We start from the raw sequence: 132,306 nt of genomic DNA, 5'->3' as shown, positions 1-132,306 counted from the left end.
TGTGACGGGACTACTGGAGGAAGAAGGAAGAAAACGGAGGGGCAAGAAAGTAATTGCTTGGCATATGGTAAGGGTTTGAATTGACATTTTTCTAACTTTACTCTCTTTGTTCTAAAATAAAGGCATCCTCGTTTTTCGAAGGAAAAAAACAACATTTAGAAAATAAATTATTCATAATTGATCTTACACTATACTCCCTGTCCCAAATTAATTGGATGTCACATTTCATAATAGGCCACATCTCGTACAAGATTTGTTTATTTATTTTGGAAAGTAAGGAAATATGTCTTAATAATTGATCTAACAATATATGTGTTCAGTTTTATGCCTGCAATATCATTTGATTTGTATTTAAAGGTATTTTTATACAATATAATGCCAATTTCATAATTACTGATAATATATTATGAAACAAATCATGCTTAAAGAATAATACTATACTGTAAAAAGCTATTGTGCAAATAAAGGGATTACTTTCTCCGCTCCAAAATAAAACTATTTCTATTACTCATTTTTCTTTTTAAAAAACAAAATATTTTCTTCACCGCCCCTCATCTCAATCAATCACAGCATCCTCAGTTATTTTCACCAACTTCCTTAATTTCCATAAAAGTCTCCAGAGATACTTCAATCTTATGACAAGGAGTGTAATATTCATTTCAACTGCCAACTTAATTATAGTGGCATGTAGGTACCAACTTTTGCTGGGACTACAGGCATTCTTCAACTGTTTTACCTAAACATTTTTTATTAGCTCTATGGTACTCCCTTTGTATAAAAAAAATAAAAACTCAACCTTCAAAAGACAAAACTCAACCTAGGAGAAGTTATCTAGATTAAGGCTTATCTAGATTTATTGTAATAGTTTTTGTTGGGACGAAAGGGACACGTATGTATGCTCCATACTGGCTGGCTGCGTCACGGATCGATTCGATTAGCATGCAAAATGAAATACCTACAGAAACCGTCTGGCAAACTCACGTACGATGCTCGATGCATACATCCATGAGACCATGATCCATCACCGCGTCCACCCATTTTCAGTCTCCGTGCAGTTCAACCGTGTTACGTTCCGCGACACGTGCTTTGTCGGACAACCTCGTCTGATCCACAGTAACACAGCCCAGCATCCTCGTCGAGAGCGTGAAGACACGCTGCAGGAGTGCACGGTCTGCCGGCCCCTGCCGCATCCATGCGGCAGCGTTATTAGGCTTGCCAAAATGGCGACTGCAATTTCGGTAGGCCGAAATGGGCGGCCGAATGATGCCGTTCACATTTTGAGAGCCGTAAACCAACAAAAAATAAATTGAGCGGTAAAAATTCAGTATATTCTTACAGTATAAAATATCATACTCCCAATATCTTTCAATGACTATAAATCACTATCTTTTCAGTACCGATCCATCTCTAGCGGCGACGAGCAAACCGGGGAATAAATAGATTGATGGTCGTCTTTTCTGGTTTTCTTACTGAAAACAAAGTGATTTTACAATAGTTACGCGGCATCAAGCAAGCCGATGAAACCAAAGTAATCCCACCAAGTTCGAAAAGTATTCGAACAAAAATTAAGAAACTTTCGTTCAGTTTTTTCACTTGCACCTCATGATAATAGCATGATTACCACCGTTACCGAGTTTACTGTCAGAAGACATCTCGCGCGGATTAGCTAGGTACGTGCCCAACTTTGTCCATCTGCTTCGCTGCCGATGCGTACTCGTGCTCCCGAATTCCGGATCTAGCTTGGCTTTTCTCTCCCTCTCCACTCTCCAGACTCCAGAGGCGTCCATTCGATGGAACTGAACCCGTGTGCTGGCAGTGCTATGTACTTATGTTGCTGCAGGCATCATGATTCGAGCCGGTATGTATTGGAGATGCAAGATCAGTAGTATGATACTCTAATACAATGAGAAAAGTAGAGAGAGACGGGTGACGTGAGTTATTACAACTGTTAAGTAGTTTAAGTTGTTCATAGTTGAGTCTGACTCCACGTGCACATTGAATGCCCATTCTGATCAAACGTGACTGGAACATGTATAGGAAGGGAACTGGGGCCAATAATTTTAGGCCTAGTTAGTCTTGAATGATTCAGGTTCGTCCCTCCATTTTATTGGTTCTCTTAAATTAGGTTGTAAACTGAACTTGGAACACGTCACATTGTCCGGGTAGTCTTTCTGTTGGTTATTTGAGTTGTGTGAAATTGATCAGGATTTGCCACAGGCGCTGAAGTCGATTCCAATTACGTGATTTATATTGCATTGAGCTGCTACTTGATCTACTAATCCGTAATCCGTTGTTATTAGGAGCCACAAAGAAAAGGCATGATGATAGCATCTACGAGCAACAACTCAAAAGAATTCACTGGTGTTATCAGCATGTTCAAGGATGTTAAATGAGTATGTACCTTCAGCAATGCAAAGTCAAATTTCGAATAGATCTTTTTGCACGGCTGTCCACAATCACCTCATCTACATAGGAGATTTTTTTTTTTATTTAGATGACGTTTTATTGTGGTTTACGCTAGTTTCCACCAAATTTGGGGTTTCCACCATATATAGTTCTGGGGTAGGTTCTGACATGTAACTAGCAGGTGGTTCCATTAACATTCGATCTTTGAAATTTACTTTGACTCCTGAGAATAGCAGTGCAATATAGGATTTACTATAGAATCCTGAACCGACAGTCAGGTAGCCCTGAAGAAGCACCCCACTGCACTGCACAATCAGCTGGTGAACTCAATATATGTAGCCCCCCACAATAATCATCTGATGCATTCTATTATTGATCTGACTCTCCTTAAGCAGTCTGAAGCTTGGCCTTTTCTTTCAGTTCATACCATGGGAGATTGTGTTTCACATCTCTGAGTTTGTTTCTTTGTCAGATATAAGCTTTACCATTTGTTACATTGTTTGGTCATGTTGTCAGTTAAGTTTGACATCCACTTAACCCCCACAACACATGGAGACCTTTTAATCATCTACCAACAGTCATTCGACTTTGACGATACATTCTAAACAATTATGAATCGTATATTACATTTTAGGCTCCTAATACTATGCTAAATGATACTACTCACCATCAATGCTACATGCTATGCTTTCCCGATTAATGTAAAATGATGCGATGATCTTAAAATATAGTATTGAGTATTGATTTCAATCATTTCTCCCTTTTATCTTTACATGTAATGTTGGCTAGAAAGTTTATTATCATGCCATGTATACTCCTTTTATTCAGACAAGCAATTAGCCAGAAAATCATTGCAAATACCAATTGGTACCATGGACCTTGTACTACAATATCCTACACAATGCAGCAGCACATCTTCTACCTTGTTACTACTGGAAGTAAAGATTACCTGGTAGCCGTCGCATAGAAGCGGCTGAGGCCGACCTTGGTGCCGACGGCCTTGATGTCGGCCTGCACCTGCTCGCGGAATTCCCTGTAGGAGAAGGGCCTGTAGACGCCGCCGCCGATGCCGCTGGGGGCCTCGACGACGGCGTCCTCCTGCGGGAAGGCGAAGTAGCAGCACGACACCCTCTCCGTGGAGGGGCGGCTCGCGAGCACCCTGTGGCGCACGCTCTGGTACGAGCCGCCGCTGATGGCCGTCATCATGTCGCCCAGGTTGACGAGGAGCTCGCCGGGCGCGGGGGCGACGTCGCGCCACGCGCCGTCGCGGATCACCTGCAGGCCGCCGACGTGGTCCTGGCCGAGGATGATGGAGAGCACGGAGCTGTCGGTGTGGGGCTCCATCCCGAGGCAGGAGGCGGAGGAAGGGCAGGGCGGGTAGCGGTACAGGCGGAGGAAGCCCTGGCGCTCGGCGAGGTAGGACGCCGCCTGGTGATGATCCAGGCCCAGCTCGGCGGCCAGGGCGTCGAACAGCTTGCGGGCGATGCGCGCCATGTGGTCGCCGTACTCCGCCATCAGCGCCCTGATCCGCATCCAGCCATCATCATCATCATCATCGCCATCGCCGACCTGCGACGACGACGACGACGAGCCGGGGACGAGATCGACATGGAGTCCCTCCAGCCAGTTGACCTCCTTGACGCGGAGCGACTTCAGCGCAGCCGTGCCCCAGAAGTAGCCCGGCCGCGCCTTCTTCAGCTCGAAGGTGTCGCGACCCAGCAGCTGCTTCCCCAGCTCCAGCAGCCGCCGCCGGAGCTCGCCGGGGACGCCGTGGTTCACCACGCGGAACGCGCCCAGATCCCGGCAGGCCGCCACCAGCGCCGCCCGGTCCTCGCCGCCGACGCGCTCCAGGTCCAGCGTCGGCAGCTCCAGCCTGGGCAGACCCGGCTGCAGCTGCAGCTGCAGCGGCAGCGGTGGCGCCTCCGGCTGCGGGAACGGCGGGCACGACGGGTCCATCTGCGTGGTCCTCGTCGTCGTCGTTGACGACGACTCGCCCCCACCTCCTCCTGGTTGAAGCCTGCCGCACGTGGCGGCAGCTGAGGCCCAGCCCATCAGAAGCCTACGACCTCCATCTCAGCCCATTAGTGAGATGGCGGCCAGGCCCGGCCCGTAGTCGTTTCTGCCCTACTCGTTTTGCAGTATGATAGGATCTGCCAAAAGGCCATTTCAATTGCTGCCAAAAGTGAAATTTCGGACGGTGCGGTACAGATGTTTGAAAACCGAGCTTGAAAAATTGATGATGTAGAGCAGATCAGCAGATTCTACGGACTTCTCCATTCAGCAAAGGGAATGATGCTGAGAATTTCAGTGTAGTTAATGATGTATAGCACAATGTTCTTGAAGGGAGTAGAAAAGGAGGGGTGGAAAGCTAAAGGGAACTCCTGAGAAGAAAAGAGAAACCCAATTCATAAGGGCACCCGCAATGGTTATCTATAGGCTCTCTATAAGAGATCCATGTCAGCATATTTTTCTACTTGGAAGAGATTAAATGAAGAGAGAGAGCAAAGCTATCTACTAACCTGGAGATAGTCTATAGAGAAAAATGAGGCAATGGATTAAAGAGCTATAGATATCCATGTAGACATACCATTGAAGTGGTTTACTATTAATCTAGTCTATTACTGAAATGTACATGCTTTATAGATAGTACCTTACTTTACTATTGCAGGTGCTCTAAGCAGTCAAATTCATAGTGTCATACCTCATCATCCCCCTGGAGAAATTGGGCATACAAGTATGTAAAATTTTAGATTATGGATATCCTGTCCCACACTGACCTTTTTTTATTCAACCCACTCATCTCATGCATCTTTCCGTTGGGCCGTGTGGGTCTGCGGATCAATTGACTTCCTATACTAGGAATGAAACCACGTCATGCTTTAACCACATACCCCTGCAACCTTCAGAGTGCCCTTTTGCTTGAGAGGTCATCATGTCCACCCAAGTAAATCAGGGTTGCTTGCTTGCAGTTATCAATAAAACACTGTTTTGTGCATCCTAATAAATTAGTAGTACAATTTATTCTTGTATATCAGGAACCTTTGTTTACTTCACACAAGGAATATTTGATCATGGTATAGTGTCACAATTGTCGAGCAATTCTGCATGGCGTGGTGCACTCCAAGGGGCACAACGGGAGATAGCATGCCCCTTATCTCCAGTCAACCTGAAAACCTCGTGAATTGGATTGTTCAGCACCAGACGGTTTCAAATCACGGGTTGATTTGGTTCGTGGTCTAGATAGGTCTTACCAAATTTTGTCAATGCCAAATTTTGGTAAGTTTTGGTATGACTAATTTTGGTAAGGTAAAGTTGTATTTGGATTGAAGCCAAAATAGTCTAAGTTCACTATTGAAATGGCCTATTTTCTTAGGCATGCCAAAATTTGGTTTCAAACCAAATAGACACTAAACACTATTAAAATTAACAAATATTGGTAAGCCTAATTTAGGCCTTAAACCAAACCTGCCCCACATGCCAATAGCAATATGGATGAACACATGGTGGAGTATCCAATTTCTAGAATGTAGATTATAATTGTTCAGTTTTTATTTGCATACAATGTCAAACTCATGACCTTTTATTCCTGCAGCACCCTAATATTACAACAAATCATCAACCGTTACCTCACAAGAACATTTTTGACATTAAAAAGGTAGATGATTCTACTCACAGTGATATCAATGTCTCATTCATCTGAAAGTCGTTGGTAATTAGGTGACTGAGTGGGACTGCGCATGTTGTCAACGAGGATGATCAGCTATTCTTTGAAGCACAATGCAGTACACTTCTTCTGAGCAGAGGCTTCTTTGAGGAAGCATCAAGTGGGACACATTATAACATACTTTTCTGTTCTTTCGTATGGGTGCCGTTCTTTACTGTCCCCATAGCTTTCAAAAACATCAAGTAGGTGACAGTTTGTAGTTTTCCAGTGTAGTTTCTTGTTTCTTGCCATTTTTCCTTGGTGTTTTGTGATGCCTGATTCTTTCCAATATATTCATATGGATTCTTCGCACATCAGTTTATGGTTAATACAATGCCTGATAATGTTTACTACCATTTTCCTACTCCATCCGTCCCAAAAATATAAGCATTTTTGGACTCTAACTCGGTCTCCGAAATGCTACTTTGATCAACAATATCTATAAAAGTAAGATGTTTTAAATAAAAAGAGTTACATATTATGATAGTTTGTTTAATTATAAATCTAATAACATCAATTTTAGATGATTGATCTTTTTTATTTTTTTTTTACTATTAATAGTTAAAGTTGGAAATGTTTGACTTATCACTATGCTAAAAATGCTTATATTTTTGGACCGGGGGAGTACATGTTTAACTGCTTAAGACAAGCATCTGGTAATACTGGGATTACAGCTGAACAACGGTTTTTCTGCTCAAAGCTGGTATGAGCTTCCTTCCCTTTTTGTCACTTACTATCCTATTCCATGTAGACTTGGCGTCATGATGCCGGTGTTGTAATGAACTAATCATGACAATCTAAGGGATAAGTAGCCTGGCAAAGAGGATTCTCTAATAATTTGCTTTGACAATCTTTTTAAGACAATGTTCTCCATATATAGTTGATAAACTTTTCTTCATTGATTTCAAAATTCATTTCCACTCCTCACCATTGTACCTCCTTTGATATTATTATCCTGTCCTGTACTCGACTCATGTGTTATTACTCTCTTTAATGTGTTGTAGCCCTCGACACTAATCATCATCCTGATTACTACTCATCTCTCCGTACTTTTCTCCCGAATGTGTCGCGTGTACTGCACTGTACCTAATCAGTCGTGCGATCCTGATTTACTTATTTCTCAGTACTTAATCTCCTGGATTTGCTGCACGTACTGCACCGTACCATCTATTTTGTTCTATCTGTTTGGCTTACGAGACCCAACATCGTCATTGTCCTCACTAAGGTTGCAACTTTAGAATTTATTCCTGCATGTATCACTAATATAAATACCTAGGACACACGTACCATTAATGGGTGCAAGGGCTAATTCTGAAGATAGAACTTTTTGGAGGGATTATATCAACAATTTCCTCCAAAGAATTATTACTAGTATGTTTGTTGATCACCAACTGAAGCACAATGTTAGGCATTTCGATTAGTTAGTTTCTGTGCATTCTGTGATTATTTGGATATCGCAAAGATAGAGTTACAGCTTTATCCTGCGAAGGTATTCTTTTGCGGTTGCATTTGAAGAGTTTATCCACCAAAATTCTGCATTTCCATTCGTCTGCTAATGGTAATTGGCGACTCTACAAATCATCAAAAGGAAAAAATTGAAGACCATAAATAGCCGAATACTTGAGCTGGTTCTCACTAACCTAACATATTGACCTGAAGGGCAAGTAACGTAGCATTTCTAAGCAGGTTTGGATGAAAAGTCTCAGCCATGTTTAGGATTATTAGCTGGTCAATTACGTAGCAAAGCTGTCGTGAGCAAGACATGCCAAGACTCATCGAGAGGTACTAGCTGTTCTTATGGACTATGGCTACATTCCCCTAGTCAGAAGTCAGACCTTGCACAACTAATCTTTCAAAAAAAAAAAAATCTGCTTACCTATGCAAAGAACATTTGTAAATTCCAATATATTTGAAGCCTTCTCCACTGATCTAGAAAACGTCAGGCAGGATGATGTTTGAACAATCTTCAGTTGTGCCGGCCTATTTTAGTACAAGGACTTGTCTAATTTTTAAGCTTTTGCAAGCGGCAATGATAGAAGTGCGTGGCAAATTTTAAGAACAGCAGCCTGCTTTTGTAATGCGAATTTGTTGCGTGTTATGAACAGGTGGTGATTTTACTACAATATACTATTTGAAGAGTCCAACGTAGGTGTTGTTCTTTTTTTAATTTCGAGATAGCATAAGCTGTAATCTTACCAAATGAGCTATCAACATCTGTGAAAATGATAGCTATGGATTTAAGAAAAAATATGACTATGCATGTGTGTAGTTTCCTCAAGAACGAAAATGACAACAATCGTGCAGCATTATGGAGAAAGTGCTTTGATCCTTATCTCTACTCAACTTGTCAAATCCATGATTAGTTTTTCACAATTTTTGCTAGTTCATCTATGCTGATTCAGTTTCCTCGTGTCCAGAGAGATATGACTGCACCTGATCTGAATCACAGACAGATGCAACACCAACACATACAGAGTGAATATAATCAAATCATTTCTTTCATGTAAGAAGTTGCAATCTTTGGTGTATTTTCTGCAAATTAGGACACAGTTACAGTCATGTATATCAAATCTGCACGGCGACGCAGCAAACCAAAACGAAACACACCACCCCAATTGTACATGTCAAGCCTCCTCTTCTACTCCTACATTTCACACTCGTGTCATGCATCGGATTAATCAACGAGAATTAGCACCAAACCCATTCTCGAATTTTGATACTACAATCCCAAGCAACGCAAGCAAGAAGAAGAAGTGAAAAAGAATGGCGAATCTCTCATGGCATTTATACAGATCAAGCGATCTTGGATGCGCCCCTGAAACCTTGGATCAGTAAGCAGAATCCCTGCCCCGACGGAGCGCCGCCGCCGCCGCCGCCGCCCAGCTTCTGTTTCGGGCCGCGCGGCGCAGCCGGTGGCTGAGATTGTTCCAGATCGTCGTCGCCGTCGCCGTCGTCCTCTATCCAGAACTTCGTCTCCGACGCGCCGCGCGTCTGGAACGTGAAGACGGCGGCGCAGGAGGAGGCCGGCGAGGGGTCGGCCGCGTGGAAGAGCCAGCCGTGGAGGTCCCACGTCATGTCCACCGGCGCGCCGCCGTCGAGGAAGAGGGTGTGGCTGCCGCGGAAGTTCCACCGCAGCCGCCGGAGCTGCACCACCTTCCGGCCGTCGACGGTCACCCACGCCTCCGCCTCGCCGTCCAGCGCGACGACGATGTCGTGCTCGGCGCCGGACTCCAGGAACCGCGCCCTCGTGGACCAGCACCCGCACCCGACGAACCGCTCCCGCCGCCGCGCCATCCGTGACCCGGCGATCGGTATCCCGCCGTGCAGCCGCTCCACGTACCCGCGGCTCATGTCCCCGAGCAGGAGCACGAACTCGGCGTCGGCCACGACGGCGACGTAGTACCCGGACACCGGCTCGGGCCCCGCCGCGTACCGCGCCGCCGCGAAGTCCCAGAACACGCCCACCACGCAGCTGCCGGCGGTGAACGTCCCGCTCCCTTTCCTCCTGTGCAGGTGCCTCGGCGCCGCGCCCGCGGCCCCGCCGCCGCCGCCGCGGAGCCTCGACGCGGCCGCGGCGTCGTGCACGGCGACCGACAGCGCCGGCCCGTCGGGCGCCCGCGACCATGTCACGTCGATGACCAAATCCTTCCCGGACGCCGAGAGCCGCGACCGGTACACGCTCGTCACCGCGCTCACCGCCGCCCTCCCCGCGCCGCCACCATCACCGACCCCCGCCGCAGCAACACCCGCTGCCGACACCGTCGCCGCATTCGCGCTGCCGGAGCACGCGACGTCAGAGATCCGGACGGCGTGCTCGCTGAAGCACGACACCAAGTCCTTCATGCCACCTCTCGTCCCTCCCTCCCTCCTCCTCCTCCTCCTCCCCGACCCAAGAAACTTCTTTGGCTGCCTACCACCACCGCGCGTGCATCCGCGACGCCTTTGCAGACAGCAACAGCACCGCCGGCATTATGCTGATGGCGATGTGCATTAGAGCAGGTACAATAGCAGGCTAATAGCCTGCTTACCTAATATTTTAACATATATGATAGAGAGAGGGAAAGCAGAGAGAGCAAAGCGGACGACAATCCAGTCGCCGGCTCAAGCACGAGCGCCTAAGCGCTCTGGCCCCCTGCAGCTCGGGATAACCAATCGAAAATTAGAACTTGAACATGTAGAAGTTACCAACACCTGATAAGATGTCTTGGTTAAAGCATGGGTGTAGCCAATTGCTGTATTTACCGTTGTTTAGTTATCTCTTAAATAATGTGGTGAATTTTGGAGCCAGCAGTTAACTCTACTATTGAACTTGCTCGTAGGAGATAGAGAGAGAAGACACCAAACCAAATTATCTAGAGAGGGAGAGACGGGGAAGAAAGGAAAGAAGGTAATGATTCGGTAATCTCAGGAGGAAGGTATCTCTTAATTAGGAAGCTTGACAGGCAATAGGCTGGTGCTCACAAGGTAGGTATAAAAATCTCACCTTTTTCTCTATTCCTCTCCATCTCATCACATCCCAGAACTTCCTGATTCTTCGAATAATCAAATATTATTATCTAAATTCAAATAATTAATTATAATTTCTCTTCCCCCTCTAACAGAACCGTTTCTGTAAATAACCCTATTTCTTCAATGAAAATTTACGGTAGGAGCATCTCCACTGTTTCCTATAAAAAAAAGATATGTAGTTGTAAAATTTAGAATATAAACTAAAAGTGTAAAACCGATTCTCGCGAATTAGCTACTCCTACAGTGTACTTACCGGCTACTTCTCAGCTCTTTAAATTCCTTAAAAGAGAGCCTCAGTATCTCACCTCAACTAAGCTTTGCACTTAACGCTGTAGTCACACCTTTATAGTACTATGCTTATATTCCCTACTACACAATCCAAGATTTAATTCTCCATCACCAGTGGAGCACAAATTCCATTCCGTTGGCGTCTCCAAAGCGGATGGATGGTGCTTGCATCATGCCTCCTATGATTTTTGTTTTTGGTTCCCAATGGCGAAAGGAAGAATGAGAGAGAGAGAGGGGGGGGGGGGGGGGGGGGGGGAAGCGAACTTTGTCTCCTCCTGTAACTGCCGAGGCATAAACGCACAAGAGGAAGGAAAAAAAAAAAACAGCATCTTTCCTTTACTGCTTTCCTAAATGCACACTGAAACTTCCCAAACGAAAACGGCCAGCACCTGTGGCAGCAAAAAAGTAGCTGGATGTGTGAAGGGCGCGATGGACCGCCCGTCAATGAGTGAAGGAAAAAAATTAAGAAAAAAAACGCAGTACTAGTAGTACTGTGCAGTGAAGGCATTGGATATTTGGATTAGAAAGTGACATGTGAGGCTGCACATTCAGTGACCTTGTATAACTGTAAGGTTAAATGCAAGTCTGTTTCATTACCCAATTTTGTTTTGGCACGACTGGTATATGGACTAGAGCACGTGTATATATAGTAGTAAAAATAACACTGCTTCTTGCCCATTTTCGCCGAGAATTGAGTTGTCAGACTTTACTGAATTAGGAAGCCTAACAGAGTAGAATAACTAATTAGGACTTTAGGAGTAGTATTAGTAGTACTATGTACGGTCGCAAAACATGAAATTATAAACGTAAATAAGTTACACTTTTATATTTGTTTGAGCATTAAGCATCTTTTTAAATATCTAAAGTTTCATAAAGATAAATTTGTTTGAAAAGCATTCAAGTAATATTCTAACTTTAATTTACCTGATTTTTACAAACGTGTTTAATGGGATAGAAATTCACAACCGAAGTTTCAGCTGCATTTTTTTTCAAAGATTGTGTGCCATCCAAAAACAACATCTTTTCAAATTGAAGGGGGTGCTATTTCTTTTAAAGAATACATTTACTCGGTACCTAACATTCTTAAATTCTAACCCCCTGAAATAACTTTTAAATTACGAATAGTGTTCATGCTATCCATTTTAAATATCCTCCGAAAACGAAGTAGTACATCTCATAGTACGAGTTTTGAACAAGTTCGGTCCCCGGTCCGGAAGAACAGAAAACTTCCCGGATTCCCGCTTGCTAACTTGCTATGCCTACGGAGTATGGACTACGGTCTCATGACGAAGTCAGGAGCGTCTGTGTGGACCGTCGTACGCTTCCGGTACCAAAGTACTCCACCGAGTAGTAAAATCGCATGCACTGGACATAGCCCACGGCCCCCAAAAGCGAAAAGTCCAAACTCCCCAAAGCAGCCAAAGCAACCGCAAGCCACGGTCACACGTCGGCACGCCGCCGGTGGCCCCCCCTCCTATTCTATGGAAGCATCGGATCGGAGGCCGCTCGGCATACGCGCCGGTACGGGGCCAGTCCAAGTGTGTTGCCGCCGCCACCAGCTTCCGTCCTCCTCGGCGTCGCGCATCCGGCGCATCGCATGTGCGCGGCCTTAAGCCCCTTTGAATTAAAGGATTTATATAGAAATTTTATAGGATTTAAATTCTATAGGTAATTTTCGGATTGAAGCTTTCCAAATCATATAAAATTCCTATGGAATGATACATTGCATGTGGATTTTGAAGGAAATTTAGCAAGAGCTCTAACCTCTTGAAAAATTTCCTTTGAATCTATCTCTCTCATCCGATTCCTGCGTTTTTCCTGCGCTCCAATCAAACGACTATTCCTGTATTTTACTTGTGTTTTGCAATCCTCTGTTTTACACTTCAATTCCTATCAGAATCCTATGTTTTTTCTATTCCTCCGTTTTTTCTATCCTACGGTTTAAAGGGCCCTAAACCGGCAGCTGTACGTACGCTGTGCAGCAGCGCAGGCCTGCAGATCTCGTTGCCCCCCTCGAGGCGCGCGGCAATTAAAACCGGGGCGCGCGGCGCTGTTGCTTGTGGCGCAGGGAACAGCGTGCTCCAATCAATATGCGCGCCCCGCGCGGACGACGCTGCCACAGTGCAACCACGCCGAGACCACACCCCACCCCCGCGCGGACTCCGCGCGCCTCTCACCAACTTTGCGGCGCGCGATTCGGTTGGGTTTTTTTTTTCCTATCGGAAACGTCGAAACGTGCAGGGCGCGTACCTGCGATACCAACACACGAGTCCCTTTCGTTCGGGGCGCCCACGGAATGAAAGAAATTCGGTGGCCGAACGCCCCCAACTTCCCCTCCCCCGCCGGAGCGTGCGCGCACGTTGATCGGTACGGTGAGGCAAGGTTGCCCGCAACGCGCCATCGTTGCTACCTGCTACTAGTAGTAAACAAATACGGCTACGAAACGGACCCTTTTTATTGGCCTACGCAGGCTTGCAGCAGCAAGCCAAAACCAGCAACACGTACGCGCACACACAACCATGTGATTGGCCCGTTTGGGGCTGGGCTGTTAGAGCACGCAAGATCGATGTGTAGGTGCAGCTTATTAGCATTGTTGTTGGCTTATTGCACAAAGGAAAACCAACAAACCAGGTTAAGTTAAGCACAGAATCAGCATGTCGCACGGCACGACATGCACTGTATGGAGGAGCTTCCTGTCTCGCTTCGCGCTGACCGATGGATCTGCCATAATCATTGACTAGTGAACAGCGGTGACAAATCTAACACTTGGTACTCCCAGACTCCCAGTAAGCCGCCGCATTGCTCCCGTTTTTATATAGGAAAACAAATAAATGTACGAGTATAAACATGCTTGATTGGTTCAACACTTCAACTAGTGGGGCAAGTACTTATACTAAGCCTGTCTTATTAGCTGGAGTACTGAATTGTCCTTTGCTCCGGTTTCTCCATTTAAGATCTTATTATATCACTAATGATCTCAGCACCTGACGCGCCGCATGTGCTTGCCGATCAGGATTCAGGAATCGTTCAGAAAGAGATGGGAAAAAAAAACAGAGGATGATACTCTATTTTTGTAAGAAAGTACTCCAAAGTACAAGCAGAGATCCAAAAATTTATTGAAGAACCTTCCTATTTACCCAGTGATTGGCAGCATCCATGCATTTGATCCAGGAATACTAGTTGTTTTATACCTATGCGCACAACAACCTTGTTCGTAATTGGTAAACCAACAACGTGTTAAGTTAGTCAGATTCCCATATGATTGTACGGACAGTGTTTTACTGGATTTGAGCACAGAAAAGAATACGAGTTTTGTCTTTGGCAACGAAGAAAAGACAGTAGTAACATTGCGACAAGTTGGATCTGCCCGATTGAGCCGGGAGGTTTGTTCCCTTCTCTTGCTGCAAAATGGAAGGGTGAGCAGGCATGCTGGGCCAGGCCGACCTAGCAAAACTGGCGTGACGGCCCATCGTCTATGGCCCATACGGTGCAGCTGCCTTTTCTCCTCCTCGTCGTCCCCACCGCCGGCGAGGGGAGGGTTTGGAGCTAGAAGAGATATAAATCTGAGCGGCGCTGTTCTGATTTTGGGTTGATCTCGACATAGTTGTGTTGTTTGAATCTTCTTGTTGTTTGCCATATACTGTGGTATTTTCTTTTTTTCACTTTGGGGCCTAGATGCGGACGCCGAAAGGCGGCGATGAGCCGATGGGCTCAAATCCGAGGCGGATTTTGATATTGAGTTAGAACTAATCAAACATTTTTTCCCCCTTGTAGGTATGAGTGATGATCTGGCCTCGCCCCTCTTTCGCGACGCCTTGCTCAGATCGACGGCGACGCATAAGCCTACCTCGCTGGTTACACCCGGCCGAAACCTCATCTGGATTTGGGTAAATTTACCTTGATCTGTTCCTTTATTTTCTCTTGAGCAGTGGCATTACGTTGTTGCGTCTGGCTGTCTGCGTAATGTCTTGACATAAATACTCTTCCTGTTCTTGCATGTCTAGATTATCTTCAGAGCTGGTATGTAGTAGTCTCAGAGAGAGAACATGGCATATTTGCATGTCCAAATCTGCAATCTGCAGTATTTTTACTAGGTCTTTTCTCAGCTTTAACAGCGACATGTGATCTCTTAAAATCGTCATACTTCTAGATGATCCAAATCTAGCCTAATACTTTGTTAGTGATAAAATGAGTACCTTTATTCGACCGTTTCCAGTTAAATTAGGAAACCACTATTATAATCCACATCCTTTTTCATGTCCATTAGAACATGGGATGTTATTCTGATAAGATGGACATGTTGCTCAAAATGGCACCAATGGTGCTATACTGCTTATTTGATATAGTGACCAGTTCTATTCCATGTTTATTGAACGGAACAGAGAACCTGAACACATTTTTCATTGTCATTGCTGACTTGCAGCACAACGATGGGGAACAATCTTGTTTTCAAAAGATCATCGTCAGGTGATTCCCATCCCAAATCAATGGATGGGAAGAGAAAATTGGATGATCGTATTGAACTAGGGGACAATATGATAAGCAATATCGCACCAGACTGCTGTTATCCTGAATCAATCTACAAAAGGAGAAGATCAAATCAACAACTTGAAAAGCTTCCGGAGGTGTGCTGAATTTCGCTCTTCTGGAGGTTATTAAATACTAGGCACAATTTAGCAAAATTACCTCTGAAAGTTTTGAAGGTACTGCAATGTTAGGCAGCATGACTGGGAGGCGACAACAATGCACTCAAAAGTCCATTGAAAACGTTAATGCAGTCTTGCTACAGCACCGTGGGATGGTGATAGAGTAACTTGCAGTCAAATTCGAATTTGACACCATGTTGGTTGATCATCTCAGTGATTGGGTTAGTTTTGCAGTATCATCATTGACAAATTAAGTTCCAAGCTTTTGATTTAACTCCAGCCAGATTTGGCACTTTGGACAATCGATACTTATTTCCTTTCGAACTTTTACATAGTGGATGCAGTGGCGGACGCAGGTTTATAATACAGATGGGGCAGCAGAGATAGCCCTAATTAGGTGATGGCACAACGCACACAAACCATAGTTGTTGGTTCACGGTATTGGCGCAACAGCGCACAGCACGAACATCGAGAAAGTTAACAACGAAGATTGGTAGTCGAACAAACGTATATGACTTATATGTAGAGAGATAAAACAAATGAGAAATGCTGTCATACAATAAGGGGAACCACTTTCAATAGTTTGGGGGTATAAAACAAGATGAAAAATTATTTAGGGGTTTGAGTGCTTCGCCAAAATAGTTCAAGTGAGTAAAATGGATTTTTTTATATATATTTACCAATTTAACTATTTACTGTAGACTGTATTATACGCTAAAGAATTAGAAAGAAAATCGAATTTTATGTATGGCCAAAATTAGAAACGGTCAAAATGGTAATACTTATACACGATTTTTCATAAATGTTTTTGTTCCTACTTAAAATATTTATTTATCTGATTATTCAATAGTAAACTGATGACTAATGTGTTAGAAATAGGACTAGAAATGAGGTTTGGGGGTGCGGGGCGACACGGACCGTAGTTGCGTCGGGCGACCCACCCTGCCTAATGGGTGTGTCCGCCACTGAGTGGATGCATATGCTATCTACAGCTTATTCAACTTAGCTTTTTATATCTCACACTAAAAGTGCATTAATCCCCCTAGTGGGTTTTGGTAATTAATGACAAATGTGGTTAAGGGACTAATGAGTTCATTGAGTGACTTTCAGGTGCATTAGTCCAAGGTGTGGAAGATGGATGCTTGGAGACCCCTCCAAAAGTACAAAATCAAAGCGGACCGGAACTCGAGAAGTGCATAGGATAGTTTATCTATTGAAATCGAGTTTTTAGGAAAAACCGTACTATTAAGAGGGGTTCCAGGTGATGCTCTGAGATATGTCAAGTGCTCTTAGTGTGAACCAAGTATCAAGTTTCCCTAGGAGTCATTTTTGCAAATACTCCATCTGTCCAAAAGTGCAAGTCCGGAACTTCATGTCTTCTAGGTCCGGAAGTTCCAGTCTTGTGAAAAAGATTTTCCTAAGTGTAGTCCGGAAGTTCCTGTCTTCCAGGTCCGGAACTTCCTGTCTAGTTTCCAGTTCAAAATTGTGAGTAACGGCTAGATGACGTCACCTAGCCGTTATACATATACAGCTCGTTTCCAGCTCGTTCCTTGGCTATTCCACTTTCACTTTTCGAACCTAGAGCTGTTGCTAGCCTCTCCCAAGTGTTTCTTGCCTTCTCCACTCAATCTAGAGCCTAATTCTTGTGAGAAAGAGAGATTGAGAGGGAGAGAGGAGGATTTGGAGATGTGTGAAGACTAGGATCTTGGGTGAGCACTTGGAATATCTCGTGGGCTGCCATCTCGGTGCTTATTACTCTTGGAGATGATCTCCTAGACGGTTAGGTGTCGCCCGCGAGAATCCGTTGCATATTGTGGATGTCCCGGGTAAGTTTGTGAAGGATCTCCTCTCCTCCGAAAGGGAACGAGGTAAGTTAGTGAAGTTCTTGGGCTGAGATTCTAGAGGCTTTCCAAGTAGAGCAACCCACACTTGTGGTGGATTTCTAGAAGTAGGTTGAGTTGGATCTTGGTGGTCACTCAATTCTAGAAATTTGCCTAGGGGTGTTTGGGGTTGAAGGCTGTGGATTTCCTCTGGGGTTTTTGCACAAGTGAGGCAAGGGGTTAATCGAGACCCAGCTCTTTGGAGCTCCTCAACGGAGAGTAGGATCGTAAGGGGAGGATCATAAGGGGAGGATCGAACACTCATTGAAGCTGCAAGGGCAATGCTTGATGAGTACAAGATTTCGGATGTCTTTTGGGCGGAGGCCGTGAGTACCGCATGTCATGCCATCAACCGCTTGTACCTCCACAAGATCCTAAAGAAAACTTCATATAAGCTCTTGAGTGGTAAGAAGCCTAATGTTTCATATTTCCGTGTCTTTGGGAGCAAATGCTTTATTTTGAGTAAGATGCCTCGCTCATCTAAGTTCTCACCTAAGGTGGATGAGGGATTCTTACTTGGCTATGAATCAAATGCACATGCCTATCGTGTCTTCAACAAAACCTCCGGTATTGTTGAAGTCACTAGGGATGTGACATTTGATGAATCTAATGGCTCCCAAGGAGAGCAAGTTGTTATACATGTTGTACGTGATGTGGATCCAAGTCAAGCTATAGGTACTAAGGCTATTGGAGACATATGACCAGTCGAGACACATGATGACCAAGAAGATAGGGATCAACCTCCGTCATCGACATCCAATAGCCCTACAAGTGCTGTGTCTGCTGAGCCGGAAGTTCCGGGTCCTATTGACCGGAACCTCCGGACATCTCCAGGCCCGGAAGTTCCGGGTTCTACAGTCCGGAACCTCCGGACCAGTGGCAGTGAAGACGTGCCAACGACGCAAGTGGATGGGATCGATGCTGCGGGCACTTTAGAGCATACTGATCAGGCTCAGGTGCCTCCAGTGCACCATCCAAGGATACATCACACTGTCCAAAGAGATCATCCCGTCGACAACATACTTGGTGACATAAGAAAAGGGGTAACTACTCGCTCTCGTGTCGCAAGTTTTTGTCAACACTACTCTTTTGTCTCTTCTTTGGAACCAACCAGGGTGGAAGATGCGCTTGGTGATCCGGATTGGGTGATGGCTATGCAAGAGGAGTTGAATAATTTCGCTCGCAACCAAGTATGAAATTTGGTGGAGAGACCCAAGCAAAATGTCATCGGCACCAAGTGGATCTTTCGCAACAAGCAAGATGAACATGGGGTGGTTGTGAGGAACAAAGCCCGGTTAGTTACGCAAGGGTTCACCCAAGTCGAGGGTCTCGATTTTGGTGAAACCTTCGCACCCGTCGCTCGCCTTGAGTCAATTAGAATTCTTTTAGCCTATGCCGCTCACCATGATTTCAGGTTGTTCCAAATGGATGTCAAGAGTGCCTTTCTCAATGGACCTATCTCGGAGTTGGTCTATGTGGAGCAACCACCGGGGTTTGAGGATCCAAAGTTGCCAAACCATGTGTACAAGCTCCACAAGGCGCTCTACGGGCTCAAACAAGCCCCTAGAGCTTGGTATGAATGTCTCCGAGATTTTCTTTTGAAAAATGGTTTTGAAATTGGAAATGCGGATACTACTCTCTTCACTAAAAAATTTAAGAGTGATTTATTCATATGCCAAATTTATGTCGATGACATAATATTTGGTTCTACTAATGCCTCTTTTTGTGAAGAATTTAGTAGTATCATGACTAAAAGGTTCGAGATGTCTATGATGGGCGAGTTGACCTTCTTTCTCGGGCTACAAGTAAAGCAAGCTCAAGAGGGCACCTTCATCTCTCAAACCAAGTACGTGAAAGACATACTCAAGAAGTTTGGGATGGAGGATGCCAAACCTATCAAGACGCCCATGCCTACTAATGGCCACCTAGACCTTGACGATAATGGTAAATGTGTGGACCAAAAGGTATATCGCTCCATGATAGGATCTTTGCTTTACTTATGTGCATCTCGTCCCGACATCATGCTTAGTGTTTGTATGTGTGCCCGTTTTCAAGCGGAGCCTAAAGAGTGCCATTTGATTGCCGTCAAGAGAATTCAAAGATATTTAGTTCATACTCCTAATCTTGGCTTGTGGTATCCTAAGGGTTGTGACTTTGAACTTTTGGGCTGTTCCGATTCGGATTATGCCGGGTGTAAGGTTGATAGAAAAAGCACAACCGGGACTTACCAATTTCTTGGGTCGTCCCTTGTTTCTTGGTTCTCCAAGAAGCAAAACTCCATTGTATTATCCACCACCGAAGCCGAATATGTCACCGCCGGGTCTTGTTGTGCCCAACTCCTTTGGATGAAACAAACTCTAAAAGACTTTGGCTACAACTTCACCAAGATCCCACTCCTATGTGACAATGAGAGTGCCATCAAAATAGCCAACAATCCCGTCTAACACTCAAGAACCAAGCACATAGATATTCGCCACCACTTTTTGAGAGATCATGAGACTAAAGGAGACATATGCCTTACCCATGTGAGAACCGAAACCCAATTAGCCGACATTTCACCAAGCCTTTAGATGAGAAAAGATTTTGCGAGCTTAGGAGTGAGCTCAATATCTTAGACTCTTGTAACATTAAGTTATGGGTGGTTGGCTAATTCATAGCCAAACATGTATCACTAAAATGTAAATTAAAAAAAATATATGAAAAAAATTGAGCTTTTGTGTCTTGAGATCACTTCTTGTGTAGAAGATGGTCTTGATACCAGGAATAAAGCTCAAATATTCTCTCTCTTATCCAAAAACCCTTTTGTGAAAATTTGCAAAATTTTTTGTGTGTGTTTTTATTGCGAAAATTTGGTTTTTATCCCTTTCTTGTGATGTATATTGACCATTGTTATGTCATGTTGATTGTTGGCTGGTCATATGCATCATAAGTCTCTATATGTTCAGGTTTCTATTTCTTTTCGTTGAATTCTCATCTATTCCTTTGCACTTGGGCCTGACTGCCCTCTGTTCTGTCAGGCCGGAAGTTCTGGTCATCCCAGTCCAGAACTTCCGGGGGTCGGGGGTATAAATACCCAGGGGGAGCCCGAGCCAGCCATCTCTCTCCTCACTTCTTCTCCTCCCCGATTCCCAAACCCTAGCCGTTGCTACAGTACTTCTCTCAGCGATTTTCACTTTCAACCGTGGAAATTTGATTCCTCTCCGTGGAATCAACCACATTGGTGGCTAGGAGGTTCTTCCCGCGATCGATTTGCGACCTCCTCTCTCAAGGTAGCACTTTTGATCCTCTCTTTTGGTTCATCATGTTTTTGCCCCGATCTCTAAATATGTGAACCTAGGGAGAAAACCTTTTGGATAGAATTGTTCCTGCTACCTTGTAGATTGTCGATCTATAGGATTTTGTCACATGCACTAGCCTGTTTGAATCCATTGTTCTTCAGTTTTGCAGGCTGGAAGTTCTAGTGTTCTTGGCCCGGAACTTCCAGTCTCTGTCCAGCCAGCCAGCAACCTTGATTCCTCTACTGTTTCTTTTAACCATTGCACTCCAACCTTGTTGATTCTTGTTGCAGTGGTCAGTATGCCTCTTGAGAAGAGACAGAAGCTTTCACAGGATGTTCCTGCTGACTCGAGTCCCCCAGTTCGTGGTCCTAGGGGGAGATTGGGCAAACAAAAAGTTGGAGATTTTTTTAGTGGGAGTCAGATTCCGATCCATTCCAGGAGGGCTGGTAGCATTATCATTCGTGATGCTCCCCGCTCTCCCTCTCCAGTTGCATCTGAGTCTGATGATGGTGGCAATGAGGATGAGCCTGGTTCTGATAGTAATCCTTTGAGGCTTTACAAGACAAGGGCTGTTGATCCTGATCCTAGACGCCCAAGAGTCAACTATTTGAAGAATCTGCTCAAGTGTGGAAAGGACAGAATGGTGAGTCCTGATACTTTGCCTGCTGACTCTCAGGATGACAGATTCAGGACCTTGGTGCAGGTTGATTGGTATAATTCTGTGATCATGGGAAGATCTTATCCAGTGGTAGAGATGAAGTGGCTAGACTGGCAGTACATGTCCTCAAAGAACAACTTAGTTTTCAATGAGGTATGCAAGGTGTGTGAGCGCAAGCACGTGGTAGATTTGTTGGCCTTGCAGTATTCCTGGAATGAGGAAGTGATTGGACAGTTCTACTCCACTGCTTTCTTTGGCACCACCAAGAAGGGGCTTGATTTTGTGAAGTGGACCATTCAGGGGCAGCAGTATAGGGTCTCTATGGCACAGTTTGCTGCAGCTTTGGGGTTAGATGATGATGACCTGAGTCGTCCACATATCTTTGTAGAGGATGCTCTATCATCGACCAGCACTACTTTCTTGTATGAGAAGGATGCTCCCAAGGATTGTTTGGGGACTACTCGTGGGTTGCGTCCATACTATAGAGTGTTGTATTATATCTTCAGGTGGTCTTTGCTCCCCAAAGTGGGAGATGCTACAGCCCTTTCAGGTAGGCATGCGCTCGTCCTCAGTCGCATGTGCTACAACAAGCCAGATTTCAGCATCATGAAGCCTATCTGGAGTGAGATCTATGAGGCAGTGTGTGAGCCAAAGAGGGGCTGCATCTATGCTCCTTATATAATGAAGATGATAGAGGAAAAGACTGGGATTTGTTATTTCAAGGACAATCAACACAAACCTTTCCGACCTCATGCTCCTACTACTTCAGCTACTCCTTCTACCAGGGCAACTCGTGCTTCTACCTCAGCTGCTCCTTCTTCCTCTGCTGCACCACAGTGTTCTGAGTCTTCTTCTCCCATAAAGAAGGCCCTCCGAGCTATCTTTTGTATGTGTGCTAAGACAGCTAAGAAGGTAAAGAAGATAGAAAGGCGTCAGAAGGAAGATTAGATTGCAGCAGGCAAGGATGTCTCTGATATTTCTGATGATGAGGAGTTTGTTGATCCTTTTGCTGCTTATGAGACTGCTCGAGACATTGCTAGTGGTGAGGGTCCCTCTTGCACTTCTCATTTCTTCAATGAGGAGTCCTCTCACTCCGAGGAGAGCAGCGATGATGAGGAGTCAGATGCCCCTACTGAGAATGTACCTACAGATCCAGATGAGGCAGTGGACGCCGCTGGGCAAGACATCGACTCTCCTTACTCCGGCGACACCGAGATTATTCCTTCTGATGGCGATGATGATGAGGCTTGATCCTCTTCTTCCCTTGTGGTTTTGTCTCTTTTTGGTGCCTTGATGCCAAAGGGGGAGAAAATTGCAATCGAAGGGGGTCAAAATTTTGTTTTTGCTGCTTGCTGCATGCTCTGTCTGTTTATCCGGAAGATCCGGATCCTCTTATCCGGAAGTTCCGGACCTGGTAGCTCCCTCGCTTTTTATTCCTGTCAGCTTGTCCGGAAGTTCCGGGTGTTTTATCCGAAAGTTTCGGACCTGGCAGTCCTTTGGCCTCTACTCGTTTGGACTTATGGACATGTAATAATTCTCTATTTGTGTGGATGTAATGACTGTTAGATGCTCTTAGCTACTCTTTATATATACTGCACTTCATTTATGCTATGAGTGTCTTATTTGTTGTTTGTGATGTGATGTTGATTTTATCCTTTTGAGTGCTCACCATGTCGTATCTTTTGCATATCATATCTATTCTTACTGCTTATTTGCATCCCACGAATAAGTAGAGATGAAGGAAACTCTCTTCGGTTGCTCCCATTAATATATGCATATGAGCTTCACTCATATATTCCATATGCATACACTAAGGGGGAGTTTCATTCACCTCTAATCATTCAAAACAAAATTTATTTCAATCTTTTGTAAGCTTTAACCATGTTGTCATCAATCACCAAAAAAGAGGGAGATTGAATGTGAATTAATCCCCCTAGTGGGTTTTGGTGATTAATGACAAATGTAGTTAAGGGACTAATGAGTTCATTGAGTGACTTTCAGGTGCATTAGTCCAAGGTGTGGAAGATGGATGCTTGGAGACCCCCCCCCCTACCAAAAGTACAAAATCAAAGCAGACCAGAACTCGGGAAGTGCATAGGATAGTTTATCTATTGAAATCGAGTTTTTAGGAAAAACTGTACTATTAAGAGGGGTTCCAGGTGATGCTCTGAGATATGTCAAGTGCTCTTAGTGTAAACCAAGTGTCAAGTTTCCCTAGGAGTCATTTTTGCAAATACTCCATCTGTCCAAAAGTTCAAGTTCGGAACTTCCTGTCTTCTAGGTCTGGAAGTTCCGGTCTTATGAAAAAGATTTTCCTAAGTGTAGTCCGGAAGTTCCTGTCTTCCAGGTCCGGAACTTCCTGTCTAGTTTCCAGTTCAAAATTGTGAGTAACGGCTAGATGACGTCACCTAGCCGTTATACATATACAGCTCGTTTCCAGCTCGTTCCTTGGCTATTCCACTTTCACTTTTCGAACCTAGAGCTGTTGCTAGCCTCTCCCAAGTGTTTCTTGCCTTCTCCACTCAATCTAGAGCCTAATTCTTGTGAGAAAGAGAGATTGAGAGGGAGAGAGGAGGATTTGGAGATGTGTGAAGACTAGGATCTTGGGTGAGCACTTGGAATATCTCGTGGGCTGCCATCTCGGTGCTTATTACTCTTGGAGATGATCTCCTAGACGGTTAGGTGTCGCCCGCGAGAATCCGTTGCATATTGTGGATGTCCCGGGTAAGTTTGTGAAGGATCTCCTCTCCTCCGAAAGGGAACGAGGTAAGTTAGTGAAGTTCTTGGGCTGAGATTCTAGAGGCTTTCCAAGTAGAGCAACCCACACTTGTGGTGGATTTCTAGAAGTAGGTTGAGTTGGATCTTGGTGGTCACTCAATTCTAGAAATTTGCCTAGGGGTGTTTGGGGTTGAAGGCTGTGGATTTCCTCTGGGGTTTTTGCACAAGTGAGGCAAGGGGTTAATCGAGACCCAGCTCTTTGGAGCTCCTCAACGGAGAGTAGGATCGTAAGATCCGAACTTCGGGAAAAAATCGCTCTTGTCTATTTCTGTGATGTTTCTGTGGATGATTCTGTGATCTATCATTTGCTTAGAATACCTGTGCACCATCTTGTGAAGATTGGCTTAGTTTCCTGTTTCGAAATTTGATTTTCATCTTCCATCAGTAACCCGGAAGTTCCTGTCCTAAGAACACCGGAAGTTCCGGGCCTGGCAGGCCAGAAGTTCCGGAGTTCCTTACTAGGAAGTTCTGGGTCTGTTTGAATTTTACTGCTGCGTTTTGTTTTTAAGTTTTCAGGGACAGCCTATTCACCCCCCACCCTCTAGGCTTCATCAGCGTGTTCACACACTACCTGCCCAATTCACAGGTTTTCCGAACAAAAAAAGGCTAGATCTGCATGCAGTGTACACCAGTGGAAAGGATCTTGAAGTTGTGCTATCAAATTGCTGTGGTTTTGAGTGGTTGAGTATTTTAAGATGCCAATTGCATGACGAACTAGGCTCTATTCGTTCCAGGCTGATAGGGGAGATTGAGTCTCGTTTTCCGCGCGCACGCTTTTCAAACTACTAAACGGTGTGTTTTTTGCAAAAAAAATTCTATAGGAAAGTTGCTTTAAAAAATCATATTAATCCATTTTTGAAATTTAAAATAGTTAATACTTAATTAATCATGAGCTAATGGCTCACCTCATTTTACGTATCTTCTCAATCTCCTCAATCCCCTTCTCCTCAAACACACCCTAAAGGTGGATCATCCACTTCCCAGCCTGCTATACTTGAGTGTCGAGGACTCTAGGTAACCAAGATGGAATTGCATCCTGTGAAACTGACAACTTCTGTATACTCCTACAAAGGAAGGATGATTCATATTGACCTCAGTAAAGCTTTGGGTCTCCAAGATGTAGATATATATTTTTATCTCTCAAGTCTTGAGCATATTGTCACCACATTTCTCAATCAGTTCACTTCCAAATATACGAATCTAACCTTACACACTACTTTTGAACCAGAAAAGGTTAGATCTCTAAGTACCATTTAAAATTTTTGCTTTGTTGTTTATCTTCCATGATCATCGGTTGTTGTTTATTGTCCAGTTCCAGATGCCCTCCTTGCATGGAAATCAATACAAGTTTTCACCTGAAGCACATGGAATTGCTATTTACCTTGATTAGAGATGTTGATGCCATTAATTTCTTTGGTCTCATTTCTGAGGGCTACTCCTTTCGTTGAAAATCTACGTGTTCATGTAAGTAATTCTCTGGCTTTCTACTTTATAATAATTATGTGCCGACCCCTTCTCCGTGATTTGCATTAAAAATTTACAGTGAGTCTATTAGGAGTTTTTAGGCGACTAGAGCTTTTGTGAAGGTGTAAACGTTTGTCTTACTTTTAGTGCATGTGTTAGTTAACCTAGCGTCAACATGACTTTTAGTTATAATAATGAAGATTTACGTAAGGTTTAGGACTTGCAATACTAGGTTATGTGGGTGTAAAAAGAATATGAATGCACCTTTGTACTCATGAAGGCCTTGTCGACTTTAGTACATAAGACACTCCATTTGGTTGCGGATTTTTTGTCTTCTGTGATTTCTGTGTTATGCTATTAATCTCCCTAGAATCCCTTCTGGATATAGTAGTACTACTATTAAGCTTTCGAGAGTTATAGTTATTACTATTACTATTTAATAAACCTTAGATGGGATGTATCAGACATTCAGACTGCACCGAGTTTAGTTCCAACTTTTTCTTCAAACTTGTAACTTTTTCATCACATCAAAACTTTCCTACACACACAAACTTCTAACTTTTCTGTCACATCGTTTCAATTTTAACCAAACTTTTAATTTTAGCGTGAAATAAACACAGCCTTTCTCTCGTGAAACAGTTATTTTGTTTTGCTGTAAATGAATCAGATAAACTGAGCTCAAACAAAATGTTGTCGATAGGCGTCATCTACTTTTGTTGCCTGGATCAATAAATTGTTTTATGTATCATTCAATGAATTTACAAGTCCACTGACACCATAGGTCTTCCGTTCCAATCTGCAGTTTGGCGTTGGAGTTTACTCCTTTCGTTCCGTAAAAAATAAAATGTAGTAATAGATATGATACATTATAATATTATAAATCTACATGTTACTATTTAAATTCATAGTACTAGATATTTTTATACTACGTTTATTTTTTATAGGACGTAGCGGATACTTGTATATTAGGAAAGAGCCCATCATTATAATCCCAGGGAGCCCACACAATCATCTGAAGGATGTGTGTGTCGCAGGATTGAAGGGTCCAAAGGCCAACTTGAATTTCTCGTGCACCACTTGGAAAATGCTCCAAACATGGTGGTTATAACTGTCGATACGACATATATTGCGGGACAATATGGCCCATGCGTAAACAGTAATAAGAAAGAAGATGAATACGTGGCTGCAGTTCATTGGACGGCTAGGAGACATTTTGAAGGAAAGATTTCACCCAGCTGTTCACTAAAATTACTTTAGAGATGGTTGTTGTTATACCAACTACCATATTTGCCTCACTTTAATTGTAAAAAGCTTATTTGAGGTAAATTTTCATGTAGCTAAGAGTCAGAGATGTGGAATAAAATTTTCCTCCACAATTTGGGTTCCTCGAGATTATGTGGAATTTGCTTTCTTGTCCAGTACAAAGGACATGTTTCATTGTGATATTTTTTTTTCAATGTTACTGTGAAATTGAATTATTGATGGTCTTGGAGCTGATGGTGGCATGGTGGTTGGCTGCTCCGGTTGCTTGTGCCCTGGGGTCCAGTTATGTACCACTATCATTACTAAACTATTTTTTTTGCCTAATTGATTGGATCTCAAGTACCATATTTCTCTTTTAAATTCAGCATTGTAGCACTATAGGGAGAGAGACATTTTGTAAGCGATGCTGCATATATGGTTCTGCTTCATTCTGTCGAAAATGTAAGTCCACGATTGTGGCTGCCGTTGGACTGCGTGGACGTTGCTGCAGACGGCATGTCGCTGTTCTTGGGGTCCCGTCTGGTTAGCGATTTGTGTCACCACAAACATGTGGGGTAATTGAGGGAAATATATATACTTACGTTGAAAAGTTACCTGATATATTGGGGTAGTTCATCTTCTTTTCCGTTGAAAGCTGCTACCTACTTCGATCGCATGCTCGCTCTGACCGCATCAAAATCCATTTTTCTGACCATTCCAATTCGAGGAAATTTGTCACGGGGAAATTGCTTGATCAGTCCAAGAATACGTAACCAACTACTTCCTCCGTCCTAAAATATTGATACTTGGAATAAAATTTGATAGGTGTGTCTAGATTTAATGTCCTACGATGAGTCAAATCTTATTTTAGATAGCAATATTTTAGAACGGAGGAAGTGCTACCAAAAGAGAAGGGGCTATATGGAGGAGGAGAATGGAAGAATGTGCCATTGTCACCTCCTACCTACCAATTAGAAATTTAGAATTGCAAGTTGCAAATTTGCAACAAAGCACACAGCTCAATTTTCCTTTTACTTTGATTTTCTGGGAAAATGGGAACCATGCCATTATAACTTTATAAAATTTGATATATGTCATTCTGACCCACATGTCATTGACTCATATGGGTTCTACATGTTATTGAGATACCGATGTTATTTCTTAAACTTTGCAAAATTATAATGGCATGGTCCCAAATTAAACTTTGCAAAATTATAATGGCATGGTCCTAAATTACCCTTCATTTTTTCACGTCAAACTGTGCATTAGAAACGTTCAGTTCAACACAAGAACAGGAATTCGTTTGTACTAGTACTATTTACTGCAGATTAATTATCTGGAGTGGAACAATTACACGTATAATGACGAGAAGAAGAATAAGAAAAAATGAAAGGCAAAATTAATTACTCCCGGCAATGGGGGGAGGATGAGTAGGACGACATGACCACAAGAAACCAACGTCCCTACTCGATCGATGCGCGTCTCCTCGTCGGCGGCGGCGGTCAAGTGGAGGAGGAATCGTCGGAGGTGACGGTGGAGGAGGAGCCGGCGGTCATGGGGGTCATGTCCATGGGGTAGCTGCCGAGCACCCGGAGGAAGGAGGTGTACTCCTGCACCTCGGCGAGCGCGTTCTGCGCGCGGGGCTCGGCGAGGGAGGCCTGGAAGTCGACGTAGAACATGTACTCGAAGTGCTTGGCGGTGCCGACGTTGGCGTCGTCGACGAGGCGGATGGGGCGGTGGCGGTGCGGGCGGCTCTCGATCTTGGTGAGGGTGATGTCGCGGAAGGCGAAGGCGGAGAGGACCTTGAAGAGGACGGAGGTGCCCTCCTTGTCGTGGGCGAACACGATGCTGGTCTTGAAGGGGCGGTCGGTGCGGGGCACGATGGGCTCGCGGGCGAGCATGACGAAGCGGGTGACGTTGCCGCAGTCGTCCTGGATGCCGTCGGCGAGCACCTCCATGCCGTACAGCTCGGCGGCGCGGGAGGAGGCGATGGCGGCCGTGTCGCGGAGGCCGTTGGCGGCGACGTACTCGGCGGCGCCCGCGGTGTCGTCGAAGGCCTCGCGGACGACGTTGAGCCCCATGGCGGTGAGCGTGTGCTCGCACTGCGCCAGCGCCTGCGGGTGGCTCATCACGCGGGTGAGGCACTCCTTGCGGACCCCCGGGAGCGCCATGAGGCAGTGGTGCACGGGGAGCTGCACCTCGCCGACGATGTGGAGCCGGTGCCTGAGCAGGAGGTCGTAGTTGCGGTGGATGCTGCCGCCCAGCGAGTTCTCCACGGGGAGCACGGCGCGGTCGGCGATCCACAGCTCCACGGCCGAGAACGCCACCTCGAACTGGTCGCAGGGGATGGCGTCGCAGCCCGGGTACGCCTTCCCGGCCGCCTTCTCGCTGTACGCACCGGGGACGCCCTGGTACGCCACGCGCAGCTGCGACCCGTGCATCGGCGCCGGCGACAGATCCGAGATCCGCAGCGGCTGCGGCAGGTTCTTGGCGACGCCCCCGCCATTAACGCTGCTCACGGGCACCAAATCCAGCACCGCCCCGCCGTCCTCCGCCGCCGCCGCCGGCTGCTCCGGGACCAGCGGCGCGACATGCCCATTAACGAAGCTTGGCGCCGCGGCGTGCGGGGACGCCGCCCCGAGCGCGGCCACCTTGCTGGACAGCACGGCGCAGCTGCTCTGCCACTCCGCCCGGCCGCCCACCACGGCGCCCTGCAGCGAGCACCTGACCACCCCTCCTCCTCCGCTGCTCCTCCCCGCGCCCATCCTCGCAGGATTCTGCCCCACGGGCGCCTTGATCAAACTCGCCGCGGCCATCACCACACCCACCAGATTTCTCACCTCCTTTCTTTCTCTGCTTCTTGGGTCGGTGAAAAAAAACGAACCGTGTCGAGCAGTAGTATAGTTTGGTAATTTGGGTAGGTTTGAAGCTTCAGCGCGAGAAGCTGAGGAAGGGAGGGGGGCGGTGGAAGGGGATATATAGGTGGTGGCGATTTGGGTTTGGTTTGGTTTGGGAGTCTGATGTGAGGGGGTTGGTGGTGAGACGAAGCGTGGGCTGGGGGTTGGTTGGGTCAGCGTCAAAACCTCAAAAAAATTGTATCCGGAGCCACCTCCACCCACGGCCATCCTCCTCCGCGGCTCTCACCAACCCAACCCAGCTCGGGCTCGCGCGCCGTGGAATGGGGTGGAACGTGCGACGCAGCAGTGGTGCATCCCCCCTCGCGCTCGCTCGCGTCGCGGCCTCGCGCCGGCGTTTGCTGCCGCCTTGCTTCGCCTTTTCGGCGTCGTTTCTTGGATTATTGACCGGGGGATCACGCATCTAGTACGTGTGGATGGGATCCGTGCCGATTGTGGCGGGAAATTGTCCCGTGAATCTGCTTGTTAGGGGCGTGTTTAGTTCACTTTAAAATTAAAAGTTTGGTTGAAATTGGAATGATGTGACGAAAAAGTTAAAAGTTTGTGTGTATGAAAGTTTTGATGTGATGAAAAAATTGGAAGTTTGAAGAAAAAATTTACAACTAAACACAGCCTAGGTTATTTAGGGTAGTCCTTTAATGCATGGCATAATTTAGCATACAAATGGCTATTTGTCTCGTGTGTGTGTGTGGGATACAGGTTATGTCCATGTAGTTTTAGAATAGGAATTTGTCTCCCTCCGTTTTAAAATAAACGAACCTAATATGAAGTTGGACAGGAAGGGAATACGTTTCTGTCTAGATTTGTAGTACTATAGAGCATATCCAAATTTATAGTATCTTGATGTGTCATATCTCATGGTATAGTTGTTTATTTTAAAACAGATGGACTGCAATGTTAGAGCAGAAAAAATTGCATATGTACCATCGTCAAAAATTGGATTCGCTGAAATATCATCACTTAAGTGGGTTTCGATAAAATACCATTTTCAACCAAGTACCATACAACACAATGCTATTTTCATCCTTTTTGGCAACTAGAAATGATTTTGCGCTCTTTAAAGTTTTTTTTTTCTATCGGAAATGCCCCTGGACCTAGACACATTCTCGCTGTCGCCGCTCCACCTCACTGCCGGAGGAGAGCCACATTCTTGCCGGTGCCACCTCAAATTAGCACCGCGGGCCTCGTTCTCCCCTAGCACTAAACAAACATATCCAGCAGCGGAGAGCAGTGGCGAAAGCCTTTCAAATGGCGTGCGCCTACCCACAGGTAGAAGGGAGCGCGTCAAGGACCATAGATGCAGGTGAGTGCTGAGGATGTCGGCAACGAGCTCCGGAGGCACACAATTGAGCTTGGAGAGGTCCATGACAATGGGCGGGCCCCATTGCTGGTGACAGTGGAATGCGTCGAGGAGGAAATGACCGAGTGGGGAGAAGCGGTCGCGTGGCTCGTGGGGATGCGTCTCCATGGCGGGATGCGACGCCGGGGTGTTAACGACAAAATTTGATAGACCCCTAAGAGAATTATCACATCGCCAATAGTCAGATTCCTGCTTATTCGGTTAAGGAAATTAATCTATTAAAAGAAGCTTATCCAAAAGTGACCGAGTTCAAGGAGAATGCTGCATGGCAAGTTATCTATTAATTAAGTATAGTTTGTTAGTTTCCTTTTATTTTTAGGAAAGTATGTTTAATATCCTATAAGGACTTTATGTTTTTCTTTTATCTTTAGGAAAGTTTCTTTCTTGTCCTATAAGGGACTAGTATCTCTCCATGGGTATAAATATGTACACCCGGAGTCATTGTAAAATATATCTCGATCAATACAACTATTCTCAGCGCATCGACACCCTCTTTCCTGAGGTTTTTACTTATCAACCTGTGGAATTTGGCACCTAACGTGGGGCTGCATCGGTTCAGTTCGATCTCCGGCGATGGGGTAAGTCCTACGTTCCGCCGGCCCTGGCAATTGTATTGGCTACACCGGTGTCGTTCAAGGCTGCATCAATACATTCGACATCTTGGATTGTTCTGATTCGATTGATATATTTGCCTACCAATTTGTCATATGTCTTTGTTAATCTAGTCTTAGCATATCGGTTTAGCTCTACGGGCTGCTTCTCGCTCTAGGGTTTCTGCCGGCATCGGCTAAATCGTGTTGCTAGATTAGATTAGCTAGGGCATCTACCACCCTGGAAATCAGTCAAGGGCTTGATTGTCTAGATATTGTATTTCTTTTCATACTTAGTGCTGCATAAGTTAAGTTTGATCTATTAAGTCGTGCTTACAACCGTAATATCTAGCCTGCTTGTTGACTGCCAATAAGGGTTTCATCGGGGTTTCAGCCGATGAGGTATCTGGACATTACATCAGCTTACAAGGATTACATACAAGTTGGATTTAGCCGATTGCAATAAAGATTTCACTGTTTAATATAATCTTATGGATTTTATGACATCGGACCTCCAGCCGATGTATGCTTTAACCTTCGGATCAGTATTTATCCTATCATATCATTATTAGCCAATTGGTTTCTATTGGATTATATTGATGATATACTATATTATCATCAGCCAATTGCCTTATATCATTATTTACTCAAGTATCATTATCTATATTGGACATATAACCGATAGCTCAAAACCCTATCGCTATCGGTTGGTATCGGCATCGGCTGAATCACTCCATCGGCTTGTCAGCCGATTGGCTCATTGATATTCAATTTGTATATCTTGTCAGTTGCAGGATCAAACCGACTGGCACGTTCACATCTCACCAAGATTTTGACCTGCACTGGAGCTAAGCAGATCTTCCAGGCTAGTCTGTGTTTTTTTCGCATCAACACGGGGCGGGAGGCAGCACGACTACGGAAGATGTGGCGCCAAAGCGGAGATGCTTGAATCAGCATTGGAAACCGGTCATGATTTTCGTGAAATCTGGACGTCCTGATCATGTCGAAAATGTAAACCGCTTACTCCATTTTTTTCAATTTAAAAATATCAAGATGAATTATAAAATTGTATCATATTTGTCCAAATTTAATTCTTTTTATCGGTTTATTAACATTTTTTTATTGAGATTGTGAACCATCCGCCTACGACTAGGGATGCAAGTGGGCCGACCCACGAACCTACTTATATATTAAATAAAGGATATTCCGTGGGTTTTCACGTCATCGCTCGGCTTACCGCGTCATAGAGATGCAAGTAGATCAACCTATAAACACATTTATAGGTCAAATTAATAGGCAACCCGCGAGTCAACTCACAGGATACTCACTAATTTTGTCTATTAGCGGGTTCATACGTTGGTCCGCTTGCATCCGTACTATGACTAGACCACCATATCATTCATGCTATTGCTTCCCCATTAAATAGTTGGTTTTTGTTTTCATGTGAGGTTACGATGCTTCTTTCTCGTGTTGGTTTGGTCGCTTCGAATTCAGTTGAACTGTTCAGATTGTGCACGAAATCGAATCTGCTCGGTTTGAAAGGGAAAAATAAGGCAAAAAAAAAAAAAGAGTACGTTAGGCTCAATTTCAGCACCGAGACAGAGAGAATACAATTGGCTGTACAAGGAAAAATCAATCCCAAGTAAAAATGAGAGCCGTCATTTTTCTTGTGACGATATTTTAGGGTTCGTCCTTGACATCAAGTTAGGATTGAATCATCCTACTTGGTTGCTTGTCTGTGAATCGGCCCACTTAAAAAGAAAAAGAAAATAGAAAAGGTCCGATCGGCGCAGTTTCACAACAAATGTTACAATCAGTTGAACAAGGGAAATCACAAACTGAAATGAAATTGATATTTTCTTTCTGACATTGTTTATGGTAGAGCACGGCTACATGTACTAAAAATTTGAAACTAAACTTTTACGAAAAATCATGTTAACCATTTAATATAGGTAGATAAAAGTTATGAAAAATCAAGATGCATTTATAGCATTACACATCGGTTTTAGTAACAATTTAGTAAAAAAGTTATATGTATAGCCTTTTCCTTAATTATTTCCATCTAGTGCGTGTTAAGTCCAATTCCAGTGGAAAAAGTCGCCATCAAGCACACTTGGCACGCGGACCAAAAGCTTGGAAAAATGTCGACATAAAAATGGCTATACCAGATTGAAATGAAAGCCGATATTTTTGTTGCAACGTTGTTGTACGACGGTCCATCTTGATATTTGTCTTGCTTGATGGCATATCAATTGCCCAAGATATTCCTGCTTGCCGAAAATGTTGTTGCAGGCTCGTCTATTAAACAAACAAAGAATGTATCCCACGCACACAGTGCACGTAAGTTTATGGTGCATACGTCGTTTACACCATCTAACAAATTTTAATTAAAAGAATCTAAAAAAAATTAGTGCACGTATTTCTAATAGTATGGTATATACATGCACACAGATCATATTTAAATACATTAAATTTTAGTTCAAAATATAAATTTCTAACATATATATACTCTTGAAATTATCAGATTTTTTTTTCTTTTCTTATGACTAAAATGTAATGAATTTGTAGTTGATACCTTACAGAGATATGAATATTGTTGGATGTGTATGTACAATTTTCTCTAATTTATTAGTGATGTACTGATGTGCACAAAGTATGCACCGTAAGCTTGGGTGCAGAGGATACGTATGGAAAGAAAATATCATGAAAACCAAAAGCTTGAAAAATCGTAAAGATGGATAGATATTTTTTTTACATACATAGTTTAAATACTCATTTCCAACATATAACTACTTTTTTTAGTTCATACTTTGGTACAGAGAGAATACCAAATTTGATAGTAGGTTTGATTGTGTGCTTCCAGTTGTATTTAGAAATAATTCAAAAAAATTTTAGTATAGAGATTTCAGAAAAGTAAAAGAAAAAGGGCATCTAGTTATTCACAAGTGTGCCACTAGTGTACCCTTTAGCACATACTAAAAAGATATGCATCCGTCAATATTGCTAAATTCCTATTGAAACTATAAAGGAGTACATAATCAGGGAATTAAGATCTGAATTATGGCATGAGTAGAGTTATGTACTCACAACTTTACCACCAAACCAAAACAACTTTCCTTCTCAGTACTAATATAACCTTTTGATAGCTAAATATGGCACAAAGATAAAAGAATAAGAGGTTTCATCAAACTGGGAACGGTCCTGAACCTTTAGTATAAGGCCGGATTGTCCGGTGTTATAATGCGGACCAGCCGACGGTTTATCAATAGACTGAAGTTAGGTATACGGTCAGACCGACTAATAACTTCAAGTCAGATTCCAATTTTGGTATTTCTTATGTTTTCTTGTTTGGGCCTAAGCTTTCTCTCTCGAGTCCTAGTTGATCTCAATAATACTACATTGAGAGAACATTGTAGACACAAGACAACCACTCTTATAAATATAGGGGAACCAACGCCGATTAAAACAACCACTATCAATATCAAAATTAATTTATTACCTCTATATCTATATTTTATTATTTTATATTTCCATCCGTCTTGTTTTATCCCACGTTTATCCACCTTTCGAAACCCTAATTGGTTGTCATCTCTTGTCTTTACGATGTTTGAGAACATCATAGTTGTCCTGCTAGACCTACATGTTCATTCTGATGGGGTTCCTTTCCGGTGATTGTTCAACAACATTGACCACCTATGAATCTATGTTACGCATATCCATGTGCGGCTGTGGGTTACCTAGTGTGCTCCGGTGTGTATGGAGATAGAACCCTTTTTCACATCAACATAACCGTTCTATTTGAAGCACAACTTTTATTTCTAAATTTGTATACGAGTTTAGAGTTTATAGTAAGACTTAATTTAAATTAGAGTAAATTGTATTCACAGTACATCAACTTAGCAGGTGAGTGTAATTCAATACAGGAACTTGAAAAGTATTCAATCTAAAAATAATACAGAAACTTGAGAAATAAGTGTGCTAGTGCAACAACTTGATAAGTTGATATATTTTACTATAAGAACTTAACAAATAAGTATTGACAAGTTCTTGTACTAGAACACATTCACTGCTTGTTGCACTTAAACATTGAATTCTGAAGTTCTTGTACTAATTTGCATGTACTTATCAAGTTGTTATATCTTGAGTGTAATTTATTTTTTAATTAGTACGAAGGAATAAATTGTTATTACTTCTGTATAAGATTCCTGTCGTGCTCGATTAAAGGCCACTATAGACGGTGGAGCTTTAACTTTATTGAATATTTTGTTTTTGAAGAAAGGAATTTCTTCGAAGAAACATAGATCCTTCGCTGACACTCTATTGTGAATATCCCGATCGATCGGAATAGCTGCTAACACAGTGCAGTCGTTATTATCGTCCATATCATCGAATGACGTAAAAGGACATGAGTACGTGACTGCGTCTGCAACATATGGTCATTCAGCTCTGGAAACTCTATTCCCACATACTAATCGGTGAGACGGTGATGGATATCGCTCACCCCGAACAGGCCAATAATCGCGGAAAACGCTTAGCAATTGATAGGAAATTCCGTAGCAGTTTATTTTTTTCGTATTATTCGTGACACTTACAGTAGCAGAGCGCCAGAGCGCACAGTAGCGATTCTGATCCGTAGGAAAGGGAAACTGTTGTGATCGATCATGAAGTGGCTAAGCACATTTTGCACTAACAGATAGTCACTACTGTATAAACATTTTTTCCCTAACACCACGATTTTATTTTTTCAGACGTGCTATAAAATCACCATTGGTAAAAATAGCTCAAGATAACATAAATCTAGTCCCGCCCGTAAAAATCGATTTTTACAGACAAAACCTTGAGACCTTCGCTTGCAAAAATCCGCTAACCACGCCAAAACCTGGCCTCATAAAAACGCACGGAATAATTAATTATGTGCTACTCTTACACATGCCATAGACAGTGAGTGGTAAATAATTAATTGTCACATCTTAAGAGTCCACCCACTAAGTCCTCTCCCCTCCACCCACCTCTTCACTCATCCCCCTCCCTCTATGCTCCTAGATCCGGCCGGAGGAGGGGGGGGGGAAGTGAGGCGGAGGCGACACTTCCCTCCCTTCCAAATCCAGCTAGAAGAGAGGAGCCGACGACGACGGTGGAGGCATCGCTCCCATCCCCTCCCCTCCCATCCCTCTCTCACGCCGACGTTTGCTGCTGCCTGCTTCGTCTTTTCGGTGTCGTTTCTTGGATTATTGACCGGGGGATCACGCATCTAGTAGGTGTGGATGGGATCCATGCCGATTGTGGGGAGGAAATTTTCATGTGAATCTGCTTGTTAGATTATTTAGGGTAGTCCTTTAATGCATGGCATAGTTTAGCATACATATGGCTATTTATCTCGTATCCATGTATGTAGTTTTACAGGGTGTCGCATAGAGTATTCAGACACTAATAAAAAACTAATTACAGAATCCATCAGTAAACAACGAGATGAATTTATTAATCCTAATTAATCTGTCATTAGCAAATGTTTACTGTAGCACCACATTGTTAAATCATAGAGCGATTAGGCTTAAAAGATTCATATCGCAAATTAGTCACAATCTGTGTGTTTAGTTACTTTTTTAGCCTATATTTCATATTTCGTGCAGGAGTTCAAACGTTCGATGTGACAGGGTGTAAAATTTTTATGTGGGTACTAAACAGAGCCTTAGTATAGGAATCTGCCTCCCTCCGTTTCAAAAATAAACCAACCTACTATGAAATTGAACAGGAAAGGAACAAGTTCATATGCCTAGCGTCTAGATTCGTAGTACATATGTCACATCTCGTACTTTATATTTATTTTGAAACAGATGGAGTACAATGGAACAAGTTCGTGATGCCTAGCGTCTAGATTCATAGTACATATATCACATCTCGTACTTTATATTTATTTTGAAACAGATAGAGTACAATGTTAGAGTAGAAAATTACATGTGTCACATCTCGTACTTTATATTTATTTTGAAACAGATGGAGTGCAATGTTAGAGCAGAAAATTACATATATACCATTGTAAGAAAATTGGATGAAATGGAATCACTTAAGTGGGTTTGGTAAAATATCACACTCAACCATGTACCATACGTCACAATTCTATTTTCATCTTTTTAGGAAATTAGAAATGATTTTGCACTCTTGAGTTATTTTTCTATCGAAAAGCCCCTGGACCTTGATACATTATCGTGGTTGCCGCGGCAGTAAGAGGAGAGCCACGTTCTCGCCGGTGCCACCTCAAATCAGCACTATGGGCCTCGCCCTCCCCTAGCACTCGTCTCATCTCATGGCTCATGAGTGTACACAAACACATCCAACAGCGGAGAGGAGCGAGGCAAGCACATGGAATGCAAAGCAGTGGCGAAAGCCCTTCTAATGGCCTGCAACCTGCCCATAGGTAGAAGGGAGCGTGTCAAGGACCGTGGAGGCAGGTGAGTGCTGAGGACGTCGGCAACGAGCTCCGGAGGCACACGATTGAGCTTGGAGAGTTCCACGACAATAAGCGGGCCCCATTGCTAGTGACAGTGGAACACGTTGAGGAAATGCATGAGCGAGGAGAAGCGGTCGTGTGGCTCGCGGGGATTTGTCTCCTTGGTGGGATGCGGCGGCGGGCTGGATGTGAGGCCGGGGCGGGAAGTAGGGCACTACGGAGGATGTGACGCCAAAGAGGAGATGCTTGAATTGGTGTTGGAAACCGGACGCAATTTTCCTGAAATCTAGACCTCCTCTTCATGTCGAAAATGTAAATTGCTACTCCATTTTTTTCAATTTAAATTTTAAAAATATCAATCCAAATAATAAAATGTTATCAGATTTGTCCAAATTTAATCTTTTTATCGGTTTATTTACAATGTTTGTGAAATCACCTACGAGCGGTTTTTATCTTATATTGAGATTGTGAACCCTGCCTACGACTACACCACCGTATCATCCGTGCTTCCCCATTACAGAGTTGGTTTTTGTTTTCATGTGACCAGTGTTCGCCTAGACCATAGTCTAGACGGTCTAGACCGCGTCTAGATGCTAGACGACGGGTTATCGTCTAGTTTAGGGCCTAAACTGTGAATTAGACCGTTTGACCGTCTAGTCAGTCAAAGACAGTTCTAGACTGTCTAGACCACACAATTAAACAATATTTAGACGAGTGTAGACCGTAAACCTGTCGTTTAGACTATGGTCTAGGCAATATGCCAATGCATTTTTTGTGTTGTTGGAGCTGAAACTTCGAGCCCAGACCAAAGCCCTTATGGTTTATAGTATTGACCCTATTCCATAATGTTCTCCTCTACTCTAGGCCAGTCACTGCAACGAAATCACATCATCTCTCCTTTGCTAGTCGTCACAGTGAACCTTGTTCCCACCTCTCTCCAGCTCGCAACTTTACTCAAGTGGCTGCACCTATCATAGCACTGCTAATTTTCTAATATTCTATGAAAAATGTTAAGCATATTTACATGTGTGCCAAGAAAAATATGCCGATAATATAGTGTACGATATATCATCTAGACCGTCTAGACTTGCGTCTAGACTAGTTAGACTCTAGACCATGGGTCATCGTCCGTCTAGCGTCTAGCCTCTAGGTGAACACTGCATGTGACACTGTTGTATGATGCTTTCTTCTTGTGTTGGTTTGGTCGCTTCAAAGTCAGTTGAACTGTTCAGATTGTGTACGAAATCGAATCTGCTCGGTTTGAAAGAAAAAATAAGGCAAAAAAAAAAGTACGGTAGGTTCAATTTCAACACCGAGCCAGAGATAATACAATTGGCTGTTCAAGAAAACTCAATCCCAAGTAAAAAATGAAAGCTGTCATTTTTCATGTGACACTATTTTAGGGTTCGTCCTCGACATCAAAGTTAAGGTACTTAAAAAGTAAAATAAAATAGAAAAGGTCCAATCGGCGCAGTTTCAAAACAAAGAAGGGTACAATCGGTTGAACAAGGAAAATCACAAACTGAAATAAATAAATAAATAAATAAATAATATATATATATATATATATGGCAATGTATCCTATGCACACACTACACATTATGCGCTCATGCACTCGGATGCTGTAGGCCTTCCGATTCTTATCCAAAGGATACAAATCCAGGCGGGGCGCTTTTTCAGAAAGACGCCCGCATCTCCTGTATAATTATGCAGCTAACCCCTCGTTGCCTTTTCTCTTTTCTTGTCCAGCTCTCCCAGATCTATCCCCAAATCCATGGCAGGAGAGGACGGCAACGATGGGATATTGAATCGTTCCGCTGAGGCACGCGCCATCCTCCTGTCAGGGCTGGTGGACCTCGTCGCCGGCGCGAGCAGCATGGCCATCGGCGAGTCTGCGTCCATCCACGCGTAACTGGACATCGGTGTTGTCCTTCATATCCGACGCGGCCATCGTCCTGCTCGCGGTGTGGTTCGTCGCAAAAAAGGGTCGGTATGATTGTGACCGCCGTCACGACGATCAGTGCTTTGCTAGCTCTTCAAATCTTTAGGACACAGTGTTTGATTGGCTCAAAGATGATTAACTAGGCTGAATCGACAGCAAGCATTCTCATGTTTTTTTTCCTTTGCTGTTAACTGAATGCAAAAGCTTCTGTTTTGACTTGTCCATTCAATAATCACTGGTTTGTGTTAACTGACGCAAACCATTATTTGTCTTACTGAAAGTTGAACTGCGAAATGCATCTATTTCTCATTTCTCCTCTTGCGAAATGCATCTATTTCTCAATGCCATGAACGATTGGACACCACCGCCGCTCCTCGGCCAGGCAGTTGCGAGCAGGCCAGCCGGCAGCGGGAGCACAACGCTGCTTGAGCTCGGCCAGCTCTATGTCCATGCTCCCGGCCAGGCCGAGACGCGTACTCGCCATCTTTGGTCCTGCCATGGATTTAGGATCTGCGGGAGCTGGACGAGAGAAGAAGAAAAGAAGCGAGGGGTTAACTGCAAATTTGTACACGACATGCGGGCGTCTTTCTGAAAAAATGCCCCGCCTGAATTGTATCCCTTATATTAGAATCGGAAGGCCCACAGCACCCGAGTGCATGAGTGCATAATGAGCAGAGTGTACATAGGATGCATTGCCATATACTACCTCCGTTCCAAGATAAGTGCAGCTATGGATATACGTGCTCAGTGTTTTGACCATCTGTTTTATTTGAAAAATTTATAAAAAATATTAAAAAAAATTAGTCACACATAAAGTACTATTCATGTTTTATTATCTAATAACAATAAAAATACTAATCATAATCTTTTTTCAAATAAGACGAACGGTCAAACGTTGGACATGAACAGCTACACATAAACTTTTAATTTTTCCATCGCACCGTTTCAATTTTTTCAAACTTCCAACTTTAGTGTAGAACTAAACACAGCCTCTATTCCCACATAGGAGTACTAATCGGTGAGACGGTGATGGATATCGCTCACCCCGAACAGGCCAATAATCGCAGAAAACGCTTAGCAATTGATAGGAAATTCCGTAGCAGTTTAATATTTTCGTATTCGTAACACTTACAGTAGCGATTCTGATCCGTAGGAAAGGGAAACTGCTGGGATCGATCATGAATTGTCTAGCAGACTTTGCACTAACAGACTTTTCCATGATCATTTTTACAGCACATATTTTTTTACTGCCTGCCAGACACGACCGAGCGCATCGTCCACCGGTTGGTTAACCTTTCCTTGGACCGTGACCACCAGCAAGCGGGCTCTCACGTGTTCGCAAAAGCATCGTTTGCTGCCATGGAAGTCCAGATAAAGAGTGTCCAAGCGATGATGCCAGTAATTTCACGCTTGGACTTGGATCGCTGGAGGCGTCAAGGCCAGCGCCCACCCTGTGCGACAGTGCGAACGCGCTAGACCGACGGGGGACACGACCGGAGACCAGGCGGTAGTAGTCGCCTCGGGACCGAAACCTCGCCAGCGCGCGGCCTTGTGTGTGCGGGCGCGCACGAGCGCACACAAGGGAGACGACGCGCGTCGTCGGTCGTCGTCGTCATCTGGCCGCCGTTGGCTCCGCGCGGCGTGGCGTGGCGCGCGCTCGTGTGGAGAACTGGAGACTGGAATGAATGTCCCGGTCCCCGGCTCGTGCATGCGGTGCGGCCAGCAAGCTATGCAATGCAACTGCCACAGCCCACAGCTTAGCTATAGCTCACTCTCCCGCAGTTTCGGCCACGACAACTTTCACGACTGTATTAAAAATATATATAGTTACAGCTTGTTCACTTCATAACCATTTTTAATCATACTAATTTTTGATATTACCAAATTTTGGTAGGACAACAAACCAAACATATCCATACCATTGCTACCATACCAAAATTTGAAAAGTCTGAAGTCACCACTCTTTAAAACTCTAGTATGGCTTTAAACTAAATGCATCTAATTCTACCAAAATATGGTAACACCAAAACATACTAAAATTTGGTATTACTAAGTATTAGTAAGGTTGAAAATGATAATAAACTAAATAAGCCTTTAGTTTTATTCGCAAGTAAAATTATCAACTGGTTAGATTACTATCAACTGGTTAGATTATTTCTACAGTGATACTCAGAGAAAAAACAATTTACTAGCTGAAATATTTCACGTCAGCACTAAACACCATAAACTATATTTTTTAAGGCTCATTTTATCCAAACTATCACAGATTATTTAGAGGGTAAAATACTCTAGCAAGATAGTTTGGGAGAGATTTTTCTCATACTAAATTTATGTTCAGCCACAGGCTTGCTCTACCACCTTGGCCCTATTCGTGGCATCCATCGCGCCCCCCTATCCTGCCACGCTGGGGTTTTCGTAACGAAACATGAAAAACGAGACAGGGAAATTAATGGGAAGGACGCGTAACATGGCAGGCGTTGTAAACATACAGGTGTATTGACTCAAGTTGTGATTGTAGTCCAGAATTGATTAAAGTGCCGCACCACGGTGACCATGGGCATAAATGCCATGGCAAGCAACGTCCTGTTAATTGCTTCTATGAATGACTTTGGATGGTTTGGCTAGTGTTTTTCTATGAAAAAACTGGCTAATTGATCGATCAACAACTGCTCTATGCAATTAAACTAGTGCTAGACTTTGTTAATTAAGACTGTTCTGTCTCATATAATTTCATCAGTGCCTTGGTGGTAGCTGAAGAAAGGTCTGATCTGTGACCTAACCCCACACCGCGTGGTCGTATGATTTGGAAATGCATTGCACTTGTCTGTAGCGATCCACTCCAGTAGTCCAGTCTCTTAAGACTTGGAAAAAATAATTCCAGTATTCTCATACACACACTGATTTTGATCTGCTTGGGCATGGCTTGTCTTAAGCTATCTCAACCCTACAATTAAATACGATCAACGGCTTAGATTAATTTCTACTGCAAGTAGAAAGCATCGAAGAGAGACTCTAATTAATTAACAAAGTAATTTTTTTCCACTAACCTGACTATCCAAGGGTTACTTTTCGCACTAGGCACGGCAGATAAATAGACTGATAGTTAACAGAATTGAAGGTCATTAACTGGATGAATACATATACTCCATGGGTATATAGCTGGCCGGTTTTTTCTTGTGGTGAGCGACACACCCAAGTCGTTTATGGTTTAATCACGAACAGTGCCACAGTGGGCCAATTGTTAACTGGCTCAGCGACGAACCACCAACATTAGCGTAGAATCGCATATACATTTTTATATATGCTTTGATTTGCATCTGATAGTAAATTGCGCAGAAGAACAAAGTTAATGAACTTCGTTGTTGCATCTAGTAATGTTTTAATACATGATTATGACTTTAGTTGTGGTAGTTTCACTGGCAATTCGGCCCCTAGCCAGAGAAGGACAGGGGTCCCGACCGGTCTGAATGATCAAGACGCATAGTCACTCATTGGCCTCTTGATTTGAGCGGTCCACAAGTCTCTATGTAGCAATAGCTAGGTTGTATATTTCATATATGAGGGGATGGGCATATATATGCCGGTGTATTTTCTTTTTCTGAGAAGAGACGTTTTTCTTTTCTCTTTGGCACTCTTTACACATGCTATATTCCACTGTATATACCATCCAAAAGTTGTCTATCGCTCTATCTATATGGCCTCTCTCTTTCTTACTCTGATTCGTGTACTTTTCTAGTCTTTTTCACGCTGTCATCCTATCGAAGATTTTTTTTTTTTCATAGCAAGTAAAACACATCAAAACTGTACAAAACTACATAAAGAGAAAAAAAAAATCAAGAGAGGTTCCAAAGATAACCAGCCAGATGGCATGGAGAGTATGTTGGAGTAGTGTTTTTGTTGCATTTGCTATTTTTGGCATGGAAAGCCAGATGGAGAGCATCTCTTATTAGTTACTCTTATAGTATGGTCAACCGTTCCCCTAAATCTAATCCAACAAATCTACCATGGGGACGGCGAGGCTCGAGTCTTCATTACTAGCGTGAGGACCATGAAAGACTTCACTAAATTGTTTTTACCATATATAGATGGGAGGGGGCTATAGCTTTATATAGTTTGTTTAGACCCCCTGCTATTTCTTTCATGTATCCGTCATTGATCCAATCCCGTAAATTCTTTTTTTTAAAAAAATTGTAGCGAGGACTCAAGGCGTACAAATATCATTCTCATCGAAAGGTTCCTAATTTGAATCATACAATAATAATAATAATAATAATAATAATAATAATAATAATAATAATAATAATAATAATAAAAGGGTCGTCCTCTCCTCTCTCATGTTGCGCGATCTCCTGTGAGCGGTGGAATGCAATTCCCTCTCAGGAGCTGCGAGCGAGGGATTGGGGTGAGTGCAGCTCCCAACTTGTGGAAGCCAAATCTGATGCGGAAAGGAACTTCAATCCTCAGGCATATGGTTATGGGATCCGTTGGAGCGATTTTCAACTAAAAGATCCTAATTTTAGGATTGGGGGAGTTTAGGGGAACACTTGGTCATAGTGTAGTGGCTTAGTAAGAAAGGAGGAAGAAAAATTGAAGGATACTAGTTATAACAATTCACTTCAAGGAACATTTTCAGTGAAATTCTTAAGCTGCACAACACTAATTTTGCATTAGCAAATTGAGTATCTTATAGCGGAGATTGAAAGGTTTAATTATCTAGTGATAGGCACAAACATTTCGTAAAATTTCCCTATCTAATGTAATGTTTATGAATAAAAAAATATTTTTACACCGGAAAAAGACACCTAGTTTGCTTTAACCTTTATTTTTTTCTTAATATTAATGAATTAATTTATATTTTTTTTCGTTTTGCTGAATTTTATATGTGTGTCTGGTGCTATCCTTGACGATGTAACGACGCTGACCAGACAAATGATGACTAAAATTAAAGAGCAGGGCACTATCGACTCATCGAGAATGGATAAAATGAGAGGAACACATCGAAAACAAATTTGAGCCGCAAAAGAAACAATAGATGAGGTGTCAAACATATTTCTAAATCTTAAAATTAAGAACCGTGAGATTGAGAGACGTTGATAATGAGTAGATCTGTAGATGATAAACTTATAATAGAACTGCATCAGTTGAGATCATAAAAAATTAGCCAAGGATTTGGCCTGACTTTAAGACTATTATCCGTGACTGGGACAGGCCAGCATAATACAGTATAGCTTGTAGATGAAACACGTGCGCGCACGTACCAGCTACGAATAAAACGTGGCGCTATTGCTCATTTCGCAGTTTTATTTGTCCTCTTCGAGTTCCAGGAAGCTGGTGTTTGTCTGTTCTTGAGCAGATGAACTGCTGAAATCAGTAAACTACTAAAAAAACACAAGGAAGAAGCAGAGAAGGTGCAGTGCAGCTTTGATGACTAAACATACGTGGAGAAGATCGATAAGAGAAGCGGGCTACACTGGTGGAGAAAGAGGCTTTACTCCCGGTTCGTAACCCCTCTTAGTCCCGGTTAACCGGGACTACCAATCCGGGACTAAAGATCACTATCTTTAGTCCCGGGTAAAAAAACCGGTAGTAAAAATACATCTTTAGTCCCGGTTGGTGTTACCAACCGAGACTAAAGATAGAGCCTTTTTAGTACCAACCGGGACTAAAGATAGAGCTAGCCTAGCTAGCTAGATCCGGTTGCTCTATTATTATTTTCTTTTCTTCATTGTGTTTTTAATATATTGATTTTACTCTATCCCCATCCCAAATAAATTATCCCTAATCCTCAAATCCCCAAATCGGCCATATTCAAATAGATCACAAAATCTTAAAACAAAATTACATCACAACTTCTACAAAATTCATCACAAAAACATCACATATTCACGGACATCACACACAAATCAAATACACGGATCCGAATCACAAATTCTTAAAAAAAAAGAAAAAAAACATAGGCTGTCGGCCGCTGCCGCGCCGGCCGCTGGCGCGCCGCCCGCCGCGAGGCCCCGCGATCCGCCGCCGCGCCGCAGCGCCGCCCACCGCCGCGAGGCCGCCGCCCGGGCCTCCACCCCACCGCGCCGCCGCGAGGCCGCCCGGGCCTCCGCCCGCCGCCGTGAGGCCGCCACCCGGGCCTCCGCCCTGCCGCGCCGCTGTGAGGCCGCCCGGGCCTCCGCCCGCCGGCGCGCCGCCGTGAGGCCGCCGGCCGCCCGATGGGATGATGGGGAGGGAAGGAGAGGAGTTAGAGGAGAAGTTAGGGAGGAGGAAGAGGAAGGGATGATGGGGGAGGGAAGGAGAGGAGGAGGAGGAAGAGGAAGAGATGGGACGAAGAGATAAGGTCAGTGGAGGAAGAGGTGAAGAGATAAAGTTGCCCGTCTCCTCCTCCTCGATCTCACAGATGGCAGATGCCTCGTACTCTCCACCACGATCTTTTGTTCCGGTTGGTATTACCAACCGGGACTAAAAATAGATCTTTAGTCCCGGTTGGTAACACTAACCGGGACTAAATATAGTAGACATCTTTTTTCCCGGTTGGTGTTACCAACCGGGACTAAAAATAGATCTTTAGTCCCGGTTGGTACCAACCGGGACTAAAGATTAAAAAGCAGCTCTAAACTTTTGAACCGGGACTAAAGATAATCTTTAATCCCGGTTTTTATTACAACCGGGACTATTGTAGATTTTGGCTAACCGAGCAAAGATGGTTTCTCCACCAGTGCTACAATATTTGTAGCCAGCTACAATAAGACTCCAAAACATTATGTGTGTATGACATGTGTGACCAATTATTAATGATGTAGTATATATTTGTAGTTAAGTATTGTATGGATTGGTTATAGATTATCTGGAGCTAGTAGTTGATTATACTACTAAACTTGCCTAAGGCAGGGCTGGCTCTAGACCTATGCAGCCGAGGCGATCGCCGGGAGCCCATGAGGGGGGAGGGGCATGATGGTGAGGGGCCAACACCTAATACTTGCGTATGGCCTACCTGGAAGTAGAAACGCCCGAGAGATAAGAGGAGTTGCAGCGTCGTCAGCAACTCGGCAGACGGCATCTCATCGCACAGAGCACAGCCACACAGGCGCACAGCACACGTCGTCGACTCATCGGCAAGACGGCAACTCGCCAACTCGGCATCGCATCGCATAGCACAAGTCACCACTCAGCCAGCCAGCAGCCGCCTCCCGCCTGGAGCCCTGGACGCAATCACGCAAGACGGCAACTCAGCAAGAGTGCAAGACCAGCCGTCCAGGCGTCCAGCCGCCGCTCATCCGCTTCCTGTGACTTGTGAGGTATATTTTTAGTTTAATTTACTAATTTAATAGTTCATATTCTTGCAGTAAGATGATTTCTTGTTTTTATGATTAGGTCTGAGATGTTGCCCAAGAAGCATTTGTTACGTTCTGAGAAAAGGAAAAAGAGAAAACATGGTGATCAACTGGTTGAATCGCAGAGGGATGCTTTACATAAGTTTTTTGCTGGTTCAAGTAATATTGATATCAATGAAGTAACTTTTCATGAGAAGCAATGGATATGATGGGGGTTCTATTCTTTATAATGTAATGATATTAGTTCCAAGATACAAATATATTGTTATTTTGGTTGACTTTATTTCTTGATATTACCAGATATGTTAAATTTAATATATAGATGTATTTATTTTTGTTTTGCAAGTAAAATTAGCATCTATATATCATAAAATTTTATATATACCTTAGAGGACCCATCGCGATGAGTTCGCCTAGGGCCCTTAAAATCATAGGACCGGCCCTGGTATAAGGCTAAGTTCTTTTTTTCACTTTCCCAACTCACATATTTCGTTTTCTGCGCGCACGCTTTTCAAACTACTAAACTTATATCGTTTGCAAAAAAAAACAAAAGTTGCTTAAAAAAATCATAATAATCCATTTTTAAGTCATTTTTGCTAATATTTAATTAATTATATATTAATAAACCACCATGTTTTCCATGTGAGGAGGTGGAGTTACAAACTCTATCTCCCGATCACAGCCTAATTGTTCACATGGCCAATAAGCCAATAAGGATAGGACAGCTTTTCTTTTGAAAATAAAGACATTGAGTTGTTTTGCTTCTGCACATTTCAGGACAATTTTCCTAAAAAAAAATAGGATAGTGAGAGTGAGTTCTCTTTACTTCTGCACATTTGATGGCCCATTCTGTTGTGATATACTCATGGGCTATTATGCGATTCCAAGTTTCTGGAGGCCCATTAAAAGTTCTCTCGTTTTCTTGCCCCTCTTCTCGATAGAAGCCAGGAGAAGTGTTTGACGATTTTTTATATTTATATTTATATTTTAAAATATTTAAAAAATAAATTATTATTTCAAAGTTTTGCAAAACTATACTCCTACCGTCTTACCGTAGGCGGGGAACTATACTCCTATGAGATGCCACGTCACACAGATTGTCTTATCGTAGGGTGATTTACATGCCTCGCTTTACGGTAGGGCGGGAGGGATATATTTTTATAAAACTTCTAAATAATAATTTATTTTTTAAATCTTTTAAAAATTAAATAAAAAATAAAAGAAAAATCAGAATTTTACTGTTTGAGAATTGAGAGCACATTGTTGACTGTTCCCTGCTCTCGGAGCAGTCGAATTCGTCCCGGCACGCGATTTGACAAAGGTAGCTTCGTCTTTCACAATCCATCTGCCAAGAGCCAAGCATCATACTGACATACTCCTACCTAACTTTATCAGGTGCAGTATCTTCAATCAAACTCTCACGAAATGACGATTTCTAAAGACCATCATAGTCCTTTGCTTTGTTGTTGCGAACTGTGGAAAGAAAAAATCAACGTCGGCGAAAAAGACCCGGCAAATTGCATCGGCAGAACGAAGATGTGGCCTTCACCGGATGATCGATCGATCGATCGACCAACCGGCTGAAACAAGGCGGGCGCCGTCGTCCCTACGGATGACAAGTGGCGGAAAAGTAGTTCGAGCCGGCGTGGTGGTTGTTACCGACGGAGGCGAAAATCGGCGCATGTATATACTTCTTTCGTTTCAAACTGAACAATTATACCATAATACTATAAATTGGATACAATATGTCATATCCCATACTTGATTGATTTATTTTAGGATAGATAGAATATGTATGAATTATGACAGGTGACGTAGTGTCCGTGCTTTGATAAACAAGGAATGTATGGGTGCAGCATGTGTATGCAAGGGGTAAAGAAGAAGCCACGCAAAGGAAAAGATGGGTGAGATGAGGAGGTTGAGGATGAGATAGCTCCCCTTGGAAAGATGCAATATATAGAAGCCTAACCTAAGCACTAGGCTAGTTTGGTGATAGTCTTCTTGAGCAACCGGTGGCCAAGCAAAGCCTAGCAGTAGATGATGTAGGATAACAGCACTATGTTGGAGTGCTAGCGATGGCTAGGATCGGCTGTTGTCGGTGACAATTGACACTAAAATTGTTTGGGATAATAAGGGATAGTTTATCCACCATAGAAGATGTATTTCTCTCCAAGTAACTTATTTAGTTAGGGTTCCTATGGTGAAACTTATCCATTTGGATTTGAGGCCAGATTTGATGTATGAGGTAGTACATGCATACACCAATACATTCAGTATTTAATTCTTGTATCCACGCTACATGAGACTAGATCTTTTGGAGAAAAAGACTGACGCCCAGTTTTACTAGAAAGCATAAGAGTTTGTACATATTCAAAAGGCTGGGGATTCTAGTTTACAAAAGAATCTAAAAACGTACAAATAAGATACACAAAGGATTGAAGTTTCACAACATGTTGAATACTAAAAAAAACAAAACCATAGGAATTACTCAAAACATATGTTTGGATGACTCATAGAAAAATGCATTAATTAGTTTACCGCATCTCACTATGCCACAAGTGTGTCATGCCACACAAAGTGAGGCTAGCAATTTGTTGCTACAAGTGTGGCTAACATTGGCAAGAATTTGAGTCTATGACGCGTAGGCCTAATGACTAGCAAAATAAGACATGAAAGAAGTGTGGTAACCAACCAAACACTATACTAACAAATAGTGGCATGCCTAAGGTTTGGCATGGCAACCATTTTGAGCCAACCAAACAGCCCCTAAGACTACATATAACTTATATTAGAAAGAGAAAGTTTGCATTGGACTTCTCAAAAGAAAAGAGAGTGCATGCTTTAATCCTATGAAATCGACGCACAGGGACATATACCATTGGGATTCGACAAGTTCTGGGCTCCTTTGGAACATGAAAATTTAGAAACGTAGGAATAAGAAAAATATAGAAATGAACGTCGTGACATATACAATTTTATAGGAATTAAACATAGAGGAAAACATGTTGTTGAGATACTCCATATATAGAAAACTTACAGGAATTTAAGAGGGAAAATAGTACTAAAATAGAGTTGATAGGAGAGATGAAGAGAGAAAGTGCCTTGGACTTCTCCAAGGAAATCAATATATGAGGTTTGAACTCATGTTTAAAATCCTCCAAAAAGTAGAAGAAAGGAATAGTTCGTAGGAAATTTGTTAGCTCAATCCTACATTAATCCAAAAGATCATGTAGCAAAAGTTCCCATAGGATTCAAATCCTTTAAAAATCCTACAGAATTCCTTTGTTCCAAAAGAACCCTCAAATTCTTTGATCAAAAGGACGGATCAATATCCTCCATTTTTCATATAAAAATCCTACGATTCAATGTGTATGAGAGCGTGGGTATGTGTGTGGATGTGAGTATCGTGTGTTGTGTCATATCATACTAAGGTGCAGGCAACTCATGCATACAACACTCATAAATGTACATACGTGTACATGATCCCTAACACGCATCACAGTAGAGAATGGAGTGTGCTAAACCCTAAGCCTCCAAAGATAATTAGGGCTTATTCGGAATGCAGGATTAAAAAAACATTGTAATAGGAAAATCATAGGAATGTGATAGGAATGCACGTGTAAAACAGAGGATTGAAAAACACAGGAATGCTATATAAACATGTGTTCGGATAGAGCGTTGGAAAAACATAGGAATTTTTAAAGAATTTACCCACTGACTAAAATCTTCATGTGTCTGAGGAGTGAAGCTTGTGGAGATTAGTTTGTTGATTGCCTCGTTCCCATACATAGGAAAAATAAAAAGAGCTCGGAGTGGATTGTTAGTTTTCCTGTGGAATGGATGGCCAAGGAAATTTTCCTTCGGATTTTCTCCGATTTTCCTACAAGCGATTCTTCTGATCCGAATGCTGCTACAGTACCCGAATCCATAGGAATGCAAATCCTATATTTTTCCTGAGTTTACCCTCCGATCCGAATAAGCCTTAAGGTCCTGTTCCGAAAAGAAGTCCGTGAAAATATGGAGAAATCATATTCTGGCTTCTAATTCATTGTTTTTATTTCTACAATAGCAACTTCTCAAAATTAGAATGAAAATATGTACCATTCGAAGAAGCCTTATATTCTAGAAAAGATTGCAGCTATCATAAGTTTTTTTTTGACAGATAGAGTACTGAACAATTTATCAGAATCTGTAGACTATTCTTTCCCATATAGGGGTGGAAACGAGCCGAGCCGGCTCGGCTTGCAATGGCTCGCACCAAGCTAGGCTTGGCTTGGCTCGGCTCGGTTAGGGAAACGAGCTAAAACATGAGCTCGGCTCAGCTTGTTTTCTAGCTCGAGCCAGCTCGAGCTGGCTTGCGAGCCTTCCGTTGAAGCTATATAATTTATAATCATTAAGAAAAGCAATAACAAATTAACAACATGTAAAATTAAAATAACTTTATATATTCAATTCATCAAAATATAGGCGATAAATTACATATTGACAAATAATAACTCCACTAGAAAATAAAATTATCCATATAAATACATGATGGCATAGGCTCACGATCCAAATCAAGCGGCTCTCGAGCCAGCTTGGGCTCGGCTCGTTTCAGAAACGAGCTGAAAAGGAGGCTTGGGCTTGGCTCGTTTAGCATTCAAGCCGAGCCGAGCTAAGCGAGCTCGAGCCAAGCCCGAGCTGAGCTCACGAGCCCAAGCTTTTTTTTCACCCCTATTCCCATATATTCCCAACTTCTCTCCCTCATTTTCTGCGTACATGATTTTCAAATTGCTAAACGTTATGTGTTTTAAAAAAAGTTTATATATGAAAGTTGCTTTAAAAAATTATATTATCTATTTTTTAAATTTTTTATAGCTAATACCTAATTAATCATGTGATAATCTATTGCTCTATTTTTCGTGCGGAGGGAAGGGGCCGGGTTCCCAACCCCTCTAAAAAGAACGCGGCCTTAGAGAAGCTTTTAATTGTGGGAGAAGCCACGGCTCTTGAAAGCTACCTCAACCTCAACACGTCCATTGAATTAGAAAATACGATTATACGAACCACCGAATATGCACCTGTATGCATCCTATGTAACGTGAGCGGCAGCTCCAAACCAAACGCTCGTTTAGCATAAACCGCTCACAACCGTCGATTTGTCGATCGAACGGCCGCTGTATCCCGGCGGCGCGCCCCAGCCGCCGCAACCGTTCCCAAGGAGAATTTCAGAGGGACCAAACACGAAAAACACCCGCCTCCATTATTTGGAGCCGTATCCGTCATCTGCACAGCGACCATCCATCCCCCCCACTGCCTCGGCCCCGCCCCCAGTAGCGATCTCCACCGAGCCGGTCCCCCTCGCTAGCTAGCTTTCCCGGACTCTTCTCCTCCTATCCCAATCCTAAACATTATGAATTATCCTCTGCATTATTGCCTGGAAACCAATCAGTTTTAAAATCAGTCCACTCCTTGTTACTAAACGACCAAATGATGATCAGGTTATCGTAAGGGGAAGGATCTCTCTCTGAAAGACCGAAACGATCGCTTGCATTTCGCGAGAAACAAAATGCAGAGCTAGCGATCGAGGTGACAGATGACGATGCAACGTAATGCGTATACCCAGATCGTAGCGCCCGGATCGCGCGTGGTTCACGTATCGGTCGCCGTCGCGTTGCTTTCGCGGGGCAAGGAGCGCATTGAGAGAGTGATCGCTACCGTCGTGTGTCGTCGCTAAGTGAATTACTAGTGTAGCCTAGTTGTCGATTAATGCTAAAAAAAATTCTCAAAGATTCTAGGAGTACACTTGCGTTGTCTTAATACGCACGCAGCGGTGTGGCTGGCTAGTGGCTACTACTGATCCAATTATTTGATGAGACACCCATGGTTGGTTAGTTTGATTACATCATCTTATAATTATTTTTTTTTCTTATGTGTGTATATATATATACGCGCACTTGCCGTTCTCTGCATTTGCCGGGACAAAGTCGAGAGCTAGAGGAAGCTAAGCTAAGCTAGAGCGAATCAGCTGGGTTGCTAGCTTTGGTTGCTCACTTTGCTCTGCTTTTGCCTCGCCTTGGCTGAGCTCTGCTCGGCTCGGTTCGTGCATGGCCGTAGGAGCAGCTGCCACCGCGCGCGGCGTGCTCCGCTCTGCATGGGCCTGCAGCTCGCCGTCCGGCCTCCGGCAGCCGTGACCGGCCGGCCGCGCGCCGTTTGAGCGAGCGTCGTCGTCGACGCCGGGGTTCCATCGCTGTGTTTGTTGACTGAGCAAGCAAGCGCGATGCCTCCTCTGACGCCGCACATCGAGAAGGGCTACGCCGGTGGCCGGCAGAGCAGGCAGCAGGAGGCGTCGGCTGCGGCGGCGGCGGCGGCGGCGGGCGGGCAGCTGCTGCTGCAGCGGGGGCCGGGGCAGCGGTCGGTGTCGTTCCACGGGCGCGGCACGGAGCCGCGGCACCAGCTGGCGAGGCAGAGGCCCAAGACGCAGCCGGACCTGCTCGCCGGCGTGAGGGGGAGGGCGACGGCGGCGAGCTTCGGCCCCGCCGCGACCGCCGGCGGCGGCGAGCAGCTGGAGCCGGAGGCCGCCGGGAGGAGGACGCCGAGCAAGGTGCTGGTGAGCGTGGCGGTGCAGCGGAGCCTGTGGCCGCTGCACGTCATGGCGTCGGCGGCGTGGAGCGTGGCCGACCTGGTGGCCGCCGCCGTCGCGCTCTACGTCAAGGAAGGCCGGCGGCCGCCGCTGCCGTCCGCCGACCCGTCGGACTTCGGCCTCCACTACTCCCAGTTCAGCTTAGAGAGTAAGTGCGCGTTCTAACTGGATAATTTGATAGATTACGGACAAAGAAAAGAATATTCACTTGGATGAATGAAATATTATAAAACTAAAGAAATAATTTAGAATATGTTATCTAAACAATGATGATGTAGATTTTTTTTAAAAAAATAAATCGTGCTTTTTAAGAGCATATGATGACATGAACAATCCATACATGAATAATCGTGCTTTTTAATTATTAAGATGGAGTATTTAGAACACGCTCGACTGCATCTTGCACCACCTGCATATGCACTTTGATCTCTTATTGTTACTGTTTTGTGACAAAAATTTGCACCAAAGTTTCATCTCATTTCATCTTTTATCCAAATCAAGAACGTACTCCATACACTTAAAACTGGATCAGATCAATCCAATCATGTTAGTACTACTCTGATGGTGATACTAATCAGACCAATCCATCCAAAGATTCCTAAAGATGCATTGGTCAACTGCTGCCTGGGCCATGTGTCACTGAGATATTTTCCTCTGCTCGAACACTTTGGCCCCGTCAGACAGGCAGGTCGGCTTCAAGCCTAAAATATCAGCTTAGTTATACCACCTTGGCTGAAAGCCTGAAATAAATGAAGCCAATACGAGTTGTTCTGATCATACAGTTCAGGTTCAAATGGTATAACAATATTCAGGCATTAAATTAGTGAAAAATATGACACTAGGTTCATCTAGTTCTTTCACTGAATTAATGTGCTTCTGTCTTAAGTTCTAATCCACCATTGATCCGGTGATAAATCTTTACGGTTGCTTAGGTTTGGACCCAAGGGAAAAGGTGATGGAACTGGGTTCCAGGAGCTTCTTCCTCTGCCCAAAATCTTCAGCTGCTGTTCATGCTCCATCACCTTCCTGCTCCTCTGATGAAGCAAGCAGGATCAGGGATAGGGATGCTCCTGCAGCTGCAAGAGCAGGCGCAGCGCCGGCTTGGGTGAGCTACATGCAGTTCTGGCCCATGATGTAGAGGTAGCTGGTAGCTACATCTCGTATACAGACATATGTATTTGTATCCTAGACTGTTCAGAATAGTTCATGTTCCCCGGTGTGTGTTTGTACAATAGTAGCTCTGTGGATTCAAGAATCAAGAACAGGGTCAGAATTTCTGATGTATTTGAAAATTACCGATGGCCCAGATGAATAACCGAATAGATTTGTCATCTGGGTGACAATTGGCAGCAAATAATAAAGCTTCAGAAGATGGTAGTGTAGATATGAAGGGTTTCTTTGGTAAGGAATTTTGAATGATTTTCACACGAATTAGTTCATTTTCTTAAAAGTTCCCGCAAAATCCCTCTGATCTAAAGGAGGCCGTAGTACTAGTGTGTTTGTAATATCCTCTTTGGTGCAAAATTGCCTGGCTCACAGGACAACGGCAGATTCAGAAATGTTGAATGGATTTGTGCGTGATCAGGACAGTTTTAAAGCTTATTTGTTGGAAATAAAGTCGTTATCGTGGAACACTAAGCACGTTTATGTTGCTATCTTTTGTGTCCATAACTAATTTTTGGAGGTAAGCCGCGGATGATGACTGACGTGTGGATTATACATGTGAGAAGGAAATCTACATGCTATAGCCCTGCCTTTTGTTTTGCTTTTGTCCATCTCTTTCATGAAGAAGAGATGTGTCGTTCATCATCTGCAGATGCAAATCAAACTTCTCTTTTGCACCAAAGATCAGCACACTGAATGGTTAAACAGAAAAAATGGCTGACATCATGGGTATAGCTGTTTCAGATTCCTTCTAGAATTCAGGATAGAGTCAGATGACAAGATATAGAACATAACATAAACTGAAATTGAAAAAAAGTACGAATTACCTCCCGAACTATCGCGGTCGTCCAAATTACCCCTGAACCACAAAACTGGACATTTTTCACCTCAAACTATGCAAACCGGACGAATTACCCCCCATCGATCTAATCCGCGGTGGTTTTGGTCTACGTGGCATACACGTGACATCCCAGTCAGCGTTTTCTAATAAAAAATTGTGGAACCCGCATGTCATAGTCTTCACTTTCCCTCTCTCTCACTCTTCCTCTCCTCTCTCTCTCTCACTCTATCTCACTCTTCCCTGCTTCGGGAAGACACGGCGGCAGCGGGAGACACGGAGGAGCGGGCGGCGGGCGGCGGAAGGCGGCGCGGGCGCGACGCACGGGGGCGGGCGACGAGGTGCCTCTCCGCATACCGCTCCGCGCGTCCCGTGGCGAGGTCGACGGCGTCGACGAGCCACCGCGCGCGGCCGGCATCGTAGCGCGCCGAGCGGACCTCGCGGCGGATGCGGGTGCGGGGGAGGTCCGGGAGGGAGCGGCGGCGGCGACCGCGCGGGGCGCAGAGGCATCCTCGTCCGCTTCTCCGCCGCTGTCCGCCTCGTCCGCCGCCCGCCTCTCCGCGGCCGCTCGCCTCCCCTGCCTTGTCCGCCTCTCCGCCGCCTCCCGCCTCTTCGCCGCCGCTCGCCTCGCCCGCCTCGTCCGCCTGTCCGCCGCCGCCTGCCTGCCTCTCCGTCTCGTCGACGCCGTCGACCTCGCCACGGGACGTGCGGAGCGGTACGCGGCGAGGCACCTCGTCGCCCGCCCCCGTGCGCGTCGCCGCGACGCCGCCGTCCGCCGCCCGCCCCCGTGCGCCGCGCCCGCTGCCGTCTCCGCTCGGCCTTCGCCGCGACGCCGCCGTCCGCCGTCCGCCCCCGTGCGCCGCCGCCCGCCGCCCGCTCCTCCGTGCCTCCCGCCGCCGCCGATAGAGTGAAGCAGTGAAGAGTGAGAGAGAGAGAGAAGAGAGGAAGAGTGAGAGAGAGAGGGGAAAGTGAAGACTGACATGCGGGTCCCACAATTTTTTTAATTAGAAAACACTGACTGGGATGCCACGTAGACCAAAACCACCGCGGATTGGATCGAGGGGGGTAATTCGTCCGATTTGCATAGTTTGGGGTGAAAATGTCCGATTTTATGGTTCAGGGGGATAATTCGGACGACTGCGATAGTTCGGGGGGGAAGGGGGGGGTAATTCGTACTTTTTCCACTGAAATTCTATTAGTTATTCAGATCCATCTAGCATAGAACGCCACATTGACCGGCCAGCATACAACGCACGCACAACATACTTGAAGTTTAAAGCCGATATATTGACAGAATTACAGAATAGCAGAATTGCACAACATTGCATCAGGCGATTACTGATACAAAATAACATTGTTATCATCAAAATACGCCAATAGGAAAATCAAGAGATAATTCTAGCCACAGAGGGGTCTTGTGTTCGTAATAGAACTGTCCCACCTCTCGCCATTTTTAAGATAAAGATTGCAAGAATGGCAAAGAAAAGAGATAAAATGCTGTTCCCCAATACAACACTAAACTTCAACAACAGCCTTACAAGGTTACAGCCCTACTTTGATGCGGTTACCCGTGAACCAATTTATACAAGGATACATGCCCATCAAACTAATCTAATCTACATATCACATTACAAATGGATACTACAATTTTTTTTCTCCTTCGTTGTAGAGAATTGGCACTGAACAGATAGTACACAACAAGCATCCCAGACAAATCAAGGTGGGAGCCTTCTGTCCAAGGAACATGCCCGCTCTCGCATCCACAAAAATCAACCAATATGCAGGCTACCCCCATAGTACAGGCATGACCCAATGCTCTACCGCAGCTAACCTTCTTAAAGTTTATGTAATCCTTCCTGATTGGTCAACTAATGTACCTACTTGATCCCCACAAATTGCTTTGGAGATATTGCCAGGCTCTAACATGTTGAAGATGACAACTGCAAGAAATGAACACATAAAAATCATCTTATGAACACCGCAAAAACAATAATAACACAACTTTGTAATGGCTAGTGCATGGAGGCTGACCAGGAATATTATTTTCCTGACAACATGTAATCGCTGTCATATCCATTCTGCTGAATCCTCTAGCCGCTAACTCCCTAAATGAGATGTGCTCAAAAGGTGGATTGTTGTTGCCCCTAGGAGGACAACCATAATCGTCATCTCCGGCGGTACCTTTAAGCACAACATCTGCATTGACTGGTTGACAACAAATCTAATCAGATATATGTCAATGCAAAAATAATCACACCTAAGAAATGGGAAGTCAATTCAAGCTCATTAACCAAAGCCACAAGAAGCCGCTTTAGGAGGGAATTTCAGCAACATACTTTCAGAAGCTCTCAAGGCAGCAGCTGTATCTGTGGTGAAAAGTGGATTTCCTATGCCAGCACCAATACCAGCAAAGATAACGACCCTTCCTTTTTCAAGATGGCGTATGGCTCGTCGCCTTATGTATGGCTCTGCAACTTCTTGCATCATCAGTGCAGTTTGGACTCGTGTCTCCACACCTATCTTTTCTAGTGACGCTTGGAGCAGTACTGCATTCATCACTGATGCCATCATCCTGACAAAATTCAAAGAGACTGGCATAAATATAAACAGATAAAGCAAAATTAGATCATCATGTCAAAGGAAAACATGATTCCATTGGTCATTTCTAAGTTACATAATGTAATCTGTGCCTAATTACTGATCGTACCACATGTGCTTGAACTGGAGCTACCAATTCTGGTGTTCATTAGATACATATAAGGAATGTGCATGGTGAAGATCAGGATACAAAACATCATGCAACTATCAAAAGGACTATTTGGGACCAATGCTGCATCTGCATGACTGCATCACATCACCCAATTTCGAAATGGATCAAAACAATAGCATGGAGGCTTAATGTAGAGACTGAGCTTAGTAGTCTGCTCTGGATTAGCAACTGCAAAGAACTGTCCAATTGTATGATCAATGAATTATACTGGTAATAGTGAAGTCCAATCAGTTAAACAAGCATCTGTAGTCCTTTAGGCTTTAGCTCAATTACCCCACGGACATTAAAAAATTACCATGGCAGCATGCCTCTAATGACTTCCAGCCAGTCACAAATACATGATACACAACAAGAATGCAAACAGTTCCAAAGAGGTTTTACTAGCATCCAAAGGCAGCCAGTCTTTGACCAATCAGGCAATCAGTGCAATGGGAAGGGAATATGATCAAGAAGGTTCTGTAAATAATTTTATTTGCTGGCAAAGTGGGATTTTTGTTCACATTCTGGCGATCATGACCTTCCAAAACCTTCATGGTACAGTAGCATGAAAGAGTAGAACACAAGCAGGACAAACATTGATAGCAAATAATAATGAAAACGAGTGTTAACTGTTTACAACAACACTGATTCTGAGGAAGTTACCCGATTGAGTATGTTGAAGCTCTATCAGTGCCCGTTGCAGAAACCCAAGTGTCGCCGCAGAATATATTCCGACCTCCCACAACAATTGACACCTGATTGGACCAAAGTAATATTAATTCGGCAATCATTGATTGCAATCGGTAAAAAGTATCTCCAGAGTTGATGTGTTTTCATTTACCTCAACACCATGGCGGCATGCCACTTGAACTTCTCGGGCAATCAGCATAATTACCTGGCAAGATCACAAAGTTTTGTGTGAAAATTCAGGACAGCATCAGACTGGGTGGACGCATAGCTAACAAAATACCTTAGGATCAACATTTTGAGGAGGCGCTCCAGCCAATGCTGTGCCCCCAATCTTGAGAAGCACCCTTTTCCATTTTGGATTTGATGGAGGGGCCAATCTGGAGCTGCCGCCGAAGGTGGGGGTGCTACTGCCAGAAGGAGCGTGCCTGCGATGCGATGCAAAGCATTAGTTCGTCACTACGACCATCAGATCCCCGAACTAATCAACGCCAAAGATGCAAAGGAGGAGCCACCTTTTGCTGCTATGCTGCTGCGGTTGCCGTGGCTTGTTGTCGTCGTCGGAGGCCACCAACGCCTTGGAGGAAGCGGGAGAAGACGAGTTGCCGACGATCTGCTCCATCTTCTTGAACCAGGGCCAGTGGCTGACGGCAGAGGCCCCCGAGCCGGCGAGCCGCTGGCACTCCACCTTGTACCGCTTCTTGAGGTTGTCGATCTTGTTCTTGCACTGCTCCACGCTCTTGCCCCCGCTGCTCTTGCCCTGCCCGTCGGTCACGGCGGCGGCGACGTCCTCCCAGTCCCGACCCCGCAGGTTCCCCCGGTTGAGCTGCTCGAACCGGTCCGTGTACGAGTCGAGGAGGCTGCTGATGGCGCCGTCCGTCCACTCCTCCCGGTCCTTGCGGTACTCCGACGAGCCGGCCGCGACCCCGCCCCCGCCCCCGCCCCCGCCACCGCCGCCCCCGCCGCGGCCCTTCTTCCCCGCGCCGCCGCCACCTCCGCCGCTGTTGAGGTAGGAGCAGTACTCTCCCCCATCGCTGAACTCCTCCGCCCGGTCCCTCCCCCGCTTGGAGTGGTGCGCCGCCGCCGCCGCCTTCCCTCGCTCCGCGCTGTGGTTTCCCTCCTCCTGCCCCATCGGAGCGAAGGGGCCCACGCCCGCCCCGGCCCCGGCGACCGAGGCCGCATCGCCGAAGCAGAAGGCCTGGGCCTGCTGCTGTGGCGGCGGCGGCGCGGCCTGCGACGACGCCGCCGCCGCCGCCGCCTCCTCCTCGGGGACGGGGCCGTCACCGAGGAGACCGAAGTCGTCGTCGCAGGAGGCCATCGTATCGTGGGTGGTGGTGGCGGCGTTAGGGCTACTCGCCGCGCGGGCTCCGCTCCCCGGCCACGGCGGCGGCGGCGGCAAGCGGCGGCGTCGTTGGCGTTAGGGGGGGAGGGGGGTGACGACGTTACGCCCGCCCCGCGCGGCCGGTGGCGATGGCGCTCGCCGCCGCGCTTGGGTTATGGGGGGGGATTGGGGGCGACCCACGGAGCCGTCACGGATCGCTCACGGCTCCGTCACCTCTCGGCGCGTTACACGTTGGGAGCGAGGGGTAGTAGTGGGGCCCACGGCGCAGCGGGGAAAAAAGAAGTGGACCCCACCGGTCGGTCCCATATACGATGGGCTTTGGAAACTATGACCGTTGACTAAGCACCGTTTGAGCTGATCTGAATTCGGACAAGTTTATAAAGCTGGGAACTATTTTATGTGGCGGTGAATTTATAACTACTTCATTCATTTCACCATATAAGTTATTTTAGTATTTTCCATATTTATATTGATGTTATATATAAATATGAAAAATTGATAGAATAACTTATATGATGAAACGAAGGGAGTATAATCTTTATCACTAATGCGTGAGTCCTTTAATATCAGTAAAATTTTTGTACTCTCTAACTCAAATACAAATACTCCTCCTGATCTCTAATTTCTAATCTATCATTTGATTCCGTGGATGTTCACAAGAGGGAACCGAGCATTATTGACCATAGGTCGTTGACTCGCTGAGAATCAATGTTTTATGTTAAGCTATTAGCTATTGTGGCTTGGGTAATTATACTGCTATAAACAATACATTGGACCTTACAATTTAGGCCATGCTGCTAGACTGCCGGTTTCATATGCAGTCACTTGTGTTCACTCACATCTTCACAACAATAGCATAAAGTCTTCTATATACTGCTATATAGAAAGTTTGAAAAACGTATTAGTGGAAACGGAGGTAAAATCTAAATTTTAATCAGAAAAGAACCGGACCAACGCAAGCAAACTTACAGCTAGCAGTCAAGAATCACAAGAATATCCATCAATCAACCATTCAACAGCCCCAAAGAGTCAAAATATTTATGCACGTATAACGTTTTATTTAAGTTTGAGGCGACAAGCAATTAGAATCCATATACATTTTAGTCGCCGCAATGTAGGTCCATTAGTCCTATTGTGCTCCATCTTGTGCGAGTCATTAAAAAAAATGCCAAAAAAAATTTTCCAGATAGGCTCATGAATTTCACAAAATGAATACTCCTACCTTTTTATTTAGGATGGAAAAATGATAACCCAAAATATCCCAAGATAATTTCCTATAATATTTGGAACTGCCAAGTAGTTTCAATGAAATATTGTGGTTCAAGACTGTATAAAACAGATGTGACGTGATGATATCCGAGGTTACAGGACCAATCTTATCTGTAGAGATGGAAAAAGATGGATTCAAACATGAAGTTTTACTACAGCTGGATATCTTGAACGAGCTAAAAGATATTCCATGTTGTAATTTGCACTTAATACATGTCACTGTACCAGCGATGTTTGGAAGAGAACAAAGAGTCCTGCTTCTCAGTTCAGTTTAGAGATTTAGGGAATTTATCTCCTAACCAATAGGTTTTGAGAGTTGAACAAAGAAAGCGTATTTGAGAAAGAATATAAGCTGATAGCATTCTATTGTATTATAAAAAGGCACACCTTTAAACTGAGATTACCAACCAACATGAAATCCTTTGGTACTGCAGTTAAGAACAATATCGGAGTGAAACTTGACAATTTGCAATGCCCATAGGCAGGTGCCCGCAAGAAAAACGTATGCAACACGATAAAAATCGTTCAAGATGCAAAATGCAAATTAAAACGCTAAATTTTGAACAAAACTTTAATCAGAAGAAAAAGTTTTCTAACTATATTTTTTCTAACTATATTCTTCTCAAATCCCTTAACAGAACACTAAAGAATCCTTAATTTTGCTATGTAGCTTCATCAATCAATTCTACAAGCTAGACAACATCTTCAAGTTTCAACAGCGGTATAGATTCAACAACACTAGCAGATTAAGTAGTTCTAGGGTACCAACGAATAGCACATGCAAAGATTGCTATGAGCACGCTATGATGATATGCAAGAAACCATTCTAATTGGCAAATCAGTTCATCTTTGTTCTGCAACAAATGCAAGTATAGGTCCAAAGTAAAATTCTCTGCAGCTATAAGTAACCATTCCAAATGTCGCACAATGGTTGTCCAACAGAAAAAGGTTGAATATCCAAACTGAAAAGACTGGATTGAGCATTGGAACTCAATGCAGAACAATCAAATATTACTCCCATCACATCACAGTAATACTAATTGCAAAAGTAATAATCAACAAGCTTGTGTAAACCTGCTTCGGGTAATTTCATTCATTTGGCAACTTCGAAGGGTTCTCCAACACAACACATGTTATTATTAATCCCACTAAATAAATTAAAGCACTGCAATGCAAAGTGTTAAAACAAACCTAATAAACTTACATGATATAAACGATATTATTGATGTAAGGATTGGTGGATGATGAATCATTCTCGAACGCCTTCGTTCACAAGCTGATTAAAGCCTACGGCGGATGCCGAGGCGTTTGGCGTTCTCCTCCAACGTCAGGTCAGCTCCTTCCTTGAGCGCCTTGGTGAAGGACGCGCCGGACTTGTTGAACTCGAGGACATGGCGCGCCTTGTCCTTGAACATCCCGAACCGCCGGAGCATCTCGTCGTGGCTGCGCTCCGCGCCGTAGAAGTCGCGCCACCGCTCGTACAGCGCCCACACGGCCTCCTCCGACGCGACGTCCGCCTCGTCGTACTGGATGTAGTCGGCGGGGTCGACTGCAAATGCAATGAGGAGGCTATCGATGATGCGCCGCCGGCGCGGCGGCCATGATGATGAGGGGTGTACGTACGTTGCTGTTACTTACGTGGAGCAGTTGGGTCGTAACAAGAGGGGTGCAATTCCTCGTCTTCCCGTCATCTTGCTCGGGTTCGGCGGGAGTATAGCCGCCGCCGCCGCCGCCAGGGATCGTCGAGAGTCGGCGGCGGAGGAGGCGAGTAGGTCCTCCCCATGGTGCGGCGGCGGCAGCGGCGGCGGCGAGCGTGGTGTACGCAGCGAGCCCACGCAGAGGAGAGCAGAGGAGAGCGAGGAGCGAAGCGGCAGAGGTTCAGTGCCAAACGACGAGCGGCGAGGGCGGCGGCCGTGGATGCCATGGCAGCCAAGTGGCCGTCGTATGGGATTCCGAATTTCCGATCTGGTGATTCTACTTCCTCCAACTCCAAGTTCCGGATTTACCGGTATTGCAGTTAAGAACATTATCACCGTATAAAACTATCTGCATTTACAGATATACTATCGTCATGTGTGTGCTACTGTGCTTGCAAGAAAGAGGCATACAACACGTAACAGTCCTTCAAGATGTGAAAGAAATGCAAATTAAACACCAAAATTTACACAGACCTGTATCAGCAGAAATATTTTTCATAGGCAAAAGATGCAATCCCTTAACAGAATATAAGAAACATTGCTATTTTTTTCTGAAGTAGTAGCTTGCAACCAATATCAATACTGCAAGCAAGATGGCATCTTCAAGTTTCAGGTTTCAAAATGACTCACCAATTAGTAACAGATTACCTAATTCAGGGTAGCCATGAATAGCACATACAAACATTGTTATGTACCTGTGATGATGATATGCAAGAAACAATTCAAATTGGCAAACCAGTTCATCTTTGACCTGCAACAAATGCAAATATGCGTATATGCCCGAAGTAAAAAAATCTGGTAGATACTAGTAACTACTTCAAATTTCACACTGTGGTTGTTTAACGACAAAAGTTGAATTTCAAAACTTACTAGACTGGATTGGCGTTGTAACTCGACTCAGAATAACCAAATTGTTATGCCATCCAACTTTAGGTAGATACCAAAGAACAGATAGTGCCAAGCGATAGACAGCGAATGCATAACACCTCACGAGAAACAACAAGCTTGTATAAGCCCGCTTCAGGATATTTCATTTGGCAATTTAGAAGGATTCTCCAACATCAAGTTTTCCTTGAAGTTGATACTGCTATTGATTTGTAAATCATGACAATGGAAACTCAGTCAGGATCAGACTGGCAACTGAGGTGGTTTACAAGGAGCAACCTAGCACAGTTGACTGTTGCGTTCACCAACAAGAACAGGCATACACAAGTGTAACTAACACAAACAAACTTCCCGCTGCCAAATTTCACGAGTATATTCATCAATCACCATTAACCAAGCCCTCAGAGAGTTAAAATCCTTATGCATATATAGTTTCATGTAAGTTCGAGGGAACCAAGTGGCATCCATGTATATCTTTTGTCGCAGTAATGCAGACCTGTTGGTCCTGCAAACCTGAAAAGTAAGAACTAAGAAATATGAATGTATGATCGTAGATTTCCATATGACATTCAACAAAGTGTAGATATCGAAACCGAAAGAACAGGCACATAGTTTTACCTAATTAAGCTTTTCACCGTGTAACCATCATTTGAAAATGGAAAGTACACTTTAGCAGCATAATGTATCATCAGGGAAAGAGTTGATTTGGCAAGCTTGTTGGATTGTGTTATTGATGCAGCAACAGTTAATGCCAGAGAGATTTTTCCCAAAAAGGCTCATGAGTTTCATAAAATATCCCAAGATTGGTTGGTTGGTTGGCAAGGAAGGATCACAATACTACAAGATAATTGAAAATATCCCAAGATATTTTTTATAGGTTACTGCCAAGTTACGGTTCAAATGAAATATTATGGCTCAAGTTTGTATATCGGATGATCAGATACAATGAACAGATCAAGTCCAATATGGGAATTACCGAATTAAGATGGATTCGAAGATGAAATTGTACTGCAGTTGGCAATCTTGAATGAGCTAAAAGAAATATCATTTTGTAATTGTAAGTTAAACATATCACTATACCAGCAATGTTTCAAGATTTAAAGAATTGAGAGATGAACAAACCAAAGCTTGAGATAGAATACTAACTGCTAGTATTCACATCTTTTAAGCTGAGATTACCAACAAATATGAATTCCGTCGACATTGCAGTTAAGAACATTATCAGCATGAAACTTATCCATTTGCAGAGTATATAGTCAAGTGCCTGCAAGAAAAATGCATACAACACAACAACAGTCCTTTAAGATGCAAAATACAAATTAAACACTGGACTTTAAACAAACCTTTATCAGTTAAATATTATTCTAACTATGTTCTTCTGCAATCCCTTGACAGAATGTTAAGAAGCCTATAATTTTCTTAAAGTAGCTTGCAACCAATACCGATACTGCAAGAAAGACATCATCTCCAGGTTTCAACAAACAGGTGTAGATTCAACAACAGTAACAGATTAAGTAATTCAGGGTAGCTCTGAATAGCACATGCAAACATTGCTATGTAATTTGTAATGATGATATGCAAACAACCATTCAAATTGACAAATCATTTCATCTTTGATCTGCAACAAATGCATGTAAAGGCCTAAAATAAAATCTTCTGTAGTTATTATAAACTACTTCAAATTTTGTACATTGGTTGTCTAACAGCAAAGGTTGCATTTCCAAACTTGAAAGATAGGTTTGAGCGTTGTAACTAAATTCAGAATAATTAAGTTATTACGACATCATAGTAATAATTGCAAAAGTAAAAAAAATCATTTGTAGAGTAGCAAACAGTACAATTGCTAAGTTTACCCAAGTTTAAATAGATACCCGAGAACACAGTTTCAGGCAATAGATATCGAATGCATAATAACATACAAGAAACAACGAGCTTGTGTAAACTTCCTTCAGTATATCTCATTTTGCATTTGGCAACCTAGAACAGTTCTCCAACATCAAGTTTTTTCTTGAAGCGGATACTGTTATTGAATTATATCATGACAATGGAAACTCAGTCAGTCAGGATCAGATTGGGCACTGAGGTGGTTTACAAGGAGCAACCTAGCTCGGTTGACGGCTGCGAAGTAGAGGCAGATGTGCTCCTCGAGGTCAGCCAGCTGGCGTAGCAGGCTCGGGTGGTTCTTCCTCAGCTGCCGTACCACCTCCTCTATGGTGTGGTGCTCCCCCCTGCCACGCTCCAGCCCCAGCCGGACCAGCAGCTTGTCACTCTCGACGGTGGCATGGAGTCTGCCCACCAGGCGCTCGATTGTATCGACATCGTTGTTCAACACATAGGCGCCCCTGGCTGCAGCGTCAAGCCGGTCCATGTGTTGCTGCAGGCGTTTCATCGAAGCGGTTGCGGGGCAGCAGGAGCCGCGCGACGCCGCGCAGGCGGGGGCCGCGGCCAACAGCACGGTGATGGCGTGCGTGGCGAGCACGAGGCCCGCGATCGCAGCGCCGGTGGCGCAGGCGATTAGGCAGATGCCCGACCCGCGCGTCGCGCAGCGCACCAGCCGGCGCCTGCGGCGGGCCCTGCGGAGGCGCAGGTCGAGGTGGTTCTTGAGGCCGACGAAGCTCCGGTGCATGCCCTGGAAGCCGGCCGCGGGGGCCGGGAACGGGTTGGGCATTTGGTCGAACAGGAGGAAGGCGTCGAACGCGCAGTCGCGGTGCGGCGCGGCGAGCGGGGGCGCGTGCGGTATCAGCGCGAGGAGGTCCGTGATGGGCCCGTACAGCGCCCGCGCGCGGCGCAGCGCCCGGCGGAGGGAGAGGCAGAGCAGCGACGCGTGGTGCGTGCTGCGTAGGTAGTCCGCGGCGAGGCGGGTCAGCTCCGTGTCCGGCGCGTCCCCCAGCGCGCGCTCCACCACCGCGTCCTCCGGCTGGAGCACGCCGGCGAGGGTGCACCTGTCCTCGTCCTCCTCATCTTCCTCCCCACCACCACCACCACTGACGCCGCCCTCCCGCTGCCCATCCCCGCCGTCCACATGGATCTTCGCCCAGATCTCGTGGTAGGAGCTGGTGTGGATGGCGAGCGTGTACTCCTGGCTCAGGTTGATGGTCGCCGTCGACAGAGAGCTTCTCCCCCACCCCTCCCCCGCCGCCGCAGCCGCCCCATTCCGCCTCGCCCCGCTGCTACCACTCGCGGCGGTGCTCGAGCTCGTGCTCGCGTTCGCGCTACTGGCTGTGGTGTTCGTGTTCGTGTCCGTGTCCTCGCGGCCCACCGACTCGCCTCCCTCCGCGCCCATGCCACGCCGCTCCCACGGCCGCATCGAATCGATAGATCGGCCGCGATCGCCGCGCCGCGCAAGCAATCGAGCCACAGCGACACAAGCAAGCGCAGGGGCAAGCTACTACTAGTAGTATAGGGGTAGTGTGGTGTGCTGTGTAAGGCAGCAACGGGCGCGAGGCGAGGCGCTTTTGGGTTTTTTGACCAGTCGAGGCGTGGACGACGGGTCGGGTCCATTTCCGGGAAGCGAATCCGACGGCGCGCGCGTTCGCTTCCGGTGGCATCCTACGGCGGGCAGTGTACACTTGCCTCCGCGCCGCGCCGAGCCGTCGGTCGCGGTGCGCGTGATAGCTCTACTCTCGCGGTCGCTGTGGGCGCGGGGCGGGTTGGCGAAGCGGAGACGGCACGCGCGGAGTCCGTACGGCCGCAGCGAGGCGACGTGGTGGCGTCGAGTCGGCGGCGATGATAAGGGTTGTGTCTCCGCCGCCTCCGTCCGCCGTGCAGCTGCGCGGCGGCGGCGGCACCCCGGGGCCCTCCTCCTCCGCGGTCTGCCGTTTCTGGGGTTCCCGAAGAGGAAGTAGAGTTGCGGCGACGAGTAGTTGGGGTTGGGGGAAGAGTAGGAGGAGGAGGCGCGCCGCCATCTCATGCTGCTCTGCTGAGGAAGGGGAGGGGCCCCGGGTCGCCACGCCGTCGGCTCCCCCGGCGCCGTCCGAGGGATCGATACAGCTCTACTCGCAGATCGAGAGGTAGGCGATGGCTAATTCCGTGCCTGCGAAATCTCTCTCCTAGATTGATAACATCTTTTGTTGTTGCGGCCGGCGAACAGGGTGATCACGGAGGCGGCGAAGCAGTCCCGGGAGGGCTGGGGTTCGACCGGAGATTGGACCGAGATCGAGGTGCGCTTCGGTGATTGCGACCTCAATTGAGAGTGCAAAATTTTCCTGCTACTGTTGTTGATGCAGAGTGATTTTACTTACTACCGGTTGTTCTGATAGGGAGCGTGGGTGCTGAAGCCTAAATCACAGGAGCCCTCGTTCGTTGTTCACTTCGTTGGTGGGATTTTTGTTGGAGCTGCTCCTCAGATCACTTATCGTTTCTTCCTTGAACGACTTGCAGACAAGTATGTGGACAAGCAATGCCCAATGACCCAAAATTATCTGTGTGCAACAATCTAATTCTGCTCAAAGACTGAAACAGAGCGGCATTTGATTTGTTCGTAACGCTGGAGAGTTGACTATAGTTCTATACCCGAAATGCAACCTTTGAAAATTTAGCCCTCCCTTTGTTGTGTGTTTAACTAGTGCATCATTGCTTGACCATGAATCTAGAGAATAAGAGCTTTGGTGTGTAATTTGTCATTATTAACTGCAAGGCACCTCTTTATGTGGTTCTAAGCAAGACACGCTTGTTCAATCTATCAAAAAGTTAGTGAAACAACAATCATTTTTAAAGTTTGTCCTTTGATAATATTACAAGCAATGAACTGCATCTTCATTTCAAGAAAATGATACAGTACTTCTTAGCTCTAGCTCTACACGGTTTACACTGCTATTATGATTTCCTATAGAGCTATCTTTCTACATATTCCACTTCTCTAGCAGACATGTATTTTATCAGTCTATTTGAAATTTAGGGGAGCTTTGGTGATCGCAACGCCATATGCTAGCGGCTTTGATCATTTCTTCATCGCAGATGAAGTTCAATTTAAGTTTGACAGGTGCTTAAGAAACATGGTTGAACCTGTAAGTTGTTATTTTTCACATAACAATTAACTCCAATATTGTCCAATATACTAAGCAAACATTTTTTTTCCAGGTAAATGACCTTCCCACATTTGGTGTTGGGCATTCTTTGGGATCTGTGATCCACCTTCTCATTGGTACGAGATTATAAGTGCATATTTCGGCCTTGTTTAGTTCCAAACTTTTTCTTCAAACTTCCAACTTTTCCATCACATCAAAACTTTCCTACACACATAAACTTCCAACTTTTCTGTCACATCGTTCCAATTTCAACCAAACTTCCAATTTTAGCGTAAACTAAACACACCCTTCATTTATCTTCTGGGCTATGAAGTATTCTTTATGTAAGATTAAATTTGTGCTTGTTCAGTTAGCGGTGTAATATGTTGTTTTATCACTGATGTTTGCTTCTATTAGGATCAAGATACGCTGTGCAGCGAAGTGGAAATATATTGATGGCCTTTAACAATAAGGTATGTTTTTTGCGTGTTATCTCCCCTCCTTGTTAACACTAGTAACAATCCCATGCTTTGCGATGGGCTTATTTAATTGAGGATATATCCATACCATTAGGATGGATGGGACCGTGGATCGAGTAAAGCACCGGAAGACTAACTGCTTGTTCTTTTTTCCCCTGGTTTTTCCTTCTTTTTTTTCTTCTTTTTAGGAGGCAGAGATTACATTTCCTGGTTTTTGGGACAGATATGGGGAGGACAGAGTTGTTTTTTTCGTTAACTAATCGTCTTTTCTTTTCCTGGTTTTCTTCTTTTTTTTCTCAGTTGGTTAGTTTTTGGCACTTTTTTTTCTCTTTTTTTAGTGCTTTTTATACGTGAGATTGGAAGGGGAGGAAGGAGGACGACTGTCCTTTCGAAGTAGTAGAGAAAATTGCATGGCTTAGGGAAGACACATACATATAGGTAAAGACCATACTAGTACACTGTAGATGACCAGGGATCCATACTTTATTGCTTTAGTTTGTATCTCTTGATAAGATAAGTGGATAACTGGACATTCCTCATTGAGTAGATATTTAAATTGGGTAATCCATAGTAATGCAACTTTCAAAGTGAAGTAAGAACTTTTGTACGCTTCAATCTACATGGAGCGGGTACATCAGCTGCGAAGCATGTGATGCGGCTCTGTTAGTTTGGTACAAAAATCGTAGTGTCATAAGACACTTGCATTTAGATGTTAGGACGGAATGATGTTATCTATTGTAACCAGAGCGAAAAGAATTTTTGTTCCGTTCAAGCTATTAATTCTTTTAAAAGCTACTAGTAGAATATTACTTGTAGTTTTTCTTCTTCTTTCTTTTTCTTTTGCAGGAAGCAAGCTTGGCAGTTCCATTATTTTCGCCTGTAATTGTTCCCATGGCACAGAGTTTTGGGCCAATATTTTCCCAGTTGACATCATATCCAACACTTCGTTTTGGGGTACGATGTGTTTCTGAATTCCATTGCCAACTTGTTACGATGATTTTTTATATTTTATGACAAAGTCTGTTGCTTGAATGGTCTGCAACTGTTCCACATGGTGGTATTATTTTCTTTTCATCCCTGCACTGTCATTCTCATTTGGACATCTCCTGTTTCTGGAGACGTACTATCTTTCTTAGTATGTATCACAAGTGGAACTTATGGTGTTAGGTGTAGGTGTAAGTGACAAAGTCGGTATCTGTTCACTATTCTAAAAATAGGAAGTTCCCAACTCTAATAGAATGTTCGAGTTTTATGTTGGCGAGCCTCCCTTCAATTTTAAACTCAGTAAGCACATAAATTTACCAGAAGTTTCATGTTAGTTACAAAGAATTTTTCCTCAGATAGCAATAATATGAAATAGAAATGGACATGGATCATTCCAACTATTACACTTGAATATTGCTACTGATGCCATGTCACTCTCCCAAATACAAATCACATGTTTCCTATGTGTTGATTATATGCCACTTCCCTCTTAAGCTAAGATGATTATAATCCTTGCAAAACAGGCGGAAGCAGCCATTAAGCAACTTGAGAATCTTAGCCCTCCTGTTGTTAAGCAGCTCCTGCCATTAGTTCAGCAACTTCCTCCACTGTATATGGATTTAGTAAAAGGCCGAGAAGAATTCGTTCCAAAGCCAGAAGAGACACGTCGGCTGGTAAGTTAGCTTATTCTTCTCTTTCAATGCTTCAGATACTTGCATAGGATATATGTTAACCTTTCATCTACAATTGCTGTGCTGCTGTTGTAATATTATATAGAAGTGCTAAAAAGTCAACTCTAAAACGATGTTTTTTTTTCTTCTATACTTTCTATTTTAAACTAACCAATACTAACCACTGGGTTAATAAATTTGAATAGCCTCTGATATCATATGACATAGGATGCATCCCCAACTCCCCATCAATATCATTTATTGGTGACTAGCAGAATCTTCTATGCAATTCATCACATTGCACTTTTTGAAAGGATCATCAGGCAATGGATCATGGTGGATTCCCCTTGCTTATTTTGAGGATATAGGCAGAGATGTGCCCAAATAGAAGTATACAAACCAAATGAAATCACTAATTCTCCAGAGCTGTTAAAGTATTTTCACCATCAGTTCTATACTAAGGGTGTGTTCGGGTGTGCAGGATGGAAACCCATCCTGCACGTAAAACGGAGCGGCCTTTTAACACGTGATTAATTAAGCATTAGTTATTTTTTTTTTCAAAATGGATCAATATGAATTTTTAAAACAACTTTTGTATATAAAATTTTTGAAAAAAATGCACCGTTTAGTAGTTTGAAAAGCGTGCGCGCGGAAAACGAGAGAGGTGGGTTGGGAAAATGGTGTACCGAACTCAGCCTAACATCAGTTAGCATTTTGAGTTGAATTTTCTCGGTTCAATCCAAGTCTACAGATGTCATTTTTGGCGTGATTGATGAGTATAGAAATAACCAATAATTTGGGTAGTATGTACATATGTATGAAATGTTCAGTTTGAAGTCTACAACAAACTTTAAGGAAACAAGGAATTACGATGGCAGAGTTATTATATTTTGATCTATATATGAGTTTGTTTTAACAAAAAGGAAGACGTGTTGAATATATCAAAGCTCTTACTGGTGTTACCATAATCTAAAATTGACCTGACAGATTAGTATGATAGTGAAATGCTTGCAAAGACCATTTGCTGTGTCCACTCTATAATTCACACTGCTGATCTTACAGCATTATTTCGCCCATCTTAATCAACCCTCGCAGCATGTGGCTCTCTTTAGGTTTGGACAATCATGAAAATATGCAATTCATTCAGTGCGCAAAGATGTATGCAGGATAAGCTAAATAACTAGAGAACTGTCCAGCAATCAAAGAAATGTTAGCACCTTTTGTTTGTGCATTTGTGGATGAGTAGGTTGGAATATTATTCCCTGTTCTGACTTTGTATGATGTATGCCCAAACATAAAACAAGTTAAAAGGAGATATCCTTAATGTTACTGGGACAAAGTGAGTAATATGCATTACCATGCTGCTTCAGACTTGGGAGGAGAAAAGAAAAACAGAGAGAGAAAGAGCTAACTAATCCATCACGTTTAATGTAGTTGGATTTCTTGTTTGTATGTGGTACTAAAAATAAAAAAAGATGTAACTTATGTTATAAATGGCAGCAAATTTATTATCATGAAGCATTTTTCAAATTATTGTGTTGTGGTTTTTTTTTAAAAAAAAATACCACTATATAATTTATTTTTATGATTGTTCTAATGCATTACACTTCTTTCTGCAGGTAAAATCCTACTATGGGATTTCTCGAAACCTCTTGATAAAGTTCAAAGATGATCAAATTGATGAAACATCTATTCTTGCGCAAGTACTAAGCTCCGAATCTGCCATTAGCTCACTGCTTGACATGTCAATTCGGTCACTTCCTGGAGATCATGGACTACCGTTACAGCAGGTGATTTTCGCTGAATATATTCTCAGAATTAAAGGTGCTGACAAATGACAAAGCCTGTCATGTACAGCACGTGCTGTCCATGAATAAAGCTATTGTTAGACCAAAGATATTATTTTTTGAGAAAGTTATTGTATCCGTCTCTCTTATTTCAGCTAAGTAATCACATATTTTTCCTTCAGGTACTTCCTGATGTTCCACCAGCAATGGCCGATGCAGTAAACAGAGGAGGTGAACTCCTGACAAATCTAGCAACAGGGACACCATGGGAGGCTGTTGCTAAGGAGGTAGGTAGCACTTTAGGTGCGGATTCGGGCGTTCTACGAGCACAAATCTCAAAGGATGTCAATACACTTGTTGACGTAATTGTTTCATGGATTGAGTCAAATTCTGGTCCAAGATTACTTCGTTCATGATGACACCCCCACAAAGGTTTAGCAGGTTGGGAATGCCAGTACCAAACGTCAAGAGGATTCAACTGACGAGTATTGCAAACTGTAGATTGCATTTCAACCCCGACATGCTAGTGGTGTATATATATGCTGTACATCGTAGCGCATGACTTGTTGAATGTAATCTATCTTGATGGAGTATTACGAATGTACATTTCCATTAAAAAAATGTACATTTGGAAGGACTAGAATAGAGCGATGAGTTTATGGGTTTGTGGCTGCTCTGATCCTGACAGGCACTGGGGGTGCACAGTACTGCACAGTCCTGTCCGCAAATCTACAGTTCAGTTTTACAAGAAATGTTCATTTGGTAGCAACGGAAGGTCTATAGTTCTCCGAGGAAACTGGCCGAGGTATGCACCCGTGCTTATCATTCTTCGTAAAACTGTAATTATTTGTTAAAACTATCCTTTTACTTCAGATGGGTATTTCATAAGACTGCTGCAACAACAACAGCAACAACAGTTGATTTTATCACATATGGGCTCGACTTACCCTGATATAAAGTATTGCATATATAAATGTGTGTATGATATATGGACTCAAAACTTGTCAGGTGAATAATGTAGTAGCTTTTTGATAAAGTCATACACTATTGTTGCAGTTCCGTGAAATATTTAGCTAAAGGTTGTGTTTAGTTGACGCTAAAATTGAAATTTTGGTTGAAATTGGAACGATGTGACGGAAAAGTTGAAAATTTATGTGTGTAGGAAAGTTTTGATGTGATGGAAAAGTTGAAAGTTTGAAGAAAAACTTTGAAACTAAACACGGCCAAAGTTGTACTAAACTAATAGTTTTAGTAAAATAGTTATAGTTATTTGAAATTTATAGTTTTAATAAATACTTGTAGTTATTTGAAATTTACTTTTCGTATGATCTGTTTCCTATCAATTAAAACAAGTTCTATAGTACGGAGTATTAAGTGTTAATTGATGACTGAAGGGCTATCCCATTCTGCTCTAGATCTAGGAACGGTATTCCCTCCGTTTCATAATATAAGACTTTCAGTGTATATGTGTTTAGATTCATTAGCATTTATATGAACGTGGACAATATTAGAAAGTTTTACATTATGAAACGGATGAAGTAAATAGTTAAATGTCCTCAAGTCCCTAACTTTGGAGTCATCCTACACGAATGACAAAAGCAAGATTGTACTCCAATCCATTATCTGTCCGTGCACGAATATACAAAATCCCGTTCACGTAAGGGCAAGTTTTATAAAAGAGAAGGTTGTTGCATCTAATGTTGACCACATCATCAACTAATAAATGTAGAGGTAACATGTACAATATATCACATATATACTAATTCTAATACACTAGCCTCAATGTTTGTTTGCTCAATCTACTCTTCCTCTCTCTCCTTTTGTCTTGAATTTTGTGTAATGGTTGCCTCTTGCATGAGAGGTGGCTGCTTATCTCTCTCATCTCTTCTCTCCTCCACCTCACTATTTTAGCTTATGTGGCACCTAGGAGATTGTGCTTAGATGTCCATAGTATTTGCCCTAATCCCCGTATAGATAGTTCATAAACAAAATCTATATAAAAAATTCCCCAGATTAGTCTCTACCACCATGTCAACGCATCGAGCCGAAATGAGCCGATCTCGAAACCGTGAACCGCTGCTCCCTGGAATCCTGCTGCTTTCAACCTTTTCGTGTCACCTGGAACTAAAAGCCACCACGTATGCAAAAGATCTCTGCCGATCACGAAACCATTCACCGATGCACCGGCTGGCCGCGCCGGGAAGCGCGCGTGGACGCCGGGAGAGCACGGTGGCCACAGCCACAGACACAGCCCGAACCGCACGTACGCAAAACGCAAGCCGCGGATCGGAGAGCGACATGTCCACTGCAACGGTGCATCTCCCCACGCACGCACGCACGCACATGGACGGCTCCTGTTGCGAGCATACTACTAGTAGGAGTAGCATATACAAGTGCCCCTCGTGTAGCATCAGGGGCTCAGAAAACTAACCGAAAAGATGATGATGTGTGTAGAAGTACATGATGTCGACCGATGGGAACCATGTGCCGCACATCCCTTGATGCTGTAGCTGGGTGAGAGGTAGAGACAGAATGGCATGGCGTTGCAATGTGCTGGACCGGAAATTACTCTCGCCAGTCGCCTCTGATGATCCATCGACCACTCATTCAGATATATATTTTTTTGTAATAAAAACTCCATTGGATTAGAAACATGTAGCTAAGCGTACGTGCCACCCTGGACAGAGCTAAAACAAACGATAGATTCCCAGGGAGCATGGTTAAGAGTTACTGTTAAGACCATTAGAATTTGTACAAATCCTGTCTGTTTGTCCCGGGGTCTCGTGGCACCTCAATTTATTAATCACTACCCGTATACTACATCGTGTTTCCATCCTATAGCTCCTTCCATGATGGAGATCAGTTGCTCTTTCAGTAGATTTGAGATCTGTATCCGTGATGAAATCAAATTAGCTAGAGCTGCAAGCTCAATACCTCATGCTAGCACATGCAGCATACGATAGGTAGTACTGATCATGGATGTTGTAGTCTCCCCGAAGACATGTGGCTGTTGTTAAGATATGGCAAGGTTGGATCAGTCATTTCGGCATGGCCATTTGCCCATTTGCACGTAGTAGTAGTAGTAGTAGTAGTAGTAGTAGTAGTATACTCCTACATTAGTACATCGAGTGATCGAGAGAAACGAGCGATATAGATGTGGTCACGGCGCGGCTATCCCATTCTTCTAACTATTTTTCGATCAAGTGGTCACTTACGAGGTAGTAGTAGTAGTAGTAAAACCTGGGTTATAGCGCGGCATAAGATCCGTTGCTAGTATACCATACAGAAAAATTGCGCGCGCCATGTGACAGCGCGCGGCCGCAGCGTGGAGCACCACGCGCGACGCGGGGAGGAGAACGAGAACGCTGCTGCCGCAGCAGCACGCACGCACCCCCACCCCCACCCCCCACGTGCTCTCCTTGTGACGCCCCCCCATCCGCACGAGCCGGACAAAAAGAAGCGGGCGCTGCCACTGGTAGTGGCGCTAAAATAACAAGCCGCTCACCACCACCCCCCTCGCGTCGCGTTCCTCACTCGTCACTCCACACACCCCGCCACATCCGCCTCTGCGCGACTGCGCCCCGTGCCCCCACGCCCTGCACGACCAGCAGCAGATCGAGATCGAGACGGCCTGACCTCTTGTGGTGATGCGGTGGGTCGCGTAGGCGTATCCAAGATCCGGTGGTGCGGAGCTTAGCTTGCGGGGATCGATCGCAGGAGGTGAGGTGACGGGTGTGAGAATGGAGGAGAAAGTGGGGGAGACGGTGGCAGCGGCGGCGGTGGCGGTGGCGCCTGTGGTGGCGGGGGACCAGGACGGAGTGGCGTACTGCAGCGAGCATCCGTACCCGCCTGGCGCGGCTGCGGCGGCTGGGGTGGCAGCCGGCGGCGGCATATGCGCCTTCTGCCTGCAGGAGAAGCTCGGCATGTTGGTGTCTTCGTCCAAGTCCAGCCCTTTCCACCCGCCGCCGGCTTCCGCCTCCTCGTCCACTCCGACCAGCCACGTCGCTGCTGAGTCGTCGTCGTCGTCACTGCCTCTCCACCCTTCCGCCGCCGCCGCGGCGCGCAAGGTGATCCCGGCCTCGGCGGCTGGCGGGCTCAAGAGGAGCAAGTCGGTGGCGCCGCGTCCGGAGGAGACGACGCCGGTGACGGCGCCCGCTCCGTCCGCGGTCACCGCGGACAGCCCGAGGAAGAAGAGCTTCTGGTCCTTCCTCTACTCCTCGTCCTCGTCGTCGAGCGGCGGCCACCAGGGCTCGGCGTCGATGGCCAACGGTGGCGGCGGCGGCGGCGCGTCGGTGAGGAGGAAGTCGGTGTCGGTGGCCTCGGCGTCGTCGGCGTCGCTGGGACGGAGGCTGGAGGCGATAGTGGAGCCGGACAGCCCCGGCCGCCGTAGCGAGGGCTCGTCGTCGTCGTCGTTCGGGAGGAAGGTGGCGCGGTCGCGCTCCGTGGGGTGCGGCAGCCGCAGCTTCTCGGGGGACTTCCTGGAGCGCCTCTCCACCGGCTTCGGCGACTGCGCGCTCCGCCGCGTGGAGTCCCACCGCGAGCCCAAGCCCAAGTCGTCCGCCGGCGCGCTCGCCCACCTGGGCGGCAACCACTCCGCCGCCGGCAACGGCGACGACGACGAGTACGAGTCCACCCAGCAGCACCGCATCAAGTGCGCCGGGTTCTTCGGCGGCCTCGGCGCCGCGCCGCCGCCCACGTCGTCCTCCTACTGGCTGTCCGCTGCCGACGGCGCCACCGCCGCCGCCCCCAGCGCAAGAACCCACGGCGCGCGTAGCCACCGGAGCTGGGCGTGGGCGCTGGCGAGCCCGATGCGAGCGCTGAGGCCGACGAGCTCCTCCTCCAGCAAATCCATCATGGCCGCGCCCCACAACCGCGGCGGCGTCTCCGGCAACGGCGGCATGGCGATGGCCGCGGTGGCGACGAGCTAGCCATCCAACATGCAACAAACACCACCGCACACAAGTCACATCCGGCATGGTCGGTCGATGGCCACCCGAACTACACTCCTCCATAATTTCTTTATTTATTTCGCGCGTGTTGTTATGTGATGTCCATGGTTAAACCCTGCTATGATATGAAATCAATCGATCTCCAGATGAACTTGGCCTTGATTTGTTGATGATCTGTTCGCCACATTTGGGAGTACGTTTTTTTGGGAGATTTTTACTTGTCAGTGACCGAGCGATGAGTTGAAGCAGACAATGCGGCAGCAAGTACTCTCTCCGTCCTTAAAAAAAAAAAAAAAAAAAAAAAAACCTTAAAAAAAAAAAGACATACCGTAGGTTTTCGTGTTCAATTTTGACTATTCGTTTTATATGAAATTTTTTTATAATTTATATTTTTATTCTTGTTAGATGATAAAACATGATTAATATTTTATACGTGACTTGTCTTTGTAATTTTTTTCATAACTTTTTTTAAATAAGACGGACGGTCGGAAACCAGGTTGGACGGAGGGAGTAGACCGTACACGAGGCCACACATGTGCACGTACATGCGTGGGCCGCGTGGGCCGAGCTGTCTCGGCCGTTGCATGTGTGATGGCGATGGGCCGATTAACAAATTCCTCCTCTCTCTCTCTCTCTCTCCCGTAGATCCGGTCAGATTAGCTTAGCACTAGCACCTGCTCATGCTGCCGCCTTGTTAAATTAGAGAAGCAGTGTCTGTGTCTGTGAGTCTGTCACTGCAGCTAGCGTGCCCACAACTGGCACAGGCACAGGCACATGGTGATGGTGGTGGTGCATCTGGCCAACTCAGGCTCAGGGCCACGTGCATGTACGTTCGCTTGTCATTGTGTCACAGAGAGGGTCCCAACTCTCCCAACCCCTCGCGTTGTGCGTTTGCATACGTCGACGATCGCCCAATCGTGTGTGTGTCTGTGTGTATGGGGGGGGGGGGGGGGGGGGGGGGAATAAGGATCCGGTGCAGTTACAGTACAGACTGCAAGTTTAGCAGTTGGGACTGTTTTCCATCGTTGGATCAAGATAATCAACGGTCCAAACAGTGCTACAGTAGTTTTAAACAGTAACTGCTACAGTGTATGCTACAGGAACACACTGTGCGATTTTCTGTAAATAGTATTTAGGAAAGATCTAGGACATCAATTTCTGATCCAATGGTGGTTATAGGACTGCTTAAGTTGCAGGAGCTATAGCTACTGCAGGTGATCCCAATCCGTGTGGGGGGTTGGGGGGGGGGGGGGGGGGGGGGGGGGGTTGGCGAGTGCGGAAGCGCCAGGCGTGTCGTGGTCTGTTTGGTTCACGTCGCGTGCAGTGTGCAGTGTAGCAGCAGTGAGATCGACACGGGGGGCGCGCGTACATGTGCAGGTGCAGCCAAACCAACAGTAGCGCTGTGGCGGCCCGATCGACCGACGCGGACGGAAGCTGGGGTAGGCAGGGGAGAACTGGAGGTGCACAGGGTTAATTGTATGGGTATCACGATGCGTTGAAATGACGTGACGGTCGCGATCTGCTGCTGAAGATGGAACTGAACTGACTGGAGTAGAAAGACCTAACGGCGAGGCAACAGATTTTGTTTGGGGGCACCTAAGGCCTTGTTTAGTTGGACTATTAGAAAGTGAGTTATAAAGGCTGTGTGTTGACGAGTGATACTTATGGACCGGATGAGTTGAGTACTGGGGTACGTTGTTACGAGGCTACATAATACGATATCAAGCAGACAAAAGATAACGATTATACTGGTTCAGGCCCCTTATCAGATAATAGCCCTAGTCTAGTTTATATGGGATTGATGATGATGAGAACAGATTACAAAGCAAGTAGTCGAAATAGATGATACCGACGAGATCGTAGTCGAGGGTTTCGATGAGATCTCCCAGCGACTTGACTCCACGTACTCCGGCTTCGTAAACTAGTGGGTGTGTTGGCAATTGAATTGGATGCCTTGAACCCCTCCCTAGGAGTCCCTTTTATACCGTGGATCATCTTGACCCCCAAGAAAAATATGGGGATATTTGATTCGACACGGTATAACAGAAACTTTACCCCTTCCGAGTAGGATTTTGGAAATCGCTTGACTCGTGGAGATATTTTCCGTGATTTAAAACAAATCCTTAAGAGCGTACATGGAACCAATCTGTGTACATGAAGATATACCTTATTAGTATATTCCATAAGTCCTTATTAGTATATTCCATAAGTCGCGGGATAGAAGATATGCCTTATCCGTAACCCTGACACTGTGTTAGAGTTATGGGTGTAAAGTTTTGGTGTGTCACATCAGATACACGGATACACATTTGAAGTATTAAACGTAGTCTAATAACAAAAATAAATTACAGAATACGCCTGTAAACCTCAAGATTAAACTTAATTAATTTGTCATTAGCAAATGTTTACTATAGCACCATATTATCAAATCATAGCGTAATTAGGCTTAAAAGATTCATGCATGTGTTTAAACGTTTGATGTGATGGGGCAAAAAATAATTTTGCCAGTGGATCTAAGCAACCCCAAAATGTCATTGCAGAGCACAGATAGCCTGCAACAACGATGGCATGACGGGTGTGCCCGATGGCAGAAGAACTCATAGCTCGGGCTTGGACTCTACCTCCCCGTTGAGCTCGGCCTCATGGCTATTCTGGTACAAGTGGGTTTCCCTGGGATTTTTTTTTTCTTCTTACTGATTGGGATTCCACTTCAGTTAAAACCACCATCGAAATCATCCTAGGAGTCATTTGTACTGGTTTTAATAATTCGAGGAGTCGTAACGGTTGAGTGGTTGAATTAGATATTACCTATATTTAAGGGACTTTTATTGGACTTTATTCACAAAAGAAACCAAGGGCTCAGGAACCTAATGGATCTTGACTGATGGCTAGATTAGGCCTGTTTACTCTGTACTGGGCTGCAAACCTACCTGGCACCAAGCATCAAGCAAAAGGAAAAAGTACACCCAAGGTCCCTCAACTTGTCATCGAGATACAAAATCGTCTCCCAACCGCAAAATTAGATATACGACATCCCTCAACTTATAAAACCGTTCACTTTAGATCATTCGGTGGTTTTAAATCCGGTATTGTCTGACGTGGCGGCTGAGTCAGCGTAGGTCCCCATGTGAACCCCACATGTTAGGGTCCACGTCAGCACCTTCTCTCTTTTCCCTCCTCTCTCTCCTCCTCCTCTCTCACATTCTTCTCGTTCTTGTTGCCATCACGGTGCTGCATCTAGATGCAGAGGTTCTCGCCCTGTCCGATGGCGAGCTGCATCTGCAGCTGTGACACCTGGTTCTGCAGGAAGGAGATGGCCCTGACGCAGTCGTAGACTGGGTCCCACATCCGGTCGTTCGCCTCGTACACCAGGCTGCTCACCGTGTCGCCTTGCTGCTGCACCGGCAGCTCCTGCATTGGAAACACGCATCAGACGCAAGCATGCATGCACGGTGGCGGGGTGTTTGACGAAAACAAAACAACGAACACATAGAAAATAGGGAAACCCTGTATTTTATTAAGCATGATTTATTAACATGAATGTTTACAAATACATAAGGGCTCCGGCAGGAGTTCATCTTTTGCCTTCACGAGGAATGCTTAATGGAGAGGTATGCTGACTGGAGATCGCGTGCAGTCCGCTGATTCCCGGCATCGGTCTCAGACGTAACACAAATATTGATGAATCGGCCATTTCATCTCGTTGACATTCGGCCACGATGTTGACGTGTATTTTAAATTTGCACGCCTCGCCCTCATGGCTAGCGTTGTTTTATTTAGCGAATAATGCATGTCTTCAAGAATTGTGAGAATTGCTCCCATCAATCCGGTAGAATTTGGAGAGGAAAAGAATTGCTCCCGTACATGACATGCATGAGGCAAATATGTAACTCTTCTGGCATGAATATAAATATGTATAAATCATGGTTGGTATGATGCCAATAAGACTTAAACTCATTCCAAGTTTATACAAATAAATATCTCATCCAATATTTGATATTAATAATTTAGACGCTCCAACCCTTACGAGGGTCAGGCTCGCCTTGTATTTATTTGCACCCTATATTAATCACTTAATAAAGATGACGTGTGCGTGTGTATGTGCCGCTGGGATACTTATATATCCATGGCTACAAGTTCACAACGCATCCACGATATATTCGTATATGCTTCTCTTTACTTTTCTGTTAACCGGGCCGTGCAACAGCGCAGCACTACGGCCTCATTGTGTTGTTGATGATAAATAGCATATGAAGATTTTGATCGGCTCCTCTGATGTTTCATCACGCCTGCAGCACACACGGATCGACTTGATGATGAACGCCGGCGCAATCATCGCTGGCAATGGTTAATCTCATCGCGAATTGCCGACGATGAAATTTAATCTCTTTTATTTTATAATTTGTCGGCGCTCGGCCATAGTTTCGTCACATATGTGGTGGCCATAGCATTTTTCAGCTTTAGCCAATACATCGCTCGGCCTCGTCGGTCACGAACATAGCATCGATGTTATATTTTTTATCTCCACTCCTCCTTTGTTTTATAATTTGAGGCTCGCTCCCGGCATGTGCACCATAAAAACATGTGTTTTGATTATAAATAATATGAGGATAGTCCAATCCTCAGATTAGACATACCCAAGTTTATGTTTCGAGAAAGCAAATGTGGTTTGATTTCCAGAGCACTTTAATTATTGAGGAGAAAAGAGGTACTCCGATCATCCATAAGAACGGCCGGTTTACCATCAGGGTTGGTAAAATTTATTCATCATACATATCATCTACCACGATCATCTCCACCTGCGACATTGGCTTAATGACGAGAGATGTTTAATCTTCATTTCATGACACGCCTGCTCGCGAACCGTCGGCGAGATTTAATCTTCTAATAGCACCGCCGGCAGATGGATTGCTGTGGTTTCTTCAGGAGCGAGTCGCTCTATTTTTCTCGTCACTGTGTATCTTTTCCCTTCTCCGTCCCCATCATCCTTGCTGGCGTCCTGGGGGTCAACGCTTATATAGGCAACAGCGATGGTAACCAACCTGCCTAATCTCTTCCGAACCTCCTGCGCAAGTTGGTAGTTTAACGCGCTGATCTCTTCTCCCGCACTGCTGCAGATAGAGCCTTGCTTTGCCGTGGATAAAATCTGAGTGCACGTGATAGAGATAATCCTTGATCAACATGTCTAAATGACGGTGGGCCCCACACTTTATATGAGTTGATCGAATTGTTTCTTCTGGAGATAATTTACGAGTGGCAGCAAACCAATTAACGACTGCTAGCACTAGCACTAGTTGATCTCTTCTCTTTTACTAGCGTATATCTCTTCAATTGTGCATCAAACTTAAATTCTATTCGAACCATCATTTTCTATTTGATATATACAACAAAACGAGTCCAATATTGATTATATTCGGATATCGTGTGATAATTGGATTTTTAGGCCACACGTCATAAAGACACCCCTCACATGTATTTACTAAAATTGAGCTGTAAATAGCATTTGCATATGAACTTGATGCCTAATGATTTATTATTTTTTCTGTGAATTTTATAGTACAAAAATTCATCAAACAGTGGGTGCCGCCATTGATGAAGACCATGTACGTGTTCGTGCATATAATTATGTTATTTTATGCATGTGGCAATTTAATTAACAACATAATAACTATATCCATCGATCTTAATTTGTATTTCTGAATGTCGCCGTAGCGTAGCACGGGCAGATTACTAGTATTAAAAGATAATCGAAAAAAGAAAAAAAGAAAATCGAGAAAAAAAAAAGAAGAGAGTAAAGAAAGCAAAAAAAACTGCAAAAAAAAAAGAAAACGAAAAAAATTGCCGCGCGGGGGAGGAGAGCGTGCCAGCTGGACTTTATGGCCTATTCCGTTTTTCATTTGCATACTACATCCGCATTTGTCGAGTTTGAAACATCGTTAGTACAAACCCATTCGTAGGTAGCCAACCCCATTATTCCTCTAATAGCTTATTACTATTCAGCTTCCGTGTGCATTTCACTAAAAAATAAAGGGACCTGACACAGAAAAAAGAGGTTCTCGCACTGTTACACGTGACAATTTTTGGAAAGCGTACGTCCCCTACGTGCTGTAGCTCGACATGCGCGCGCGTACCTCCACCCACGCGTTGGCCAAAATGGCCTCGCCGACTTGTTTGACATCGAAAAGAAAACGAAGGCTGCTATACCCAATCCGATTATCACCGTAATGCATCCGCCCTTAATAAAAAAAAAAGAAAAACTACTCAACACTATTTCGTACACGCGGATAACTGCTATCACTAAATATCTAGTATCTTATCCTCTTTTTTTTTTTCTCTTCCCCTTCCATCTTTCCTCCTCTGTGTGACTACCAACCTCAAGAGCACAGAGACGACAACAGCGGCTAACTGCGCGGGGTGGCGCGTTGAGCATAGAGGACGCTCGGCCCGCTCTTCTTCGCTGGCGCCGCGCGGAGCTACTCCCGCTGGCTCAGGAACGCGCAGCGTGGTGCCAAATCAACGTGCGAGCTCTCGCGCCACCGCCCCCCTCCGTCCATCTGCCTCCCCATGCCGGCGGTGCTGCTCCGCCACTCGCATCCATTTCTTCAATTCCTGCACTCCATTCCACTCTGGCTGATTCCTCCATCCCCTCCCCCAGCTGGCAATGCTTCACCGCCGCTTGCATCCCTTTCTCATGTGTGTTTTTCTCTCTTTTTGATTGATGATTTTCTTTGCTGATTTTTTTTCTGACTTATATGGATAGTATCGATTCCCCTGTCCCATCCTTGTGAATCTCTCCAATTCCACAGGTACCAGGTACTACACACCATGCAGCTAGTGCCATACTGGTATCAGGTATCAGATACTAGGTATCAGGTACTAGTTACTAGGCATCAGGTACTAGATACTAGTTACTAGATATCAGGTACTAGGTACCAGGTACTAGGTATCAGGTATCAGGTATCATGTACCAGCCTGTGTTGTGCTGCTCCGACTGCAGAGGAGCGGTGCCAGCGATGAGGTATCGCACGCGCGATACCAAGGAGAAATCGGATAGGTATCGCGCCTATGGTATATGGTATCAGGTACTAGGAGGGAGCACATCTTCACCACGTGAAATCTTACCTATACAGAAGAAAGGAAAGGAGTTAAAAGGAATCAGATAGATATCGCGATTATAGTACGTGGTACCAGGTACCGGAAGGGAGCACATATTCACCATGTGGAATCTCACCTATAAAAAAAAAAGAAAGGGATGAATCAGTATCATGTAGCAACAAGATCCCGTATAGCTACCCTCTTAAAAAAAAATGGCACACGCCGCTAGCGACGACGTGGGGCGGCCAGTTTTGGCTAAATCTAAATCTAAACAGCTCCTACATTCCGTCAACTACTAAGCAAAATCATATACTCGCACTGTCAGCCTCCACCACAAGGTCCAAGCCGGCGCCGATGCGCCGTGTCATCTTCCGCTGGGAATCTGTCTGTTGGAGATGCCAAACCACACAATTTTCCGTAGTTGTGTAAACTAGCTGATCAGTAGCCGGCTCTACTACTATAAAAGAGATCAAGTCTCAGGCCAAACTAACTTACTCAGAGAGTCGCAGATCGAGAGAGCTAACGATTTCTCATCTCGCGGTGGCCATGGCGGGTAGCAGCTACGGCGACGTTCATGAGTCTGCAAGAAAGTGAGATCACAACGGTTTAATTTTTTTTCCCGCGTGTTGTGTGCGATGCATGAGCTTGTCGGTGATCTTACACGTAACTCTGCCATGTTATCGTGTGTACGTTGGTGTAGGTTGGTGGGCAAGGTGGCGCTGATCACCGGCGGCGCGAGCGGCATCGGGGAGTGCACGGCGCGGCTGTTCGTGAAGCACGGGGCGCAAGTCGTGGTCGCCGACATCCAGGACGAGGCGGGGGCGCGGCTGTGCGCCGAGCTCGGGAGCGCCACCGCCAGCTACGTGCGGTGCAACGTGACGAGCGAGGACGACGTCGCGGCCGCGGTGGACCACGCCGTGGCGAGGTACGGGAAGCTGGACGTCATGTTCAACAACGCCGGGATCGGCGGCGCGGCGTGCCACAGCATCCTGGACAGCACCAAGGCCGACTTTGACCGCGTGCTGGCCGTGAACCTGACGGGCCCGTTCCTGGGCACGAAGCACGCGGCGCGGGTGATGGTGGCCGCGGGGCGCGGCGGGTGCATCATCGGGACGGCGAGCCTCGCGTCGGCGGTGGCCGGCACGGCGTCGCACGCGTACACGTGCGCCAAGCGCGCGCTGGTGGGGCTGACGGAGAACGCGGCGGCGGAGCTGGGCCGCCACGGGATCCGCGTCAACTGCGTGTCGCCCGCCGCGGCGGCGACGCCGCTGGCCACGGGGTACGTGGGCCTGGAGGGGGAGGCGTTCGAGGCCGCCATGGAGGCCGTGGCCAACCTCAAGGGCGTGCGCCTCCGCGTGGAGGACATCGCCGCCGCCGTGCTGTTCCTCGCCAGCGACGACGCGCGCTACGTCAGCGGCCACAACCTGCTCATCGACGGCGGCTGCTCCATCGTCAACCCGTCCTTTGGCATCTTCAAGGACTGAGACGATCGATCGGCTGGCCATGCATTGACAAAGATCGATCGACGCTGTCACGTTAGGCTTGTGTCACGATCGACGCTGTCACAGTTTATGTTTGACTTATGTTTTTAATTTTTTTAAAAAATAAATTGTAAAAGGATGGACGATTAAAATTGAACACGAAAATTTATATATACGTTTATTATGGGACGGCGAGAATACTCCCCACGTCCCAAAAAACCAACCTATTACTAGATATGACACATCATAATACTACGAATTAGGATATACATATATCCAGATTCATAGTACTAGAATATGTCATATCTAGTCCTAGATTCGTTTTTATAGGATGGAAGGAATATTGTTTTCTTAAATAAACGTGTACTCTCTCCGTCCTATAAAAACCAACCTAGTACCAGATGTGACACATTCTATTACTATGAATATGGACATATATCCTAGTACTAAGTCCAGATTCGTAGTAGTAGGATATGTCCCATTCGGTGTTAGATTCGTTTTTTATGGGACGGAGGGAGTACGATCGACTGAGTTCGGGCCTGTTTAGATCTCACCCCAAAATTTTTCACCTTGCCACATCAAACGTTTGAACACCTGTATAAAGTATTAAATATAGGCTAAAAACAACTAATTGCACAGATTGAGACTAATTTGCGAGACGAATCTTTTAAGCCTGATTGCTCCATAATTTGATAATGTGGTGCTACAGTAAACATTTGCTAGTGGCAGATTAATTAGGCTTAATAAATTTCTCGTGGTTTACTGACGGATTATGTAACTAATTTTTTTATTAATGCCCGAACACTCCATATGACACCCTATATAATAACTGATGTGAGACGTCAAAACTTTACACTCCTTGGTTGGTTGCCGGCTGGCGGCTGCAGCCTGCACCAGACTTCTGTCTCGTACTAGTACTCTCATGTCGTCGTGTGTGACCAATTAATGCGGCCACATGTCACCTACCTACATCACATGCCAATTGATGTTGTTTGGCCGTAGTATTTCAGAAAATCTACTGTACAGTATCCCGTAGACACGGGATAAGTGGATAACGTTTTACTCTTATCCAATCCCACTCTTTTTTTTTTCTCTCTTCCAGATCCCACTCTGATGATAGAGCGGCCCTAAAAATAAATCTAGAGTACTATGCCCTCCTCACTGCTAGATCTAGAGCGAGTGGGCAACACCAATCTCATGGCCTCCTCTGTCTCATGGCCACCTCCTCCGTCTCATGCTTTTGAGGCATGGTGGCACCCACTGGATCTAGCTCTCATGGCGGCGGGGGCGACTTGGAAGAAGCAAGGTTATCAGGAACTGGGAGGATGAGGCCCAACGTGTGCTCCTCAGCCTCCTCCTTCAACGTGCGTTGTTGATGGTGATGAAGGGGCAACGTGATGGTGAGCCATCATGCTCCTCGCCCGATTGTGTGCAGGTATGTCTACAATGTATCATCAGCAGCCGGTACTCGTAGGTATCATGCCTGATACCTGTGGTATCGCGGACCGGTACCCCGTATCATGCCTGGTACCTATGAATATCACGATTGATAACTAGGTATCAGGCCTGATACCTGTAGGTATCAGGCTTGGTACCTGGGTATCATGGTTAGGTGTTAGACCTGGTACCCGTAGGTATCAGACCTGCTACCTGCTACCTGGGTATCATGGTTAGGTGTCAAACCTGGTACCCGTAGGTATCATGGTTGGTACTCACACGTATCAGTCCTGGTACTTAGGTATCAAGGCTAGGGCTGGCACCTGCAAAGTATCAACTATCAACGCTTCCTCTCCTCTTTTCCCTTCCCCTCGGCTCAACTCTCGTTCCTTGCTGTTGTGACCAGTATCGTTGCCTACGACACTACCGGCACTAGCTCAAGGCGTGGGGGGTGCGAGCACATGGAAGTTGGGGGAGGGGGATAATGCTAGACTTACGGGGAGGAAGCTGATACGCTAACCTATATAAAGTATCCCGTTCTCTAGCAGCCCTCGTAGTATTTTGGGTTAAGTTACGTTATACTAGTATGGTAATTAAACAAGAAATGGAAAAAGCTATAATATGTATGGTCAAATTGCAACCTCCAGATTTCAGACCGCACTACCCACGGTGTGTTCGTTCGAGAAATTCGGTTGAGTAAAACACTAACTTCATGAGAATGTATACGATGAAAACATGTTAAGTGTTAGAAACTTATAAAAATCATACCTAAAAGTTTTGTAAATTTATAAAAATAATTAAAATAGGTGTATATATGAAATATATTCTCACCAAATTTTAAGTTCAAACTCAACTTTATTTGGGAGTAACAAAACAAGAAAAATTGGTTGAATAGTAAGATGACACTATTTATCTGAAATTTGCTATTTTTGCTTCTCTCGAATGAAGTTGAGTTTGGGCTTGGAGTTTGGTGAGAATGTATTTCATATATACACATATCTCTCATTTTTTTTCAAGAATTTACAAAACTTTTAGGTATGATTTTCCTGAGTTTTTAACACTTAGCTCATTTTCATCGATCGCCGAGGATCAATTTGTATTTTTTAAAAAAACTAACCTACTTATAATAAAAAAAATATCTAGTTGACTAGTTGTAATTAAAAATATTTACAAATAGGTCCTCGATGTCAGTGTCATTGACATTAAAGACCTATTTGTAAATATTTTTTTTATTACAAATAGGTCATTTTCTGCTACAAATAGGTCCATTTAATTTGTTTGCCATGGTCCCTCTTCATATTAGCGACTTAACTTTCACCGAGAGGTGAGAGAGATTGGCGCCGTCATATTGTACCACGGCGCCAACGACGTTGACACCACGAAAAGAATCCATTTATATAATAAGTTTTCTGGATCTATTTATAGAATAAGTTTTTTCAAAAGTACTAGGCTGTGTTCGGGAGTCCCTAGCACGGAAAACAGAGCCACGATTAGCACGTGATTAATTAAGTATTTGCTATTTTTTTAAAAAAATAGATTAATATGATTTTTTAAGCAATTTTTGTATATAATTTTTTTTTCAAAAAACACATTTTTTAGCAGTTTGAAAAGCGTGCACGCGGAAAACGAGGGAGGGAAGTTGGGAACCGGAGGTAAAGAATGCAGCCTAAGTTGAAAAATCCAGATCCAATTCGTACCGGAGGTAAAGAACGCAACCTAAGTTGAAAAAAATCGTACCGGAGGTAAAGAACGCAACCTAAGTTGAAAAAATTCGTACCTATTAAGTTGCATGCACCAGCCAGTTGCACCTAAAATCCTAAGCTGATAGGGAAAGGTGGGCAATTCACTTTATACACTCCAACACTCCCCTTCACGCAAGTTGCAATTATTTTATTTAATTACGCGCCAGCCAGAATTCGAACTCGAGACCTCTGGCTCTGATACCATATTAAGTTGCATGTACTGACCAGTTCAACCCAAAAGCTTAAGCTGATAGGGAAAGACGGACAATTCATTCCAACGGTACCTACGAACTCTCCAAGTATCGCTGTACAATTGGATAAAGAGACCTAATTGTTGAAGATATGCATATCTAATTATAATTGGACCATTGGCCCTTATTTGTTTGAGCTGGCCCAGACAATTTTAAATTCAAGAACAAAAGTAACTTTTCTTTGATTATTACTATATAAAATATGTTTGAAAAAACGACTACACACGTAGCAGTTGCATCCCAAACCCATATATTACCAGTATATGTACTGTTCCCCAACACATGATAATATATAGAGGACTAATGATAAATCAGTTAACCTCACTGAATTGTTACTAAAAATGTACCTGCGTGGGCACTACCTCCGCTCCATTTCAAAATAAACAACCCTATATTATCTATTAAAATTTGAATTCTAGTATCTCAAAGTACTTCACAGCTGTTGTGCATACCAGAACATAATTAATTCGATCAAGTATTTTTCTTTCATTACCTTTTATTTATCAACAATGTTTTTAGACGATATAATTACAAATATACTTAATTATTCTTTCAGTGGTATGAAACATACCAATCGGTAACAAGACGTCTATAGTGATTTCGTGAATCTCTAGATATGCAGGTCTTTTCAAATGTGCTCACATCAATAGGACATTTGTACGTGTATGAGTTTATAGAGGTGAGTATGAATATATTTATATAAGCGCTTGTGTTTGTATTATGATTTAAAAAATTATAAAATCCTACACTAAAATTACTTTTCGTTTTTAACGTGTCTTCGGCTTATAAACCGCACCCGTTAAAGCTGCCCCGTAAGCCAGCCCAGCGTATCCAAAACAACATGCAAAGGAGGAAATAAGTCTATTTTGATTCCCACAACTCATGCCTCTAGTTGAATTGCATTTCTCAACCATAAAATCGGGTATAACTCATCCCCCAACTTCTAAAACTGTTGCAAATCGACTCCCCCGGTGGTTTCGGACTACGTGGCGGATTGACTTGGTCTTTATCCTACGTGGAATCGACGTGGCGCATGCATGGCACTAAAATAAAAACAAATCTAAATGGACCCACATGTAAGTGCGTAAAACAATACAAAAAATTTTGGGCCCACGTGTCAGCTACCCTTTCTCCTCCCTCTTCCTTTTCTCTCTCTTCAGGTGGATAGCAATTGGTAGTGACCGGTGGATGGCGGCAGCGATGGCGAGGCGAAGTCCGCCAGAGGACGAGGACTACAATGGAGGCGGCCAAGCCACCGAGTTCGACGACTAGGTCAGCGAGAGCAGTCCGCTAGACCTCGCTGGCGAATGAGCTCTCCGTTGCAGGCGACGCGCGAGTGGTGCGGTGTTGATCTCGGCGAAGGGGACGAGCTCCAGGAGGCACACGACGACCATGGTGCGCACAACGTCGAGGCCGCCGGGGGTAGCAGCGACAGAGGCAGGGGAGGATCAGGGCGAGGTCTTACAGCGGGTGGAGCGCACTTGGTCTCGGAGAGAGCGGCGGTGGTGGGTCTTGAGGCGGCGGGGCTCTTGCCGTGGCCGGCGTCGGGGTTCGGGATGGGAGCAAAGGGGCGGTCAGGCGATGATGCAGCGAGAGCGGTCGAGGGAGGGGACGAGGTCGGTATGAGGCGCTGGAGCGAGGTGACGAGGTCCATCTGCGTCTCCTGGCGGAAGCCGATGGCCTCCTCCAGGCTCTAGGCTCCGGCGCTGCACAAGCTCTGCCTCCGCCCGTGCACCCGGCAGTCGCGGTCGCGCGCGCCGGCGCCTCCTTCTCGTCGTCCTCCATGGCTCCACCGGGGTCGCCAACGTCATGGGCTCCTCTTCCGCACCGGTACAGGATTGTCCCAGAGATGAGGAGCGGCGGCAGGGGAGGGGCGGGGGCAAGCGAGGTGGATGAGGGAAGAAGGGGCTCCTGCCCCCGACGCCACCGGCATAGTAGATGGCGGTGGTGATGAACGCAGATCCCACTTCCGCGGCGCACAGCCCACTTCCACTTTCGCGCACCTCGTCTTCGCCTTCGCGTTGTTGCTCTCCGTCCCACAGCCGCCACTGCTGCCATACACCGCCGCTCGCCGCCGAGCGCTCCCTCGCCGGCATGACGGCATCCATCCCCTATCACTCGCGGAGACATAGGGATGAAAACGGAGCGGATTCGGACAGATAATGGTCATACCATATCCTAAACCATAATTTTTAAGCCGATTCGGAGCGGGTACGGATAGTGTACGGATACGGATGCGGAGCGGATTGTTTCGGATGTCAGAAATAGTGCGGAATCGGTTCGAAAATGGATTAAATTTATCGGATGTTACGTGTATATGCAATCAATGCAAAATCGAGTTAGCAATCTCAGGAACAATAATACAATAATCCATAAATAACCCATCGTAATAAGTATATGATTAAGTGCTAAACAACATAAATACATGATGTCCATAATATAAAAAATATAGCTACGTGAGTGTGACATGAGACGATAAAAGCCTTAGACTAAAAAATCTATGTTAATTAATGAATTAGGGTATTGGATGTACCAACTTATGTTATATAGAATAGATAGAGTGGTTATATATGTTGATAATCTCGGATTATCCGGCAAACGGCTTATCACATAATGTCGGATTTTAGAGATACCATATCCGCATCCGTATCCCCGGATTTCGAAAAGCCCATACCATATCCTCGTTTCGGACGGATTCGAAGCGGATCGGATCGGATATTATCCAATCCGTTTTCACCCCTACGGAGACATGTGGCTAAGAAGCGGAAAGAGAAAGATGAACTAACACGTGGGCCCAATATTTACTTTTATTGTTTTACTCAATGACATTTGGGTCCCGTTTTGTTTTTTTAAAAAATTTAATGCCACGTAAGCGCCACGTTGATGCCATGTAAGATGAAAACCAAGTCAACCCGCTACATAAGTGCCACGTAGGATGAAACCGCTATTAAAACCACCGGGGGATTCTATTTGCACCGGTTTTTGAAGATGGGGGAGGTGTTATACCTGGTTTTGCAGCCGAGGGATGCGATTCAACCAGGGGCATAAGATGAGGGAGGAAAAGTAGACTTATTCCTGCAAAGGACGCCGATCCCCTACTTCCCTGGAGTCCAGGAGCAGATCAACACAGGCCAGTATGAACACACAGCCCAGAAACGTGCCACCCCCCAGCCCAGAAGAACCGGCCCATGTGATCCACGAGAGGCGGGTGGGTAGAAGTGAGCTGGTCGCGAGGAAAATTCATCGACGCCGCGGAGGGTTTATAGCGAGCGCCGAGCGGAGCATCCGAGGGGATAAACCAGCCGCCCCGCAACCCAACAGCTATCTTTTCCCATTTCTCCCCGCCCCCCCAACCCCACCTCCAATCCCTCTCGTCGTCGAGGCGAGCGCGGGCGCGGGCGCGGGCGCGGGCGGCGAGATGGAAGGGATGGGGCAGCAGAAGAGGCGGCCGCTGGTGGTGATGGCGTCGGCGCAGGCGGCGGCGCGGGGCGGGGCCAACCCGCTCGCGGAGCTGACCGACCGCGTCAAGACCCTGGAGGCCGGCCTGCGGGCGTGGCTGGCGAAGCAGCCCACGCACGTCGAGGCCGCCGTCGCCACCGCCGTCGGGGCCGTGCAGGGCGGCGCCCTCGGCGGGCTGATGGGCACGCTCGCGCCGGACGGCGGGTCGCCGTTCCCCGTGCCGCAGCCGCCGCCCGGGGCCGACCCCAACGCCCTCGCCTCCTTCAAGCAGGCGCAGGTCTCGTCTTCTTCCTATACTATACATCTCGTAGTTATACAGTATACTCAATAATAATAGGAATAATAGGGGCGCAGTAAACAAATTTAATATTTCTTGGATGCTTGTTGAGGATTATAGTAGAATATAAAGCGACCAAACATTTCTTGATAAAGCACCGACGGTAACTGGTTATCTGGTATGCATCGACAATGTCGGGGTTCTTTTGTTCAAATTTGAGAATAATGATGCAATTCCCGAAGGAAGCAAACTTTATTAAAGAAAAGGAAGATGGGTGCTTTTTGTATGCATGTGGTAGCATTTTAAGAAAGCAAACACTCTGCTTTGATTTGTTTTACTGGTGCAATAGTCTTTATTGTTCCTCAAGATTGTCTGTGTAGAGCTAAAAGGTCGCACTATATCAGTATCCTTGATGTAAAGAACTGCAAAGGAACCATTCTGTGTTCTCCTCTAAGCAATCAGAATAACGGGATCTTTTTTTTGTGTGTATTTCAGGCTTTGGCAGGTGGACCACTGGTGCAAGCCCGAAACTTTGCCGTCATGACTGGTGCTAATGCAGGAATATCTTGTGTTATGAGAAGGATAAGAGGAGTGGAGGATGTCCAGGGCAGGTGAGGGTTCACAAGTTCTATTTTACTGTCATGTAAATACTCGATAGTAGCAGCAAAGCCAGTACACTTATTGCACGAATGCATCTTATTCTGTTCATATATACTATATTCCCTTTCTTTCTTTCCCACATGTGAGTTGCTTACCAGTTGTCGATATAACTACTAGTTTGAGTTTCTAAGATTTTTTCTTTTGTCAAATTAATATTGGTGTAAGCCACTCATGACTCGACTAATATTAGATGTAAGAAACCTGAAAGCCACGTGTCTGTGTTTTTATGAAAAATCTACCTAAGAAATTATACTGCTTAAATCAAAATGAGCAAGACTTGACTCACTGGTGCGAGTACATTTTGTAATCTTCAACAAACTCAAGATAGAAACATAACAAAAGCATCTACGGGTCTTATGATAAACTTTAAATGCTTTACTAGTTAAGAAACTAATTTATAAATTAGTGCTGAAAACCGAAAAAGAAATGCCGACTCTATCACCAGAAGGGTATATTACAAGTTTGGAAGGCTGATTATTGACTATCTATATAAATCGTGTTGATTACTTGATTTTTTTTTTCACCTGCGTGATTGACAAGTGCTCATTTCGATAGCATGGCAGCAGCGTTTGGTTCTGGCGCTTTATTCTCCATTGTGAGTGGAATGGGGTCTCCAAATCCAGTTGCTAATGCAATTACAACTGGTGTAGCTTTTGCAGTATTTCAAGGTGGTTTTTTCATGGTAAGAATTTCAATGTTTCTCTTTCTAATGAAAGCCATTTTTATACAACTTGAATTATCTCAAGATTTTAGTACTGGATGCGAGTACCAATTTCATTAGTACTTGACATTAGACATGTGCATTGCAACTAGTTGATATTTTTGTTTGATGTCCTGTCAGTGGATTAGGATTTAGGGCCCATTGGTACTATCCTTTTTAGCGATAAATTTGATATCAGTTGTAATTCTTTTTGCCTACAAATCTATTTTGTAGATTGGTCAGAAATTTTCGCAGCCACCGAGTGAAGATATATACTATTCCCGTGGGAGAAATATGTTGAAACAATTAGGGCTTCAGAACTATGAGAAGAATTTCAAGAAGGGTCTTCTTACTGATCAAACATTGCCCCTACTCAATGACAGGTATATATATTTTTTATTCAATTTATTTCCTACAGTAGATGAAAAAACATAAGTATTTTAAAAATATATTGATATGCCAAAAAATTGTCCTTACCAATAATAAAATTCTATATGCCAAAAAGTTGTCCTTACCAATAATAAAATTCTATGTTTATATTGATCCAGTGCACTTAGAGATGTGAAGATCCCCCCTGGTCCCAGACTTCTCATCCTTGATCACATTCAAAGGTTTGGAACAGTTGTACAAATTTCTGGTATGTAGCATTTAGTTTCATTGATCTGATATAATTTTCGTCACACGACTTTTGCAGAGACCCTGAGTTAACGAAATCAACTTAAATCGATTGCCACAGCCTGTTGGCACCAGCTTTTCCTCAAGTTGCATAAAATCGTGTTCTTGGAAGTACAATCTAGCTATTTCAAGGATGAGCTCTTTAGGCAGAAGTGTGATTGGAAAAGATAGCTCATAGACGTTTTTGTAGTCATCAAACTATGATAAATTTAGATGGATGATATGCACTGAAGTTACCCTCGAATTACTAGCTTCCTGTTTTTAGTTTTGAACGGTTGAATCTTATGCTGAGTGGTTGATATTTCCAATTGGGCAAGTCAAGATAGAACACTTTCCATAAGTTGTGTATGTTATAAGTTAATAATCTATTGGGCCTTTTCCAAGTTATCCCGGTGTGTGGAGTGTATCTTGCAATTTCTTCAGAGGTAAGTTCTTTAAGAGAACTAAAGCTGCTTGGCCAAGATGGTCTTTTCGTATTACTGTAGACTGAATGGAGTAATGCAGTTCCCAGGTAATGTGAAGGTTGAAAACCTTCAGAACCCAAGTCCACTTCCAGTGATGCGTAAATCAACTAGATGGACACAGCAGCAAATGGATGCGTATTGGACCATCTAATCATGTAAATGGTTCAAGTACCTTTTGAAATTCAATGATATGTACAGTTGATGTTAGATTCAAATTTACATTATATGCATGGAGAAATTCCAGCATGTGGAGGCTATGTACATGAACTATGGAACCTATGCATGCACAAGAAGCTTGCTTATCGGTGTGGAAGAATAAATGAGTAAATCACGAATATACATAGGGTGTTTGAACCTTCAAAGTGTTGGTGTCGGATCGGATAATTGGACGGTCTGATCATTCAGTCGGCTCAAGCAAGGTTTGCCCGTGGCATCAGTGTCCATCATTATGGTGTCACCAGGCTTGAACTGACCAGACAGAATTGCTTCGCTGATAACATCCTCAACCAGCTGAGTGACGGCTCTTCTTAGTGGCCGTGCACCGTAGCTCTTGTCGTACCCATGCTGAGAAATCAGGTCCTTCATGGAATCAGACACCTCTAGGCCAATCCCAAGGGCTAAAATCCTACCCTTCACCTCTTGCAGCATTATATTGAGAATAGCCAGCATCTGCAAATTGTCAGGCAAGTGTCAGTGGCTTACATCAGGCATTTGCGTTGGTTGCCTGAACATGTAGAAATTTATAGCACAACGTGCTACAAGGGAACAGAAGGAACGGATATAAGGGCGATTCTACTCTATGTGAGCAAAAGGTATCGCAACAAGATGAATATTTTGTTTGTTTTCGTTATGGAGTGGTAGCATTTCTAAACTCACAGTATTAACAAAAGTACAAGGCAATATGCAAGTGCAGTATCTATAAAAGCAACATGCCTGAGTTTTCTCAAGAGGGTGGAACACAACCACTTCATCAATTCTATTGAGCAATTCGGGACGGAAAAATGCCTTCAGTTCTTCCATTACCAAAGATTTCATTGCAGCATATGACTTTTCTTCAGTATCAGTTTGTGTCTGGAAACCTATGCTCCTCTTTCCATTAGAAATTGATGTGGAACCAACATTTGATGTCATCACAATTAATGTATTCTTGAAGGAAACCCTCCGGCCCTGCAATTCACATTTGAGAGTTAGCATAAAGATGATGAGGCATGACAATCATATTATTGAGTATTCAAAATGCTCGATTTCATAGACAAGGCATGAGGTATGCAGCATAATTTGCAGATATGAGATCACAAATCTCATATCTAGTACCTGTGAATCAGTCAAATGACCGTCTTCGAATATTTGAAGAAGAATATTGAAAATATCAGGATGAGCTTTCTCTATTTCATCAAGCAACACCACAGTGAATGGTTTTCTCCTGACTGCTTCAGTCAAAGTACCACCTTCACCAAATCCCATGTATCCTGGAGGAGAGCCTATCAACTTGCTCACAGCATGCCGCTCCATATACTCACTCATATCTAACCTAACAGTAGCTGATTCCTGTGAAATGAAAGAAGCAACATTTTCAAAACAACAAAATATGTTGTGAACTCAATAGTATTAGAAGGATATAACCAGCAAAGAGTGACCCACAGATCCAAAATAACTTGCTGCTAGAGCTTTCGTGAGCTCAGTTTTTCCAACACCTGTTGGGCCACAGAAAATTAGTGTAGCAATAGGTCTGTCAGGGTCATTGAGGCCAACACGCGATCTCTTCACAGCTTTAGATATGGCTAGAACAGCATCGTCTTGACCTATGACACGTTTCCTGAGTTCATCATCCAGTCCTACTAGAAGCTTTCTTTCATCTGCAGTCAACTGCTGAACTGGTATGCCTGACCACAATGATGTGACTCTTGCAATTTCCTCTGATCCAACCAGAGATGGTCTGCATTGTAAATGTATTGTAAATATTATGTGCTTAGATTGCAGAATGGGGAGTTTAGTCTGGATGACAAAAGAGAACCTACTTATCAGTTGAAGTTGATAGCATAGATGCTGGACTTGTTTTGTCCTCACCCACGAGTTCAATATCAACAGCATCCTCTTGGTCATTCTGATTTAGAGAATATTTTACCTTGTTAGTCAGTGCCTGAAAAGTGGTGGGCAATGAAATATTAATTCATTGAAAATCTATCAGCATATCAACAAAAAAAAAATCTTTGCAACAGCATATTGAGTATTGTTAATCTTCTATTACCACTTCATGCATGTTCTGGACAGCTCTAATCTCTTGCCAGTACTCATCTGGTGATTTTGAGAGAATAGAGCATTGTTCCTCCTTCTTCCTTTTAAATGATTCCATCCTAGCTCTACTGCCAGCTTCATCAATTAGATCAATGGCCTTATCGGGAAGATGTCTGTCAGCAATATATCTTGCTGACAAATAAACTGCTGCATTGATGCTTTCCAAAGTGTATTTGCAGTTGTGATAGGTCTCATACTTCTCACGCAGACCAAGTAATATCTTCACAGCATCCTCCTGCAGAGAGTTCAAGAGAATTGAAATAATGATCAAGTGGAAGGTAACCCCAAGAGCAGAGAGTTCAAGAGATTTGAAATAATGATCAAGTGAAAGGTATCCCCAAGAGCAGAGAGTTCAAGAGATTGAGATAATGATTAAGTGAAAGGTAACCCTAAGAGAAGTGATTTCTGAAATTGAAATTTGTATTACCTGGCTAGGCTCATTCACCAAAACAGGCTGAAATCGGCGAGCCAAAGCCTTATCCTTATCAAAATGCAATCGGTGTTCATCCAGAGTTGTAGATGCAATACACTGCGAAAAAAATACATCACAATAGGGAAAGGACAAATCAACTTGGTTCCTTTTATAGTAGAGAACACTTTGCACTCAATTGCAGATGACCAAAAATAATCCATTATACTTCACAGCGGGTGTTGTCCATACAGATCATGTCCATGATATTAATGAACATTTTAGAGACTAGACATCCTTCTTCAAAGGAATATCCCTCAAGTGCACATGGAAGGACATCAAGAGTGTGTGTAGCAGTACTGAAAGGGTCAGTTAAATACTGAAGCCCTAGCACCAAGTGTTACTTGGATATATTGCAACTTATTTTAACAAAAAGAATTGAATATAGATAGGATGTGCATAAGTATTGTTGTATGTCAACAGGTTGCAGGTAGAGTGGTATTCATAATACTTCAATGATACAAATAATGGAACACATGTATGGCATATTTACCTTTATTTTTAAGGGATTACCTATTGAATTATATTTATCTATTATTTTCTGTTTGGAAACTGCACTAAATTAGCCATTCCACACCACTAGATAAATAGATATTCACCTAGACAGTAGGTAAAATGATGCAAACCCAGGCACCAATTGCTGCTAATCCAGAAAAGAATCAAGTAGTTTTGAGAAACAAAATGGGCAACATGGATTGAGGGATGCCTTTTCATGACATATACCTGCAATTCTCCTCTAGCCAGTGCAGGCTTCAGCAAATTCGCAATATCAAGACCAGCTCCTTTGCTTCCTCTTCCAGCAATCCCAGACCCAATAAGAGTATGGACTTCATCAATGAACAGTATAACATCACCTGCATGAAACTTTGGAGCTCTTTGAAGATTGAAGACCAAGAACGGAAGTTTTGGATCTTGTAATGCATCAAGTCAGAATGTCAGATAACCTGCTTTGCGCACTTCACGTATTAAACTAGTAACTCTGGCTTCCAGTTCACCCCTCTCTTTAGCACCAGCCATTAGTAGAGCAACATCCAATGATAATATACGCTTTCCCTACATAACCATGTCAATGAATGGTAATTATCAGGTATTAAGTACAATCGAGCAAGCAAAATTATGCAACCAACATGATTGTATCCATCTCTTGTAGCTAAAACTTACCACGAGGAAAATAGGAACATCTCCATTGGCAATTTTATGGGCCAAACCCTCAGCAATGGCAGTCTTACCAACACCTGCTTCGCCCAAAAGAATTGGATTGTTCTTCGTGCGGCGGCATATAATCTGAACTACTCTTTCAATCTCATCCTTGCGACCAATAACAGGATCAATCAATCCTCCACTGGCTCGCATGGTCAAGTCTAGACAAAATAGAGCCAGTGCACTCTTCTCTGAAATAACAATAAGAGCAAGTTCATCCTTTCTACATCTGTGCTATCAAGAATAGTACTAGCTATTAGTTCAATAAAGTGATGTCAAACCAGACCTTTCTTTTTATTCGAGTATTTGACAATTGCAGACTTCCCACCTCCAGGAGTAAATTTCTCACGCACTTTAAAAGAAGATAATCCGACAGGCTCTCTTCCATCCTTTGCAAGCTCCCCTTGGACTCGGTTAAGTGCCTGCTTTGCTAGCTGACTTGAATCTACTCCTAAGCTAAAATGACAATCATTGTAAAAGGAAAAAAAAATCAATGAAAGTTTAGTGGTGGGATTTGTATTCAAAACGAGAATGCAGAGAATTGGTATTAACTACACTAAGCGGGGATGAATTGTATAAGTTTATAGGATTTTAAGGAATTAAACCCCAACTCCTAAAGCAACCGTCCTCGACCAAGCACACCCCTAAATGTGCAAAAGTACACTAATTATTTATTTTTCTCTTTATTAAGTGGAAATCCTTAGCGAAGTCCACATCCATTGCAACGTGAGCTTGCTGATGTGCAAATTCATTTACATTTCAGGTTGCATGGCTAATGAATTAGCTAATGGTATATAAAGATGCCTTCATTTTTCTAGTTTGTGAGCATACACATCTCTAAACTTCCAAAATATCGTTTTGTTTACTGGCCGATGAAAAGGTCGTAGGTGGTTGATGCATTGACCACACTATCGCGGATCATATGGAAGCTTTTTTTTTTTTTTGGGAAAACATGGAACAGGAAGGAGAACATCACCACAAACCTCTTAAGGACGTTGTTCGTGGTGGGATCGTTCAGGTTGAAGAGGCCGAGCGCAATGTGCTCCGGCGAGATGAAGTTGCATCCCATGTTCCTGGAGAACTCCACGGCGGCCTCGAAGACGCGCTTGCTGGCCCCCGAGAAGGGCACGTCCGTGGCCAGCCCGACCGGCGCCTGCGCGAGCCCTTCCTTGCCCACGGCGGCGCGGCACGCCTCGCGGGCGCGCTCGACGCGGACGCCCGAGGCGAGGAACCCCAGCGGCGACCGGTCCTCCGCGACGAGGCCCAGCAGCAGGTGGTGCGGCGCCACCGTCTCGTCCCCCATCCCGCGCGCCTCCCGCTGCGAGAACACCACCGCCTTCACCGCCCGCTCCGTGAACCGCTCGAACACCGCCCTCACGACGACGCCCCCGCGCCGCCGCGGCGCGGGCGCGGCCAGCAGAGCCGCGGACGCGCGGATCGGTCGCCCTGCCGCAACCGCCACCGCCCTCCCACCCCCGCCGGCCCCCGCAGGGGAGAACCGGCGGCGGAGGCCGGCGCCCGTGGCGAGGATGGACGCGGACGGCACCGACGACGACGAGCAGCAGCACGCCTCCATCGCCCTACCACGCGCCGCGAAGCTCGCTCCCAACTCCCCCCACGGTGTATGATTGATCGGATGCCGCTGCAGCCGAAGCCGCTTCAATTATGTGGCGGATTCTCTCACACCCGCCGCAAGGTTGTGGCTGTAAAGGTTCGCTCGCGAAATGGAATAGAATAATCGGGTGTGAGAAGGTGGTGTGGGGTGGGGTGGATGGAAGAACAGTGGAAGTGGAGGCGGCACGCAAGGAAGGAGGGGGAGGGAGGGGGAACCGGCACGGCGGAGGGAGAGAGATGCGGGGGTGGAGGCAGAGCGGGAGAAGAAAGGGATTTTCTGGCTTGGATTCCACCGTTGGCGTGCGCCTCCGCCGTGGGGGTATTCTCCGGTCGGGCGGCCACGCCCACGCCCACGCGCGCGCTTTATCCGAACGGAAAAGGGGACGGCTTTGCCTCGCGCCGTCCCGGGGGCCGTGCGATCGGGGACGGACGGCGCAGGCTGCGTCCGTAAGGTTAACCGGTGCATGGGCTGTTAGAAAAGTTGTGTGTACACGAAAGATTTAATGTGATGGAATGTTGAAAGTTTGAAAAAAAAATTTTAGAGCTAAACAGGGCCATGGTATTGGGAGAGTACCGTTTCTATGGGTGTGGCGTCTGGGCAGCCCGACCAGTGTATCAGATCGATTTGTTTGGTTACAAGTTTACGTCTGGGTATAGTGACGTGTGACAGAACGGGCACAGCGAGGCGATTTTCTAATTGGTTGCACTATTTACATGTGCTTGCATGCCAACCAAAATGGTTAACAAAACGGTTGGTTTAAATGGGCAAATCCTAGTGTTGGTTACATGGAAATTGGCAGAATAGCGTACCTATACAATGTCTCGCTATCCACACATTTGCATGCACAATACAAACACACCGTTTAACATAACTCAAATATAATGTAATAGATGATAGATACATGAACATAAGAAAATCGTGTTAAAGCAATTCGTATGTACAAATGTCCATATATCGTATATAGATATCATGCATCGCAATATGTGTGTTCTATTTAAATCAGGATATGCCAATACGTGTGAATGTTTATAGATGTAAGTATACCTCCTTGTACATGAGTTTGTAAAAAAAAATCTCAGTTAAGTAGTGTCTTCCTTAATAAAATGAGATGGATTTTTTGTTCTTAGCCGAATAGATATTGAGATGACCAGCCATAAGTGATATAGCAGTATAATCCACAACCCTACCACACCATTTAAGGCCCATTTTCCAAAGCTCCATGAGCAGAAAACTCGTTAGAATAAGTCTATTTTGTGTCTCTTATCTCTTCTCTTGATTGAATGGTTTGAATCAACTCTCTCAACCATAAAATCAAAATCAGGTATAATATCTCACACATCTTTAAAAAATAGTGCAAATCGACTCTTTGGGTAGTTTGGGAAGTGTTTTTTTTTATTAATGTGGCAGATTGACTATAGGTAACTCGCTGAGCCAACAGATGAACCCACATGTTAGCGACTCTCCTCTCTTCCATACTCTTGTCACTAAGCCAACAGCCGTGATGCCTTGCATGCGGTGCGGTGCAGCATGAGGAGGCCCAACCGACGCCACCCCCGACATGTGGGTCACACCTATTGAGTCAGCAAGTCAACCTCGGTCAACTTGCTATGTTAGCAAACTATTTTTCAACCCACCGAAGAAGTCGATTTGTGCTGATTTTTGAAAATTGGGGAGGTATTATACCTGGTTTTGCTGTTGCAGGAGACGATTCAATAAGGAGGAATAAATGAGAAACGGACAATAGGCTTATTCCGAACTCGTTATCCGGGCCAACAAAGAGCTTACGGAGGCCTACAAATGAAGCGTTATAGAGAAGAACCCTCACTTGGGCCTCTCATTGATCTGCCTCCAAAAGGCCCAAAAGAGAGGGCTCGATAGCTCTAAAGCATCAAGGCGCGTGATCGTATGATGGGCAAAACATTGGATCTCGTCTCGGCGCCATGTGTTCTGTTCCGATATTTTTTGGCCGGGTGGTACACCCTCCCACGATAGATCTCGCGTCTCGCGATTCATAACCTGATTTGATCCACGGCCCCGCAGGCCAAGTAGCACAGTAATACAGTATACAACCATGCTTCATATGATTGAGCGCGCTGCAATTTGCAGTAGCGAAAAAAGACACTCCCAAAAAGAATCGATCCAATGCAAAGAGGCTGGGGAATTCTCCCAAAAAGAATCGATCCAATGCAAGCAGTTGCAGCTAGAGCACAAGAACAAATATCGTGCCCGTACAGCAGACGGACAGAGGAGTTGGACGCGGACAGAAAAGCATCTCCATCTCCATATATCCTGTGACGGAGTCGGTCCTCCGATTGTCCAACGAACGCACCACATCGATCTGCATGCGAAAGCGAGAGGGGGGGGGGGGGGGGGGGGGGGACGAGACTGACTCGCCAATCCAACGGCCGCGAGGCGATCGATCGCCCCGTGTACGGCGAGGTCGGCTCGTGATCGAAGCGCCGAGACGGCGTCCGAGCTGTGTATGTGTATATATACGTGATATACGTACTGTACCATCCACCACGACAGGAACAAGGAGAGAAAAAAGGAGACAAAAAAAAAAACAAACACTGGAGACGAAACGGATTTGCGGATAGGCGCCACGCGCGCGCTGCGACGTTACATATACCCCGGCCCCGCCCGCGCGCCGAACGCTCCCTCGTCTCGTCTGCTACCTCTCGCTCGCGCGCCCGCCCGAAACCGATCGATCGATCGATCAGGTGCGGGGCGCGCGGTGGCCGTCGGTTGCGGGAGGCGCGCTTCCCATCGAGCGGATTACCGGAAGGCGAGGGAGACACCGATCGAGAGACAGAGGAGGCGAGGCGGTTGCGTTGTTGCGGGCGTTGTTGCGGGCGGGCGGTCAGGTGAGCGGGCGCGTCGCGTGCCGCATCGGCGCGGCGGGTTCACGCGCTTGTTGCCGCTTCGGTTGCTATGCCCGTTTTGCTACTCCGCGAGGCGGGGGCTTGGGACTGATTGATCGATGGGCAATGCAGGGGCGGCGGAGGCGGAGGCGATGGGGGGCTCGTACGAGCTCGTCAGGACGGACGACGCGGCGGGGCACGTCTTGGATCTGGAGGCCGGACGCTGCGCCGCCGTATACCCCAAGGGCGGCGGCGGCGGCGGCGGCGGCATCGCTTCACCACCGGTGCCGTCTCCGCCTTCGTCTCCGGCGTCGGCGCGGCAGCGGCTCGTCTCGCTCGACGTGTTCCGAGGGATCACCGTACTGGTACGCGCAGAAATCACTCCCTTTTTTGACTTTGTTAAAGAAAATCTCTTTCTTTTCGCCGGTATGTTTTTCCTCCGATTATTCTGTCCTTCAAAGATTTCTACGGTTTATTCCTGCAAATCTTTATGGCTCTTTCTTGCTTGATTGCCCTGTTTAATTTACGATATATGACAAACAACCTACCAAATCGGATTGCTTGCCGAGTGGGTCTCTGTGCCTGCTGCATGTGTATCGATCATGTGGTGTGGTCTTTGGTGCCAACCAAACACGCTCCATGACTCATGACTCATGATGCATGGCAGTGGCTTAGCAGCAGCGACCACACTTTCTTCTCTTCCCTTCCCTTTCCCTTTTTGTTTGTACTTGAACCACAGTAACCAAAAGAGAGCAGAGCTGCTTAAACTAACCCAACAGCTCAAATTTTAGCTTTATCAGGGAATATTTAGCGCATCCAGCGATGCCTGTACGGGCCGACATGATAGGTTGCGTCTTTCTCTTCATGCTGTCACACACAACATCTGTATTCTCTAGCCACTGATTATCTTGTCCAAACAGCAAAATGCCCTCTGTTCGTTCGTTTTATTTAAAAAAATTTTAAAAAAATTTAAAAATATAAGTCATGAGTAAAGTACTATTCATATTTTATTATCTCGTAACAACAAAAATACTAATTATAAAAAAAATTAAATAAAACGAACGATTAAAATTGAGCGCGGAAACTTATGATTGCACTGACGGAGAGAGTAGCCAGTTAGCAGCAACTGTAGCCATTATAGTAGAGCTGTGGAAGCATAGATCATCAATTTTTAGTCGCGGCACATCTTGATGCTATGCAAGATATAGTTATTTAGAACTGACGTGAATTAACAATCACCGGCCTGGCCTGTCAGATTCTGAGGAGTGATTGCTCCTGAGATGTGGCTAGAATCGTCGGTGCTCGTGGCCCCTCGATCACAGTAGGAAAATGCCCTGCCTACCATCGTACGGAATTTCTCCAGCTATTGGACTCGAACTGCACGGCAGATTTCGTGCACTAATATGTTCAGTTTCTGTTGCTTTCAAACCTCCATTAGTTTGATAGATAAGTGGGTAATGTCAACTATAGCTCACCTGTAAATATATTTAGATAAGTAGATGAGCGGAGCGCATGTACCCTCTATAGTGGGCACTTAGAAAAAGATATCACGTACGGTCTGATGCAGCTAACACCACGAGTAATCAAATAATCAATAGAACTTCTGATGGTAGAAATATATTCTCCTACAATGAGAAACAAAAACCATTATATCCAAAAACTTGGTTCAAGTGCTCGTAGAAAAGGTAGACATACTTAAAAGTTGAAGATATATCTTCTACACTAATTAGGTACCCTAAAGCTCCCATGTCACTAACTAGAAATATTTGACCATTGATTAGGTGAGTTATTCTGTCATGGCTCTTAATCATATTAGGATTTTGTGTTAAATACAAATATGCCATTGGAGATATTACAAACTCTTTAATTTTTATTGTCATGGTGTCTTTTAATTTTATTAGGATTTTGTGTTAAATACAAATATGCCATTGGAGATATTACAAACTCTTTAATTTTTATTGTCATGGTGTCTTTTAATTTTTGTAAAAATTTAATAAGTATATGACATTCTGAACCCCCACTTTTCAATCTTACTATTGTTTAATTTTAAAATTCAAAATTAGCAAGCTATTGTAGATTTGTAGAGTCAATAGGAAATGAGCCTAACTTAGTGAGTGGTAGCACACATTAGCCCATAACTAGATACCCACCTTTTGTCCTAAAACCTTTTTCTTACACGGGGCAATTCAAGAACCAGAGGAAGCCACATTTTCCGGACACCGTGGTGACGAGCCGAGTGACAGAAAAAGAGCAAGAATGTTGATCAGAAGGCCGGGCGCACCACCTGCGCGGAATCTCATCACCGGGCATCGATCCATTATCCTCTACAGCGTCCGCGTCGGCGGTTGGCCTCTCCGCGTCAAGACAAGCCCATGCGACGGCCGGCGCCTTTTTGCCATGTGCCACCCTCCCCGCCCTGCCCGCCGCGGCGTGGGATCGATCGATCTCGTCGTCTCCTATTCTCCTCTGCTTTCCTTCGACGCGCGGTCGGTCGGTCGGTGCCCACTCCCAAGTCCCAATCACCAATTCACCTCACCGCCGCGTGCTTCACCGGTTGGACCCCCTGCTGCCACGGCAAACGGCCCGCCCGGTGCATATGCGCGCTCGCGCGCGCGGGGGCGCGGGGTGGCGGATCGGTTGGTTCCATCCACCCGTCGCACCAGTGCACCACCGGCGCGGGCGGGCCGGGTACGCCTGCTGCTCCACGCCACACCCACATGTTTCCCGAGCACTTTTTCTCGCGCCTCTCTGCTCCGTGGTACTGTGCCACACATCTCGTCACCTCGAGCTCCTTTTTCTGGCTTTCTTTGGTGCCGTTTTCCCTGCGTGCTCGTCACCACCTTCCGTGGCACGCGACGCCGACGGCTGTGGCTCCGCATAGCAGCCGCCTGTACGCGCGCCACACACGGACTAACCGCGTCAAATTGCAGGAACCGGGGCTGCGTTGCGTAATAATCTCGCTGGCTCTCGCCGCCATCTTTGGTGTACGTGTGGGCGGCGTACTAGTACGTCTCTCACCGTCACCAACGCCAAGACGCGCACACAAACCATGCCCGCCCGTCCCTACCATGTACTGTATAGATCGTGTGGGCTAACACGTCCGGTTTTCCGTTCTTTCCAGGGTCGCACCATCCCGCTGACCGTGACGCGACCTATCCTAGTTTCTTTCGCTGCTTAATTGGTTTGGCCCTGTTTTGTTTAAACTTCTAACTTCTCTGTCATATCGAACTTTCCTACATACACAAACTTCTAACTTTTCCGTCATATCGTTTCAATTTCTTCGAACTTCCAATTTTGACGTGGAACTAAACACAGCCAAATCGTCCACTTGCTCTGGTTGCCTTCTCGTCAGCTACTACTAGCTTACTAGCTAGAGAAACTTAAAGTGCGATTTTGAGGGAGAGAATAGTGGAGACTAAAACAAGTGCAATGTCGGATTCAGACAAACTCGGTACAACCACTGAACCACACGACCGGTGGACGCGATGACCGCCACGGAAGTTCTTTTAAAATCTTGATATGGTCTCCGGCATTTTGAGTACCCGAGGATATGACCTACCAGGATGCAGAGTCAAGATCCACTGAGTCTGAACCTTGAAGATTTTTTTTTTATTTTAGATTGGCACACGAAAGGTGAGCAACCTTTCTGATGTCATATGCCATCAATTACTGCTGAGAAAAAAAAAGAACATCCCTAAACACAGAAACTAGAACAGTTCGTAGATTAGGGTGCCCTGTTGCAAAAGTAATGAACAACAGACACAGAAAAGTAGTAGCCGATAAGCCTGATAGATATAGCTAGCTAGCAGTATGGATGGAGCAGCACAAATGGATCATGGATGTCATCTTTAAAGGAGCTAGATCTCTGCCTCACGTAGCAGTAGCTGGCCCTAAATCCTAATGCACCAGATGTTCACACCCCAACTATTAAGACGTGTGTGTACCAATTCCTCCCGGAACAATCCTGTCCAGTGGTACTGAAAATGATAGCCATGTACTACATGAAGAGGTACCACACGTATATACATAATACTTCCATGTGATCAGGCTGGCCTTTAGCTAAGCTCTAGCCAATCTGCACCAACCACACCTTAGCTTGTCCCGGAATATCCAGCAATGCAAAATCCATTCTCTCCGAAAGCCATGAGTCCAACTTAATACTAGAATGGCCTACCTGCATAATCAAAATAAGCTCATTAGGATCGGAGCTAGCTTACGGATCACAGTGACATGTGTGCCAATGAGAGGAGGTTAACTCTGCACGAACGTTGATCGGTGCCTGGGCCCCACTATGCTTTCTTCTACTTCTTCACCACTAGGTGATAGGTGACAGGCCGGGTGTTTTGAGTGTTAAAAACTGTTAATGTGTTAATGAGGTGAGGCCACGGTACAAGGCATGGGAACGGTAGGTTCCCGTCGCTGTAAAACTTTGGTGATTCATGGTCTCTCCACCTACTGCTTTTACTACCTGGTACTAGCTAGATGCAAATTTAGTATGTTGCTGCTGTATTTTGGCAATGGTTACTAAATTGTACTAGATAGGTGAAGAGATCAGTTTTGCCTTTTTAGGTGAGGAAGAGATCAATAGATAACTCTTAACGATGGACCATTTTCCGACCAATCCTCATCTTAGCAAACCTGGTTTTACACTCTTGCAAGTAACTTCTAAGTTACACTAGTTGGTGCTTGCTTCTTGCTTCCACCATATTATGAATTCTAGGGGGTTGGTATGAAACTGTCCATTTGTGTCATGGACCCATGGTCGCCTGGCCAGACAACAAAAACCAACGGCAAGGGATTCAGGTGTCCGTGGTTGATGTTGCCGAGGGACAATGGCTAGCGTGCGTGCAACTTTTTATGCCCGAAATGCCGGTAGGCTTATCATGGGGCGAGTTTCTCTGTTCCCAGTTGATTGCTAGAATATTTGGCTTTCGAGGTGAAATGTACTGAGATGGAATCTGATGCCAGACAGAAACCCATATTTTGGTGAAGTTGTTTAGCATCGTATTCTCCCTTTCGTTTCCTAAGATATTTCCATGGGCCGTCAGTGTTTTATATATCAGATCGACAATATTTTAGAATGGTAATAGTGCAAGAATCGATATTATAGTCTATTTATAAAGATTGACAGTGGATTCATATCTTATTCGGTTTTGTTTTGTGCTTTTATAGCATAACCAGATCTAGTTTGTAGCAGCTAACAAGTGTGGGTCTAGCCAGATTTATTGTTGCAGCATCTGGGTGTTTCCCAAATACTTCTTTTTTTTTTTCTGAAAAGGATCGTACATATTTTAATAACCATTGGAAATTTAAATAACTCGAACCTAAATTTTCCACCGATCATAAAGTTATTTTCATCAGAAATCTTTCGTACAACTGAAAAGCTCTGTATATATATATATTGAAGTCAAAATGATTGCGCCAGGCTGCCAGCACCATTTAATCTGATGTTCTTTTTCATGACAACAATGTAGTAGGAAAGATAGATTTTTTAAATAAGTAGGATTAAGTGTTGCTTTCCTTCCTGCAGCTTATGATCCTCGTGGACGATGCTGGCGCGTTTCTTCCAGCAATTAATCACTCGCCATGGGACGGTTTAACCTTGGCCGATTTCGTCATGCCTTTTTTCCTTTTCATTGTTGGAGTCGCTCTAGCTCTAGCGTACAAGGTACAGGATGACAAGGCTAAGATCGTGATATTTAACTTCCTTTCTGAAACTAACACCGTACCAGTGACATTTATCTGAAACCTAATTGCGTCACGTTGTGCAGAGAGTGCCAAACAAATTGGAGGCAACCAGAAAGGCCATTCTCCGTGCACTGAAGCTGTTTTGTGTTGGTCTTGTTCTTCAAGGTATCAGTTAGGAAATTCATGAAAGCTACTAGCTACAATTATTGTAGGAAAATATATATTTAACTTTCTCTTGCTTCTACATTATGCAGGTGGATTTTTTCATGGTGTTCGTAGTCTAACTTTCGGAATTGATATGGAAAAAATACGGTTGATGGGTATACTACAGGTATACGGCACACGCCATTTTATACCACCAACACTTTCTCCATCAAGAATAAAAATTATAGTATATAATGACGTATCTTCGTGGTTGCAGAGAATTGCAATAGCTTACATTGTGACCGCGCTATGTGAAATTTGGCTCAAGGGAGATGATGACGTAGATTCTGGATTTGATCTGCTAAAGAGAAACCGTTATCAACTGTGAGTATAAAAACCAAAACCGTTCTAATTTTCTTGTGCTATTGTTCTTCACGTTGATGAGAAATTAGTCCTCTTATTCACCTTAAAATATCGTCCACTTTTGTATTTCCAGGTTCATTGGCCTGATCGTCATGATCACATACATGGGCTTCTTGAATGGTACCTACGTTCCTGACTGGGAGTATCGGATATCCGTTCCTGGTTCCACAGAGAAATCTTTCTTTGTAAGTGACACTCCACCTTTATCTTATACAGTACAAGTGGATCAATTACTACTAACAAGGATGGGAACTGATGAATTTTAAATTCAAAATCTTTATCAGGTGAAATGCAGCGTAAGAGGCGACACTGGACCAGGCTGCAATGCTGTTGGCATGATAGACCGCAAAATCTTGGGCATTCAACATCTGTACGGTCGACCGGTTTACGCCCGATCAAAGGTACTAATGAAAAGCAACAGCTTGAATCTGTGTGTTCTTCCTCATGTACAAATTCGGTCCATAATAACAACTGCTCTCTCCTTTGACAGCAATGCAGTATAAATTCACCACAAAATGGACCACTTCGTCCTGATGCTCCTTCATGGTGCCAGGCCCCTTTTGATCCTGAAGGGCTTCTCAGGTCACTGGACCCTTGCCATCATAATAAATCTGTCTTTAACTATCTTTCAGGCTACAACAGTACAACATTTCCTTTGCAAACTTTGCTAAATTCTCACTGTTCTTTCTTGATTCTCGTATCAGCTCTGTGATGGCTATCGTCACCTGCTTGATTGGTCTACAATACGGGCATGTAATCGTACATTTCCAGGTACAGTAGTTCGCTGATATGTCAGATTGATGAGCGTTTGATTTTGCAGTCCACATTGAAAATACTCTGAACTTCTCTCTGTTCTGAATCGATTTGCAGAAACACAAGGAGAGAATCATGAAATGGCTAATCCCCTCCTTCAGCATGCTAATCCTTGCGTTCTCATTGGACTTCTTTGGTAAGTAGTACATTGTAATCTTCAACATTTCATTCCTAATCATCAGGAGCGTTTGAACTGACCGTTATGCTGATGAACCTCTCCAGGAATGCATATGAACAAGCCACTGTACACCGTGAGCTACGCCCTCGCCACCGCCGGCGCCGCGGGGCTCCTCTTCGCCGGAATCTACGCGCTGGTCGACATGTACGGCCACCGGCGGCCGACCGCCGTCATGGAGTGGATGGGGACGCACGCGCTCATGATCTACGTCCTGATCGCGTGCAACATCCTGCCCATCTTCATCCACGGGTTCTACTGGAGGGAGCCGAAGAACAACCTGGTAAGTTTTGCTGTAACACTGACGATGAACATCATATTTTCCAGCTAGATTTCACTGCAAAATAACATCTCTTCTAACACGGGTACCTGGCTGGCTCCATTTTTTGCAGTTGAGGTTAATCGGAGTTGGGGCGTGATCCATGGATGCAGCAGCTAGAAGCCTAGAAGGCACGTATAGAGGCGTATTTAGGACACTATTTGGACAGAGACAAACGAGACGTGTGCTGGCCTAGTTTTGCTACAGGCTTAGTTATTGTTGCACGGATTCGTTCTCTCTGAGAGCTCTTTGTATATGGTAAACAACGAGCCTGTGTATATCATGACAATACGATCTAAAAGAAATATATAGTACAGAAAAAATTTTTAGCTGCACAGTTTAAATATGAAGAGCTGCATGACACTACCTCCATATTTAAATATGTAAAACAATGCTGATTTTTATCGGTCTTTGTTATACAATTTTGACAACTATTTTTCTATTAAAACATACTAATATTTTATAATTTTTATGTTTTTTAAGAGTTATTAATGGTTAAAGTTTTAAAATTTTGACTGAATAAAGTCAACGGAGTGAGTAAGACTTTTTAGTCATGATAAAATCTGTTTATTGACTATGCCCTGTTTCTTTCAGCTTGGGATTATTATAATCTAGATTATTGAGTCAGATTATTATAAGCTAGATTGTTATAATCTGTAGTAGAATAAGCGGTTAGTTGTTTCTTTCCTAGATTATTGGATTTGCAAGTCTAAAGAGGTAGTGGGGTGGCATGGTGGGTAATTTTTCACCCAATAATCTGGAAAAGGCTCACCTAAATGAGCTTATCAGATTATAATAAGCTGGGTTCCAGATTATAATAAGCTACTTCAATAATTTTTCTGTTTCTTTCAGCTTACTCTCAATAATCTGGATTAATAATACCAAAGCTGAAAGAAACCGGGCCATGGAGCTTCTGCAGTTTTTTAAAAACATTCAGCCTTTAATTGATGAGGGCGATATTTTGGTCCAGGACGTGTGGGCTATGAAAGTATGAATCCACGTTTTAGTCAAGGCAAATGCTGGCCGAATAGTAGCCCAACATCAAAAAAGTCCAGTTGGCTAGTTTGGGCCAAAATTAACTCACAAATATCTCTGTTACTAATTTTACTGTTACCTTCGTGTTGAAATATAAGAGTTTACCTATTTACTACCCAATTAAAATCCCTTATGTTTTATTTTAGGATGGGGTGGTAACTACCTTAGGACGGGGGTAGTATGCGTAGCCTTTACGGCCTGGAATTACTGACTTGTACAAAATGTCAAATGCATACAATTGTACACAAGTATACTTCTCTAATATGTGCTGTGATACACCATTTACACCGATCGTAAGCCTCGGCAGCACATAAAAAAGTCCATTTTTTCTGACACATAAAAAAATCATTCATATTTTTTTTTGATGGAATAAGAATGTAATCTTGCTCATAACGAAAATGAGACTCGCGGCCGAGCAGAGGTTCCTCGCGCGCGACGAGACGATGGTGGCTTTAGCTAAAGCTAGCTATCGGCGAGCGCGATGAGCTGGTCGACGACGCCTGGTTCGGCGAGCGTGCTGGTGTCGCCGAGCTCGTCCAGCTGCCTGGACGCGATCTTCCGCAGGATCCTCCGCATGATCTTGCCGCTCCGCGTCTTCGGGAGCCCCGGCGCCCAGTGGATCTTGTCCGGCGCCGCGAACGCCCCAATCTGCCACAAGAAACAAGTGAAGGTATTATGCATCATCAGGTGAAAACTCCACAGTTGAAAACAGTAGTTGACGTGTGCGCGTCTTCCACGGGGAAAACGGCTGAGAGCAATGCAGCAGGAGAACAACACTGTATCACCATCAGTGTAAAGTCTGAAGAAAATACCTGGCTGCGAACAGTCATAACGAGGCTTTTCCGTAGCTCATCGCTGTAAGGAACACCGTCCACCAATGTCACGAAAGCGTAAATTCCCTGGCCTTTAACCTGAAACGGGCATTGCTGATTTAAGACCTGGTTTTTCGTGGAACTAGGGGAGAGGGTGCAGAAACATGGAGCCAACACAAAGGAGCAAGATGTAGGTATAGGGATGAACCTCATGGTCAATTCCAACAACAGCGGCCTCGGCGCATTTTGGATGTGAAACCAGAGCAGACTCAACCTCTGCTGTCCCAATCCGGTGGCCGCTATGATTTTTTTCAGAGAAGGGTCAATTACTTATAGCTTGATTTTTTTTTTCTGAGAAAACTAAGCATTGAATTGAAATCAAGAATAAGCATGAATAGAATAGGTTGCTGAATTACCTGACATTGATAACATCGTCAACCCGTCCAGTCAGAAAATGGTATCCATCTTTGTCCCTGGCATTCAAATTACATTTGCCAGTGTGTAAACATCCGGTAATTCTGCAAAGCTGTATATTCCACTCATTGAAGAACTATTTGATTGAGTTACCTGCTGCAACCATCACCGGAGAAGTAATAGCCAGCAAATGGCTTGAAGTATGTGGTTTCATATCTGTCCTTGTCTCCATAAAGTGTCCGGAAAGCCCCAGGCCATGACTTCTTTATGCAAAGGTATCCGCTGCATTCTCCTTCCATTTCCTTCCCTTTCTCATCTACTATTACTGGCTGTCAATCACGTGCACAGTAATTACAACATAAGAGAGGTGATTGAAATAGTATAACAAACTCACTTCAAGTAAAAAATGTATACCAAAGGTCAGTCATTGTATACCTGTACACCGAAGAAAGGAAATGTCGCAGATCCGGGTTTCAGAGGCCAAGCGCCAGGTAAAGGAGTGATCTGACAGAAATAAACATTGAATTTCAATTTGATTCATCAGATGCAACTCACTTTAGAATCACCGAATTTCTCACTAGATATGTAAAGACACAATTACCATAAAACCACCAGTTTCAGTCTGCCACCAAGTGTCTGATATTGGGCATCTTGCATCACCAATAATATCATAGAACCATCTGAAATGAACAAAAGAGAATGTAAGACCTTTTGAGTATATTATAATTTTTGACCCAGGAATCATCACAAACCTCCAAGCAGTGGGATTGATTGGCTCGCCTACGCTTCCTAGAACTCGAAGAGATTTACGAGAATACCGAGTAACATACTGCAAATACATCAGAAAATCATAAAGGATACACAATGAGCCATGAACATAAACTGAAACAAAGCAAACATCAGTTATAAATTTCACTCTGGAAGAAATGTTCTTGTGCAGTTATTTTTAAAAACAGTCTTTTGAAACTTGATGAAAATTTGATCAAAGGCGCTCTGATTCAAATGTGGTGGAATGTGTGAAGGAAATAAACAGGACATGTGGTTCAATATTTGTTTGATTTTTTCCCTTGAAAAGTAACTAGGTTCAAGATGTATCTTCGGGTTGTTTCTTTATAATCTTATCACAATGCCATAATATTACATAAATAATTGCTGGATGGCAACAGTCATGGGTAGTAATAACACAAAAAATTAAGAAGTGTACCTCGGTACCATCACGCATGAGTGCACGAATAAGTGTTGGTGCAGTATAAAATATCGTCACCCCGTATTTGTCAACAACGTCCCAACAACGACCAGGATCAGGATAGTTTGGAGCCTACAAGTAGCATCAGCAAAGGCATTGCAAATTACAAACATGGCAGGACTAAAACTAGTCCGAAAGACACACAATTGTTATTTATTGTGATTCTAGGCATAATATCAATTAAAAAGTTCTCTGAAATTACCCCTTCGTAAACAAGAACTGTGGCTCCATTCAGGAGAGGACCATATGTCACATAACTATGCCCAGTAATCCACCCACAGTCTGCAGTGCACCTGATGCAAGTCAAACAGGGAAATCTAATAAGAAATAATGCAGCTTGCAGAAAATTTCCTATTAACATTAGGAACAAGTTTATACTACCCGAAGATGCTAAAAAACTAGCATCATACCAGTATATATCTGATGGCTTGTAATCAAATGCGTGCTTAAATGTTGTTGCAGAGTACACCATATAGCCTCCCGTTGTATGCAATACACCCTGCAGACCTCACAATATGTTAATGTTTGGCCATAGGATAGGCTAACAAAGTAACAAACCATGTGGTTTAGGGTACCTTTGGCTTTCCTGTGCTACCACTTGTATATAGAAGAAACAATGGATCCTCTGCATCTACCCATTCCACATCACATTTTGTTGGAAAATTGGGCACAACATCCTGGGGGACGCACATCATCTCAAATTTTAGTGATATAACATGAAATGGAGGACTTAAAAAGAAATCTTCCAAATAACACAGCTATTCTGCAGATGTTCTGTTCCTATTTCCTAACACATATGACGTTGCGTGGTACTTTTTGGATAGCATTGAAGTTGTTTGTTTTGGGCGTACCTGCCACCAAACGTCTCTGCCTGACGTCCATTTTGTGTCTTCTCTCTTCATTGCCGACTGATTTTCGTATGTCAAAGAAATGCCTGCTCAGCACAACAAAGATAAGCATGAGGAAACTCCTCAAGAACTGTATCCACAATTACAGAGGGATTCTCAGCATGACATCAGACGAGGCTAATTTAGGCAGTGACCAACTCATAGAAGTCAGATTGTACATACCTACATCGACTCCATTCTTCGCACTGTCAGCCAGCGACACATCTACTATATCTTTGAGAGCTATGAGTTTCTTTCCCCTTTTCACCGCGTTGCACGTAATCACAACCTTAGGCTTGCAGTCAATGATTCTTTGTGCTAGTGCGTCAGCAGAGAAGCCAGCAAACACAACCTGAACACAAATCGGCATCACAATATGAAATGGAACTTCATTAAAAAAGACACATGACAATTAGCATCTTAAACTGCTGTGACAATTACCGAATGAACAGCGCCAATCCGAGCACACGCGAGCATCGCAATGGGCAGCTCCATCAGCATCGGCAGGTAGATCACCACGGCATCACCCTTCCCGACGCCGACGCTCTTCAGGTAATTTGCCAGCTGCCATGCCACAGATTCACACGATCACACCACAACAATTTAGCACAGGACACCAAAATCAACCTCACTTTATACGACGCCACGGAGGCATTACGCGCAAATGTTTCGGCGTATCTACGATAGGAGCGCGTGTGATCTTTACCTGGCAAACCTTGTTCAGGAGCTCGGAGTAGGTGAGCTTCGCGTCCTGGCCGGGCTCGTTCCCTTCCCAGTACATCGCTATCTTCTCGCCGTCGCCAGCCTCCACGTTGCGGTCCACCGCATTGTAGCATATGTTGGTCTTGCCCCCTTTGAACCACTGCAAACAAATTCTTAGATTACTCTCGTGGCTCTCATGGCAATCGAGCATCGGATTCAGACAATTGTTCATCATCAGTCGAGAAAAGTGACAGTACTAGCTTACTTCGATCTTGATCGGCCCCTTGGTGACATCCAGATTCTCGGTGCAGACCTCGTCAGGGTTCCACTTGTGCTTCCAGTAGAACGTCTCCGCGATCTCCGACCAGAACCCGGCCGGATCGTCGATCGAACGTCGGTACATTTCTTGGTACTGATCGCCGGCCATGTGCAAAAACACCCGGAACACTCGTCACAACCAAGAACCAAATCGAGTAATCGATAAATTCACAGTGACCAAATTGTTGCAAGAAAATGGGGAATTTAACCCTGGCAACCCAGGGTTTACTACGACTGCGCCGTCGCTGTCTGCCACTCTTGCCTTATCTGCGCCTCTGCGGCCAGCGATGGATGGATCGCTGCGCGCCTCAAATTGAAGGTACGGCCTTTGAACGCGCGATGCGCCGCCAGTTCGAGGGGGAGAGCGAATTGACAGCAACCGAGAGGAAATCGGCAAAGCAGTAAGAAAAGCAGAGAGGCGTGTATCGGCGATCACCTGCTGCGTGGAGGAGACGAGGGCCTGGGAGGCGAAGTCCGCGCTGGGGTGGACGAGGCCGTGGTCGTCGGACGCCGCCACCGGCTCGCCCAGCACGGCCGCCGCGGCGGCGGAGGGCCTCCTCGCCCGCGGCTTGCCGTTACCGCTCGCCGCCGCCGCCACCGCGGCGTGATCGCTCGCGCCCATCGCCCACCCTCCTCGCCGGAGCAGCGGCGGCGAAGTCACGGACATCACCCAAGGTAGAGCCGCAGCGGATGCCTGAGCCTGCGCGGGAAGCGGGATCGCAGCGCGGGCGCGTGCGCAGCCGCAGCTGGCGTATATATGCAGCTGGGCCATGACGGCCACGGCTCACCTCCCCCTCCCCCTGCCCGCGCGCGCTCCAAGCCTCCAACAACAACAAACACCTTTCTGACTTTGCTGCCGGCTTCAGCTGGTGGAGGATGCAAATCAGGCGGGATGGTGGTGGGTTGCGGAGAAACGAAGGCCCCCTCTCTCTCTCTACACTCTACGTATCTCTCTTGGGTTTCTCCTCGTCTTTCTTTCTTCTGGTCGTACCTGGACGTTGGAGCTGACGAGCTGTGCCGCTAGAGCTGGACCTCGCGGCGTGACGCTGTCGCGCGCCCGGTGACGGAAACGGAGGGGGAGACGAGACGAGACGCGCGCGGGGGCCGTGGCCGTGGCCGTTTATATGCAACGCGTGGCGCTCGGAGGCGTGGCGATCGAGGAGGGCCTCAGAAATTTTTGGTCACGTTTGGTTGCGTTGCGTGGACGACCGACTAGGGGGTGGACGACCGACCGGGGGCGGGGGGACGACCGAACGGGTGGACAGGATTCGTGCGGTTTTTGACTTGGGACTCACCGCGGCGGCTCCCGTTAAACACGAGCGAACCCGACTGGGGTTCACATCGTCTGCCTTTCGGGCTGACGGCAAACATTGCCGTTGCATGCATCTGTACCGCACATTCTTTCATTAACGGTTGTATATAGTGGTCCTACCACAGAGATTAAACTAGAAAATAGATACGGCTTTGACGCATAATAGACCAGCCAGGATGAAATACTCCATCCGTTTCATATTGATCATCATTTAACACAAATTGAAATTTTCTAATTGATCATCATGTTATCATAGCCCCTTCGTTTGACGTGTAATATTATTGCATTTAAGCATGAAAATTGAGTATGCATGCATGTATGTAGGAATTTGAGGTAGTAAAGCTATCGTTTCTTAGAGCAAGTTTAATAGTATAGTCAACCACTGACTCCAAATCATCTATAGTCAATTTAGTAGAAAATTCATATACTCCTATAAACATTACTACACAATTTATACTTGGTCGCACCTGTCATACACACATGTATCTGGGAGTCTGTGCTACAGCTGGCTACAAATCTATAGCCCACTGCTCTTCTCTCTTCTGTTTTATCTCCTCAAAATGTGTCAATAATTGGACCTGCTCTTATGTATGGGGCCTAAGAGGAGTTAAAGTGTGCATGTTTCTTGATTTTTCCCTACCACATACTCACATTAAATGAAATATAGGAAAGTTAATCCTTTTTTTTCTTGGTGAAAAAGTTATATGGTAATCAATATGGAATGGAGGGAGTAAATGATATGGTATGATAAGTACACTTAATTTCTTTATCTATTTAATGCCTGAAATTATGGAAACTATGCCCTTTTATTCATATATTAATTTAAAGCAGCGAGACATTAAATTCATAGACATAAGTTGGAAGTCGAATATATGCGCACAAATTCCAAATTCCAACGAAACCAAAGTAATGAAACTACTTACTCCCTTCTTCTAAAAGTCTAAAACTTATTCCATTCTTAGGTTTTTCCAAAAGTTTAAGTCCTATTTATAGTCATTATGTGTTAAATTAAATTATTGATCAGAACCCAATAAACCATTTTATTACTTATTGGTTGCATGTTTATTGCTTTTGTCACATTGTAAATAAATTAATTACTCCTTGGTCTTGGTGCCAAAAGAAATAATCCCTCCGTCCCAAAAAGACTCAATTCCTGGGTTTTTATGTCTAACGTTTGACCGTTCGTCTTATTTGAAAAAAAATATGAAAAAAATTTTAAAAGATAAGTCATGCATAAAGTACTATTCATGTTTTATCATCTAACAATAACAAAAATAGTAATCATAAAAAAATTTCATATAAGACGGACGGTCAAACGTTAGGCACGAAAACCCAAGAATTGAGTCCTTTTGGGATGGAGGGAGTAGGTCTTAGACTTTTGGATGGAGGGAGTATTTTCATTTTATCTCCTGGCGGAGCTAAAAAGATTTTTTGAGCCCAAGCAAACTATACTTCTTGTATTTGTTATATAAATTTCATCATCAATTCATTCAATAACATATAAATTTAATGGAGTTTTTGTCAGTGAGCTTGCGCGGCCGCTTGCAATAGCCAGGTGTGGCTTCACCCCTGCCTCCACATGTCTATAAAAATCAAGAAAATCCTTTTTTTTAAAATAATTTATCTTCTTATTCTTTAAACATAACGTTCTAAAAGTGCATAACATTAAAAAATTCTATTTGCACAATAAAGAAGGGTAAGGAATTAATTATTTGTTTGAAAATTTGGAATTGCGTTGAGCTCAAGCTAAAGCAAAAGATACTGGTGCCTCCTTATTCTCTTCTACTACTTAATTATATCCTGAATACTCCATCAAAAAATTATATCCTGGATAAATGATTACAAAGAGTCCTTATCTGCCCATTGCAACTTGTATGTGCAGCCGAACTGTGGTCTCCACCGTTTGGCTTATTTTCTAATAAGCCAAAACGGTTTATTAGAAAATAAAAATAAATTTGTAGATAAAACTTTTATAAATGTGTTCTTAGTGACTTAAAAATCAATGTTGAAAAAGAAACTACATTAAAAATATCTCAAAATCAATCTTAAAATTAAGTTTGAAAATTTAAAATTTGGCTTTTTCTTTGGCTGATTAGGCCATCTGATGGGAGCCTGTAAGTGTCAACTGAGAGCACAATCAAATCAAATGATATAATAATATCTTTAGTTTTTCTCACCTACACTATTTGAATGTAATGTTCACTGTTTTTTTCATTTAGATGGCAACGTCATGCAAAAAACAGAGCCGTCCGTCTGTACATTGATCTAGCGTTCTTAGAGCATGTACAATAGCAGACTATAAGCTAGCTATAGACACATTTCAAGAATATATAATAGGAGAGAGAAGAGCAGCGGGCTACAAATTTGTAGCCAGTTGCAGCACGAACTCTAAGATACTTGTGTGTATGACAGGTGGGACCAACTATGAATTGTGTAGTATACGTTTATAGGTACTATTGTATGAATCGGCTATTAAATTGACTATAGATAATTTGGAGCCGATTGTTGGTTATACTATTAAACTTGCTCTTACGTTGTCTTCAGTTGCTGGCTTGCAGCTAAATAAAGTCTTTTTTTTTGTCCTTCCCAGTCCCCAGTCCCTGCTCCTAGTCGTCGACGACTCCGCTGCTCTCCAGTCTCCATTCCTCAATCTGCTTCTTGCTCCTCGGCGTCTCCATCTTCGCCGCGGTGCCGCTGCGACAACGGACAGTATATGGCCTCCTTTGCAGGAAGTTCGATGGCGCCTGCGTCTACAAGATCAAAGTAGCGCCGTCAACATGAGCGAGGAGAAGTCTGCGATGCGCTCCCTGTCCTCCACCTCCTGCAATCCCTCCTGCTCCTCGGGCCGTTGGCGGGTGGTTCGCCGCGGCGTCATAGCCATGACGCGCAGGTGACAGAGGATCCGGCGCGACGCCATCGCTCACCCGTGCACGCCGCCTCCTCTCCTCCGCTAGCTAGCGCCCCCTCCCTTCTCCTGATCCGGCCTCCGGGTCGACGGCCACCACTGCCGCTCTTCTCTTCATTGGGCTCAACAGATCTTGCCGAAGTTTGTATCGGCAACAGCTATCGCGTGCTTGAGGTGACTCCTGCAGCATGGCGACAACCCCGTGCGTCAAGGAAGGGCAGCAGCATGGCGGCAGGGAGCGCAAGGGAGGGCGAGGTGGCCGGCGGTGGTGAAGAAGACGAGCCCGCGCCTTGAGGGAGGACATGAGCGGGTGGTCCGCTGCGGCGCGCGGGTGGTGGAGGATCCGGTGGGTGGCGAGGCGTGCATCGGGAGGAGGGATGGGTGGATTAGGGGTCGAGCGCTTTTGCGAGAAAAAATCAAGCTTCGTTGGTCCATCACAGCGAACTTTCGGGGAGAAAGAAGACACGTGGCAGATTTTCGGGGAGGAGAAGCTTAATTTATAGGACGTCACGTGGCCCAATCTCTAACCAGGGATAGAGCCCTGAAATCGGTATTAGAGATTAGAGGCCTACTAATCGGTATTATTAGTTATTTCTCTCCAAAACAAAATTAAGCAAATAGAATCCTCTTTTATACGAAGAGACTACAATAATCTACAGGCCTAGAACAAGCTCGGTATATCTTGAATTATTTTAGGTGGGTTCTTCCTAATACATAACCGTAAATTTTCTAAAAAAAGGAAATTAAAATGAAAAAAAAGAAAAATCTAGACATTTCTCATATTACAATTTAAAAATACATATAGGAATCTAGACATTTTTCAACGCAAAAGAGCTACGTCAATATATTACTGCCCTTAAAATTTTATACAGCCGTAACTTACCGATTAGTAGACCTCTAATTAATCTCTCTGGTAGGGCCACTTCATACAACCATTGATGGAAGAACGTGTGGTACAGATGCATGCAACGGCAATGTTTGCCGTCAGCCCCAATGACAGACGATGTGAACCCGACTGCGTGAGATACGGAGACGGGCGTGTGCGCCCGCTTCGCTGGGTTTTGTCGCGAGCGCCCTGCCGTTTTGGTGGCGCGTGCGTGCGTGCGTCCTCGATCGTGGCATTCGTCGTCACTGACGTAAACGTTTGCCACTTGTCTAGAACGCGAAGTAAAGAATTCGTAGTTCTCCTGCTGCTTTTGAGTTCTCGGCTTTTCTCGCGGCTCGACCGAGGCAGTGGATCCGCAGTTTTTTTTAAAAAAAACGTATGGAGTTTGTTAATCCGCGATCCTTGGAACGGCCACAGACCTGAGCACGAAGTTTAAAGTGTTGACATGATCAAGGATTCAAGGGGCTCCTCTGAAGCCGTGGCACCGGGCCGCGCATACGGTGTGTACCCAACCTGTGTGCGACTCGAGGGAAAAGAAAACCCACGGCACAAACGGCTTTCCTGCACGGTCCCTAGTGTACCAGCTTCTGACAGTAATGGGACGTACAGTAGGCACCAACGCATGCGGCGATGATGGAGCCCGCGCGGTCGGTCGGATCAGGACATGAACACGTGTAGGACACTCCCTGTGCTGTGTGCGGCTGTGACTGTGCGTGCGCCCACGGGTATCTTCTCCGAATCGTGCAGTCGCGGAGTCGTCGTAGGCTAGTAGCAGGTGGCCTCCCTTCCCGGCACACGCTGCAACCTGCGAAATACGCGATGCGATCAATTCCATTTCCATCTCGCTTCGCCTCGCGCGCGGCCGGGCCACTTGCGGCCTTGCGGGATCTAATCTTTCCCTTCCCCGTGTGTACCCGCGCACACAAACTTGGTGGCGGCGTCCGCTAGCTGCTCTGCCCCCAGAGACTCCACTCCCTGTGTCGGAAGACGCCGTCGCGAATTTGGCTTCGCGATCCAGCGCAGTACGTAGTGCCGCGAAGGCAGTCAGGGCCCCCAGCCGCTTGCGTGAAAAGTTAGAAACGAAATAAGCTAAGTACTCTAGTACTATTATACCAGTATATAGGCAGCAGGATTGTCACGTCGAAAAAAGAAACTGGCGAGATTGATCAGGGAGGGATGGTGCACTGGGCTTGTCACGTGAGGAACACATAAATCGAATCGATCCCCTTCAGCTATATACTTAAGTTGTTTATTACGTATGTTAGTGATAGGCTGATAGCCACTTCTTGATGTGTGAGTGTGACCAGTTAGATCTTTTCTCACCAACTAGTTGCAGTCAGCTAGCAGTGCTGATGGTGCTAACGTTGAAAATTGGAGAATATCTACCTCCCTGATTTTCGTTTGTGAGATGAACATTTAGGCTGTATTTGAGGGAGAGGAGATTGAGAAGATTGGGAAGATATGGAAAACGAGGTGAGCCATTAGCGCATGATTAATTGAGTATTAACTATTTTAAACTTTAAAAATAGATTAATATTATTTTTTAAAGTAACTTTCATATAGAAATTTTTTACAAAATACGCACCGTTTAGTAGTTTGAGAAGCGTGCGCGCGGAAAACGAAACAAACATTCTCCCATTGTTCTCCAAACGAAGGCAGCCTTAGATGTCTAGTTTTCCAGGTAGGACCATATTTTTAGCATGCATGGGGATAGAGTTTGCAAGCGTGTGACTTCACGTTCGAATCTTGATGTATACTTTCACTTTCTCAGTGATGCACTCCAGTAGGAATTCTTTAAGGTTAACAATGGTGTGCTAGTGGTCTCCGTCTGTTAAGCATGCGCATGGGTTTTTAATCTTGTAAACAGCGTTGGGCCGAAGGATGTGTGCTGAGTGCCATTTCATAGAGGAATAAGTCTATTTTGACTCTCTCATAGTTCTTTTAAAAAAAAGACTCTAATGTCTGGCTTCCGATTAAATCATCTCCCTCGCTTCACCCATCTTCCAAAGCCGGTACAAATAGACTCATTCGGTGGTTTTATAAGCGGTTTTTGCTGACGTAGCATATTGCCTGCGGTTGACTCGTTAAGCCAAAATATGGGGCCCACACGTCACTCTCCTCTATTCCCCTCCTCTCTATCTTCCTCTCTCCTCTCCTTTCCACCTCTCCCCCGAGGCCAATAGCACAACCACAAAGTCCACAACATCCCTCGCCGCCCCATCATCTGTGCCACTGCCGGTCCTCCATGCCGCGTGCACGACGCTGGCCATACCTTGCGGACCTTGCCACGCCTAAAATCTCCTCCTCCCTCCAGCGTTGTTGCCAACACTGATTCCTTGCCACTAGTTTGTTATCACTCCACCAATTCCTTTGACGTGTTCCTGTAGGGGCGGTCAACCGAAGGGGCGTGTGCAGTGATGGGTAGGATCAAAACAGCTAGTGAGGTCACTCTCTGCCCAGATCCGAGGACGATCGGCCCACCGTGAGGTCCCCGATTTGCGCACACGCTAAGAACATGATGGGCACGATGCCGTCATCCACCATGGTGAAGAACAGTAGAACGGCCTCGTCCTAGAACCCGTGCCTCGCGTGGGTGGTCACCATGGTTGTGGAGGAAATGATGTACCAGTCGACCAAAGGACACAAACATGGCTTCACCCAAGAACCTGTGCCTCACACGGTCACCATGGCCGTGCAAGAAACAACGTCCTGTCCGGACGGAAACCCGTAGAAGAGCGCCTGCGGGAGGCAAGCTCACAACGAGTACTCCTCGATGCTAGCCATGAGCAGCGTCATGGTCAACATGTGCCACGCCAACCTCGTAGTCCATTGCACCACCACCTCCAAGCTCCTACGCCGCCGCATCATCCATTCATCTGTTGACAACCAGATGGCTTTGTCGAAGGAGCGAACGGCAGTACGCACTCCTGGACGCACTCCTTGGTGGGTTCTAACAGCTTTGCCACCATCAATGGGTTCTTGTTGTGTGCCACCTCTGGTGGCCTCCTTAGCATCCAAGATGGTAGCGACCCTCTAGGACTTCCTTTGCGCACCGCCTCACCACTGTCAGCCACGTCCTTCGGCGATTCAGCTTGTCTTGCCTCCGCTGCTGCTTGTGAGGATAGAGAGAGAGAGGCGGGGAAGGAGAAAATGAACTGACATGTGGGGCCACCTGTAGAAACCGCTTCGCAAACCGCACCGGTTTTCTAATATGGGGTATACACTATACCTGATTTATAGTTGAAGGAAGCGATTCGATCCAAGGGTAAGGGATGAGGCAGGTATAATAGACTTTTATAGATGGGACTTGTTCTACCGTGACAAGTCTATGGGCCCAAAATTCTTTGCTATTATTTGGCCTAGCCCAGTCCATCTACAAACCTAGCATCTAGCCCAGCTTTCTTTAGTCCTTTCGGCCCAAATATACAGACGAGTTGGGCCTTTAGTCCTTCGTGTCCTTTGTCTTATCTCGTATAGTCGTATGCCCTCCGGCGCTGCATTTCGTCACATGTTTTATTCGCAAGAAAGATGGCAGCCAATCAGTAGCGTGGACGTGTGGCGTGTCTTTTCGCTTGGACGATACTGGGGAGCGTAATGCTCCACTATTACGGACGGCACCGTTGTAATAAAATTGTAATGTGCCAATCCGGCACCGCATCCAAAAAGAAAAGGTAGATATCGGCCGCACAACATATCCTGCACGTCATTGTTCGCCGTTTCTTGCTTTGCACCGTCGAATAGATCGTACATTTCGTGGGATGGCGCCGCATCTCTCTGCACTTCTGCAGGACTTAGAGGGGAGAAAACCCACACCAACCCACATCTGTAGCCGCCCACATGCTGGTAACATGTCAAAGTGCGCACCTACACAGGCTCTGATCGACTACAGTGGCGCAGCCACTACTACAGCACCGCTACAAGATCATGCGATCGAGCAGTATGTTTTCTCGGTCCAAACAATATAATAGGCATTACCGATTTGAAAATATGGCACACGACATGTGTTTCTTTTAATTAATCGCATCCCAAAACCTCACTAGTTTAACCCCCAGCTGCTGCATTGTCCCACCCAAAACGCTCTCCACTCTCCACTATTCACAGTCCATCTAAGGGCATGACAAACAATGGTAAAAAAATCAGCGTCAAAGACTCAGTATGGAATAGTAGATTATTGAGCAAATTGTTGTTGTGGATTACCTACTTAATTATAGATCCAAGATAAATTATTTTTTTAGACCTAGAAGATAAATTAATTTTTTAGACCAAGAAGATAAATTAAATATTTTGATAAATAAAATTAAACAAATATTTTTTATAAAAATGGTGCAAGCAATACAATAGAAGAAAGTATTTTGAGAAGATATATTTTTTGAAACATGGAGCAAACAATCCGTTTCAACAATTCAGTAAATAATCTGAAAAGAACTAAGCATAAGAGAAAATAGTACATATGAAATATCAACTACTTTTCCAATACCGACACACCGAGTGCAATTTTTACAATGTGGAGCAAAAAGAGAGAGATTATTGTCGTTTATTGATTAACAAATGGTCCAATAAATATCTTAATGCCATCTACAACATTCAATAGATCAAGAAACCAACATGAAATTGGACCCACCATCATTATCCCAGCGGAGCTGCCAACACCGTCGTTGATCTCCCTTAGCTTGTTGCCGTCATCTCCCTTGAGACGCAGCCATTGTCTATCTCCCTCGTCATACTGGTGGGGCAACAGGTCCTCGTCCAGATCCGAAGAAGGGCCCCCATAATGCGTGCTCTCTTTCTGTGCACACCAGGAGAGGGGACGTGAACTGTTGGCACTTGCTGTTCAAGCTGTGGCGGTGGAGGCATGGAGGATGCGTGATACTAGAGAAAGAGCGAGAGGGAAATGGGCAGAACAAGAGACAAAGAGATAGATCAAGACTTCAAAAGATGATTTTGGTTGAGTCAACCTTAAAAGAGTCGATCGACTGAATTTGCTCGATATCTCTATCTATGTCGGTTCATATAAAAAACCGGTACCGATGTTTCACATATCAAATAGTATTTTACTGAACCAGTATCGATATTATTAGTGTTAGTATTTTTAATAAACCGATTCTGATAAAATGTTATTAGCGTCAGTTCTTGCCTACAGAGGATGAGGGTTGGATGGGTGGACGGGAGACATTCACTATCAGTTCCGGGTTGCATAGTGCATTACAATTATACTATTATGTTGTAAGTAGCGGTTAGTAGTTGCATTTGATCGAAAATTCTACAAGATCTAAGATTATTTTTTTTCGCGAACGCGCAAAAGGATTACACGTCAATATATTAGAAGAATAGAATTTTGATACACGACGCACTCAGCCAGACCGGCCTATGACAAGGAAGGAAGAAAAATAAAGATAAAAAACAAAGAAAGGAAAGGAACTCGAAACGACGGTAGCTCTACTCCAAACAGCGAGAGGGGGCAGAGCCACTCTACGCTCTCAACAATTCCCCAAAGGAAGCGACAGCCGCTAACGACCACATCCGGCCTCTGAAAGGATGGACTCTAGGACTACTGCGACCGAAGAGAGCACAGAGTCAAAAACCCTGGAGTTACGTTCCTTCCACAGTTGCCATGAGACTAGGAGGACTAGGGAGTCGAAGCTGGCACAGAGATGATCAGGTAAACAAGCCCTAGAAGATGGCCACCAATCCTGCAGCCAGCTGCCACGGAGGGGAGAGAGGGCAGCCCAGCCAGTAGACAACAACACCCATAACCAGACCTGATGAGCGAACACGCAGTCAAGGAGGATGTGGTTCGCCGTCTCAAGCTCTTGAGCGCAAAAGGGGCAGGCCGAGTGGCTATCAATGCCGCGCTTCTGGAGGAGATCAGCCGTCCAACAGCGCTGCTGAAATGCAAACCAGAGGAAGAATTTGCAATTAGCAGCTCGCGTGCCAGAGAAGATCGGCACAAGCAAAGGAGTGCTGACCAAAGAAAAACGCCTGGTACGCCGAACGCGCCGAGTAGCGCTGGTCACTCGTCCAACGCCAGAAAAGACGATCCCCGACACCCGGCGTAAGCTGAATGTGGAGCACCGCATCCCAAACAAGGAGAAATTGGGAGATGACCGGGACAGTGAGGGTGCCGCGGATGTCAGAAATCCAGGCGTTGTTTGCCAGGCCAGAAGCAACCTTGCGCGAACCACACAGACGCGGGGGCACAGCGAAGAGGAGATCCGGAGCCAAGGAAGCTACCGAGCGGCCGCAGATCGATTGGTCAGACCAGAAAAGAATCGACTCACCATCACCTGGTACGAAGAAGGTGGACGCCTCAAACATGTCAGAGACGGCTCGCTCGGCTGGGGCCTTTAGGCCGTCCCAGTAGGGATGCCCTGAGCGTTGGAGCCAAAGCCAGCGAACACGCAGGGAAAAACCTGCCAACCTAAGGTCAGGAATTCCCAACCCACCGAAAGCTCTGGGACGACAGACATTCGTCCAAGAAACCCGGCACTGCCCACCGTGAGCCGAGTCCGTGCCCGTCCACAAGAAGGCGCGACGCTTCTTGTCAATGGCCTTGATCACCCAGGCTGGAAGGCCGATCACCATAGACACATGGACCGGAATGGAGGAGATAATAGATTGGACCAAAACAGAGCGGCCGGCCATAGTGGTGAGTCGTCCCTTCCAAGGAGGAAGACGATGGGAAACCTTATCCACAAGCGGCTGCAGGGCCGCCTTCGGCAACTTGCGAACGGATAGCGGAATGCCGAGATAAGAACAAGGAAAATCAGAGATCGAGCAGGAAAAGCAGGACTGAACCAGCTCCAGGTCTTCAGCCGAACAGCGGATCGGAGTAACCGAACACTTGGCAAAGTTGGTGCGAAGCCCGGACGCTGCACCAAAGACAGAGAGGATATCCTATGTAGTCCCTTGATTTATTGCACCCTATTTTCATTTGAAGTGGCGTTTGAATATATAAGAGCGTACGGAAGCACCATGGCAACAACATGGATGAATCCTTCGCCGATCGATCTCTCCAGTCGATCCATCCGTGCACATGTCATAACCTAAATCCTCACGGCAACCGAGCTCAAACTCTGAGACAAAGGAAAAAAGAGCGACCGAGTGTGTAAAACAAACACGACACGTCCTTCCGACCTTCTCCCGACGCCACAGCACAACACACCCTTTGCGCGACTCCCCTACCCATCCACCTCACCCGGCCACACGTGTCACGCCCTCCCGCACGTGCCGCGCGCCCCCCGACCCGCCTATATACGTGCACCCCATCCCGAGCTCACCTCTACTCCAGCCTCGTGTCAGTGTCGTGGCGTGTGCAAGTGCAAGCTAGTCGCAGCTCGCGCGCGGCTCGTGGACAGTTGAGGCAGATAGCTCTAGGCTCTAGCCCAGCCATGGCTGCACCGGTCACCTTCGCCGTGGTCGCGGCGGTGGCGCTCGTCGCGCTGTGCGGCGGCGGCGGCGCGCGGGCGCAGGACATGGACAACGAGTGGGCGCGGAACAGGGGGTTCTACGGCGGCACCGGCGGCGGCGTGGGCGGCGGTCTGCTGCCGCAGTCGGACGTGGACCTGCTGGAGTTCCCGCTGAACCTGGAGTACCTGGAGGCGGAGTTCTTCTGCTGGTCGGCGCTGGGCTACGGCCTCGACGGCATCGACGCCAGCCTCACCGGCGGCGGCCCTGCCCCCGTCGGTGCCCAGACCGCCGCCCTCACCCCCTTCGTCCGCGACATCGCCACCCAATTCTGCTACCAAGAAGTCGGCCACCTCAGGTAAAAACAGCGGAGATGCAAACGTAGCTCGATCGAACCGGTGTTCCACAAGCGTTTGATCGATTTTGTGTTAATTTGATCGTACGTGCCTGCAGGGCGATCAAGCAGAACGTGAAGGGGTTCCCGCGGCCGCTGCTGGACATCAGCGCGGCGAACTTCGGCAAGATCGTGGAGACGGCGATGAACACGACGCTGGACCCGCCCTTCAACCCCTACGAGAACAGCCTCAATTTCCTCCTCGCCTCCTACATCATCCCCTACGTCGGCCTCACCGGCTACGTCGGCGCCAACCCCAGGCTCCTCACCCCTCAGGCCAGGAAGGTAAAGCTGCACACACCCCGATCGACACACGCGCATGGCACATGATCACTCTACCACCATCGATCACGCACACAGCATGTACGTGCAGCTGGTGGCGGGGCTGTTGGGCGTGGAGTCGGCGCAGGACGCGGTGATCAGGGCGCTGCTGTACGAGCACGGGCTGTCGCGGGTGGCGAGCTACGGCGTCGGGGTGGCGGAGCTCACGGCGCACATCTCCGAGCTGCGGAACGTGCTGGGGAGGAAGGGGGTCAAGGACGAGGGGCTGGTGGTGGCGCCGGGGCAGGGGCCGGAGGGGCAGACCGTGGGCAACATCATCGCCGGCGACCGCTTCTCGCTCGCCTACGACCGCACGCCCGAGGAGATCCTCGGCGTCGTGTACGGCTCCGGCGACCCCGCCAAGGCCGGCGGGTTCTTCCCCCAGGGCGCCGACGGCCGCATCGCCAGAGCCTTCATCGCCTAGCAAGCCGGCCGACCGATGGAAGAAAAAGGACATAGATACATCGGAACATATATAACTCATGTTCTTGCAAGCTGTAGACTATCTATACACCTTACATGTGTGTCAGTGTGTGTTTTGTTATAGAACTTGCATGGATAAATTGGGGAGTGTATACATGCATACTGGATGGTAATATCAATAATAAATAAAGGAGGCATTTACAAATTTGTCATTATGTAAGAATGCTACTCGAGTAATAGTTCTAGTGGTAATTTTATACTCCTACTTTCTAAATTGATCATCATGTAATGGAATTCAAATTTTCTTAAATTGATCATCATATAACCGCATGGATACGGATTTCAACATAATACAATTAATATAGCATGGAAGAATTTATGTATGCTAAGGTGTACTCTTTTACGACTTCCTTTACGAGTACGGAGGGAGTAATTGG

At 45.2% G+C, this 132,306-nt stretch overlaps 14 protein-coding genes across 21 annotated transcripts; 7 read left to right on the top strand and 7 right to left on the bottom strand.

Annotated features, from left to right (window-relative positions):
* Positions 1-415: 415 nt before the first annotated feature.
* Positions 416-4,397, bottom strand: LOC127772252 (gibberellin 2-beta-dioxygenase 8-like). Of its 2 annotated transcripts, none has more exons than XM_052298262.1 (2): positions 3,356-4,397; positions 416-1,834 (listed from the first exon to the last, which is right to left on the bottom strand). In XM_052298262.1, exons 1-2 carry the CDS (start codon positions 4,360-4,362, stop codon positions 1,819-1,821), a joined length of 1,023 nt encoding a protein of 340 aa, XP_052154222.1. In that variant the 5' UTR covers positions 4,363-4,397; the 3' UTR covers positions 416-1,818. The 2 variants fall into 2 exon arrangements, with proteins under 2 accessions (XP_052154222.1, XP_052154223.1); XM_052298263.1 differs by lacking the exon at positions 416-1,834 and adding an exon at positions 1,865-1,895.
* A 4,205-nt stretch (positions 4,398-8,602) lies between these two features.
* On the bottom strand, positions 8,603-11,096 carry LOC127770026 (uncharacterized). Its single transcript, XM_052295694.1, has 2 exons — positions 10,872-11,096; positions 8,603-10,776 (listed from the first exon to the last, which is right to left on the bottom strand). Exon 2 carries the CDS (start codon positions 9,950-9,952, stop codon positions 8,903-8,905), a length of 1,050 nt encoding a protein of 349 aa, XP_052151654.1. The 5' UTR covers positions 9,953-10,776; positions 10,872-11,096; the 3' UTR covers positions 8,603-8,902.
* Positions 11,097-28,142: 17,046 nt separating this feature from the next.
* LOC127769471 (arogenate dehydratase/prephenate dehydratase 6, chloroplastic-like) lies at positions 28,143-29,811 on the bottom strand. Its single transcript, XM_052295058.1, has one exon. The coding sequence runs from the start codon at positions 29,666-29,668 to the stop codon at positions 28,355-28,357; it is 1,314 nt and encodes a 437-aa protein (XP_052151018.1). The 5' UTR covers positions 29,669-29,811; the 3' UTR covers positions 28,143-28,354.
* A 23,566-nt stretch (positions 29,812-53,377) lies between these two features.
* Positions 53,378-55,673, top strand: LOC127769408 (uncharacterized). Its single transcript, XM_052294995.1, has 2 exons — positions 53,378-54,208; positions 54,993-55,673. The coding sequence occupies exons 1-2, from the start codon at positions 53,698-53,700 to the stop codon at positions 55,196-55,198; spliced, it is 717 nt and encodes a 238-aa protein (XP_052150955.1). The 5' UTR covers positions 53,378-53,697; the 3' UTR covers positions 55,199-55,673.
* Positions 55,674-57,552: 1,879 nt separating this feature from the next.
* LOC127771901 (uridylate kinase PUMPKIN, chloroplastic) lies at positions 57,553-60,949 on the bottom strand. The gene is made up of 7 exons (XM_052297846.1): positions 60,014-60,949; positions 59,782-59,926; positions 59,653-59,706; positions 59,475-59,566; positions 58,399-58,634; positions 58,094-58,267; positions 57,553-58,002 (listed from the first exon to the last, which is right to left on the bottom strand). Exons 1-7 carry the CDS (start codon positions 60,814-60,816, stop codon positions 57,905-57,907), a joined length of 1,602 nt encoding a protein of 533 aa, XP_052153806.1. The 5' UTR covers positions 60,817-60,949; the 3' UTR covers positions 57,553-57,904.
* A 2,236-nt stretch (positions 60,950-63,185) lies between these two features.
* LOC127770535 (UPF0496 protein At3g19330-like) lies at positions 63,186-68,203 on the bottom strand. Of its 6 annotated transcripts, none has more exons than XR_008017014.1 (4): positions 66,794-68,203; positions 65,310-65,955; positions 63,748-65,204; positions 63,186-63,658 (listed from the first exon to the last, which is right to left on the bottom strand). XR_008017014.1 is itself a non-coding variant. In XM_052296291.1 (2 exons), exons 1-2 carry the CDS (start codon positions 67,996-67,998, stop codon positions 65,925-65,927), a joined length of 1,236 nt encoding a protein of 411 aa, XP_052152251.1. In that variant the 5' UTR covers positions 67,999-68,203; the 3' UTR covers positions 63,186-65,924. The 6 variants fall into 6 exon arrangements, 2 of the variants coding, with proteins under 2 accessions (XP_052152251.1, XP_052152250.1); XR_008017015.1 differs by having other exon boundaries at positions 63,748-65,723; positions 65,838-65,955; XR_008017016.1 differs by having other exon boundaries at positions 65,871-65,955.
* Positions 68,204-68,291: 88 nt separating this feature from the next.
* Positions 68,292-74,263, top strand: LOC127770534 (uncharacterized). The gene is made up of 10 exons (XM_052296289.1): positions 68,292-68,701; positions 68,782-68,851; positions 68,951-69,075; positions 69,589-69,697; positions 69,771-69,834; positions 70,115-70,170; positions 71,023-71,130; positions 71,685-71,834; positions 73,451-73,621; positions 73,801-74,263. Exons 1-10 carry the CDS (start codon positions 68,418-68,420, stop codon positions 74,032-74,034), a joined length of 1,371 nt encoding a protein of 456 aa, XP_052152249.1. The 5' UTR covers positions 68,292-68,417; the 3' UTR covers positions 74,035-74,263.
* A 2,950-nt stretch (positions 74,264-77,213) lies between these two features.
* LOC127769550 (uncharacterized) lies at positions 77,214-78,828 on the top strand. Its single transcript, XM_052295145.1, has one exon. The coding sequence runs from the start codon at positions 77,359-77,361 to the stop codon at positions 78,544-78,546; it is 1,188 nt and encodes a 395-aa protein (XP_052151105.1). The 5' UTR covers positions 77,214-77,358; the 3' UTR covers positions 78,547-78,828.
* A 7,018-nt stretch (positions 78,829-85,846) lies between these two features.
* On the top strand, positions 85,847-87,316 carry LOC127770047 (momilactone A synthase-like). The gene is made up of 2 exons (XM_052295712.1): positions 85,847-86,252; positions 86,363-87,316. Exons 1-2 carry the CDS (start codon positions 86,209-86,211, stop codon positions 87,144-87,146), a joined length of 828 nt encoding a protein of 275 aa, XP_052151672.1. The 5' UTR covers positions 85,847-86,208; the 3' UTR covers positions 87,147-87,316.
* A 6,570-nt stretch (positions 87,317-93,886) lies between these two features.
* Positions 93,887-96,731, top strand: LOC127770698 (chloroplastic import inner membrane translocase subunit HP30-2-like). Its single transcript, XM_052296511.1, has 6 exons — positions 93,887-94,309; positions 94,805-94,920; positions 95,525-95,651; positions 95,904-96,052; positions 96,218-96,280; positions 96,364-96,731. The coding sequence occupies exons 1-6, from the start codon at positions 93,992-93,994 to the stop codon at positions 96,389-96,391; spliced, it is 801 nt and encodes a 266-aa protein (XP_052152471.1). The 5' UTR covers positions 93,887-93,991; the 3' UTR covers positions 96,392-96,731.
* A 204-nt stretch (positions 96,732-96,935) lies between these two features.
* Positions 96,936-102,708, bottom strand: LOC127770697 (chaperone protein ClpD2, chloroplastic). 2 transcript variants are annotated; one of them, XM_052296509.1, is made up of 12 exons: positions 101,756-102,708; positions 101,059-101,228; positions 100,734-100,963; positions 100,517-100,625; positions 100,296-100,426; positions 99,531-99,632; positions 99,057-99,338; positions 98,827-98,948; positions 98,450-98,744; positions 98,123-98,356; positions 97,742-97,975; positions 96,936-97,477 (listed from the first exon to the last, which is right to left on the bottom strand). In XM_052296509.1, exons 1-12 carry the CDS (start codon positions 102,346-102,348, stop codon positions 97,166-97,168), a joined length of 2,814 nt encoding a protein of 937 aa, XP_052152469.1. In that variant the 5' UTR covers positions 102,349-102,708; the 3' UTR covers positions 96,936-97,165. The 2 variants fall into 2 exon arrangements, with proteins under 2 accessions (XP_052152469.1, XP_052152470.1); XM_052296510.1 differs by having other exon boundaries at positions 98,827-98,912.
* Positions 102,709-104,910: 2,202 nt separating this feature from the next.
* Positions 104,911-113,184, top strand: LOC127772054 (uncharacterized). Its single transcript, XM_052298033.1, has 13 exons — positions 104,911-105,251; positions 105,381-105,613; positions 110,779-110,916; positions 111,020-111,101; positions 111,191-111,267; positions 111,358-111,464; positions 111,577-111,688; positions 111,788-111,904; positions 111,994-112,085; positions 112,208-112,274; positions 112,374-112,452; positions 112,539-112,774; positions 112,884-113,184. Exons 2-13 carry the CDS (start codon positions 105,401-105,403, stop codon positions 112,908-112,910), a joined length of 1,347 nt encoding a protein of 448 aa, XP_052153993.1. The 5' UTR covers positions 104,911-105,251; positions 105,381-105,400; the 3' UTR covers positions 112,911-113,184.
* An 840-nt stretch (positions 113,185-114,024) lies between these two features.
* LOC127771700 (acetyl-coenzyme A synthetase, chloroplastic/glyoxysomal-like) lies at positions 114,025-119,315 on the bottom strand. The gene is made up of 18 exons (XM_052297626.1): positions 118,661-119,315; positions 118,172-118,318; positions 117,911-118,066; positions 117,646-117,768; positions 117,388-117,556; positions 117,169-117,251; positions 116,893-116,994; positions 116,728-116,816; positions 116,520-116,610; positions 116,276-116,389; positions 115,824-115,900; positions 115,673-115,751; positions 115,507-115,575; positions 115,225-115,400; positions 115,074-115,130; positions 114,866-114,956; positions 114,658-114,756; positions 114,025-114,493 (listed from the first exon to the last, which is right to left on the bottom strand). Exons 1-18 carry the CDS (start codon positions 118,994-118,996, stop codon positions 114,308-114,310), a joined length of 2,244 nt encoding a protein of 747 aa, XP_052153586.1. The 5' UTR covers positions 118,997-119,315; the 3' UTR covers positions 114,025-114,307.
* An 11,307-nt stretch (positions 119,316-130,622) lies between these two features.
* On the top strand, positions 130,623-132,084 carry LOC127771673 (desiccation-related protein PCC13-62-like). The gene is made up of 3 exons (XM_052297599.1): positions 130,623-131,089; positions 131,185-131,410; positions 131,499-132,084. Exons 1-3 carry the CDS (start codon positions 130,716-130,718, stop codon positions 131,868-131,870), a joined length of 972 nt encoding a protein of 323 aa, XP_052153559.1. The 5' UTR covers positions 130,623-130,715; the 3' UTR covers positions 131,871-132,084.
* The last annotated feature ends 222 nt before the right edge of the window (positions 132,085-132,306 follow it).

The sequence above is a fragment of the Oryza glaberrima genome, chromosome 4, assembly GCF_000147395.1.
Source record: "Oryza glaberrima chromosome 4, OglaRS2, whole genome shotgun sequence".
In the NCBI taxonomy this organism is placed as follows: domain Eukaryota; kingdom Viridiplantae; phylum Streptophyta; class Magnoliopsida; order Poales; family Poaceae; genus Oryza; species Oryza glaberrima.
Note: the sequence above shows the minus strand (reverse complement) of the source record. Positions and strands in the feature narration are given on the sequence as shown.

What these genes read in the sequence shown, in the direction of transcription:
- LOC127770047 (XM_052295712.1), top strand. Translation starts at nt 86,209, where the DNA reads ATGGCGGGTAGCAGCTACGGCGACGTTCATGAGTCTGCAAGAAA. An exon ending in GTTCATGAGTCTGCAAGAAA is followed by an intron (nt 86,253 to 86,362) that starts GTGAGATCACAA and finishes ACGTTGGTGTAG; the next exon opens with GTTGGTGGGCAAGGTGGCGC.
- LOC127771700 (XM_052297626.1), bottom strand. Translation starts at nt 118,996, where the DNA reads ATGGCCCAGCTGCATATATACGCCAGCTGCGGCTGCGCACGCGCCCGC. An exon ending in GCAGAGACGTTTGGTGGCAG is followed by an intron (nt 116,995 to 117,168) that starts GTACGCCCAAAA and finishes TGCGTCCCCCAG; the next exon opens with GATGTTGTGCCCAATTTTCC. An exon ending in ATCAATCCCACTGCTTGGAG is followed by an intron (nt 115,752 to 115,823) that starts GTTTGTGATGAT and finishes TGTTCATTTCAG; the next exon opens with ATGGTTCTATGATATTATTG.
- LOC127772252 (XM_052298262.1), bottom strand. Translation starts at nt 4,362, where the DNA reads ATGGACCCGTCGTGCCCGCCGTTCCCGCAGCCGGAGGCGCCACCGCTG.
- LOC127770534 (XM_052296289.1), top strand. Translation starts at nt 68,418, where the DNA reads ATGATAAGGGTTGTGTCTCCGCCGCCTCCGTCCGCCGTGCAGCTGCGC. An exon ending in GAGATTGGACCGAGATCGAG is followed by an intron (nt 68,852 to 68,950) that starts GTGCGCTTCGGT and finishes TTGTTCTGATAG; the next exon opens with GGAGCGTGGGTGCTGAAGCC. An exon ending in TAAGAAACATGGTTGAACCT is followed by an intron (nt 69,698 to 69,770) that starts GTAAGTTGTTAT and finishes TTTTTTTTCCAG; the next exon opens with GTAAATGACCTTCCCACATT.
- LOC127769471 (XM_052295058.1), bottom strand. Translation starts at nt 29,668, where the DNA reads ATGGCCGCGGCGAGTTTGATCAAGGCGCCCGTGGGGCAGAATCCTGCG.
- LOC127769408 (XM_052294995.1), top strand. Translation starts at nt 53,698, where the DNA reads ATGCCTCCTCTGACGCCGCACATCGAGAAGGGCTACGCCGGTGGCCGG. An exon ending in CTCCCAGTTCAGCTTAGAGA is followed by an intron (nt 54,209 to 54,992) that starts GTAAGTGCGCGT and finishes ACGGTTGCTTAG; the next exon opens with GTTTGGACCCAAGGGAAAAG.
- LOC127770698 (XM_052296511.1), top strand. Translation starts at nt 93,992, where the DNA reads ATGGAAGGGATGGGGCAGCAGAAGAGGCGGCCGCTGGTGGTGATGGCG. An exon ending in CCTCCTTCAAGCAGGCGCAG is followed by an intron (nt 94,310 to 94,804) that starts GTCTCGTCTTCT and finishes TGTGTATTTCAG; the next exon opens with GCTTTGGCAGGTGGACCACT. An exon ending in TTCAAGGTGGTTTTTTCATG is followed by an intron (nt 95,652 to 95,903) that starts GTAAGAATTTCA and finishes TCTATTTTGTAG; the next exon opens with ATTGGTCAGAAATTTTCGCA.
- LOC127772054 (XM_052298033.1), top strand. Translation starts at nt 105,401, where the DNA reads ATGGGGGGCTCGTACGAGCTCGTCAGGACGGACGACGCGGCGGGGCAC. An exon ending in TGTTGGTCTTGTTCTTCAAG is followed by an intron (nt 111,102 to 111,190) that starts GTATCAGTTAGG and finishes TACATTATGCAG; the next exon opens with GTGGATTTTTTCATGGTGTT. An exon ending in GTTCTCATTGGACTTCTTTG is followed by an intron (nt 112,453 to 112,538) that starts GTAAGTAGTACA and finishes GAACCTCTCCAG; the next exon opens with GAATGCATATGAACAAGCCA.
- LOC127771901 (XM_052297846.1), bottom strand. Translation starts at nt 60,816, where the DNA reads ATGGCCTCCTGCGACGACGACTTCGGTCTCCTCGGTGACGGCCCCGTC. An exon ending in CTCAAAATGTTGATCCTAAG is followed by an intron (nt 59,707 to 59,781) that starts GTATTTTGTTAG and finishes TGATCTTGCCAG; the next exon opens with GTAATTATGCTGATTGCCCG. An exon ending in TCAGGAAAATAATATTCCTG is followed by an intron (nt 58,003 to 58,093) that starts GTCAGCCTCCAT and finishes CATTTCTTGCAG; the next exon opens with TTGTCATCTTCAACATGTTA.
- LOC127770026 (XM_052295694.1), bottom strand. Translation starts at nt 9,952, where the DNA reads ATGAAGGACTTGGTGTCGTGCTTCAGCGAGCACGCCGTCCGGATCTCT.
- LOC127770697 (XM_052296509.1), bottom strand. Translation starts at nt 102,348, where the DNA reads ATGGAGGCGTGCTGCTGCTCGTCGTCGTCGGTGCCGTCCGCGTCCATC. An exon ending in ACGTGAAGTGCGCAAAGCAG is followed by an intron (nt 100,427 to 100,516) that starts GTTATCTGACAT and finishes AGTTTCATGCAG; the next exon opens with GTGATGTTATACTGTTCATT. An exon ending in TGGCTAGAGGAGAATTGCAG is followed by an intron (nt 99,633 to 100,295) that starts GTATATGTCATG and finishes TTTTTTTCGCAG; the next exon opens with TGTATTGCATCTACAACTCT.
- LOC127770535 (XM_052296290.1), bottom strand. Translation starts at nt 67,998, where the DNA reads ATGCGGCCGTGGGAGCGGCGTGGCATGGGCGCGGAGGGAGGCGAGTCG.
- LOC127769550 (XM_052295145.1), top strand. Translation starts at nt 77,359, where the DNA reads ATGGAGGAGAAAGTGGGGGAGACGGTGGCAGCGGCGGCGGTGGCGGTG.
- LOC127771673 (XM_052297599.1), top strand. Translation starts at nt 130,716, where the DNA reads ATGGCTGCACCGGTCACCTTCGCCGTGGTCGCGGCGGTGGCGCTCGTC. An exon ending in CAAGAAGTCGGCCACCTCAG is followed by an intron (nt 131,090 to 131,184) that starts GTAAAAACAGCG and finishes ACGTGCCTGCAG; the next exon opens with GGCGATCAAGCAGAACGTGA. An exon ending in TCACCCCTCAGGCCAGGAAG is followed by an intron (nt 131,411 to 131,498) that starts GTAAAGCTGCAC and finishes ATGTACGTGCAG; the next exon opens with CTGGTGGCGGGGCTGTTGGG.